Source organism: Mchenga conophoros, linkage group LG20 (genome assembly GCF_057382185.1).
Source record: "Mchenga conophoros isolate Kocher_MC1m ecotype Shallow Benthic linkage group LG20, M_conophoros_male_GT1.1, whole genome shotgun sequence".
NCBI lineage: Eukaryota > Metazoa > Chordata > Actinopteri > Cichliformes > Cichlidae > Mchenga > Mchenga conophoros.
Genome location: NC_140545.1, coordinates 28,545,313 through 28,664,703, shown reverse-complemented (window position 1 = coordinate 28,664,703; position 119,391 = coordinate 28,545,313). Strand labels below are relative to the sequence as shown.

The following is a 119,391-nucleotide window of genomic DNA, read 5'->3' as shown; positions in this document are numbered from 1 at the left end:
TAAAATCTTTTTTAAAACTGCTGCTGTGTCCTCAGCGTTTGCTCTACAGGTATGATTTTACCCTCAAAACGTAGCCATGGCTGTCCTCTTTCATCCAATGTGTTTACTATTGTCCTAGGTGTTACGGTTCTTTCATAAATGTCACCAATGCACAGCCTCCTCCTTCCAACTCTTCCATAGACTCTAATGTTAAAATGGCTCAGAAGGTTCGTTTGAAAATCAGAAGAGCATGGTGTCTTTCCACTGTCACCACGTCCATATAATAAACTCCACAGGCATGAAAACTGAGAATTCAGTAGACTAGACATTGCTGTCGCTCACGGTGAAAGAATTTCGTCAATACGACTTTTACTTTTCATTTGGGAGCGATTTGTTTCGGCCTGACTTTTCTGTTCATTTTAAGCAGCAAAAGTGAGGTGCATGTCTGTGTGCGTGTGTATGGAGCCATTGGGTGCGGTCACTATAGCAACCAGGCTCACACCTGCCTGCTTAACGAGCTCTGCCTGCCACTCTGCCAAGATTCATCTTAAACACTTCTCTTTCAACTGCTGCTGTGTCCACAGTGTTAAAGCCATCATTTTACCCTCAAAACGTCGCCATCGTTGTTCTTTTTCCAACATCTTGTCTTTCAAAGCTCAGAGATGTAAACTTTTTAAACTGTGTGGGTCCAAGTGGAGGGATCACATTTTAGTCATTCAGTGATTCAAAGAATATGACTTTTTAATATTCTTTCAGATGTTTTCTGACTCTAAATGTTCTTTTCTCATTTCTTAGGTTTTTCTAATTTACAATTAAAACATTTTCAGCTTTTTTCCAACTTCTTCTTCTGTGTAACCTTCAGCTTTTAGCAGTTCAGCACTTTTGTTTTCAGGTTAAATTCGGGGTTTTTTTTAATCTCATTCAAGATTTTTAACTTAAATTCAGTAATTAATTCATTTCAGTGCATACATTCAGATTCAAGCATTCACACTGCAGTTTCTTCAGAAAATGCACTTTCTAGTTTTATTTGGAATTCGAAAATCGTTTTTGAAAAGATGTTTTTATTGAGAGTTTAATTCTTTGTTTGTGAATTTTTTTTTTCAATTTGAAATATTCAATTTTGAAATATTGAATTATAAATAGTGCTTTCATTTTTAATTTAATTATTAAATAATAAAATCATTTTTAACAAATGCATGTATTAACGCATATTTTATTGCACAATTCATTATTGAAGCACAAAACTGTTTATTTGATCCGCATGACTCTTCTGGTTTTCTGTACTGGCAGCTGATAAGTACACAAAGGCAGTCACATGACGTCACGAGATTGTCATTTAGTTCTCGCGATATCTCATTTTACCACTGTACAGTATTTCCATCATGGCAGGCAGTAAGTTGGTATTAGAGGCTAGAGTAAGTATAAATGGCTTTATCTTAGGGCTTAGCGTGGTTGTAATTCCTCTGATCAGAACCTGGTTTGGACGTCACGACTGGGTCTTTGATTATCTGACCGAGACTCCCGGGAAAATTGCGATTTCTTCTCATATTGCCCTTATTAACGGCCTCTTACTTCTGATATACAAGGGACCTCTGTACAAGGTAGGTGCTGTCATAAGGTTACCAACTTCCTGCTTTTGTGCTGAATCTTATGCTGAAGTCGTATTTTTTGTGACCTCAGTTTGTTTTGGCATCCTGCAGTTAATATAGCAATCAAGTTTTACGCCATTTAATATTAAATGCTAAATCTTGCTGCTAATGTTATCCAACTGAGTCGCCTAGCTAGCCTAGCTAACACTGAGTTAATCTCATTAGCAAAAGAAGAGAGAGGCTGTTGGTATTAGTGTGCTAAACATAGAAGTCTGTTAAGCTTAGGAACTTGCTGATTTTAGACAGTTGAAATGGCTAAACTCTATAACTGGTACTAACAGTTACTTTATGTGCTGTGACAAGAAAGTAATACAGAAGTCCATTCAGAAATCTGCTCATTTAGTCCTGTATTGGTTTGTATCTAATATAATTTACTTATACAGCATTGCTTGAGTTGATGAATGGAGAAAGAGGCAGTGATAAATTACAAAATGAGAGAAAGGAGGACAGTTACAGGATTAGGAAGCGCATAGGATTAGCAAGGAAGATGTGAGGGCTATAAATAGAATGAAAAGTGGAAAGGCGCTTGGTCCACATAACATACCTGTGGAGTTATGGGATTGTCTTGGTCTCTCTGAGAGAGCAGGGCAGCGGACTTTGCAAACACATTGTTTAATGCAATGCCTGAGAAATAGAGGAGGAGGATACTGGTACTGCTTCTCAAGGACAAGGGTGATATGTAGCACAGTAGTAACAACAGAGCGAGAAAACTGTCGAGCCTTACCAAGAAGCTATGGGAAAGAGTTTTTGAACTAAGACTGAGAAGACCCCTACAGATTGTATGTTTGCATTGGAGAAGTATAGATAAGGTACTGTCTTTCTGGATGTAGACAAAGCATATCTTAGGATGCTAGGAGACACATTGTGGTACTGTATGAGTAAAGTCAGGAGTGACATAGAAGTGTGTGAGGTGTGCAGCTGGAATGAGTTCCAGGGGATACATGGTCTGGTACTTGTATACTGTGCACTCAAAGCACTTTTTACTACAAGACTTATTCATCCAATAATACACACATTTATTCAAGCAGTTTTCCTATCAATGAGTGCATTGTCTGTCATTCACTCACGCTCTGCATTGTGGATGCACAGGGGGCAGCTTGCCCATGGATCATTTGACATTCAGACTGGAGGAGCTGTGAAACAAACTATCGATCTGGAGATGACCCCTTCTGAGCCACAGGTGGGGCTGGGATTTGCCTTGAGCCCCATCTTGTTCACAGGTTGAAGATGAAGTCAGGCAGGAGTCTCCCTGAACTTTGATATCTGCAGATGACATTGTGATCTGTAGTGAGAGTACAGAGCAGGTGGGATCAAGTTTGGAAAGGTGGAGATATGCTCTGGATAGGAGAAGAATTAAAGTCGGTAGAAGCAAGACAGAATACATGTTTGTGAATGCGGAGCAGACGGGTGTAATAGTGAAGGACGAGTTTTAAATACCTGGACAGTGAAAAAGTGAGTGCAGAGTGTGTTAACAGCATGTCCTCGTTCTAGGTTGCTGTGAGGGCCTGCTTTTTGGGAGTGACCTTTGGCTGTGGTTTAATTATAACCTTCTCTGAAACCACTTGGACACATTTTGGCTGGTATGTACATTTGTTATGTTGTGTAAAACTATATATATGTCACACTTTCTTGGTTAAATTCTACATAGATTTTCATACGTTGACATCAGGATGTGTTTTTTCCTAATATAGGCCGGCTACAGTTGAACGTGAAGTAATCCTGTCTTTCTGCAGGTACATGTGTTCCCTGTCGTTCTTCCATTACTCCGAGTATCTGGTAACGGCCATCATCAACCCTCGCAGCCTGTCGTTGGACTCATTCCTGCTCAACCACAGTGTGGAGTACACGCTGGCTGCTGTCTCATCATGGGTGGAGTTCATTGTGGAGAAGCTGACCGTTCCAGGTTGGTGTGTCATCTGTGTAATGACCTGCACTCAGTCCACTCAGAACTGTTGAGAAGGGAGGTTGCCTGATCCAGTATATTAGCTCATGCTGAAATAACAATGATCTCAGATTACATCCAGACTGTGGAGCGTGTGCATGGGCTAATGGATTCATGGCTGACTCACATCCTATGTGCAGAGCTTCTGGCCGTGTCGTAGTACCCAGTATGATGCTGGCTGCTGCCAGAGATGTATCACTTTCCTTGCTGTCACATGGGTATGACAATCAACAGTTCCAAAGAGTGGTTGGAGATTCGTGTTTCAAAATAGGAAGTAAACATGTTTGTTAAGTTTAAGTAACATTATAGTTTAGCTGGGAACCTGTGGCGACATGCAAAATGCATGAACAGCTATTCGTGTAACCATCAACATCAAAGAAATATTTTTAATAGATAACAGAGAAGGAAGGAGAAAGAGGCCAGCCATCATCCTTTCATGGGAACATACTGACACCTAATGTGCTCACACCTCTGTTGAATAAAGGAAGTGATGTACCCTGGTTTCCTGTTGGCCTGCAGACCAGCAGCTGGTCAGATCCTGATCTGCGCTCTCAGGCTTTTTATGTGCTCACCAGTATTTCATCGGTCTTTCTTATCTCTTATAGAACTGAAGCAACTCAGCTGGTTGAGCGTCTTGGGTCTCTTCATGGTTCTGTGTGGTGAAGGATTACGGAAGGCGGCCATGTTGACAGCCGGTTCCAACTTCAATCACATTGTCCAGAATGAGAAGGCCCAAAGCCATGTGCTGGTCACCAGTGGGGTCTACGCCTATTTCAGACACCCCTCCTATGTGGGCTGGTTCTACTGGAGCATAGGAACACAGGTGAGCTGCAGCAGCAATCATTAGTGTTTAACTTCAGCTCATTTTTCCACCTGGTGTGGTTTGTTTGTGCAGGTGTGAACACAGTAATCGCGCTCACGTGCAGACCAAAGCAGCCTCAGCGAGACTGTTTGGTTCTGTGTGGTTCCAAACAAACTCCAGAGTGACTCTGGATCACAGTTTATGATGTGAACGTGCTCACACACTAATTCGAACCATCTACCAGGTGTATGGTAGAAGTTTGATCTCACAGGAAACATCCTGTAGCCACGTATGCTTCGTATTCTCAGTGCAGGAAGGCGCTATAAGCTCTGCATGGGCTAGCAGCTAGCTGTGAAATGACTAAAGAAGTCTTCAGGCTCTGAACGTTTCTCCCACTGTAAACACTACGATCAGATGAACACAATCAACTTTCTGGGGATAAAGAAGTCTTTTCACTTTCTTTCCAAGCTCTTTAGAAAACCTTTGGGATGAATTAGAGGAGAGACTGAATCAGGCTCATCCAACATCAGCCTCACAAATGCACTACTAGGTGATTTTTAAAAGATTCCCATACACACACTCCTAAACTTTGTAGAAAGCTTTCCCAGACAATTTGAAGCTGTTATGCTGCAGGGTGTGCCGACATCCTAAATCCTTAAACCTTGTAGTTTAAGAATGGGATGTCAGTTAAGTTCATGTGTGTGTGACGGCAGATGAGCAAATACTTTCAGATCTGGAAGCTACATCCATCTTTTATAATGTCTGTTAAGCCCACGCAGCCCCCAACAGCAGCAGTGATGACGATGCTGGCACAGTCTAACATGGAGTCTGTTTACAAACTGTAAAGAGCGAAGAGGCGGAGGTTTATGTCATCCAAAACAGCAGCGCTGTTCCTGTGGTCACCATTAAAACCTTTACTGGGAAAAAAGCGAGTGTGAGTCCTTCATCGTGGCGATCGTGGCTCAAGAGTTGGGAGTTCGCCTTGTAATCGGAAGGTTGCCGGTTCGAGCCCCGGCTCGGACAGTCTCGGTCGTTGTGTCCTTGGGCAAGACACTTCACCCGTTGCCTACTGGTGGTGGTCAGAGGGCCCGGTGGCGCCAGTGTCCGGCAGCCTCGCCTCTGTCAGTGCGCCCCAGGGTGGCTGTGGCTACAATGTAGCTTGCCATCACCAGTGTGTGAATGTGTGTGTGAATGGGTGGATGACTGGATATGTAAAGTGCTTTGGGGTCCTTAGGGACTAGTAAAGCGCTATATAAATACAGGCCATTTACCATTCATCAAAGCAGCTGATCAACAAACTCCAACATGAAGAAAAGCAACTCAGCAGCTGTTTGTTTTATACAGAGAAAAACCTGCAGATGAACTGTGAACTTAGTCCGATAGCATGTTTAAATGATACTGCTGAATGATGACGGCACCCATCCTATTTTACATGGAAGAGAGCAGGGGTGAGCCTAAAGGGGGGCATGGGGGGCACTAGACCATATTAATTTCAATGCTATCGTAACACGTTTCAGATTGAAAGTAAAATAATATAAAAATTTGTGTTTGGTACGTCGCATTAATATTTTTGTACATGGACCAGTAGAAGATGGAGCCGCTGACCTGAGGGTTGTTAGGTAGATGTTGGTAAACTTTAAAACATTGCAATTTCTAAAATGGAAACCAGTAAGCAGTTCATTTAAAAGCCTGTGTTGTTTTTTTTCTCTTTTGAATATCAATTATTGCTCGTTAATAGAGCTCGCTGAGTGATGTAATGAGATCTCTGTCTCCACCTTTCATGGATCTTCTTAAAAATAAAGAATGTAATTCTTGAAAATGTAAATAAGCCCTTTTGAGCTATAAATAAGGCAAGTGGGCTTTATATCGTTTTCAAGTGCTGTTTATGTGCAGCGGATCTTCAGCAGGAGTTTGTTCATCAGTGAATTGAATCAGAATTTGTAATGAACATATTAGAAACCCTGAGATGATCTAAATGTGTATCTCAAACGATTTAGATGCAGTTTTCTATGCATCTAACAGCTCTGTCGTATCTAAGAGTAATGAGCAGCACTACAATAATAAAGGTAAAAGAAAATATTGATACTGTGTATTTTTACAATTAGGATCATTTTATCTTCTTGTTTGTTAAACACAAGGAACACAGTTTGATCAGAGTATAGCATCAAGTCAGTTAAACATGTGGGATATGTTGGGTAACGAGATTATTCAGTTTCAGCTGCTTTGGAGTTAAAAAAATGAACAAAACAGGAAGTTTTCCAGGTGGAGGCTATTTTATTTAATTTGTCACTGCTAGCAGTATGAAGCAATGCCTGTGCCCTGCAGGTACCACCTGTAGTCCAGCTGCTCTGTGATGATACTGTGTGTGCCATTGCCAGAAGCGTTGCTGTGTGGCACCGATGGGCCGCTACTGTAGAAGAGCTGGACAGGGCCATAGAAGGTTCTTACACCATGAGCAGGACCAGTATCTGTTCTTTGTAGGAGGGACGCAGCGAACAATTAATAACAAATACATTTGTCAAGTTTTAACGCTGAGATCCAAACTTAAAACAAAACAAGCAAAAACATTACAGAAGACGTAACGTTTGATGTGATCGGGCACACAGAACAGGATATGAAGGGTTACTGCTCGGCTGCTTTAATGCAGCTGTCAGTGTTTGAAATCCATCATTTGTGGTTTGTATGTTTTGGAACACTTTGTGTAGAATTATGAAAGATTTCTTAAAGTACTAACTATGAACTACATGTCCCACTCCTGCTGGTACACAGACCTCAGTCACTGGTTATTTGGTTTACTATTGGAGGGGTTTTCTAAATCAGTTTAATGAATTGTTTGTTGTTGCTGACATCTGTTGTCTTTTTCTGGCTGCTGCAGGTGATGCTGTGTAACCCACTGTGTATCCTGGCTTACACAATAGCCAGCTGGCGGTTCTTCCGGGAGCGGATAGAGGAGGAGGAGCTCTCCCTTATCCATTTTTTCGCCGAGGACTATGTTGAGTACAAGAAAAGGGTTCCCACCGGGCTGCCCTTCATCTCAGGCATCCGTGTCAACTAGACTGAGGAGGTGGATGCTGGACGCAATAGACTTAAAGCTCTAAAGCGAGTCAGACCTGATGGGTGGGTGTGTGTCTGGGCACGGCCCTCCCGAGGTAAAACCCTGCAGCTGACTGAGAATCCGTAGCTCACAGGCAGAAACCATGATAGCTGCGACAGTGTCAGGCTGCTGGACTGCTGTTTTTATATCAACCTCCAACATTCAGTTTAAGGCCAGACAAGCTGCACTCTTCTACATGTGTCCCATTTCATTTATTTCTCATGTGTCATTTGTACACTTGTAGCACGCTTTGTGTTCTCACTGATTACCTGTGTTGTTGGAGAGTGATGTGATCATTCTCTCAGGGGTTAGTAGCAAATGTTTGGACAGGAAATCAACCGGGTTCAAAATCATTAGTGTACAAATTCTTGTAGTACTTCTCCATTAAAGCAAACTATTTTTGATATGAGACAGACCCACACGGAGACTCATTATATTCAAGTCCTGATGTCTAAGTCTGTGTTTATCATCACCATGTTTCCAGTGGCAGATGTGCAGAATAAATGTCTGTTTATCCTCTGAATCTGGATTTAAATGAACAAGTCAGATTGGTTGGGAATGTTTACATTTTCTTTCTAAACATGTCCAATTCCACATCGTCCCTGCTAATCCCAGTTTGTCCAATCACACGTCTTCATGTGAAACCTGCAGTCAGGCGTTGCTGTTAGGTGTAGTGTCAGCATATAAATAAAAAGACTTTTTGTAGCGTCATCTGTAGTGTGATGTAACAAAAAAAGTCTTTTCTATGTGAAAAGACCAAAATTACAAAGAGTGAAATTCAGTAGCACAGGTTGGCTCAGTGCGCATCCTCAAAACATGTGATCTGGTTTAAAAGGAGTTGGACAATAAAACATGTCATGATTTATGGAGACAAATAGTCCCAATTCTCACTTTGTACCTCAGCTTTTCTCCTTTTTTTGAGCTGTGAGCAGAGAGGAAGATGAGCAGAGGTGTTTAATAAGATCAAGGCCTCACTTTGAAGTGACATTTGTTCAATTTTAAATGTTCATGAGAACTTTTATATTTACTCTTAGTTCCATTTACAACATGACAGTGTGACAAGAGCATATGAATACCATACAGTTTTGTTTAGTTACACTCTTACAGAGCATTTCGTCGTCGTATATGACTGACTGCAAACGTAGACCTTCATATGTATATCGTCCCTGTTTGCGCCTCCTGTAAACCTGTGATGTGACTCAGAGGCAGGAAAGGCGAGAGAAGTGACAAGGTAGAACAGAGTGGAGTCACAGGAAGTGCTCACAGAGAGCAGTTTATCACAATAGGACAAACATTTTTGCAAAAGGGGAAATATAAGAGCTCAACAGGTTGATACAGGTTGAGTGATGAATATGTGAAAGGTTGGTTTTTATCAAGTTAAATATACAAAAGTGTTTAACAGAATTTTATGCATGGACTGATGAAATAAATGAAGCTATACAGGAATCAGCCCCAACATTAAATCTACTTACAGCTTAAAAAACATTGAGTATTACTAAAACATGTGATGCATGGAGGCTCAAACAATTCTCACACAAATGTCTCAGAACCAGAGACCAAGTGACATCACCAGAGGTCCTCGGCCACAGCTGTTTACAGCTCAGGTGGACCAACACAGCACTGGGCACATGGCTTTAATGTTGTGGCTGACAAAAACTTGATTAAGGATCGTTTCTAAGCACCTGAGTAAAAGAAGGACGTGTGCATACAGCATTAAACAAGTGTTTAGTGCTGTATGCTCGCATTATAAAGTACCTGAGGCTGTTAAAGTAACGTGAGCATGATCTGTATTCAACAGGAAGTGCTAGCAGCGCTCCAGTGCTAGAGCTCCTTTTGTATTTTAGGAACTGATTTTTCTTTTTGTCTCTCCTGTCAGCTTGTGACGCTCAAACTGTTATCCAAATCAACCAAATGACTTTATACTGTCAGCTGTAGCCGACGGTATAAAGCGCCTTTAGGGAACAGTTGTTGTTAATTGGAGCTACATAAATAAATCTGAGCTGAATGACTGAGTTATATTTGGTGTTTTTGTTTTGAGGAGAGATTGGATTACCCTTATCTGACTGTGTGTTTAAGGCTTTAGTATCAGATTTCTACTCATGTAGTAAAAACACTGAAACCACAATATTGTCTGTAGATGCAGAAAAGTGTTTACAGAGTAAACTGGAATTTTTTATTTGCAGCTTTACACGCATTTGGTTTCATAAACTGGTTAAAAATAGTTCCCCAACAGCATGTGTCAGGACAAATGAGCAAACATCCTCCAGCTTCTGTCTCCAGGCAGGGATGCCCACTCTGCCCTTCACTGTTTGCAATTTTTAACCAACCACAGCATCAATCAGACAGGCTTTAGTGATTAAGGGCATTAAAATCAGTCTTTATGCAGATGATGTGTTACTTTTTCTCCAACAACAAAGACATACGCTCATAGATGAGCCTGGCTCATCAGAACAGGCACTATGCAATAATATAGAGACCATTCATTACCATTCATCAGCTCAAACATCAAATGATGCTGTAAAGCATCATTTGCTCTCTGACAGCAGGGTGGGAGTTTCTATAAATGAAATGAGATTTAAAGACAGGGTGTCCTGTTTTCTGTTAGCAGTGAAAACATCAGTGACGCCCTCATGAAAGGGAAATGTTTTGAGGGGAATGTACTCGTGAGCCGTGAGCAAGTTTAATAGTGTAATTCTGCTGGATAGAACTGACATCTGTATGCAGATGACTCTGCTACGACAGAGAGAAAAGCTAAATGGGAGGAATGATGGTACTTTGATGAACCGAGGTGCAAAAGGTGGAAACTGCAGAAAGTGTGTGTGCACAATAAGTTAGCATTTTTTGTTTGTTGTTGTTGTTTTCCCACATTCTACATTCCATGAATCACACGAGCTGCTTTTCTTTTTCTCTGTTGGATTTTAATGTGAAATATTTTACTTTAGGTGTGAGATGACAGTAATATTACAGTACTGTGTACAAATGGTATATTGAAATGGGTAAATAAGGTCCAACCATCTGGTTCAAACAACCAAAACACCACAGTCATTATTAAACAGACCTTCTGCCCATAGATGCTATGTGACCATCAGAAACTGGGAACATGGCAACACTAAGAGCGTAGGCCTTGTACCTGTTTCTGTGTTTAGCATGGCAGTGATCTGACTTCACCTGGCAGGCAGATGTTTTGGCATTTCACCCTCACTCAACATGGTGTTTGATTAGCTTCACTGTTTAACTGGTAACTTATTTGTATGTGTGTTAACGGAGACATCCATCAGGGTAGTCAGCATGAAGACCCCCGCAGTGAGACAGCACCCTGACCCGAAGCTTTACCTGCTTCTTATATATAATAAACCAAACACTACGTTTCCAGGTGTCCGGTGGTGCTTGAATACGATTAATTTGTTAATGTTTTAATACCTCATGGTAGGAGTGGTTACCATAACAGCACACGTGCAGCACATCTGGAGAGTATTAACTCAAGTTTAATTGTTCCACGTTTTGTCATGTTACAGTCTTATTCCAAAATGGATTAAATTCATTTTTCACCTTAAAGTTCGACACACAATGGCCCATAATGTAAAAATGAGAACAGATCATGAATGAATCAGATGTTTCTACAACTTCATTGGAGTCCGCCTGCGGTGGAAAATGCACACACTCAGTAGTTGAGTGTGCATGTCAGAGCACAAACTCAAAGTCAAAGAAATTGTGTCGAGGCACAGATTTGGGGGAATGTACAGAAAGATTTCTTCAGCATTGAAGTGAGCACTTTGAACTCCAAAATCACTTAATGGAAGAAGTATGAACCATGCTGCCAAGAGCTGGTCGCCCCGACACGCTGAGCGATCGGTGTAGAAGGGCCTTAGAGAGGAAAATGACCTGGTTCTTAGTAACAAAGTAACACTGTGAGGAACCTTGGAGTCATTTTTGACCAGGACATGTCCTTCAATGCACATATTAACCTTCCTGCCTTCTTGGGACCTTTTTGTGCCACTGCTATGTGTTAAATGGCTGCCATTTCCACTGTGTTCAGTGGAATATAACCAAACTTGCCACAGGATAGTTTTTACCTGTCAATGTTAATATTCCATTGTGAATTCCTTAAATCAGCCTAAAATGGCTGAGCAGCAGAAATCCCCACACCCATCACCCTGGGGACCATTTTCTGCCCATTGACTTCCATTATAAATGCTATTTTTCAACCCCAAATTATCATCATATGATTTTATTTTTTCTTCTTTTCTTGGATGTCAATGAAGACTCAGGGCCTTGAAGTTTTAATTTTTAAATTGCAAAAAAAATGCAAAAAAAATAATGGCAGGTCAAAATGTATGTTGGTGCCAATCTTTGGTCCATCTAAAGGCCTACTTATAATGACAATCACATATTACTTCAACTGGTTTTTTGTGGAAATATTTAGTTTCGTTTTTTGGTTTTTGGGGCTTATAACACAGGGCGCTCATGTAATAACACTGGGATTTGAAGGGTTAAAACAACGAAAATATAATTAAAACTTTACATGAATATTTCAGGGAGAAGTAGTTTTACAAGGTTGGCTAATTTAAAGTGGAATAAAATATGGATATATGGTCTTTTTATGGCGTGGCTGAGAATGGTCCCTAGGGTGATGGGTGTGAGTTTTTTAAAGGATGGCAGGAGGGTTAAACAAATATGTAAGACTGCTTTCTTCCATTCGTGCAACATCTCTAAAATTAGAAATATCCTGAAAAAGTAGTTCATGCATTTATTACTTCTAGGCTGGACTACTGTAATTCATTATTATCAGGAAGTCCTAAAAACTGCCTGAAAAACCTTCAGTTAATCCAAAATGCTGCAGCACCTGCACTGACTTCTCTTCATTAGCTCCCTGTTGAATCCAGAATCAAATTTCTCATCTCATACAAGGTCTTGAAAAATCAGGCTCATCATAAAGACGTTGTAGGCTGTTAATTTACTTGTTCCTAGAGTATTTAAAAGTAGAATGGAGGCACAGCCTTCAGTTTTCAGGCCCCTCTTCTGTGGAACCAGCTCCCAGTTTGGATTTGGAAAACAAGATTCCCCCTCTACCTTTTGGATTAGGCTTCACATTTTATTTTGCCAGTTTAAAAAAGATTCTATCCCCAGGTCAAATACATAAATAAGAAATACACTATACATATAAGTTAATATATAAATAAATATACTTGTTCTGTTTTTAATTGCTGGTTAAAAACTGAGTTGCATCAAGTAGTGACTAACATTATTAATGTCATCCAAAAAAACGTTGATTCTGTTCATCTGGACGTAGCGTTTCAGGGAGAGAAATGTGTCGTCACTCATCCAGGTGACTTCTTCAGTCTCAGCTGACTGCAGGTTTCCAACCTTATAAACAGAAGCTCTCTCTTATCACCCGTAGTAATCCCATATGTGTCAGGAGTGTCAGAACAGTTGAGACGCATTTTTTCTAAACACTGCAGGCTCTGTGAAACTCTGTGGCTTTTAAACCCCAAAACACGCTGCGCCAAAAATTGGTCCACCCCAAGGATCCCCCAACACAAACAGAGTAACAGAGTGTACGCTGTTGGAGGATTGCCAGGATTTATACATCGGGGAAACCAAACAACCTCTGGTGAAGAGGATGGCACAACACAGAAGAGCTACCTCGTCAGGCCAGGACTCTGCAGTCTTTTTACACCTACAGGCCAGAGGACACTCTTTCAAGGATGAGGATGAACACATCCTGGACAGGGAGGAACGCTGGTTTGAGGGCAGTCAAGGAGACCATTTACGTGAAAAGGGAAAGACCATCTCTGAATGGTCTAAGGGTACATCTGTCACCATCTTACAATGCTGTGATTGCAGTCATTCCCCAACTCTCTGTGAATGGTACTCATGGACATTGATCAGTGCAGGAAACCTGCAGTCAGCTGAGACTGAAGAAGTCATCTGGATGAGTGACGAAATGTTTCTCCCGCTGAAAATGTCCAGATGAACAGAATCAACCTTTTGGGATTTCTTTACCTGGATGATTAAGCATCGAGACATTTTCACTTAGGTGTAGAATAAAGTGCTTGTATGAAAGGGTCTGAATGGGTGAATGAGGCATGTTGTATAAAGTGTGTTGAGTGCTCCAACAGTTTAAAACAGCCATATAAGAACCACCACATGTACTGCTTAAAGAAGTCCAGTCACGTCCTTTTTTCAAGCTCTTAAGAAAGGATCAGGTCATTGAGCAGTATTTATACTGTAGCACTAAAACTGATGATAAGGTTACCTTTGAGCTTTAGGTGGATGCTGTCTGTAGAAAAGCTTCCCAGCACATCTAATTTTAGGTTACTGTTTTATTAAATCTGCTCTTCCACTCTCTTTTTTGTCTGCTGGTGCAGGCACAACGATACTTCAGGATACAGTGACAGAGTCCAGCACAATCGCAGGTGTGGCCCTGAATGAGCTTCCACACCTGTAGAAGGTTATGGCAGCTCCTCCACACTCCTTATTAGAGGAGTTTGAGTTGATTCCATCTGGTTGTAGAAACAGTATCCCAGCATACAGGACTGCAACTCCCCAACCATTCGTCTTTTAAATAACTCACCATGTTCTCAATGGTCATATTGCTTTGTTGTGTATTTATTGCACATTATTGCATTTTGCTTGATGTTTGTGTGATTTCTACTGACTGCACAACAAATTTGCATTTGGGGATAATAAAAACCTCCCTGATCCTCCAGAGTCAACTTATCCTTCTGTCCTCCACCCGTTGTCTCTGTCTCTGTGTCTTGCCAAGTGCGTGGTGTATATGGACGTGGACATTTGAATGGCCACAGTCATAATATATATGGACATACAGTAATAAGTTGAGAGATGTGATAAAGTGCGAGGCTTCTTCCCGCTAACCATCAGAGCATTCCACCGGAGTGTTGAATTCCATGTTTTGTTTCTTGTGGCTTGTCTTTGCGGTCATCTCCTTTGTGCATAGCCTCATGTACCAAGGAGGGAAGCGAGTGGAAAACTTGGAATTACCTGCCAAGTTTCTTTCTGTGGAGCCTTGGAAAAGCCACTCGAACTTTTATTCCTGCCTCGTGTCCTGCGCTGGAGTCCAGTGTCCCATTGAAACTATAACACGACTGTGCAGCTCAGTTAAGCACCATAGAAATAATACTAATTCACTTTCAGTTAAGCTAATTTACACAAAATTTTATGACAGACAAAACAAACATCTAAGTATTTTTATTCAGAAAAAATATTTTATTCAATGAAATCTCCTGGAAAAGCTGTTAAGGCCTTGAAGGTACAGTATTAGAAAAACCGGTGAAGATATCTTCAAGAAGGCCTTCGATGATGTTGCCAACGCATGTAGAAGATAGAAGATGTGAAGCCTCCGGCAGAATCCTTTATTCAACACCTTTCATGAACTCCAGGAACTCTATCAGAGACAACGAACAGGTCAGTACATCAGTCACATCAGCAAAGCTATTCATTACTAACGATCCATGACTGGGTACAATGGAGGAAACAATGTTATTTTGAACTTTTCTACACAACACTGTTTGATTTAAAATCTATGGGTTTTAAAATCAAAGTCCATAAATATCATTTTCACAGTTACTCCTTTGGATTTTGTTTAGTTGCCTTTTGAACTCCGTTTCTGATTTTTGTTACTTTATGCACTTTGTCAGCCACAATAAAGAGCTCAGTGACTCTGTAATCATTCTCCGTGAAATGGTTTGTGAACGTGATGAGAATGTTCTCCTTATGTTGTCAGGAGTCAGCTGTTTTGTGCACATTTTAATTACAAATAAACTGCTTCCCATACCATCATAATCAATTTTGCCATCATTGTTTTTGTCTCCATCCTTCATCAACTCTTCGATGTCATCTTCAGTGATGGCCTCTCCAGTGGACTCCAGCATGGACTTCAGCTCTTCTAAGTCTATGTATCCATCTCCATTCCTTCACATAAAAATACACTCATCAATCCTACGTGGAATACTCGCTGAGCTCTTTTGGCATTAAGATTTTTACTGTATGTGTACTTCACATACGCAATAATATTCAAAACATCCCTGAATCTCCTACTGGCAGTTAGCAATGATTTGTGTGGTATCAGGCTGGTGGTATTTTCTTTGTATTCTGGCTGCGTGTGAACAAAAAATGCAAAAGAGACCTACTTATCAAACATGCGAAAAAGTTCAGCCAACTCCTCCTCAGATTTTCCTTTGCTCTCCTCCTTCATGCAGCGGACCATCATAACCAGGAACTCATCAAAATCTACCGTCCCACTTCCTGTGAAAATACAGCAAATAAATAAATCAGGACTATAATGTCTTTTTCACCTTTTAATTTTTTTAAATATGCAAACCATGTCGTGAAATAAACATGTTCCTGATGGAAACATACTAATACTGACATACCATCTTCATCCACCTCGTCAATCATCTCCTGTAACTCTTCAGGAGTGGGATTCTGTCCCAGCATTCTCATCACCTTTCCTAACTCCTTGGTACTGATGCAGCCGTCCTCTGCATCCTGAATGAAGATATCAAACGCAGCTTTGAACTCTGAAAAAACAAATCATTTTTGTTACTGAGATTGTTGTTAACGTTGCACACAACAACAAACAGCCGATGCAGACCAGACTGATGCTGAAAATATAACATCTGTGAGGACGAAACTAACTTTGAACTGTTTCTATCGGGGGCTTGTTTACATCATCTAATATTACAGGAATTCACTGATTATCCTTTGTTATGATAAAAGCTGTCATTTAAACACAAAGATCCAAATCCTATAATCTTATAATTTATCCACAATGGAAAACAGAAAACAAAAGAAAATATTTACACTGGAAAAATACTGTTATTTATTCTGGCACCATTTATGGGAAAGAAATAGGCTTTCCTGTGGTGTGAGGTTTATTGTCAAACAATGAAATAATCCAACAACCACAAATTTATCAATTTAGTTTTATTTATTTTGTTTGTTTTCTGTTTAACCATCTTTGATTTGTCTAAAATATTTATTTATGCTTGCTTGAAAACGTAGCTTCACATATCAGATACTTCACAATCTCAGGCCTTTTTCCACACATGGAAATCTGAGGCAATGATCAGGAATCCCTCAAAAAGTATTTAAAATAAAAGCCTGAAATGGTTCATTGGTTTCTCCTGTCATGAAAAATAATCAGGATCTGTAATTGAAACAAAATGAACACAAAAAATAATGAAAACAAAACATATTCATATTATTAATATAAAGTGCTTTGAGGTGACTGTTGTTGTGATTTGGCGCTGTAGAAATGACACTGAATTATAATTCTATAACTTCTTTCTCAAAGGTGGGATGAATAAAGCATTTTTCATTTCATCTAATAAAGAGAAAGACAGCAATGAAAAGAAGTCGTTTCCTCACCATTTTTTTGCTCCTCTGTTAAGTTCTCGACCTGGAGGAAAACATCACATTTTAATTGACATGAAATTCATCTGACTTGTGTTTTTCATTTGGTGATTGTTTGTGGCACTCAGCAGCAGCAGAGGTTCACGTCTGCAGCTTCACTCCTGCTCTCAGTATGGACTGCAATGTGACACTAATTTCTTCACTTGCTATTCTTGTTTATGGGAGTTGAGTTGACGGAGTCAGCAGCTGTCACTTCTCTTCTTCCCTTCAACTGTCCAGCTGTTCTTTGTTCTCTTGTCAGGCACCATTTATTTATACATATAAAAGTGACATTTTCAAACCATTTTCAGACCAGCGTCTTGACTCCAACATGAGTTTGGTGACCTCGGGCAAATATTCAAATGAATCCCTTTTTCTTTTCTATGAACTTTCTCCTAAAATTCTTCATTGCACTGCATTGTGAAGTTGGTCAAATATATCACACTGGTACACAAGGCTGACTGAACTCAGATTTCACTGTAAAGCTCCAGTAACGCAAAGCTTACAATAATAACATAACTTCACATTTTCAGGAGGACACTGACAGTTGTTAAAAAACAACTATACAGTCTGTCTTATAATATAATTATGTAATTGTCCAATAAATATGTATATCATAGAAAACATGTTATAGAAGGAAATATAACAGCATACTCGGCAATATCAGTACTCACCGCTGCTTTGTATACATCATCCATGGCTGCTTATCTGATCCTGCAGTTGAAACAAGAGCACACTCAGACACAGCACGAGGACTGGCAGTTATAACTCCCTCTACCTTTATTGTGAGAGGACTGTGAAACTAAAAAAAGGCTCTTGACCTATCTCACAAAATTCAAGGAGGATGGTGGGAGGGGTGACAGAGGGATTAAAAGAGAGAAGTCTATAAATAGGAAACAACAGAAGGCAGCAAAGAACAGTGAAACACTGTCAGTAGCCCCTCAGCTCTCCACTGCAGCACATTTGAATCATATCACTGCAGGCTTCAGCTTTTTCTTTTGGTCTTTGAAGGTTACTCCCAGTAAACACCAGGACTGCTGTAGTTCCCAGTGACCTACACTTACAGGACTGTAATGGACCGTAATATCTTAAGAGCTTCGCTGATTTTAGAAAAGACATGGTGTCATTGAACCGCTGAGTGCTGGAGGGAGCTTTAGTCGACTTCCAGTGAAGAAGAAGATAACGTCCTGCCATTAAGAAAGTAAACGTTAAAATATTTATTGGTTAGAGGTCAAGTGGGACATGGCAACATGGGGGAAAGGTTTAATGATCACTGAAAATGTCCTTTTTTCATGTCCCATGAAATCGAAATAATTCTGCCAAAAGTGAGTAAGTGATGAGCCAGAGAGTCAGTGAGACTGGGATGGATCTGTGACTGTCAGGTTTTAGAGAGCAGGACTGTATGAGAGAAAGCCGAACGCAGACTGAACCTGTGTGATTCTTTTAGAGCATTGTCTCACCAGTCATCCCCCAAATTTAGACCCAGTTCACGTTCCCAAGCAGCCTTTAGTAACTGGTGAGGAATCAAAAAATGACATTTCATTATAAACTTTAGAGCTAATTGGCTTTTGAAGAGGGTCTTGGCTCATAAGCTCCTCCCACTGCTGTGGAGAAAAGAACTGGGAATAAAACTTTGGCACAATGTCTAATCTGAAAGCACTGAAACAGGTCAGAAGGACGGAGATCTGAGAGAGAGAGATCTGTGACGCTGCAGAAAACACCATCATTGTAAAAATCATTAAAACATGCCAGCCCCTTATTATATCATGCTAAAATGGTTGAAACAGATGATTCCTCAATAAAGGAGATAACGTAGATACTTAGAGAGTTAAATTTGACATGCCTCCTAGACTGATGCCAAATTTTCAGTGTGGAGTGAACTAAGGGTTAAGCCAGAGAGGTTGGATGGAATAGAAGAAGTAAAGCATTTAGAGTGGATGAGAAACAGGACGGGGGCTCTACACTGCGCCATAGAAGGTCCAAAGATCTGAACCAGAAGGAGATTTTGGGGATATGCGCTGTCCAGTATGGAACAGGAAGTTAGGAAGTGACAATCCGCCTCTGAATTTTACATCTCTGAAGTGTGGATTTGTTCAGATGGTCATTTTAATCACACTGATTTTACCAATAAGCGAAAGAAGTAAGCTTCCCTATTTTTGGAGGTCCTGTTTAATTAGCAGAGAAAACAGCATTTAATGTTACATTGATCCTTGATGTTTAAAGTCAGAGGGGCCTAATTTAAAAAAGGGACATCAGAATGTGTGAGCAGTAATGATGATAGGCTAGCATTAACTTTTAGCGATGGTCACTCTATAATCAGAGAATGAACCAAATCTGTGAAAAGCAGATAAAATAAATGATTTGGAGAGAACAGGATCTGGGACATACAGCAATAAATCATCAACACAAAGCGATAACTTAAATTCTGTGCCTAATTGGGAAATTCAGCTAAAAATAGAGGAGGATCTCAGAAAGACTGACAGGTGCTCTATGTGAACAATAGGGGGGATAATGGGGACGCCTGTCTCGTGCCACAGGAAAGACTAAAAAAGCCTGAGTGAATGCTATTGGTGGAGATGCTGGCATGAGCAGATGTATAAAGGACTCTTATAGAAATGAGAGCGGCAGATTTTGAAATTAATCCAGTTTTAAGTGAAACTACTGCAGTTGTCAATGGTGACAAAGGCACCTGTTTGTCCATTATGGAAACTGTTAGCCGATAAAAGTCTAATCATTAAAAGTGCTTCTTTCTGTCACTGACAGGCTCTTATTATAAATGTCTACAGCTGCTTAGAGAGAGATTTGTTAAAGAGCCTGATCATTTTGGTTTAAACAGAAACAAGTGATTTATGCCAGAACGTCCTGTCCTCCCTGTTTCTCCTCACTGCTTCTCTGATATCCGCCCCTCCTCCTCCTCATACCTGCTGTGGCGAATGAAGCCTTTGGGCCTAACCACAGTTGGTCATTGAACAGTGTAAAGGTAAACCAAAACATTTTTCTTTTTTGTTTCTGTCAATCTTGAATGAAGTGATGCTAAAATACTGTTTCTGTAAACGGAGCTCTGCTTTGAACAGAGAAGTACAGATGCTTTTTGTGATGGAGGAAAATTATTTTATTCATTTCACAAAAAGATGTATCTTTGTAGACCATAGCGCTGTCAAACACTCACAGCTGTACATGGCTGTGATAAAACAAGTACTATCAATGAAAATACTTTGATGGCATGAAAAAATGTAACAAAAGGGCAAATTATTATGTGTAAACACAATACTGATGTAAAAAACAGTCTGGCGTGCTCAGTCATTCAGATAAGGCAATTCTGCCTGACCGGAGAGGTGATGAAACGTTTCTCCCACTGAAAACATGAAAATAGGACTAAAAATAAAATATTAGTAAAAGTACAAATTTATGACAATTCTTGCATTGCATCAGTTTTCCTAATGAACTGCTTAATAAGTGTATATTAATGTTACAAATGGTAATAATGTTACAGAAGTTCTACATATTCATATTTTTATGCACATAGCAGTGTTTGAAGTATGATGTTGTTTTTCAGAGAGTAACTTATAATTGTGCAAAATATTCTTGCTGCACCCTCCTTTATAAATGATCTCAATAGGGAGCTGGAACAAGTTGTCCCGGTGGCATCTTCACCATCACTGTTGAGAGAGGCGATGCCAGCACAGACAAAGCATTGTTTCTTACATGGATTCTGCATGTGCAGATTCAGGAACACTGAATCTCATTTACCCTCAGCAACTGAAGCCGGCTGTGAAGTACTTCAGAACATCTTCCTTCAGCTGGATGCCAGCAGGCTCTTGACCAAAGTACAGATGCTCAATAATAATGTGTATGAATGAGCTGAATCTTCTGACAAATGGGCAGAATTTTATTTTAGACTGAAAGTGAATAAAATGATCCATTGGTTAAAACAGCAGAGGAGGGAAAAACTACACTTGAGAAAATGTTAGCAAACTTTGTAACGTTTGTTGAAGGTTGGTGAGCAAGTTCAAATTATATGTTTATGAGGTATGTCGTATTTATACTCCATGCAATACAGACAAAGAGTAAAGAAAAATATGTGATTTTGACTGCAGGGTGAATGTGCGTAAACATACTTACATGTGCACGACTAAAGTGTCATCTTATTGACCTCTTATGTTGGCAGAAATGTTGTCATTTTCATTTATCTGTCCATCAGTGTCATGTGGTTTGGGTTTTTCTTTTAAACTCACCTACAGTGCAGGCATGTATTGATCAGTATTACAGTTAAAATCTACACAGATCCATAAAGGAATACATCCAACCAGTGTTCCCTCTAAGCTGTGCATGGAGACTGTGTCAGCAGTGCGCGATTGATCCAACTAAAGCAGGATAACATTTATTGTTCCTGAGCTTCATGTCAAAGTAAGGAAAAAGATCAGAGATGGATCATCAGCGCAAGATTATTATCAGAAATGGTTTCCATACTGTTAACTGTCGAGTGGTTTGAAGACGCAAGACCATTAAGATCGGTGATATGCTCGGACTCAAGTTCATCATTGGCTAGTTTAGTATTTAGTATTTATTTATTTATTGTCATTGTCAAGAACAATGAAATTGCGTTTGGGGCTTCCATACAACCCCAAAAAAAGAAGAAAATAATAAATACCCCTTAAAACCCAAGTGTACATATTTAACCCAGTGTGACTCCAATGCAATAAGACAATCCTTAGCAATAATGTTCGTAGAAATTCAGACAAAGACCTGAGAAACATGACAAAATACAACAATGCAACCCATTCAATATTATTGTACTGTGAGATATGATATCAGATATGATAGTTATCTATTTAAGAAAGAGGGGGGGGGGGGGGGGGGGCAGGAGGGGGAAGAGAATAAAGATATGATGTACCAATGCAGACCAGTTCATTGCTATTAAGAAGTTGGATTAGTTTGCAAGACAGTCACTCAGATAGCAGGCCACACAATCTGATAGAGATTCAACAAACACTATGGAGTTGATACGATGGGGCTAATGGTCACCTTCTTGGGTACCAGCGCATCATGAATCAGGGGAAATGAAAAGGCAGGTGTTATGGGGAATCTTATGTTGAGTAATTGTATTTGTAATGTTTTATTGTAAGTTCGGGGCACTGAGAATTTAATTCATAGAGTCCCCAGGAGACATTGAAACAATGTTTAGTCAATATCAGGTGATTCTATTGAATCAACGTAGTGAATTGTAGTGAATTGTAGTGAATTGCTCACTACACTCCCCTCAGAAAATAAATGTGCTTTTGTTTTATCTTTGTTTTAAGACGATGATCAGCTCAAAGTGCTCAAAACGTACTTATAGACATTTCTCATGCTGAAATAAAGAGCACTTATCAGCCTACTGGAAACAGATTATTTCAGCCCGGTTTCCTGTTTGTAAACTGACTGATCTGCTGCCCAGTGTCCATCACTCCCTCCCGTTAAATCCCGTTTGTTACTTTTAACCCAGATCAGTCACTCTGAGAGGAAACAGGCTCCAACAGTTCTGCGCTGAGAAAACGGGCTGCAGTTGTTTATTTTGTGGAGGCTGACGTCACCAGGGGTGTCCAACCTCAGGCCTCGAGGACCGGTGTCCTGCAGGTTTTAGATCTCACCCTGGGTCACCACCAAGGCTGGACTGGGACAAAAAATCGGCCCGGGCATTTTGACTAGAGACCGGCCCACCAGGATAAAGATTGAAAATGTGACGTCATTCAGGGATAAAACCGCAAAGGATTCTGGGAACTTGTGGCAAGAGGTACTAGCGCACGCAGGCTTTCAATTGAACTCAGTTACACAGCGATAAAAAGAAACCCAAAAAATGGCAAGAAGCTGTTGTATTATTAACTTCAATAGCCGGTCGCATGACAGCCACGGGAAGCCGATGGGTAAAGAGATCGTTTTTTTTTTTTATCGGATTACGTCGTTGAAGAGAAATTTTTTAAGCCATGTTTCCGAAGTAAGAGCCGATGGATGGTCTGGATATACCAAATATAACGTCTCAGAACACTCCAGCTCACATGTTAGTCTGCTCCAAGCATTCCCACAAAGGTCAGAGTTTTTTAGTAGTTAATACGTCATTTTTCTTAACATAATTGGTGATATAGGTTACAAGCAAGTCTGGCGCTGAACAGAAATTGTCGCGCTATGCTCCTTTATTTATTGTGCATAAATAGTAAATTGTCCTGACACAATATTGTGTTTCGCTTCTGTTATTACCATGGTACATTGACAAAAACATATACTTTTATTCACAGGATAAAACAGTTGTTTTGTATCACTTATTGTCCATTGCGATTACAACATACAATATTATTGTCACTGCTACATTTCTGTAATGCTACTGTAACCGGTTTCTGCTTCATCCCGCTGCAACAGTTCGGCCCAAACAGACTCCTCGACTCTGCGTTGTGTAGTGTTTTAAAAAAGACAAGGAGTCTCTGATCGATCGTTGCCACTTTATTTCCTGAATGGAAACAACGGTGTATTATCAGTGCACAAGCTCGCCATACACCACTCCGCACAGCACACTCTCGTATGGCTACGGCAGACTGGCAGCGATTACTGCAGCAATATTACAATTTCTAATATACAATAAAATAACAGCAACAACAAATTATGTACCTGAATGGAAACAACGGTGTATTATCAGTGCACAGGCTCGCCACACACCACTCCGCACAGCACACTACGGCAGAACATCTCATTAGCATTCCGCTTTAGCATACAGTTTCACACATTACAGTTTTTTACAGACGCTAGGACACATTTCTCAATACTTAGGTCACTTTTGCAAAACTCTTCACACAATTCTCCTAACTGACCCTCAGCTTGGCAAAGCAGTTCATTCCACATTCAAAATGCACTACAACTACCAAAACACTGTATTCAGGTCTCAAATAAACTCATTCTTCCAGAACACTAGCAAAGGTTGACAGCCGACAAACACACTTTGTCACCCACAACACAATGACCTAAAAAACACTAACAACATGTAGCATTACACAGTGTTTTCCTGTGTAAAACAAGGACACATCTCTGTTTATAATTTCAATATATGTTACTGGAATGAATCAGACATCATGTATTTATGTTTATGTATTTTTATTTTTTTGCACTAAGTAATCCCAAAATACAAGAATTCGTATACACACCATCCACTGATACACATACAATAGTAATGCTAATCTACTCGGTCTTCTCCATTTGGCCACAGGTTCTCATCCACATCACATCTTATGTCATCTTGGGCAACACACCTAGGAAAGAATCTTCTGGCATGCCAGAATTGAAGGAGTTGAAAAATTGAAGGAGTAACAACTGTGTAGATGTTCATCTACAATGAGAATCAGCTGTGGCTGGTTAAACTGCATTGTTAGATTTAAAATATGTTTCAGTAAAATATTGCCGTTGGATTTTGCTGTCTTTTCAAGTTTTGCATTGTGTTATTGTTTTGACCATGAGTTTAACAGTTTTGAAAACAGTATGTAAGCACATGCAAAATGTCCTGTCCGTACAAAGGTTTTTGGCAGTTGTTGTGTCTGAGTGAGAAGATGATTCATGTAATTTGAGAGATGTAGTCATTGAATGCATTTTGTGCCAAAACAATGATAACTGGTCCTCAGTTTAGCCCACATAGACTTCTGTTGTGCTCACTGTGTGAGGAGTTTTGCAAACGTGACCTAAGTATTGAGAAATGTGTCCTAGCGTCTGTAAAAAACTGTAATAAACAAATGAAAAGTACATAAAACTGGTGTTGGACATGTGTCCACTAAGCACTTATTACACTCGGTGCTCGTCAGCTAATCAAACATGTTTTATGTGTCTGTACTACTTAGCTATATTGTGTGCGGAACAATACAACTCACCTCTCGTATGGCTACGGCAGACTGGCAGCGATTACTGCAGCCAGCCTCACCTAACCAGCCACACTGAGAGCGGGGGGGGGCTGTTTCCCCATTACACTGATATTTGTGGCAAGTGGAATAATACCACAAACACTGTTACACTACCAGAAATTATTTCCACTACTAATTAATTACCGTTGAGCTCAAAGGTCCTATTAATAAACTGTTAATGAATGTGTATTTATGAAGACGATTTGTGAAACTGGTAAACTTATGATACGTACAATAGTCTTTCGTCCTACACGGTGCATTTCAAGGTCCTGCACCCATCCGTCGGTAAACTGTACCTGGGCTTGTTGCAGTGACCTGAAGTTACTAAACTTCATGAGTGTATGCACTCACTCCAAGAACCGTGTAATTATAAATCTGAGCGTGGTGAAAGTGGGCAGCACACTGACGTCTTTTGTCCACTCTGTGTGCTCGTAAGGGTCTGACCCTTTCACTCCTTTGATTTTTTCCTCGTATCTTTTCTTTGTCTTTTCGTCGAGTCTGTCTTTGTACGGACCGGCATTGTTCTCCTTTTGTTTTGTACATTCCTTTTTTGTGCGGCAAAGAAAAAAAAAGAAGGTATTGGAACCGGAGAATGAACGTTTTGCGGTGCTGCAAATGCTTGCATTTGATGCGGTACTTGGATTGTTTTGCCACGAGTTCCCGGCATGCAATGCGCGAAAATCACGTGATTGCTAAACAAGGGGGAGGGTGCATCCAGCCTCCTCGGCTGTAATTGGTCCAGCCCAGAGTCGATCATGACCAATTGGCCAATCCAACACCTTTCATTATATATACCCTTCCTAAAAAAAAAAAAAAAAAAAAAAATATCCATCGGCCCATAAAAACAAAAAATCGCCAGCGGCCCACCGGGCAAATGCCCGGTATGCCCGATGGCCAGTCCAGCTATGGTCACCACACCTGAATCAAATGATTAGTTCGTTACCAGGCCTCTGGAGAACTTCAAGACATGTTGAGGAGGTCATTTAGCCATTTCAATCAGCTGTGTTGGATCAAGGACACATCTAAAACCTGCAGGACACCGGCCCTCGTGGCCTGGAGTTCCCCCACCCCAAACAGCAGCTGTCCACGTTAAACCGTCACTGTCACGTGGGCGTGTTTCCTGTATCAGCAGCAGGTGTTTAACAGCTGACAGGTAAACCCGCGGGCCCGTCAAACTAATCGTTGTCGTGAGGAAAATGTCGACTCGTTGTTTATGTTACAAAAAGACGGACCAGGCAGAAGGTGTTTTGGGTTTTTTTTTTTTAAATTAAAATAATTTAATTGTTATCTTAATATAATATCGATACGTGTATATATTTGAACGAGCTGGAGATGGAGACTTTATTTTGCGGAGGTCTTTAATATTGTTAGAGCGATCAGACGGTTCCGTGAAAATGACGAATCTGCGGGTGCAACATTTTTAACACGGAGAGTGAAAAACAAACAAATCTAACCAGTTAATGTAAAAACTAGTTAACAAGGAATACCGGGACTATTGCGAGGTTCTATGAACATCCATTGCTGTTTTTAAAAAAGTTTATTGGATGAATGGAAATGAAGCGATTTTGGGACAAAACGAATTCCATCAATTTTTCGGCGTATGATGTGTAGCGCATGCGCACCGCTTGCTCTTCCTTTTTGATAGCTTCTTCACCATGGCGCCTATTGTAAGTAAAAAGTCGTGCTAAAATCTATCGAAGTTGTATCTTTTCCTATATGAAATCTGGAAAAAACTGGCTTGTTGCATCTACATGGACTAAAATGCAGGGTTTGGGTCCGTTTGTGATGGTTTTTTTCGGTTACACAGCTGAGTTTTTTGTGGCCTATGGCTGTCTGTGAGTTAACGTTAGCTTAGCAGCGTCGCAGAGCTAACCACGTTGCTAGCCCTATAACGATACCTTTGTTTAATAAGGTGCGCAGATAAGGTTTTGGAGGCTGACAGTATCTACGGAGCTGTGTTTGTTTGTTTGACCTGCTTGTTAGTTAATCGCTCCGAGACGTGGACGTTACTAGTCGGGGGATTGACGCAGAGCTCAACTCATGGAGATGTTTTTAATTACTTTTAGTCGTACTTATCAAAACATTAAAGAGTCGAAAATAGCACTTATGCATACTTAATGTTGTCATTGAATGTTCTTATAATTAAAGTCGAGCTTTGGCTAGAATCGAAGTACAGTTGCATCATCACGTATATTAAACTGTTATGCTGAATACATATAACTCTGTAGGTAAAAGCAAAATCCGCTATTAATTCAGATTGCAGGATTTTTGAATTAATCAGTTGAATGTGATGGTGACCAGATTTTACCAATCGCTCTTTGGACCTATGTACTGCACAAACGGGAAATTAACATTTTGATACATTGGAATGTTAGCAGTTGGTTGTTGTTGGGTGTTTTACTAAATTTTGTTCATATAAATGTAGTGGACAGCCTAGAGGTTCTTTGCAGTGAAGTAAATGTTTGTCCTTCCATTGGCAGAGGAAGCAGAATGTCAGCAAAGGTGGTAAGAAGAAAAAGCAGGTCCTAAAATTCACACTGGACTGCACGCACCCTGTCGAAGATGGCATCATGGATGCTGCCAACTTTGTAAGTTTTAAGCTGTAACTTTTTCTGAGTTATTTTATTACCAATTTAAGACTAAAGGCTGTCCTGCACAAGCTGCAGGGCTTCTTTGAGATGACATTCCTAGCCAGATCTGGCTCACTCTACACCCTTTTTGAGTTCAGCCTCCATTTGGATTAGCTCGGGAAACCACACCTTTACACACACACACCTAAGCTTCGGACTATATTTTTTTTCTTCTTCTCTTCAGTCGGTAACATTTCTTGCTACAGATGTCTTTAGGGCCACATGACACTAATGGTAAATGGCCTGCATTTGTATAGCGCTTTTCTAGTCCCTAAGGACCCCAAAGCGCTTCACACTTCATTCACCCATTCACACACTGGCGATGGCAAGCTACATTGTAGCCACAGCACTGACAGAGGCGAGGCTGCCGGACACAGGCGCCACCGGGCCCTCTGACCACCACCAGTAGGCAAACATGGGGTTAGTATCTTGCCCAAGGATATTTGGCATGCAGCCTGGGATCGAACCACCGACCTTCTGATTAGTGGCTGACCTGCTCTGCCACCTGAGCTACAGCCACTAAGGATGAATGTCATTAACATTTTCTCAGTACTGGTAGTTGTCAGCACCTAGTTACTGATACTCACTATAATTTAGTGTGAAATGCTTAGTTACTGGTTATACTTATACGAGTTGTTAAGAACAAACTAACAAGGCCAATGTGGTTATGTATTACAAAGCTGAGGTGGTGGCAATTTTTCTGGCAAGTGGCAAGAAACAGTGTGTTTACATGTTTAAGATGATATCTAAAACAATGCTTCTCTTTTAAGCAACAAGAAAATTGGTAAGTACCAACCAAGTTTCTGCACGTTGAACAGATAATGAGGTAAAGGTCTCCTCTCTGTGTGGCTCCTGTCAATTGATGAAGCTTTCTAGGTGCTAATTAGCTTTCTAAACTGCAGTTATTGGTTATTGCTCACAAGCATTTTGATGTCAACACAGCAGCATAACAGCTGTGATTGGAACACCTGAATTCAACAACTTGGGTGGGTGAGTGAATACTTTTGGCAATGTGGTGTACGCGCCACCAGAAAAGCTGTGCACAAGGACAAACGTTCTCATAATGCCAGTAACTGTACCTAGGATAAAGAAATGCAGATCTATTGCTTAAATAAAAATAGTGCTCGTTATTTTGACTTGAGGTGGAAAAACACTTGAACGTTTAGTTTGAACATTGAAGGCTTTGCTGGAAACACAGGACTCTAAAGCAGTTACATGTAACACAGTCAAATGTGCTGCACAAAAAAGTCAAAATGAATTAACACCGAAGGAATAACCCCAGAAATGACTAATTTTTGAATATGTAACTATCTACTTGGGGACAAGTTTAATACCAGGGTTCTGTAGCCATCAAACTCACAGCCATACAATTGGAAAACAGCTCGTAATAATCCATACTACTGTTAGCTTCATTTAAGCAAAAAGGCCTGATGCATTTAAAATCCACAAACTCATTCATCGAAAGAGCTTTGTTGGTTTTATTAGAACTTTGCTTGTTACTCTTCAGTGAACTTGTTGCTCATGTGGAGCATAAATAGAGCCGTCGATATAAAGTAACATTTTTACCACATGTTAATTGCAGGAACAGTTTCTGCAGGAGCGCATTAAAGTGAACGGCAAGGCCGGGAACCTTGGTGGCGGTGTGGTCTCCATTGAGAGAAGCAAGAGCAAGATTACAGTGTCCTCTGAGGTGCCCTTCTCCAAAAGGTATCAGGCACTCACTGTGTTGTTTGATCCTAATGTAAAGTTCTGAGTAAGATGACGAGACCACATTACTAACAGAAGCAAATGTAAAGACCAGTTAACTCAACATCTTCATATAGATCATGTGACGTTACTAAAAACTGCTATTGGTGATTTCACTGTGCTGAAGGGTTCATGCAGCTGCAGCCATTCACAAATACTAACATTAACATTTTCATTTTAAGACATTAACAATATGGTGGCATATCGGTGTCAAACGACAGCTGACACACATCTTTAATCCTGAATGATCGGATATCGGAGAGAATGTAAAAATAATAATAATGAAACGATGTCTAATAAAGTGTCAAATATATTATATGAAATGTAACTTTCTCTCTTGCTGTGCAAGAAAAAAGCTGCACAGGGTTTTTATTGAGTAGAATCATCATGTGACGTGAGCTGGGATATTACAACTGAAGACTGGAACCTGTAGTTTAATTGAAAGTGTAATTTCACAGCTAGTGAGCTTATTAGTCAGTTTTTTTTATTTAATAGAGGATTCCAGAAAAGCTGAGTCTTTTCAAAACTAAAAATGGATAAATTTATTTGCCACGTAAGCAAATAGTTTAACAATTAATGATGTTGTCAGGGAATGGATGTTTAGGGAGTTCATCATCATCATGATCGATGAGAAAACGGCCCATGGTGAACAGGATTCAGTTCTTAAAGGTATAATGGCAGTTATGAGTTCAGATGTCGCCACACCACCACTCTGTTGTGTTTGTGGGGGAAAAATGTGCTATTTTCATGGCATTGTTAAAGCAAGGTTTGCATAGCTTTTTGTAACATTCCATATACCAGGAAGCTATCCATTAGAGATGGACTGATCCGATATTACGTATCCGTATCGGTCCGATACTGACCTAAATTACTAGATCGGATATCGGAGAGAAATAAAAAATGTAATCCGATCCATTAAATATCAAAAATCACCTCACAAAACTTGCGACATGGCATAACTGCTCATAACCGTAGCGCGTCGGAACAGTATGCATCACGTGATAGAGCGGCTGTGGCGTGCGGGACCTGTCCGCGGTCTGGTTGAGCATTTAGAGTTTGAACTTATACAAAATGCAGCAAGATATTAAAAAAACAGTTTTATTGATTAAAAAACACTATATCGGATTCATATTGGTATCGGCCGATATCCAAATTTATGATATCGGTATCGGACATAAAAAAAAAAAAGTGGTATCGTGCCATCTCTACTATCACCCACCGTGCTGCTGTTCCCTGAAGGGGATTCAACTGATGATTCAACATCTCTTGTTTTTCCAGATACCTGAAGTATCTGACAAAGAAGTACCTGAAGAAGAACAATCTCCGTGACTGGCTGCGTGTTGTTGCAAACACCAAGGAGAGCTATGAGCTCCGCTACTTCCAGATTAATCAGGATGAAGAGGAGGAAGAAGATGATGATTAAAATGGCAATTAATCTGATTTTGTGTATTTAAATAAATGTTGTTTACAATACAGAGTTTTTGTTTAAGGTTCTTTTTCATAATGTGATGACGGATCCGGAGCAACATTATTCATTCCAGTGTTACTGCACTGTAGAGCACTCACTGTAGGATCTACATAGGACCCAATGAATCATGGAAACAAGATTTTAAAAAATTGCAAATTAAGCAGCTCAGATGGGCTGAAATAAAACTGAGCGATGTGATTTTGTTCATTCTTCATTGTTGTGAAGTGGGCGGAGTCTTCATATGGTCAAATATGAGTCAATTACTGCTGGAGTTGAAAACAAACTGCTTGTAATTTAATGTAAGAGTTCTTCACAGGGTTCTTTCTGTCCTGTGACAAACCCAGTACACCCTCTGACTTATTAGCTTGTAGATCCAGCTTTAGGAGGACATGTTTTCTGTTTGTCTTGCGTTGTTGTAGAGCAATTTTGGCCCCACTACAACAATCTGTTGTGGATTTGCTGGTGTGTTTGGGGTCACTCTCCTGTTTCTCAAACCAGTTTTGCTCCTTTCGTAGTCTTGATGGTGGTGATTTGGTGGCTGAGGAAAGGCACAGACCAGTTTCATGTCATTCCACATGATACCACTCAGCCAATCAAATGTGTGTATTCTGGGCAGCAAACACTACGACTGTACAGTACAGACAAGATTTAGAGGCAAATGATGCAAAAAAAGATGGTAGAAAGCAAAAGAGAATGATACATGTAGGGGGAAAAAAATGAGAGCGATACAGTAATGAAGTACCAATACTTCAGGTTTCTGTATTATTTTTTTTTCTGACAACGTTTTGCTTTTAATCCCTACAGTTTTAAACAGGTATCTGAACTTTCTACTCCTTTCACAACAGGCTGTTTGCTTAAGTTATGGTCAAACGTCTTAAAATACCCCAATTTGTCCTGTTATCTATTGTAATTCAAGTTGTTTAAGTACAATGAAAGCTTGAAATGTTACAAAGTGGTGAGCTGGCAGAGGTTTAAAAAAGTAAGGTTACTCAAAACTGAAAAATCATGTACATTTCACAATGATACATGGGTTAACAATTTAAAGCTGTTCTGCAGCAATGGAGGTTGATCAAGCCTTGAAAGCTGGTGTAATTCCTACAGCTGTTCCAGCTGTTGTGGATTACTTTGTCTGCATAAAAGTTGAACAGTGTTGTACTACAGAAAGTAGTGTGTTGGTACAAAAATGGTGAGAAAAAGGCTATTAACAATGGAAGAGAGAAGGACCATCATAATACTAGCCAGCTGAGTCTAATAATATGGGGTGATAACAGGAGGAGGAAAAACTGCAGAGGTGTGTAAGACTGGCCCCCACTATAGTCACGTTTTGGGTAGGTACAATAAGTTTGTCCAGGTTTCTAGAAATTAGAGCTGCTCCATCCAAACTGGGATGGATTCTGTGTCTCTTAGAAAGACCATGTTTTCCCCAGAAAATTTCCAAATGATCTATGAAGCCCACATTTTTGGACACCACTCAGACAGCCACCATTTTAAGGCAAACATGGACCCTAAAGATCTTTAAAATGTTTTTTCTAACCAGATTCTTACTCTGGATGGCATTACCTTGGCCTCCAGTAACACTGTGAGGAACCTTGACCAGGACATGTCCTTCAATGCACATATTAAACAAATATGTAAGACTGCTTTCTTCCATTCGTGCAACATCTCTAAAATTAGAAATATCCTGTCTCAGAGTGACGCTGAAAAAGTAGTTCATGCATTTATTACTTCCAGGCTGGACTACTGTAATTCATTATTATCAGGAAGTCCTAAAAACTGCCTGAAAAACCTTCAGTTAATCCAAAATGCTGCAGCATATTTCACCTGCACTGACTTTTCTTCATTAGCTCCCTGTTGAATCCAGAATCAAATTTCTCATCTCATACAAGGTCTTGAAAAATCAGGCTCATCATAAAGACGTTGTAGGCTGTTAATTTACTTGTTCCTAGAGTATTTAAAAGTAGAATGGAGGCACAGCCTTCAGTTTTCAGGCCCCTCTTCTGTGGAACCAGCTCCCAGTTTGGATTTGGAAAACAAGATTCCCCCTCTACCTTTTGGATTAGGCTTAAAACTATGCAAGTGCTGGATCAGGTGACCCTGAATCCTCCCTTAGTTACACTGCTGGGGGGCTTCCTTTGATGTGAGGAACCCCCCTCTCTGTTTCTACACTACTCCGCATTAAATCAGTCATTATTTCTCTCTGGTTTTCTTCCACTACAGTGTTGTCCGGTCTTCCTGGTCATGAGCGCCCCTCTGAGCCTGGTTCTGCTGTAGACTTCATGTTAAAAGGGAGTTTTCTTTCCCACTGTCACCAAAGTGCTGGCTCATAGAGGACAGCAGATTGTTTGGATTTTCTCTGTATTTTCCGATGGTCTTAACCTTACAATGAAGCACCACGAGGCAACTGTTGTTTGGTACTGTACAAATAAAACTGAACAACCTCCCCACCTCTGAGGTGGATGGATGGCTGAATCGTTTTGTTCAATCTGACCTGAGTAGAGGTTTGACTGCACAGACAAATTCATTTACAGGAATCTTTATTCAACCATTTCAATGAAATAAAAAAAAGAAGCAAGAAACAAACCAAACAAAAACATAACCCAGAGAAATTTCACCATTAAAAAGAACGCACTGCACCTTATCACGTTGAACGAGTTTAGACAGTGCATTGGTGGTTTTGAAGGTTCAGACCTGTTTGTGAAATTGCTTAGAGCGCTGTAAAAGTTCAACTTAATGAAATAAACAAGAGAAAAAAAAGAGCTAAGAGACTCTGTGGTCTTGGAAGGACTGAGGCGCGCATCATTGATGCAAACATTGAAGAAACAAGGAATGTAACATCAACATGAAGTGCACAGAACATGGCTGCTGTGTCTCAGGTAATATTCTTCCATACACTTACTATTTAATGCATAAGTGTGCTCACAATGACAAGTGCGACTGCATAGAGTAAACAGAGTACCTGAATGGTATACTCAACAGCTGGACCAGGATGCATACGAGCCATCCGTGTTGTTGCACCAGATCATCTTTTCTTAGTTTCCTGTATATCCATAACAACAATAAGCTTGGCATTTTTCAGACTTTTGGCAGTTGTTAATAAAGCTGTGGTGTTGTAAAACTGCACGTGGATACTCCAAGTATAATTTGCAAAGGAAAAAAAGCTTTTTAAACCTCATTCTGGGGCAGTCTCCAAAAGTGTTTTAATCAGATTTGACTTACGATTCTATGCATGCAGTTTGGTCCTGGTGAACACTAAAGTCAAACCTTCAATTCAATCAAAAGAAGCTTCAGAATAGCTGCCCAGAGGCATTACCAAGATGGCTGCCAAACATCAAGACAACTTCAGTCAGTGGAGAGTATACAACCAACTGTGTTTAATCTGGGTAAACACTATCCTGTCGACCTTAATGCAGTCTGCAACAAAGTACTTAAGTGCACTATATGGAAGTGTATTACTGGAAGTATTCAAAATGAGACACAGTGTATGTTCCAAATCCTGATTATAATCTGCAGCAGTCGCATACACTCGGTCACACTGCCACAGACAAGATGGATCAGCTGATCCTCGGAACCAAATAAACAAGAATTCCATAACCTGAACATACATGTAGAAAAAGGCACAGGTATGGAGTGTTGGTCTTTAAAATGCCCCCAGTAGGAAAAGACCGAGGGCTCCTGGAGTAGCACCTGTAAATGTCACAACTATCAATACTGAAACAAACAAACAGAATTAAGAGACCCGACATGAATGAAAAAAGAAACTGGAATGGGTTTTTTGGGAAGCACAACTTTGCTGGACGAGATGTGCTTAGAACAAACCGTTGCAGGCTCATTGGGAAGTAAAGATATCTTGACCATTCATTGTGAGAGCTGGACCATCCAGAGCATCTGTCAGTCTCCAGTCCCATCTTCTCTGATTTGAGTGTCCAAATTGTTGTGGAGTCTGTTGGGAGTCGAGATGTGTGGATAACCTTCAGACTCGTGAACACCTCTCCCCTCAACTCAACCATCCCACTAGCACGATGCCGTGACTAGTAGCGACTGAACAGGTCAGGTATTCCTGCTGATCACATGGTTGTTCCTCTGCTCTGTGAAATGGGTTGAGGTGTCACTGCTGGTGGGCCCTTCAGATTGTTCGGGGGTTGTACTCAGGCAGCTTTTTAAGTTTCTCCTGTTCCTGCTCAGTATCCTGTCTAGCAATGACCAGAGAGTGAGAGTAGCCCATCACCACCTGGAGAAACAACACGCACGTTATTTGAAAGAGAAGGACATTTCCCTGCTTCGTGGTAAATAGACAGGTTCTTATATTTCAAATCTACCCGAGTCCTCAAAGCGCTTTGTACAACCTGCCTCGTTCACCAAGTCTCACAGGCACTTTTGTCGTATGCTTTTTCAATTTAATTTAGCTGACTTTTTTTTTTTAATATACCACCACATCACAACAGATGCCTCAAGGAACTGTACATTGTAAGGCAAAGAGCCTACAGCAACTATTAGTTGCTATTGTTATTATTAATTGCTACAATGTGTAACTCTGCAACCGTCTGATTGGTGGCTGACCAATCAAATCCAAGACTGTCTGAAACTATGCATCAGATTTGGATCGGATCATTCACACATTCTAATTATGTGAAACTTTGGCACTGCTTAATTTGATCAACGATTGATCAACGATTGATCAGCGATTGTAACAGTATGCATCTTAATGACTCTACTTCAAATAGTTACCACCTTGTCCATTTACCTGCTCAATGTAGATGCCATCCAAGGTCTTTACCTCCTGGGCGGTGGTGGAGGATTTGGGTTTGGTGTCTCCGTATCCCTGCAAGATCAATGACAGATGTGATCAATGTTCATCTCCTATCTTACAACAAAACAGCCAATATCACAATATTTCACTTGCATAAACATTGTTCGAATTTGGAAGCAAGTCACTGGTCAAATTCATCTTCATGTGAATGTCAAAGAGATTTTGACAAGACTGTAGCAACACTAAAGCACACTACAAAGTTTCAATGTAACAAGACTGTGGAGTCTTATGATCGTTTTCCAATTCATCCTCCAACTTTAATTTTCCTGTGTCCCACTTATTTTAAGTTATATTAAAATAATTTAAGTACTAAGTTGTTTTGCATCCTTTTCCCCTGTTTTCCCTCGCTGCCTACTGAACAGCCATCGGATGGTCTTCTGGTTTTTCGCCTTCACAAACTATACAACACACTGATGGCCCTGGATACTCATACTGCAGTCAAAAACAAAAATGCACAAGGTTGGAATCAGGCGGTGGGATAAAATTGTTCTTAGTATACAATGAAGTGCAAGCTGCGCCAAGTTGCAACTCTTACAGTTTAACAAGTCCATTTCAGTCTGGACTGTCAAAACTGATTCCAAAATAACTGACCAATGTGAAAGATGCAATGCCTCTTCTTGTAACCTGAGCCACATGTTTCCACTCCTGGTGTAAAATGAACAAATGTCAGACTGACTATTTCATGATCATGTCTAAGGTTTTAGGGACACGGGTAAATGCGGAGCTTTTCATTGCTATTTTTGGGGGTTCCACTTGTTCCCCTGTAGATTACAAGTCGTTCTCTGTTAGGAAGATATATCCGCCTTCTCTGGAGTTCACTTTTGACTTCCCCAAGTTTTTGTGGCTCAAAGACCAGATTTCTTTAACTGGAAAAGATCAATTTCACATTTAAAAGGTAGCTCTTAATTTCTTTCAAATTTCTTTTATTGGTTACATTTTTCCAACTATGTCTGTAGTTTGTGTATACCCTGTAAGTTGATTCTGTTCATCTTGATGTTTATCATAAATCCCCCCTCCCAACTGGAAAACTTGCTACCTGGCGCACTGCTCTGAGCATGCGTGTTTAAATACTGTCAGTGCGAGTTTCAGGCGAGCAATGAATGAGACTCGCTCGTCGCTTGGATTTTAAGGAGGATGTCAAACAAAATGTGGTAATTTCCAAAACATGCTGTAAAACTATTGCTGCAAACGGAGCAGTGGCATGAATTTATTCCACCAGCTGAATCATCCACTGCAGAATTAAGACTGTTTTACACTCTGCACGCCAACGTCTCCCCACACACCAGCGGAAACGTTAAACCAGCTGTGGCACCTGTGACTGTTCTCGGTCAGTAGTTTTTACACTCAGTATCTAGACTTTTGTTTCTGTAATTTGAGGGCATCACATTTTTTATTTCACAGATTTTATGTTATTAGCACAAAAGAGCATCTGTGTAATTTCAATCGTTTTATTTTGTCTCACAAAATATTGATATTTTCACTAACTAAATTTTAATTTTATTTTAACTAAATGTTACTATTTTAACCAAACAGAACTATTGTTCTGTATGTTTTTTGTTCAGGTTTAAAAACAAAAATAACGACAGATTATGTAGACGATGGCCTACAAAGCTGTTAACACTGGACATGTGATGTCTCATAATGACTCTTACCAGCTCTCCAAATGTGGGCGAGGGTCCCCAGCTGATTGTACTCTCATCTGCAGCAATGATGATGCTGCTCTTCCTGATCGATACAAACATGCAAACAGAGTCAGAGCTACGGATGTAGATAAGAAAACAACAAATAGTCCCAAAAGTGTATGTAAAACACTATTAAAAGTGCTTTACTTACATTAATTGTATTGTAAAGTACTATACATACATATTACACATAGGGTGCTGAATAACGACCCATCTTATCTTAAAGACCTCATAGTACCATATCACCCTAAAAGAGCATTTGGCTTTCAGACTGCAGGCTTATTTGGGTTTCCTTCAGCTTCCTGGTGCCTCTTCTGTGGAACCAGTTCTCAGTCTGGAGTCAGACACCCTCTCTACGTTTAATGCAACAGGTCTATGCTGCTGAAGGCTTCCCATGAGGAGTGTGACGTGTTTTTTCTTCACTCTCTTTTTTCATTCACTGTGTTTTTACACCACTCTTCATTTAATCAGTTATCCCTGAACCTTGTTCTGCCAGAGGTTTCTTCCTTTCAAAAGGAAGTTTTACCTTCCCACTGTTGCCAAAGCGCTTGCTCAAAGGAGGTCATGTGAGCGTTTTCTCTGTATTATTGTAGGGTCAACTGTTGTTTTGATTTGGAGCTATACAGGTTAAACTGACTCTAATATGCATATGATAATATATCAGTGTGCGTGTGTGTGTGTGTGTGTGTGTGTGTGTGTGTGCACGCACAGTGAACCTTCAAAGGTCAGTCTATAAATCAAAGCGTGAGAGAACTGACCCTGAGGAACTGTCCAATTAGGGCAAGATAATCCCAAAACCAAAAAATACTGCCGGCTGTGAGTGGTACCCCTCAGCTACACCTATGGCATCAATATAAAAAAATCCTAGGCGACTTCCTTCCTGACTTATCACATTCACAATATTTTCAGAAAACGTGCCTTGTGATCTTGAGGTGGAGGTTTAAACTTATCTGAGGTTTCTAGTAGATACATCTATGGTATGAATCTACGTGAGCTTGTTCTTGAGTTATCACATCAACAAACCGTCCACGCTGTCCACCCACCTGGTGGGGTCCCCACAATACTCAATCAGGCTTTTATGGCTGAAGGGTAATAAAAACCAAAAGAAAAAAACGAAACAAGTGACGACAGCACTCACCCACATGCCAGGCTGCGGATCTTCCAGCCACAAAGATCCTGCACAGCTTTGGGGTACATGGTTGACTCTCTAGAAGTATTGGTCACCCCCCAGAAAAACAGCCCACCTGTAAAATACAACATGTACAGATTTATACGTGTGCTCCTCTCACACCTCTCATTAAAATTGTAGTTTCTGTAAACAACCTTGCAAAGAAAAAAAAAAGTTTTCTGTTCTTTAGAAGACAGAAAGTTAAAGCCTTTCTTTTTCACGATTACTTCTTTATGGTTTCAACAATTTGAATTCATTAAAAATGGAAAATAATCGCAGCTTGTAATGGCTTTTTGTAGCAGGAAATAGCCATGGTACAGTTTTTGTCCACTAGGGTCTGAATGGCATACACGTCATCATCTGCTAGGCTTCTGCTTCAGTGACGTCTGAGGGAGTCCATCCTCTTTATATTGAAGAACTGGTTTATATTTAATTGATTTAATTCTTCGTTCTGCCAGTGTAATCTTATGCAAATGACTATAACACAAGTCTAAAGTATGAGCAGACTGATAGGCGCCTCTTTTATGCTCCTAATTTCCTTCAAACAAATTTACTGTGCAGCTACAAAGTTACATTTTAACTCCATGAGACTTGTTTCTAAAATTCAGTTTGTCTAAACTGTTGATGGAATGGACTGGTGGGCAATTCTGCGTGCCATATGACTTCACTTTCCTGAACATCCAAGTTAAACAAGAATCTGTGAAAACTAACAGTATCAACGTTCGTGCAACCTACTTGAGCGAGACTGTTTAGAGATCTTGTTGCAATGTGACATACCCATCTCGCTGACAGCAAACGAACATTGGTAGCCTGCATAGATCTGACTGGCACCACGGCCAGGAAAGTCAAACAGCTTGACCAGCCGGGGAACCATCTCATCCTTCTGCTCGGTGTGACCGAGGCGCCCATAGCCGCCAAAGCCCCAGGTGAACACGCGCTTCTGAGAGTCCAGCACCAGCTGAAAACACAAACAGCAGCAGTTTGTAAACCCTTTTGCAAAATTAAAAAAATCAATCAATCAATCACTGGCCATCTAATTTGATTTGCTCCTGATAAGACTTCTGGGAATCCTCTCACCGTGTGATTAGCCCCGCAGGCCACGTCTCTCACAACCACGTTAGGCACAGGCATGATCTGGCCATCCTTGGACTTCTCAATGAAGATCGCGACACGACGAGGGATGAGCTCACAGTCGAACTCTATGCGCTGGGCACGAGCTATGAACTTTCCATCACTGTTGTGGCCTGCAGTGACAGAGATGCAGAACAATAAAAAACTAATGGAGTTTATCGTTCCCAACACATCAGTGCTTTCCAGTGCACAAACTACACTACTGTGTCTACATGATACATATCCCGTGGTATGAATTTCAGAATTCTATGCCACCTCATTCTCAAGTTATCACATTCACAAACTTGGATGTCCATGCTGTCAGCCCAAGTCTAACCTGGGAAATTCACCATGATGAAAATCATTTGCGTGCATTTAACTACAGTTTTCTAGAATAAATCAGCAAGAAAGGTTTTGTCAAACACGTCAGTGATGGTGAACTGTAATGGGCTCGATATAAAATGTCATTTCATCTTGATAAGTGTGTAGTTTGTTAACATATGAAAACACTTTATTTACCAACCCAAACAGATGCACCTATGGTATCAATTTCAAAATCTCGAGTTAACACATACACAACATTTTTGGAAAACTTGACCCTGAGGTTGAGATCGCTGAAATTAAAACTGCTCTAAGTTTTAGTAGATGCACCTATGGTAACAATTTAAAACTCCTAAATCGCTGAGGCGTGAAAACTGGTGTCATTGCAAACAATCTTCTGCAGCCTTAAGCAGTTTTAAACTGTAAACAATGTTAAAACATGAAAACAATGTGCTGAGAGCTTACCCAGCTGTCCATACTCTGGGCAGCCGAACGAGTACAGGTTTCCTTTGCAGTCCACCACCATGCTGAATTCAGCACCACAAGCCACCTTCACCAGGGGCTGCCCATTGTAGGAAATCTAGAGAGAAACACAATTCAGTTTTATTTATATAGCGCCAAATCCCCACAGTTGCCTCTAAGTGCTTAATACTGTATGGTGGCACCCTAAAATAATGGAGCGAAAACCACAACAATCAGACAACCCCAGCAGCCTAACCCCATCACAGCAAAACTAAGGGAGGTTTCAGGGTAATCCGATCCAGCCCCAACCAGCTTTATTAAAAACGATGCTTTAAGCTTATCTTAAAAGCCACGAGTATATCCGTCTCTTGACTGACTGGTTCAACAGAAGAGGGACCTGAAACCTGAAGGCTCTCTCTCCCACTCTACTTTTAAATAGCCTAGCAGGCAGTCTGAGAGGAAGTGATATGGCTCAGCACGAGTAACAATAACTTTGTGTATCACATTTTAACTGAATTTGTGCTTCACAGTTTGAATAAAAGACACATTAAAAGTATACATGTTCAGACATACAGACCAACCACATGGGGTAAAACATTCATTCCAACATACACACTTAGATGTAAACTACAGCCCAAAATAAAGAGGAAAAGATTAAGGGAACGCTAACCTATAAATGTGTTTTCAGCAGTCGTTTAAAAGAAATCTCACGCTCAACCTGACAGGGTGTTTGGGCACCACAGCCTCACCAACATAATGTTAGGAGACCCTGGTTAGAGGATTGGACAGGTCAGCCGCAATGGTAAGCTCTCTGAAGTTTACCAATGCGGCTGACTAATCAAAGGTCCTGGGACCCTGTTTCTCAGCTCATTCCAGGTGCTGCATGTTTGTTTTTTTATTACAGGTACAGCAGTTTGCCATACATTATACACAGCTCGAGACTAACTTTTTTTCTTAGGTGCATCAGCATAAAAGTTGGGTGCACCCAAATTTTTTTGACCGCATCACATTCTTTACTTTGAAAGGGCCTGCTTCACCGCTCCACTTAAGATCAAAGTGGTATGTGGCCCGTGATGTAAAATGAATTTGATACACATCGATCATAATTTAAGACCAATGCATTAATTAATCAAAGGAGTAATTAATCATATGATTATTGGGGTTTTCTCTGTATTATTGTAGAGTGTTTACCTTACAATATACGTGCCTTCAGGCAACAATTTGCTACATTTATACAACACTGTTTCTGATGCTGGATTTAAGAAATAAGTTCGCTTTTAAAACATGTAAATGTTTTGTTCTTATGTATCACTTTTCTACTCTGCAGGAGCGCTCAAAGTTCTTTATACGATGCCTCATTCACACCTCTTCACACAAGCACTGTTTCAATGCAGAAGTGCTTTCTCTCTAACATTCACACACATTCATGCTCTGATGGATGCAACAGAAAGCCACTCCTGTTTGAGGATTCTGACAAGAGGAGGCAGCGGTGTTGATTCATTTAAATTAACCACCTCACTGCTGTAACCAGGTTTCTAGCAGGCAGAGTAAATCAATAACTTGATTAAATAATTAATCATTTACTCACAAAGACTTAGAAGAGCGAGACCACTATAGAGTAAGTTGTGCACAAGAAAACTATAATCCAGGCAAATAATTTCATTTCACAGGATCAATTAAATTCCTTGCATGTAAATTCAATAACCTGCATGTGAACTTAGCAGCCACATGCACAAAGAAGCCACTGTCTACGTGAGTATGTCTCCTTGGTGCACTGTTGCAGTTTCACAGTCTGTGGGTAGCTCTCTGCGCTCTAAATCCTGTATGCACAAATCAACTGATTTCTGAATGTTGGAGGCAGAGCACAAAGGAAGGAGGTGTCCTGCTGTGGTCACTTTGATGGACTGTTCAGGTTACAGCTTTAAACTGAGTTACATCGCGGCAGCGCCGTAAGCGCCGTTTTAAACCATATTTGTTTACAATTTGGAAAATAAAGTTAGCAGAATTAACGATCCACAGTCATTGTTTGCTGTGTAGCAGAGGAATTGCTGACAACCAAAGGATTCTAAGGTAAACTATGAAGCCACTGCACTGCTGTCCCATTAATTAACAATTTTGTTTTTGTTTGATAATTTTATATAATTGTTTTGAGTTTGTTTTTGTTATTTTGAAACCATAAAAGCTATGGAATAGCAGATTAACTGTATTCATTTCCTGTGACTGACGAGACTTGGACAGCAGTGACACCTACACCACCACACTTTATCATCTGATAAAGGAAGGAAAAGTACGAGTTACACCCTGGCTTACCAGTGCTGGGGTGAGGACTGCATCAGTCTGGTTGCCCTGACCAAGCTGGCCCAGCTTGTTCTCTCCAAATGAATACACAGCGCCATCCTCTGAGGAGACAGAGTACCATCAGCAAACATGTTAAAAGCACAGAGCCATTACCGACTGGATTTCAGTTTGGAAACATCCTTCGATGACCTGTGCAATCAAACCAATAATGCGTAATCCAATCCCAGAATACACTGGTGTTTTATTTCAACAAGCGGCTGTATTACATGATCTTGTGGCTGTTCTGCACAACCACTGAAAACAGCTGCTGTTGTGCAAGGAAAACCCACACAGTCCCCAGTTAAGCCTACCTGTGAGTGCCAGGGTGTGATTGCGTCCACAGGCTACAGAAACAATAACATGCTCTGCCAGGGCCTCGATTAACTTGGGAGCTTCCAGGCGCTTGGTGTCTCCATGACCCAGCTGACCTTTGTCATTACGACCTAAGGAAGCAGGAAGACAAGCTCAGTGTCTGATAACACAACCAACACAGACAACCACTGTGCATGTTACTTACCCCAGCTCCACAGCTTGCCCTCTGTGGTTATGAAGAGACTGTGAGCAGCACAGGGGCCGGACACCACGCAGCTAACCTGGACGTCATTTAGGCAGCCATAACGATGAGGGCCCCAGAGATTTTGGCCCAGGTTGCGGAAAGCAGCTAAGAAACACACACAGAACCCGTGTCAAGACCCCCCACACACACAAATGCACAACACTGGCACAACCAGTGTTGCCAACTCCTCATTAAGGAAAATCGCTATTGGCTGTCCTAAAAGTTGCTAGAAGTCGCTAAATGACGTCATTGCCTAATTTGCATAATTGGTCACGCTAATCTAATTGTAACCTATGTTGTTGGAGAGAGAAATAACATCGTGGAAGAGACATAAAGTGAGTAAAAAACGTCCTAAATGCATTTAGAGTTTATTTAGAACTACAAATTAAATTTCTTTTAGCAATTGTTTTTTTTAATGTCACAATTCCAACCCTGCTCCTTTGTCCTTGGACCGGCAAAAGTGACCCGAAATAGGCACTCTGGTGGAGTTACTTTGTGTGTGTGTGTGTGTTTATAAGTAGTTTTAAACCTTGTGATCCACAAAACAGCATAAGAGTAAAAGAGTAAAAGAAGAACTGACTGCGTTACAGCACCCGCTGCTTGTTGAGAGTAAAAGCGATATACACTTTCACATCTTTTTTTAGTGACTTTTTTAAAGAAAAAAAGTCGCTAAGGGGTCTGAAAACTCGCTAAATATAGCGACAAAGTCGCTAAGTTGGCAACACTGGGCACAACGCTCCCTCTGTACCTTATTCTGTTCATAAACACTGCATTCTTTAAGAATGCTGACATTTCTATAAACGGAGCACAAAAAAGAACGTTTGTGTTTGATCATTTCTTGTAACAATACTTCTTTGTAATAACTAAGCTGCACGGTTGGCTTGGAGAACTTTAATAGTTTAACTGCACAAAAAACATTGTCAAAAAAAACAGCGTTGACTGTATTTATGTGCCAAGTCAAAAATATACTTTCTAAAGAAAATATTTTTGTTAAATGCAAAAATATATAAATAATGTCAAGTGCAGTCAAAGCTTAACATTTTTATTGGTCTGTGGAAAAAATGTTATATTTTTAAATAAATGCAATTTCATTAACACAATATTTTATATTATTTCAATTTTATTTTATTCAAAAAATATTTCAAGTGGATGTGGTCTGACACTGCCCACGGCCCCCTTTAGACTCACCCCTGCTTCGCCTTCAGTGAGCTGTGTAATATAAACATGCTAAGTTAACAGTTCATCTGCTGACTTTAACGGAGGATTTTTCACTGTGTAAAACAAACAGCGGTGGAGACAAAGTTTACTTTTCTTCAGGTCAGCGTTTGTTGATCAGGTGGTTTGATGAGGACTTTGCTAGCTTTTCCCAGTAAAAGGTTTTAATTACAGGAACAGTGCCGCCGGTCAGCCCGACCTCCCGATGTTATCAGCTCCACCTCTCTGCTCTTCTCCGGTGTGTAAACAGACTCTAGAGTGACGAAAAACTAATAAAATGCACCTGGAAAGTGTGGCGCATTATGGCGTGCATTTTTAAGGATGCACTATTCAAAAATCCGTGACAACCACCTCAAAAAACCAACTTATCATACATCTAGTTTCCTTTGAAAACTGCAAGTGGCCAGAGTCAGGAAAGACTGAGAAATCCACTGCTGCAGCTGAGCTGTGGTGTCTTTCAGGGAGAGCAACAGCTTCCCACTCCTGCTGATACACCAGGACAGCAGTGAGAGGAGGCAGCCAGCTGAGAGATGGAGAGCAGAATAGACACGCTGTTGTGCCTTTATCAAAGACTGATAGTTTAAAAATAGTTACCCGTTTTCAGGTAATATTTAAATAATTCTGTCATTAAAATGGGATGTTTTCAGTCGTGCTCAGGTCCTACAAGCAAAAAGTAAACAGGTAGTTAAACCTTCGACAACACTTAAACATCCAGTTACATGAAACATGGTGTATTCTGGATTATACTACTGTTACATCTATGTATTTGTTGCATGTTATTGTTGCAGATGTCAAATGCTTTATATATTTTACAGTAAGTTCACAATGATGATATTCATTTGCATCATCTCTGCGCTGTTAGAGCCGTTTAAGACTGATATCTTTTCCATCTGGCTTGAAACAGTGCACACATACAAGTACTCCCAGTGTCACGCGAGCTTTTATTTCCTAAACAAAACTTACACTTTAATTTTTTTTTCCCATTTATACTTCCTTTGCAAAAAAATATGTTTGTAAATTCTGGATTTGACATAACCAAATAGATTGGAATATAAATACTCACTTCATGTAGTTAACACCATCATCAGCTGGTTAAATAAACAAGCCCATTCACTCATTTGCGGTCCAGATGTCAGCATGAATGAACCTATTTCAGACTCTTTGGCTGCAATGATTTTTTTAACCCCAGGATCACACAGACTGTGATGTGTACGGCCAGTTCATAGTGAACAGGCTGCATCATCAACTGACTTCTCTACTGCAGATGTAAACTAATCAACCACTTATTGATTTTGTCTGGGTCTGTATGCCCCTGCATCAGTTCTGCACCATAATGAGAACAGCAGTCAGGTAAAGACAAGAGCATCCACACAGCAAACAAAAGCACTCACATGCACAGAGAGTGCTTTTTCTTGGAGCCAATTTCTTTTTATGTTGTTTGGGAAACTGTTGCAGTCATTTATTGAAAATTTTGCAAATAAATGAAAATACAGGAAGCACAAAGTCTGTGCAGTTCTAATGAGCTTGAAATGAATATTTGATACGTCTTTGTTCTTTGCTCTCCTCTATGAAGATAACGCCACACACTGCTGCATCTCTCTCGACCTCCTACATCAGGGGTGCCCAATCCCGGTCCTCGAGAGCTACTATCCTGCAGCTTTTAGATGCATCCCTACTCCAACACAGCTGAATCAAATGGTTTGATCTCTTCAGCATGCCATCATGTTTGGCAAAGGCCTGATAACAAGCCATTCATTTGATTCAGGTGTGTGGGAACAAGGATGCATCTAAAAGCTGCAGGACGGTAGCTCTCGAGGACCGGGATTGGGCACCCCTGTCCTACATAGATACCAGATATTGTAAATTTGCATTTGTCACTCCTTAAGACCTGCTGTCACTGAATTTTGAGGAAGCTTGTGAGAGCTTTCCTTAGTAAATCAAATTTTTGCCATTTCTGTCTTGAACAAAGGTGACGACAGGATTCAGGAAAAGTTGACTCTAGAGGGTAAAGAATGGCTTCTTGACAGCCACACATCTACTTCTGATGAGGCTTGGCATACAGTAGACGGATCAACTGACAGGCCAGATGCATCTTTTAGATCCTGTGTTGAGTCTTTGCTTGATTATGTTCTTATTTCTTATGGACATTAGTTCTTGAAGATCTCTGAAAGCTTGGAGGATTATTGTTTACAATATTAAGCAAAGTATAAAATAGAAATAAGACGGCTCAAGATTTTTGAGGAATCATTTTCAATGAGTAATTAGTACTTTTAACTGGTTGTAATGAAAGATACAATCAATGTGACTCAAACTGCTCCAATGTTACAGGCTTAAAGCTTTCAACATGTCCTGATGTTGTCTCCACACTCTCAGATGTCCAACTAGGGGCTAAATTTGACGAGTACCTGGAATCTAGTTAAGTGCTAGGGGTTCAGCTTCCAGTGCAACAAGTCTGCAGCAGTATATCACAGCTGATAACATTTGTCTAGATCAGGGGTGCCCAATCCCGGTCCTCGAGAGCTACTATCCTGCAGCTTTTAGATGCATCCCTACTCCAACACAGCTGAATCAAATGGTTTGATCTCTTCAGCATGCCATCATGTTTGGCAAAGGCCTGATAACAAGCCATTCATTTGATTCAGGTGTGTGGGAACAAGGATGCATCTAAAAGCTGCAGGACGGTAGCTCTCGAGGACCGGGATTGGGCACCCCTGGTCTAGATGATGTTCAATGATTTCTCTGCCCAGGATATGCCCCTAGTGCCCCTGAAGACAACAACACATGGACTTGATATCTACAATATGGTGAAGAGATTCTTCATGGAGGAAAAAAAAAAGAAGATACCAGTGAAAAAGCTGTTGACGCAACTACAAATGGAACAGGCGTCATTGTGCAATGTAAAAATTACACAGATTTCCCAACATTTCTACATTACCCCCGCACCATTCAGCAGCAGGTGATACATGCAATATGACAACTCCCATCATAGAGATCATAATTAGCATCTGGAACTTTTAGCTGAATATGGTAACCTGTTACAAAACACAAAGATCCGATAGTGCAGGCGGGGGCGAGTTTGGCAGTGTTTTTGTCACTTTTGAATTCAATGAGTTAATGCAAACCCAAAATGAAGACATCTCACTGGAAATGCATTTAAAGCTACGATGAAAATTCTCTCTGTACATTTACAGAGGAAGAAAAAAATCCCTGCACTTTCCCTCTGTGCAGTCAGTGCTGAATAACAATGCTTCTGCATCTGGGGCTTTGGACGAAGCTGCAGACAAGTACGCTCAAGTCTTAAACAGACTCGGGCAAGAGTTTGAGAACAGGTTTAGTGACTTTGATCGACTTGAGCCATGTGTGTGTTAGTCATCTGAAATCATTTCATGTAAGTGTACACGACATGCACTGCTGAACAGCTAAGTTCAACTTGGATGCTGAACAAGATTAAAATCCTAACAAAATGACCTCCACACATCTCAAGACTCACTCAGAAGTGCAGTGTTGTTTATATTGTAATTATAGCCCAGATTACAGTTCACTGGTGTACAGCATATCTGTAAGTGGGAAACCAGGCTTCCCACTAACAGATATTTACAAAGACGTTTTCAGTAAAAGACGCTGTAGTTCTGTTAAACTCAAATATTGTACAAAAATGTGATCAGTTCAAATAAAAAAAATGTTACATGATTTGAAGTTGTGACAGTTAATGGTTTCTTAAAGAAAATTATTTTAGACAAAATGCTACAAATGTGTTCATTCATACAAAACTGTCAAAATATTTACAAAAATATCACAAGTGGAAACAGACTTTCAAATGTTGATACAGAAGATTCGCACAAATAAACAATGTTGTGTATTTAAATCTGCATTCCCCAAATAATTGCAAATATTAATTCTGGGGAATCCTCGACACTACTGTGATCAGGTCACCCGCTCTCAGATAGAAATATTAGCACTAAAGGGGAACAGCTAAACTTTGTTATTCAAGATATCATACAAGTAGCACCTTGTACTACTCTGTATGCTTCAAGTAACTCTCAGTTTAACAAAAGGTCGGTGACCCTTGACCTAAAGCGCAGCATAGGTTGACCTCACAACTACCAGCACCATGGAAGCTCATGAAAGGTGTGTTTGTATCAAACAACAGACAAACTGTTTGATAGAATAGAAAGGTAAAAATAACATTTTGTAGCTTTGATTATGCACTGAAGCCTTTTCTTGATAAAAATAGTTTCTCTAACAGGCTCAGGACTACAGTGTGCACTCTCTGTACAAGGACCTCAGGAAGCTTCTTAATCACGCCATCATCACCAAAATATTAAAAATGACTAGATGAGTCATACTCCCTAAGAAAACAGGATACACGTGGCCATGCCAACATACAAAAACTAGACTATCCTGCGACACAGGTACATTATAGGATAGCCATTTGAATGGTGTTTACCTTGCTGTTTGGGAACCTCCTTTCTTCCAATCAAATCCCAGTTGGTTGCCCCAAAGATGAGCAGTTGGCCCTTTACCTTTGGGCACTCGAGTTTCTGCAAAAAGAGGACAATAACTATAAAAAACAAACAAACAATGAATAAACAAAAAAATAAATCTAATCTATTTCCTGGGTCAAAGGGAAAAGTAGGTTTTATTTTGTATTATTATTTAGCAATAACCAAACAGGGACAGCTTTAACACAAACTTTTCATACAGCAAATATTTCTTTTTAAACAAGAAAAACAATGAAAAAATTCTGATTAAATTTCATATTACAGGTCAGGCTGTACTATGAGAAGGGAAAAGCATAAACACACATGCTGATGAAAAACAACAAAGAAAGGCGAACGGTTTGACTGACGGTCATTATCAGGTAATAACTGAGAAATGTTTGTAACACAGAACACTTTAACTTTCAAAAACCAGTCAGTCTATGTTTGATCAAACGCACTATTTTCTCTTTCACGTCGTCTGCCACAGTGACCGGTTGGAGACCAGACTTGGTGGTGGGTTTGCCGGATTTCTTGTTGTTTTCCTGCTCAAAGTCAAACTCGTCATCACTGCTGAAATCCCTCTCTCTCCTTTTCCCGCTGGCTCGCTTCCTTTTCATCCCACCATTCCCTGAGACATCTGTCACCTTCTTGCGTGGCATCTTTCAAACTCAAGCTGTTTTCTGTGGAAAAGAAGAAACCACATAGTGTTATTCAGACCACATGGAAACTTAATTGTCAAAGAAACAAAGGCTGTGGAAAAGACCAAACGAAGGCTTGTTGAATAAAACTACTAACGTGTTAAATTACAGAAACACTTATTTGAAGTACAGCACAACACAATAAGATGTGAATGAAAAACCCTGTGCAGGAGTTAATTACCAAAAACTTCAACTCATTAAACTCGTGGGCTGGTTATGGCGGAATGGACGTTATTAAAAATAACTAAATGCTTCAAATCGGTCTTTTGTTAACGTAAACTTTGGCGAATTGGCGAACTTCACTGGCTACAAGTTCACACGCTTGAGTTGATGCTGCCAGCACTATATGTGTGCCGTTATATAAGTTTGCCACATTCAAGAAGCCCTAATTCATCTCTATTGTTACGTACAAGCTAATAAAATCTCTCCGGTTTTCTTAAATTACATTCTTAGTGGCTGTCTAATACTCGGCTATTCGACATTGGCGTCGGGGGAAATACACAAACAAAAACAACCACCTAGCTTGTTATGCACACACAAAAAAACCCAGCAAACTATAACAGTGCACCGGTTTAAGTTTGCGAGCTAGCTGCTAGCCTCATTAGGCTGAGCGGCTAACCTCTGTCGCTCTTTGTTCACATAATGGTCGGGTACCAAGCTAGCTGATGTGCTAACACACGGCGTACGAAGTTAAATAGTTAGCCGCTACACAAACAAGCTGCGCAAAGTTTGTATATTGTACGAAAACACCAACACTCTCGAACCCACCGTAAAATAATATCACATAAAATGGGAAAAATAGACGACTTGATAGGTTTCATTAAGCTAACGTTACCTCTCTACTGTATGCTAACACACATCCTAAATAAAGACATAAACACAAACACTCTATAAAACGATGATACAACATAAAACTTTATCCACGTTTTCTTGGCTGGAAATATTTTTTAATAAGCCCAGGTACAATCTGTGTGATTTCGGGAAATATCATTATTAATTTTAGACAACTAAAAATAAATCAGATACCGGCGATTTCCTGATTCAGCGGCTCTCTGTCCGTCTCTGGTTTGATTGATTTGAACAAAAGAAGCTGCAGTCTGCTTTTACACCACGTGGTCTGTTTTTCGTATTCATACAGGAAGCCGATACACACAGGGGTGCCGCCGGGTGATATGGGGCCCCGTGAAGAAAAACAGCACTGTGGCCCCCCACCTCGTTCATATTGCAAACCATGCGAGCCCAAAAATATAACACTGTGCAGACATCAATATTCTGCTTGGATAATTACATTTTATGACTCTGTGCAAGCTTGATGAGATTTTTAATGTTAATGTTTGCTAATGGTTGGTACCTTATACTAAAAACGAATAAAATATACCTTTACTACTGTTTAGAAATATATATATATATATATATATATATATATATATATTTACTTAATGCACAGTTTGTGTGAAGCACCTATAATTTTGCTGTACATGTACAATAACAATAAAGGGCTATTCTCTTCTATATAAATTAAATAATCCTCTGATATGTTTTTTTCAAACAAAGTATTGCAACATGAAATTTGTCTCTGTCCTGAGACCTGGTGGAAATAAAAATAGATTTTAATCTGTTTTAGCTTCCTGAAAGCTCTCACCACCTGCAACAGTCAAAGACAGTGTGCAAAATACACCCAGAGCTGTACATCTCTAAAGGTTCTCTGCTCATGTTACAAAATAAATAATGTGTAGAAAAGTATATTTCCCAAAGGGCCTCCTGCAACTTTGAACATCACCTACTTCTTGGGTCCTACCTCTGCTCGTCACACAGCACAAGCCTGACAATAGCAGCCATGGCAGTTTGTCTTCCTGCACCTGTTGGCTGTTCCTACAACAGTCCCAGCATGGGAATAATCACTGCCTAGAATATAAATAAAAACACCTTAATCTGTTTTATTTTATCTTATTTTTCACTGTGGTTCATTCATTCATCTAATTTGTTTTTGATTAATGTGTGTAGACATGAGTGATTGTGTTTATGAATACTGCTGTGATGGTAACTATTTATTTTATTAAGAAATAATATTTTTTCCATATGCTTGACTCGGGTGTTTTTTGGCAATAAGCTCTCTAGCTTTGGAGCAAAACCCTTTGACATGAAACTGAAGATAGAAGGGTGATAGAAGTGTTGCACAGCAAGCCTCGAGGGCCGGTGTCCCTGCAGGTTTTAGATCTCACCCTGAGTCAACACACCTGAATCAAATGATTAGTTCATCATCAGGCCTCTGGAGAACTTCAAGACATGTTGAGGAGGTCATTTAGCCATTTCAATCAGCTGTGTTGGATCAAGGACATCTAAAACCTGCAGGACATAATTCACACCAACACTCTTTCTGAAACAGCGAAGCTTCAGACATCGTTAGATGTTGTGATGGCCAAACCCGTGGCCACACTCTAAAGTCGGTAACTTTTGTATATTCAGTTTTCATTTGAACATAGTAATACATTTTAGTTGCCAATAACTTTATTGATTGGTTTGGATACATTTGTTCTATTTGTAAGCGCGCACATTTAGTTTACTTATGTATTCATACTACTTCATTTCTTTGCTTTCTGACTAACCTTTTTCTTTTTATTTCTTACCTGCCATCATCCCTGGGAGTTGCTGGACAAAAGATGGCAGCCAGGGTTTGAAACCATTAAAAAGGACGATAATTGGACCACACCACCACTTCCTGCTGAGGGGGGAATGTGTGTTTTCTTTACTTTGAAAACAAAGTATTTGTATTTAATTAAATATTTGAGTTTAGGGTTTAATGGGGTTTTGATTTTCTTCTTTAGGGTTTAGTTTATTAACAAACTAGATTGTACTGGGCTGCCCACATTCAGGTCCAGACCAAAAAGGCTAGGCAGCGCCTGTATCACCTACGACAACTGTGGAAGTTCAGGGTCTCTCCAAAGATCCTCAGGATTTTCTATACAGGCGCTGTGGAGAGCATCCTCACACAGAACATGACATCGTGGTTTGGGAACAGCTGTGTGAAGGACCAAAAAGCTCTCCAGAGAGTGATCCGTACAGCAGAACGCTGCTGCAGGATTGCTCTCCCCCCGCTTCAGGACACCTACACCAGGAGATGCCGGACTAGAGCAGCGCAGATACTGAAGGACCCGTCCCATCCTGGCAACAAACTGTTCCAACTTCTGCAATCTGGTAGAAGGTTCCGCATCATCCGGGCAAGGACAGAGAGACTCAAGAGGAGCTTCTATCCCCAAGCCATCCGTGCCCTAAACACACACACCCGCCCTCTCACATCATCTATAATTGACTGAGACAGGACTCTCTTCCAGACACTAAACCAAGGAACAATGTACATTTCAAATTCCTTTAATTTTAAACATGTTTATATTGTCTATCCTGTAAAATAGTCAGATGTCTATTCATATTAATGTACAGAATTCACCTGCTTGCTGCTACTACTGCACGTAGTACGTACGTATGTACGTACGTCCACACAATTGTTGCACATGTCAAGGAGCGTGTCAGGCTACATTTCACTGTGTGTTATACTTGTATAACTATGCATGTGACAAATAAAGAACCTTGAAATATAATTTTTGGGGGTAAGTAAATGGAAACTATATTTTTCTAATAATTCCTGGGACTCCTCCTGTTTTTTCAACTCGGTCCATCACAGATGTCAACAACATGATCGGATGTCACATGGTCACAGTTTCAACCACTGTCCAAACTGTGAAACCTAAAATTAGTTTTGTTTTTTTTGGCTTTTTTCTCTGCTCATTTTTGTCATGCTGGAGTATAAACTCCACAGTATTTATAAATCCATTGTTCGCCTTTGGACTTGACTTCTCTTCTATTGGTTATCCCTACACAGAAAAGAGAGGGGCGCTGGTGGCCATCGCACACTCGTTCTCTCTAACCTTCTTACTCACAAGGATCAGCACACAGTAAGCATTATAGCATAGAATAGGTCTTTATTGTCACTGTTACAAGAACAATGAAAGGCAGTTTGGCATTGTTCCATGAGTTTAGGGTTTAATGTAATACTTACACAATAGCGTAAGTATTTACACAGTAACACTGACAATTTTACATTAACACAAGAAAGATATGTACAAGTTATATATACATCTGCATACATACGGATACATTGAATGTGTGTGTGTGGGGAGGGGGATGCTGCTGTTGCACATCGAGTGGGGTGGGGGTGCTGTTGCTACTATAATAATTACAGTTTAAAAATGTAGGAATGTTGGTTGCAATATAGTAAAAATAAAAATACGGTCTATAAATAAGGTGTAATGTCCATGAGTGTTGGCAGTGCAGTTATCCTCCAATCAGGGTGGAGGTAGGGCATGTTTGATAGCCTGTGGGTAAAAACTTCTATTGAGTCTGTTTGTCTTTGAGATGATGGACTTGTAGCATTTACCAGAGGGAAGGGGGAAAGTGAGTGTCCAGGGTGCGAGGGGTCCTTGATGATGATGATGCTGGCTTTCTGCTGAAGTCTGCCAGTATAAATGTCTCTGAGGGGGGTTAGTGAGGTGCCAGTTGCCCGCTCTGCTGCCCTCACCACCCGCTGCAGTTTCCTCTTGTCTTCCGCGGTGCAGCAGTAAGTCAGGCTCTCGATGGTGGAGCGGTAGAAGTTTACTAGCAGTCTCCGGGGTAATTGGGCCGGACGCAGCTTCCTGAGAAAGTACAGCCTTTGTTGTGCTTTCCCTACCTGGTGGGAAATGTTTGTGGACGAGGTAAGGTTGCCGAGATGTGGACTCTGAGGAACTTAAAGCTTTCTAACCTTTCTACCTCCTCCCCATCAATGTAGAGGGTAGAATATCTCAGAGTAGGTTAATTAGGTAAGTATAATTTCAGGTTTTGATTATTTTTTATTTGATTCTGCTTTTGCTCTGCACCTGCTAAACTCCTTTAATAAAATACTCCGCCATTAAAGTGTAAATTGTTGACATTTCCTTTGTGAAGCAGTAAAGATAAAAACTTGAGAATTAATCTACATTAATATGAACAGCTCTCACTCCAGCAGTTTAAAAGTAACAGACCCTTGGGGCTTGGTCCAAGCCATTAAATTCAACCCAGTCAGTTACCAGGTACACAGATCTAGAGGTCAGCTGTCCTTAACGGGTGTGGCTGGTAGGACCAGGCCTGCAAAGCTACTCAAGCTCCCAGTTTTTAATCAAAAGAGGGAGGGTAGACACCCAAAGGGCTTCGATCGCCTCCCCCATTGTTTGTGAATGTTAGACAGAAAGCTTTTAAGCAAAAAAGTGCTTGTACTTAATACAAAAGTGCTTGTATTAAATGGTGTGAGTGGGTGAATGAGGCATGCTGTATAAAGCACTTTGAATGAACTGGGATATTACTTGAGTGTACTGATGCAGCTGCAATCACAGCATTGTCCTCTGTTCAGAAATGCTCTTTCCCGTTTTACATAAATGGCGTTCTGTCTTCTTGTTCGTCTGTTTTGTGACATTTGTTTAGGCTCATGTTGTTTGCTTTCCCGAATGATAGATCATGCATTTCTCCTGGCACGTAAAAGCATATGTTACTCTGTGCTGAGGGTTGGGCACATTTTAACGCTGGTTTAAGGTACAAATCAACTTTTAATTGTCCCCTATTACTAATGAAAATCTCACTATCAAAGTCTAGCATGTCCCCGTTGGTAAACTTGATTTGTTTTTTAACCAGGTTAATGTGATCAGTGAATTGTGGCACCTCTTGAGATTTAATTTTGACCAAAAGTCTTTGCCATTGTTAAAAATCTGAATTCCTGTGGATTTTTACTATTGTTTATGCCATCTGCATTTTCTTTTCAATATATCCACATACCTGAACTGATGACTTGGTGGTGTTCCAGGCTAGGATAACAGAGCGCTCTTTTTCACTTCCTCTATATACAAATTGGTGTCAGTAGGTAAAACTGGGGAACCCATGGCACATCCATGTTTCTGCCCGTTAGTACTGGCCCTTGTATGTCAAATATATGAAATGAAGACAGTTCCAAGAGCAGACTCACTTGAATCGGTGCTGATCCTGTTGCTGACGTTGGGACTAGCCTGTAATTTCTTACAAACCTTTGGGGCTTTCAAACCCCAAAACATGCCAAAAACTGGTCCACGCTAAGGATAAAGTCTTCGGTACAAATAGTGTATGCTACTAAGTGTCAGGGGGATTTATCGTCTTTCTGGGATGTTACCTGAGTCTTTGCTATTGCTGGTATCAGAGGCTGTAAATCCAAAACTATTCTACATATCTGTGGGCAGTAAAGGATAAAACAGAAATGTGTGTGGAAATTATACAATATACAATACTGGGGGTTATAAGCCTTAAAGATGAAAATAAATTCTAACATAAGCAAATATGTATCCACTAGTTAAATTTGAAGTCTAGTATTTCTTTTTATTTCCTCCACTAACTCTAAGAAAATTTACTTTTTAAGGAACACGGTTGAGTATTTAGTAAGTGAACTAAACAACTAAAGTTTTACCATATTGGTAAATAATCAGCTAAATTCCACCAACATCAAACTCTGATACAAAGTCAATTACAGTTACTTCAATGAGTAAAGCCCCAGAACACCTGCAGCAATAATCATTTCACTCACTGTCAAAGCCTCATCTCACAGTCTCATGTTAAGCTGCAGGCAGCTGCTGCAGTACTCTCCTGAGCGATAGGTGTCGCCACTCAGACAGTATCTCCACATAAGCGTCTCAGCTTCTTGCATAATACAGTGCTGCTCGCTCGTTGACTTGTTAGTTGTTCCCGTACACGACTCAGGGGGACGATGCCTTTCAGTCTGTGGCACCGTGTCTGTGGAACCGTCACCACCACAACAACATTTAGTTGACTCTGTGGATTCTTTTAAAAAGCAGCTAAAACAAAAGGCTTGCTGTTGAGAATGTTATATTGAATTAATATTTACTTAAAACTACATGCTTATTTTACTGTCTTTATTTAGTTAATTAATCATTTTTGTAGTCTTTTGTGTACAGTGCTTTATGACCACTTGTCTGTGAAAAGTGCTTAATAAATAAACTTTACTAAACCTTTTCTACACAAGCAAAAAAGACAAAACCAGAAAGCAAGACTTTGTTTTGTTGCAAAATGTTTTCCACAAACTCAAGTTTTCCAGCTGTTCCAACAGCTAAGCTTCTGCACTGGAGCCTGTGTTGTATAATTGAAATGGTAACAAAAACCAACAGGACACTTGTGTTTTCATGCCAGCTGCGGTGGCCACAGCACAACGCACCATGTTACAAAAATTGAGAGGTGCATGATGACCGACGTGCCTCAAAGGCTGTGTTGCACAACGCATGATATGATGTCTAAATCAGCACAAAACATCCAGTAGACAGACATAATGCCTCCATAAGGCCTGTCTGACACCCATCAATAAAAGCTGCCATCATTTCCAATATTAAGCCTTAATATCATTTGAATGTATAACATAAAAAAGAGGGGGAATTATTTACCTATCTACCTAGATAATTTTCTAAACATATTTTTTATTGTTATGTATTTCACATTTTGACTGGGTAAAGATTTAGGCCCCAGCCTCAAGGGGCCACTGAAGGAACCAGTTCTTCATATTGGATACGTATATCCTCCCCAGCATTGCTCTTTGGGTTTGACAAGTATACAACAAGCTGAAACTCAATATGAATGTTCATAGCTGAAGACTCAACTGATATTGATCCTAAAGTCGTTTCCTATCACACACACTTTTCACATTTCACTGTTCCTGCATGTCCACGATGACTCCTGGGGCTAAAATTTGTGAAATTTCCAAAACAAGTTCAGCAAACTACAAATGTACATTTTTTAAATCCAATTTGTTAACAAAAAGCATATAAAGTGTAAAATACAGTGCTACACAGTACCAGCTGTACTGTGTAGTACTGTGGCATCACAGCAAGAAGGTTCTCAGTGTTTTGCGTTCAGTGTTTTATTTGTTCCTGAGTAAATCAGTTTGGCTGAGATTAAAGTTACAGTTTTCACACAGCTGAATGAATGTCAGACTGAAAACGATTAAACAGAAGTGTGAGATGGTCGAGAATTTACTCTAAAAAAAAGAAACTTTTTGAATGCAGGATATTTTATTGACACAGTTTAGCAGGAGCAAATCAAAAGCATAATCAAATATTCAAGCAATCAAATAATTTGAATTATACTAATCCAACCAACCTACTCGGAGCTAATGCTGACTTTGTTTTGATCTTTAAGAGGAGAGCGGAAAGCAGAAATGGGCACGCCATGGCTACGATGCGCCTATCTCTGTGTGGATATAATCCAACAGGAGAGGAGCCCAGTTCTTGTTTCCAATCAGAAACAATGGAGAGAGAGAGGGAAAAAGTCAAAAATCATAAATTAAATTAGTGGGCATTGGTTGCTCCTGTAGTGTTACTACTACAGAATAATTCCTAATTTTCCACATTCCTACAGTCACACACAGACACTAATCTGTGAAGCTGGATCATGTTCACACACACAAAATCCAGAGAATAATTTTCATTACTCAAACTGCACTCATTCAACATATGAATCATAATTATATTCTTTATCTTTCATTAAGAATAAAGATGATTTACTATTAGCAAAAGCACATATTATGGCACGCTACATCATTTTAATCATTAAAGGCTGGGTGTTTACCCTCTCTCAGGTGATGGGAGGTAAGCCGGGGGGACTTCAGTCTGTCTCTTTCCCACCAATTGACTGTGGGTTCTCTTCAGGTACTCTGGCTTTCTCCCAGTGATATGCAGTTAGTAAGGTTAAATTAACTAAATTGGCCATAGGTGTGAATGGGAGTGTAAATGGTTGACCATCTTTGTATGTTAGCCCTATGACAGAATGGCCACCTGTCCAGTGTATAGCCTGCCTCTCACCCAATGGCAGCTAGGATGGGCTCCAGCACCCTATGACCTGGAGCGCAGGATGTATGCATTTAAACATGCTTTTGTTGCCAAGCCAGAGCAGAAGTTGGCTGCAATCAAAGTAATGGAGATCGTACCACCAGGATGATACATATTGGCTGCTGAAGGGAATTCAGTCATTCAGCATTACTCTCTTTTTATGTGCAGTACTGTGCAAAAGTTTTTAGCCACCTCATTTTTCATACTTTGCATCTAAGAATCCAGACGTTCATTCTTTAAAAAACAACAACTAACAATTATCTTCAGTTCTCCAGTCTTTCTGAAGCTCTTCAAAGTTTTTCTTTGGACATTAGCCACTTTTATTTGTTAAGCCGCCGTGGCGGGGTGTGATTTGTGGCTCAGTTGCAGGGGAGGGATGGACCAGTGGGTTCAGGGTGTGGTGTCAGAGGAGGCTGGCCCACACAGCTGCTGTCCATCACATGGTCATGCTTCCCTATTTCAGTAGGATGCCAGGACCTGACAGGGGAGTGTGTTGCATTAACAAGGTGGCTGGAAAGCTGCACAAACATTTAAATAGTTATAAATAAAGGAATTCACCTGTCTGTAACACTGTGTGCTCGGGTGCTTTCCAACACAGCTACTAAACACTGACCAGTGAAGCAATAAAAAAGTACCTAAGTCAAGGGATGAGCTACCATTGAGTCTACTAACAACAGAACACTTAGTAAAAAAGAAAAAAAATGATATTTATATATATATTTATACATATATTGGTAAATGGTAAAATGGCCTGTATTTGTATAGTGCTTCACTAGTCCCCTAAGGACCCCAAAGCGCTTTACACATCCAGTCATCCACCCACACATTCACACACTGGTGATGGCAAGCTACATATTGATTATAATTCTCCTCATTTTGAACCATAATGAGTGCTAAGGTGATGATGGAGGGTGACCGCAGCAAAGGCTTTGGCTTTGTGTGCTTCTCTTCTTCAGAGGAGGACACTAAAGCTGTAACAGAGATGAATGGACGTATTATGGCTACAAAGCCACTGTATGTGGCCCTTGCTCAGTGGAAAGAGGAGCATCAGGCTCATCTAACCAACTAGTACATGCAAAAGATGGCCACTGTCCGAGCTGTGCCCAATCCTGTCCTTCACCCATACCAGCCTGTCCCACCCTCATGGCAGCTATCCCACAGGCTCAGAACTGTGCTGTGTTCTCTGCCAAACAGCTGGCCCAGCTGGAAGTTCTGGAAGTGCGCCCTCAGCACTTCCAGAACATGCCGAATGCTATGCGTCAGTCAGCACCCAGGCCTCAGGCCTTAAACACCATCTATACAACCACCACCAACAACAACACCCAGGTCCCACACTGATGGCTGCTCAGCGTACACCCACACAGGCACTCAACCAGCGCCCTGCAAATGCTTCTGCTGCCGCAGCCCCAGTGCGTGCCAGTACAAATATGCTGCCGGTCTCTGGTCCTAGCAGCTGTCAGGAAGCCATTGTTTAGGAATGGAAACAAGGGGAAAAGGCTGAGGTACCCTGAATTAAACAAGAACAGGACTGAAAATCAGTGGCAATAGTTCTCATGGAGTGATGAAAATTTCTAATTTTGACTTAAACTGTTATCATTTGTGACACCAAAGACCCCACAAGTACACATTGTTGCAGTGTTAGTGATGTTTTTGCAGCTATCTAGCCTCTAGACAGCCTGGCCTCTTCTGAAGACTGATTAGCCAATCAAATTCATCCAAGAAGGCAATTTTTCGTGAAAAAATGAGCAGTACTCAACTGGCCCAGGAGCTCATCGATCCAGGGCATGGGATAACTGAGACACTTTATTCATGGTAGTCAACACAGAACTGTAGAGACCCATCTTGGGGCTACACCATACTCTCTGTGACTCTTCTATTTTTCTCATTTTCAGTCTTTCAGCCATTGGGGGCAGGGATAGCTCAGTAGGTAGAGTGGTGGCACCATTGTAAGGTCAGGGGTTCAAATCCACTGAATGGCTACCCTGAGGTACCCCTGAGCAAGGTACCGTCCCTACACACTGCTCCCCAGGCGCCCAGTGGCTGCCCACTGCTTCACTGAGTGAATGGGTTAAATGCAGAGGAATTTCCCCACAGGGATCAATAAAGTATACATTATTATTATTTCTTTCTGAACTATTTTCGTCTCATGCTCAGGTAACCTGTAGGGCCGTGAACTCATCGTCATGCCAGGTCCCATGTTAAAATGGTGCTCTGTCAGTGACATACGACTGGGCAACATACAACATTGTGTGGCTCCTCCTCTGTCCGACACTACCATCTCAGAGTCAGTGTCACCCATTCATTGTGTCACTACGAAGGGTCCTTGCCACTTGGAAAGTACACAGCAAATCCAGCATGTCCAAATTAACACTGTCGGATTTGATTTCAACACTATTAAAGTGTCTATATGGGTCCACACCAGAGAGTGTTAATTTAACTCTTTTTGGAGAGTTGGTACGTTAACTCTGATTTAGTGTTAAACACCAAATCTGTCTGGAGTTGATAATTTAACACTTGGTGTTAAGAGTTAATATATAAACTCTCAAAGAGTATTTTAGTTTAACTACGTAAGAGTTATCTTCTAATTCATTCTAAAAAATGGGAATTTTACTGTTCTGAACTTCTAGAAATTTCTTTTGGAAATAAACATTTACTAAAAAGACGCAATGGTTTTTGAAAAACATTTATTCTGAAAGATGTAACAGTATACATGTTCTCACTTTCATTAGAATTTTGTTTATCAAAAGGTCTGACATGGTAAATGCAAATAACAGCATTCTCATCACTTATTTCTTCAATACAATATGCATGTCCTTCATTCATCCCTTTGTGGAACTTCAACGCACTTCTGCTCTCCCCCATATTCCATCTTCACAAGCATATCCTGTGCGGAGATCGAATAAAAATTAGTTGACACTAAATAATGGCACAAATAATCCAGTAAACAATTGCAGCACAGTAAAAAAAAAAAAAAAAAGGAATCCTCTTTGAGCCATTACTTGTGTAAAGTATTTTCCCAAAAGACAAGGACACAGGCAACAGGTAATACTGAACTAAATGTAAAACCTCAACCTTTTTAATTTTTACCTAAACCGTGTGCACAAAACTCTGGAGGGATCTATGCTAACGTAGAACCCAGTCAGGACGTCTGCTACTGCTGTTTGCTCGTTTTCTTTTATGGGCGATCGTTTTCAGGCTTCAAGTAGCACCATTATACCAACATTTCACATTCTACACATTGTTTTAGGTGTATTTGACCAAAAGTTTGACTGAAAATTCACATGCAAGCTTTTTTCAAGGCTGTGGTATTTGCCCGCAAACAATACCTTTCAGCTAGCTAAAACAGAATATTATGCTATCAGCGAGCAACATGGCTAATGCCTTTCACACAGCTTTGTCTCAACTCCAAAGAGCCACAGAAGTAAAAGCTCATAATAATAATTGAAACAATCTTTGAAAAAATGACTTACCAAGCATGGCAAACAACTCAAATATGTAGAGCAAAATGTTCTGAAACGGCTTCACTTCAGCTTCGATTGGAGCCGTGCTGGGGGCGGAGTCTGTGAATTTACTCTGTTGGTGTCATAGCCCCTCTAGGAGTTCAGAGTTAAGAGGTCAAGAGTTAATGTTTCCATTGTAACACCTCCAGATTTGACAGAGAAACACTCATTTTTAACACTCGATTTTAACTACTATCATTTTACACCTCAGAGTTACATTAAAAGAATGTGACTCTGCTTAGAGTAAAATTAACTCTACTTTTGCAAGGAGACTATTAACACCAAAAAATTGAACACTTTTGAATTTGCTGTGTACCTTTGAGCTCAAAGAAGGAAGCAGTATTGCCTGATCCTAGACCCTCTGTTGTCCATGTGTTGCAAATTATCTTGTGATAACAATGTGTGTAGTTTTGCTCTCCCGTCCAGGACCTATTGAATTTTGCTCTTAGCTGGGCTTGGGCCTTCCTCCCAGTTTTTAATAATTAGGGTCAACACACCCTGTGTCTTCCTGCCAAACAGTAGATCAAGGGGGAACCTACCCAAATGCAAACAACCGAGGGTCTAACCAGCAATCCCAGTTGTGCTCATCCTCGTAAATGAACTTCTGAATCATGGACTTTGAAATCTTATTCAGCTGCTCGACCAGCCTGTCAATCTGAGGGTGATAGATGCTGATGCAAACATCTTTAATGCCCAGTAATTCATACAGTTCTTTTAGTGTGGGAGACATGAATGCCCTGGTCAGACAGTATCTTTTTTGGGATGCCGACTTGGGTAATTACATGAAAGAGCACCTTCGCCACACTCTTTGCAGGAATGGAGTGCAGGGGCACTGCTTCAGGAGATCCCATTACATAGTTCACTAGAACTGATGTAAAGCAATATCCCCAATTTAAATAAAAAAGACTAAATGTGTGTGACGTGGTGTGGTCTGTGGCTCAGCTGCAGGAGAAGGATGGGGCTGTGGGTTTAGGGGCAGTGCCAGGGAAGACTCCAGGGGAGTGTTTCTAAATGTTGGGGCTTCAGAAAATCAACACAGTGTCAAGCACCTTATCCACAGAGAAAGCTAAAAATAACTACACTAAAATAAACCAACCAGAATACAAATGTAAATAAGCAAGAACTAAAAAAGAGGAGTCACGATATAAAGGAGTTTAAAAATCTAAAACAAACAAACAAACAAACAGAACATCAAATAACAAGACTTCAGTAACAAAAACCCCTCAAAACTGGACCAAAGCCCAGGACCATATCAAGTTTTGACTTTAGAGCTTGTTAGATTTGCACAGACTCTTTTTTTTGTGTTGTGTACTATATTTCCATGTCTGTTTGCACGTCGCTGCACCTATTCCCAATTTTCAAAACATCAAGAGAAAAAGGGTGGCTCAAGACCTTTGTACAGCACTGTAAAATGACATTAATTCTATCTAAGACCTACCACATTAATGAAACATCCATTGTTTTTAATAAGCTGTACAAACAATAATGGTCTGGAATGTATTAGACAAAGTTGTTCACAGAACACAAGGACATAAACCTACAAACACAGAGGCCCACACAACACAACACAAAGAACACAAGTTCTTCTTCATATTAAGTCAAAATCAAAACCTAAGAAGTAGAAACCTTCACGGATCACATCAACTCAGTGGTTAAAAACAAAGTTTAGGGAGGAGGATACCAAGGATAATGGGTTACCATTCCTGGACAGTGTTGTGCTCATTGAAGAGGATGAAAGCCTCAACATTGAAGTTTACCAGAAACCCACACACAAGACAAGCGCCTACTCTTTAACTCCCACCACCCAACAAAAGTCCAATGGCAGGACATTTCTCTTGTCCAGATCAGGCTGGCTGTTCCACCTGATCACGCCCCTCCAGATCTAGCTGTCATTGTCATTGAAGTCTGTCGATACGAAGTGTGGCATCATCCAGAACCCCACCCAGCAACTCCAAGAAAGTTGAGTACTCTGAACTATTATTCAGCACAAGAAAACAAACCTTTTGTCTACTCGGAGAAAGCAAGAATACCCACTCTTGCCCACTGCCTCTAAGGGACACTTGAGACTGAGTCCAGTCCCTTGCCAGGAGCCTGGTTCTGGGGCCATTTTCAATATCAAGCCTAAATACTCTGAGCCAATAACTTTGGAAAGAAATTGGACTCAAAAGGATTAAAAATGTGTGTATGGTATGTTAATAAAGATTTACAAAAATGTTCAATCCACACACAAATACAAAGCAATTTAACCACATGTAAACTATTTTGCAAATGCATGCACCTAAACATGAATAACTACGGATCATTTACACATAATTTATGAAGTTCAACTTCACATGATTTTCACTTTCAAAAAGCTTTCCGTGCATCTAGATGTCTAAACTACATGTAACATCCTTCTCACTTACAACCTTAAATACGAGTGCACAAATTGCACAGGTCACATGCCCACGTGGGGACGAATTTCATGCTGCCAGCTTCACATAGACTCACAAATGTAAGCTGCGTTCAAGATCTTGCTGTCATCTGGCCTTCTTCTAAACAGAACTCTACTGGAAAACATAGATTTACCAATTACAGACACTACACAGTACCCTGTGAAGGTTGATATATATAGTTTAAATAAGCTGATGCTGTGGATGATAATGTATGCATTTATAACCCTTTTGAGCCAAAATTCTCTCCATAGATAACCACCTTTGTGTGTCTGCTTGGCCTGATTGACACTGTTGGCGTGTGTCTGATGACAGAATGTTGAACTTTCTTTGTAATACTTGGTATGAGTGAGACTTTCCAACTCAAAAGTTCAGGAAGGAAATTAGTATGAGTTGAAATTTTTTTTATGTCAGGTGACAACTAACTATGTCTTTCAGCTGTTAAAGCGCTACCTGCAACAAACTAATTTCTCAGATTCTCTTAGGTTAATTTATGCTGGCAGTTATTGGCTACACATGCTGGTTGGAGACAGGAACCAGATCAGGTTTGAGTCCACTGCTATGCTGGCTGGGTTGAGGACTCTTATCTCCTCCCTGCAGTCCTCCAATCATGGAGCCAAGGGTACTGCAGCTGCTGCTGTAGGTCTCCATCTGAGCTGCCATTCTCTTGCCAGGTTTGTCTTTCGGTGGCTGTGGCGAAGTTTGGTTCATGAGAAGAGACACTGGAGTGGTAGCCTTCTCGGTCAGACTCTGCACTGTCACTGATGACTGGCATAAGTACACATGGAAGGTACATTCATATTAGAAAAGATACATAGCTTTTTACACAATTCCATATGATTGTTATTCATCATAGTCGGTTTTAGTTTAGTTGTTTTTATTAACATAACACCGGAAGAGGGTTACAAGAATACCATATGACCAATCATATAACTGTCCCACTCTCATATTTTATGTTCCCATTAGTCCCAGTATATACTAAACATTAGCACTGTTTTCTGTAATCTGCCTGTAACACTCTTTTTCCACATTAAAACCAACGAATTGTGAATAACAAGGTTGGGAAATTTTCTGATCAATTTATAATGCGTACAAAATGCAATGTAGACAACAAAAAATAACATTAAAAGTATGTTTGTGATTATGGTGCTGTGGGGATATATTAATTCATTGCACCAGACTGCTACTGGCAGCAATACTGACTATGAGGTGAATCATGTACTTGCTATTAGATGATAGAGCTACACTATCTGTGTTATATAAGTGTCAGTAAATAAAATTATGTTAAATGTTTTTGCTCTCATAAATGTATTCAGTTCAATGCGTTTTTTGAAGCTTTTTAGCTATTCAATACAATTCAATTAAAATGTATTGATGCAGTGCCAAATTACAACAACAGTTGCCTCAAGGCGCTTCATATTATAAGGTCAAGACTCTACAATAACACAGAGAAAACAGAGAAAATGCCAAGAATCATATGATCCCCTATGAGCAAGCGCTTTGGTGACAGTGGGAAGGAAAAACTCCCTTTTAACAGGAAGCAACGTCCAGCAGAACCAGGCTCAGAGTGTGAGGGGAGGGAGCCGAGTTGGTTAATATGGAGAGCCAGAGATGAATAACAATTAAGAATGGGGGAGATGAAGAGTGGGGCACAATGAGTGAAAAAGGGTGAGCAAAAAAGAAACAGTCAGTGTATTGAGCTAAGAGAGGATTCAGCCCTGGCTATATCAACAAGGAAAGTCTGAAGCCTAATCTGAAAAGTAGAAAGGGTTCTGTTCTATTGGTGTGATGCAACAGTATGAGGTCTTTAGATTAAGATTCTATTCTGATGTTAAACATGGGCTAAAGAGGCAGGCCCAGGGAAGGCCGTCATCACACCGGGCAGTAATTGTGTAAATGGCCTGTATTTGTATAGCGCTTTACTAGTCCCTAAGGACCCCAAAGCACTTTATACATCCAGTCATCCACACACTGGTGATGGCAAGCTACATTGTAGCCACAGCCGCCCTGGGGCACACTGACAGAGGCGAGGCTGCCGAACACTGACCACCACCAGTAGGCAACAGGTGAAGCGTCTTGCCCAAGGACACAACGACTGAGACTGTCCAAGCCGGGGCTCGAACCGGCAACCTTCCAATTACAAGGCGAACTCCCAACTCTTGAGCCATGATCTACCTCTCCTATTTCAGCAGGTGCCAGGACCTGAAGAGAGGAGGTAAGCAGTGAGCAGGAAGTAGCACCAGAGATGAGTTGGGAGCTGCCGGCCTGCATGTGCCAAAGTGTTTGTGTGCAAAACAGTAATAAAAGAAACCGTACTTCACCGTGACCCTCTGGCTGTGTGTGAGGTCCTTAGTGCTCCAGTTGTGCCCAAAGCGAATCTGCGTGATGACGGATATGTGACCTGCACAACTGGTGGAGGCACTAGCACAAATGGTGGTGGAGCTTGCGATTATGCACTGGGAGCAGCCAGTGGCCACCCATAAAAAACACGTAGAACCAGTCCGAGAGCCAGACAAAGGTACCTCCCACAAAAGAGGAGGCCCAGTTAGTGAATATGGTGGTCCTGGAACAATTCATGGAGGGGCTCCCAGCGGGAATGGCAGAGTGGGTCTGCTGCCACCAGCCCTTGGATCTGGCGGTGACCCTGGCCAACGATCACCTAGCAGCACGGCCAGGGTCTCTAAGGGAGCTCCTGCAGCTGGAGGTTGGGAGCCGGGCAATTTCAGCCCCGAAGAGGAGGTTCCGGAGCATGTCTCAAGCTTGGCTATAGTTACTGCAGCTGCTGAACCGGATCCGCATCCCCTTCTGTTTCCACCCCCTTCTTCTGCTGATGCGACTCTGATTTGATTTGATTCAATTCAGTTTTTTACTCAGAAATATTATAATTATGATTTTTTATGAGTACATATCCATATTTTTATATCTATGTATAAAAGCAAAGCTGACACTTGTGAAACTTCATCAGAGGTGGGTGTACCCCTCTTCTTGATCTATAATAGCTGGGATAGGCTCCAGCCTAACTGTGAACCTGAATTGGATAAGAAGAAGATGGATGGTTGGATGGATGGAGAACACTGACACACACTGGAAGATGTGTTGCATTGGAATAGGAAAGAGCTTAGAAAAAGTGCTTAAGCAAATGGGTGTGAATGGGTGAATGAGGCAAGTTGTGTAAAGCACGTTGAGTGCTCAGAGTAGAAAAGCACTGTATATTAATGGTATATTTGTCAGGGTCCTGGGCCATGTTGGCCCAGTGTTCTTAGTTTCCTTGTATGTTTGTATTTTATTCCATGCTTCCCCTGCCCATTATGTCTAAGTTCTCCCCGTGCTCTCTCTTCCCCCTGTGTGCCCTCTATGTATTTATGAGCCCTCGTCCCCTTTCGTGTTTATTCCATGTCTCCCCTGCCTGTTACGTTGGTGTTCTACTCGTGCTCTCTCTCCTCCTGTACTTCCTGTTTCACCTCTCCCGTCAGTGTTCAGTTCACCCCGCCCTGTCTCGTTATGATTATCAGTGTCACCTGTGTTCCCCGTGTGTTCCCACTTCCCTCGTTAACCCTCTGTGTATTTCTGTCTGCGTCTCCCTCTGTTCAGTGTGACGTCGTCCCTCATGTTGTGTGGATCTCCTTGTGTCTCTTCGCGTATGTTAGTTTACTTTTCCCAGTTTAGTTTTGTATTTCCTATGTTCGGCCATTCCAGCATTAAAGCTGTGATTTTGAGTTCATCTCCGTGTCTGTGAGTTTTGCGTTTGGGTCCTCCTCCTGCCTGCCACACAGCCGCGCCTTGACAGTACGACGTCACCAGATATGGACCCAGCAGACTTACCCGGGGAGAGCGATCTGATACGTGTCCAACGCCTAGTCGAGTGGATAACTCACACTTCCAATACAAGGGCCAAGATTGTGGGGATAAATGCTATCGAAGCAATCCTCAAAGGAAATTCTCATCTCCGCCAGGTCAGTGGATGTTTGGACCTATTGGCCAATTTGAATAACGCCCGGGAGGCGGCGCGAACTCGGGAAATATCAGACTTGGCCCAGCAGCAACAGACAACAGCCACCCTGGAGCAGCCGCGTCAGTTTCACCGGCCGGATGTGGTTTTTCCCGGCCCTTTGGAGCCATCTGCGGGGAAAAAGAAACGGCATTCACGCCGCCGACGCGCCACCCCACAGCCGGACATTCAGCCTTCTAATTCACCTGTTGTGCTACCAGAAGCTCAGTCGGCTCCCTCGCAGCCCGTCCCAGCTCAGTTAGCTCCCTCGCAGCCCGTCCCAGCTCAGCCAGCTCCCTCGCAGCCCGTCCCAGCTCAGCCAGCTCCCTCGCAGCCCGTCCCAGCTCAGCCAGCTCCCTCGCAGCCCGTCCCAGCTCAGCCAGCTCCCTCGCAGCCCGTCCCAGCTCAGCCAGCTCCCTCGCAGCCCGTCCCAGCTCAGCCAGCTCCCTCGCAGCCCGTCCCAGCTCAGCCAGCTCCCTCGCAGCCCTTCACAGCTCCGTTAGCTCCCTCGCAGCCCTTCACAGCTCCGTTAGCTCCCTCGCAGCCCTTCACAGCTCCGTTAGCTCCCTCGCAGCCCTTCACAGCTCCGTTAGCTCCCTCGCAGCCCTTCACAGCTCCGTTAGCTCCCTCGCAGTCCTTCACAGCTCCGTTAGCTCCCTCGCAGTCCTTCACAGCTCCGTTAGCTCCCTCGCAGCCACCCTCAGTTCAGTCTCCTGTGTCCCCGTTAGCTCAGCCATTAACTCCACCACAAGCTCCATTTTCACCTCTACCATCGCTTCAGTCATCAGTTCGGTCTGCCACTCAGTCGCCCCTAGCTCCATCATCCACACTGCCACCTGTTTCTCTTCCACCACAACCGTCACTACACCCAGCCACTCAGGCTGCTACTCAGCCAGTCATTCAACCCATAGCCCTGCCGTTGCCATACCCTGTAGCTGAGCCACTAGCCGTCCGACCCACAGCCACTTCAGCCACTCCTTCACCCGTTACACCTCCACTACAACCATCAGTGCAGTCTCCAGTGTCCCCAGTGCAGTCTCCAGTGTCCCCAGTGCAGTCTCCAGTGTCCCCAGTGCAGTCTCCAGTGTCCCCAGTGCAGTCTCCGGTGTCCCCAGTGCAGCCTCCTTTAGCACAGTCACCCACTCAACCACCAGCACCACAACCGTCACTACCTCTAGTTCATCCCCCTGTGAAGTCATTAACTCCACCACCTACTCCACTCTCACCACCACCGTTACTACAGACATCAGTTCAGTCCCCTGTGCAGCCATTTACTTCTCCACCGTTAGCAGCTCAGGTCCCCGTGTGTCCAGCAGCTCAGGTCCCCGTGTGTCCAGCAGCTCAGGTCCCCGTGTGTCCAGCAGCTCAGGTCCCCGTGTGTCCAGCAGCTCAGCTCGCGCTCTCACCCGTGTCTCCAGTAACTCAGTTAGCTGCCCAGCAGCCACTCTCCGCTCAGTCTCCTGTGTCGCCAGTTTTGCTCATTCACTCCATGCAGAGAGGTAACTGGATTTCTACTCAGGGTACTTTCCATGGTTTAGCCGCCGTTGGCACAGTTTGCCACTCCAGGGCTTCCCCAGAGGCTAGGTCTCAGTCACCAGCTGATTCTGGACCCCTGAAGTTTAAGCAGCCCCCTAAGAACTGCACCATGTTCGCATTGCCTGGGCAGAGTCAGTGCTCAGTGCAGCGCCAGTTGTCCTCATGTCGGCCGAAGGACTTCATGCCTGTTGGCGTTGTTTTGGCCTCCGCTGGAGGGTCCGAGGGGCCCGTTCAGCCTCCCGTCTCCGCTGGAGGGTCCGAGGGGCCCGTTCAGCCTCCCGTCTCCGCTGGAGGGTCCGAGGGGCCCGTTCAGCCTCCCGTCTCCGCTGGAGGGTCCGAGGGGCCCGTTCAGCCTCACGCCGCATCGGCTGGAGGGCCCGAGGAGCCTGTCCAGCCGCCATCTGCGACCGCCTCGTCGTCGCCTGGTCCAGTCTCAGCCTGTGCTTCTGCTACGCCTGGTCCAGTCTCAGCCTGTGCTTCTGCTACGCCTGGTCCAGTCTCAGCCTGTGCTTCTGGTCCAGCTTTGGCTTCTGCTTCTGCTGCTCCGCCTGGTCCGGCTTCGGCCTCTGCAGCTCCGTCTGGTCCTGCCTCCGAGTCTTCGTCCGCTGCAGCCTCCTCAGAGTCTTCGTCCGCTGCAGCCTCAACCTGTGCTTCGCCTGGTCCTGTGCCCACCGGGCCTCGGCCAGTACGCCTGACACTGGAGAGCCGCCGCCGCTGCCTTCCGCGCGGCCGGCCCCCTGAACTGCACCGTCATCGCCTGAGTGGCCGCCGTCGCCTTCCGCGCGGCCGGCCCCCGGACCGCCTTCGCCTGGGTGGCCGCCGTCGCCTTCCGCACGGTCGGCCCCCGGACCAGCGCTGTCATCATCGCCGCCGCCTCCCGCGCGGTCGGCCTCCTGAACTGCTCCGTCGTCTCCTTCACCGCCGCCGTTGCCTTGCGCACGGCCGGCCTCCTGAACTGTTTCCGCGTCGCCGCCGTTGCCTTGCGCACGGCCGGCCTCCTGAACTGTTTCCGCGTCGCCGCCGTTGCCTTGCGCACGGTCGGCCCCCTGAACTGCTCTGTGTTTGGGTTATTTTCTTGGGCTCCGGTGTTTGCTGTGCTCTTTTGTTTTCTGTTCCGGGCCCTCCGTCCTGGGCCCCCGCCGCCCGCCCTGGGTTGTTTTCTGTTTGGTTTTGTTTTTCTGTGTTTGGGCTGTCTGGAGCCAGCCCTTGAGGGGGGGGTACTGTCAGGGTCCTGGGCCATGTTGGCCCAGTGTTCTTAGTTTCCTTGTATGTTTGTATTTTATTCCATGCTTCCCCTGCCCATTATGTCTAAGTTCTCCCCGTGCTCTCTCTTCCCCCTGTGTGCCCTCTATGTATTTATGAGCCCTCGTCCCCTTTCGTGTTTATTCCATGTCTCCCCTGCCTGTTACGTTGGTGTTCTACTCGTGCTCTCTCTCCTCCTGTACTTCCTGTTTCACCTCTCCCGTCAGTGTTCAGTTCACCCCGCCCTGTCTCGTTATGATTATCAGTGTCACCTGTGTTCCCCGTGTGTTCCCACTTCCCTCGTTAACCCTCTGTGTATTTCTGTCTGCGTCTCCCTCTGTTCAGTGTGACGTCGTCCCTCATGTTGTGTGGATCTCCTTGTGTCTCTTCGCGTATGTTAGTTTACTTTTCCCAGTTTAGTTTTGTATTTCCTATGTTCGGCCATTCCAGCATTAAAGCTGTGATTTTGAGTTCATCTCCGTGTCTGTGAGTTTTGCGTTTGGGTCCTCCTCCTGCCTGCCACACAGCCGCGCCTTGACAATATTTAGCATAAGTCAATGAGAAAATAATGCTAACATCTGGAACGAGATTGTAACATGCTTTTGAGAACCAGTTTTCATTAGCTTGGTGGTTACACTGTGGGTTAATTGGTGTAATACCCACGTGACACAATTGCAGTAAAACATATACATACAGAACACAAACATAAAAATATCAAAACAAAATTGTAATACATTGATGAAAATGTAAATTTATAGACACCTACAGTTGGTCAGGGAAGATGTAATACAGAAATAATGGGGAAATATTAGTATGAACCTGTTTTTATACAACAAATGAATGACTACAGTGCTATTCACAGCAGAACAAACATTTAAGGCTCAGTGTTAAACTATGTAGGACAAAAGCTGGAGGACATGCACGGATGCTTCTCTAATGGAACATATTCAGAATATTAAAGCACTTTAACTCACATTGCTCACAGATACCTGGCTCCCTGCTAACATTTTCTTCTTTCTGGCCATGTTGGGATTCCAGTGGCAAACCAGACTGTCATTCTGCACGCTGTAGTTCTTGTGGCCAATCAGCCAGTATGTATACATTTTGCCCTTACCCTGGCAGGAGAAGACCACGTGTGAAAAAGGAGCAATGACAAGGTACTGTTCACCAAAAAAAACCAAAATGAAAACTAAGCACTGCATATTGTTTGTGTATATGTGGAAATTTTAAGAAATCTCTTAAAGTAGACTTGTGTTGAACATGAAGTAAGAAAATGTTTTATAAAAACTTGGACTAAAGACTCTTTAACAAACATAAAATTTCCACCAAATTTCACTTTTTTGTCTTTTAATTTAAATTTGGGAACGTTCTTAAAATAAATAAAATAATATTAATGATAACATATTATGGCATAGCTGGAAATTATTTTACCTTAATCTCAATCTCTCCACGAAGCTGCAGCTCATAAGCATTGTCTTTGATCAGAGCCAGGTATGCTTCTGAACTGATGTGGATTTTCTGAGCTGGCATAAAGAAAAATTAAAATCAACAGACATCATGTAAAGATTTAAGCTTTTCTAGATTTGTATTTGTATATTTGTGCAAGAAAGATCCAAGAAAGCTGTTTTTGGTACCAAATTCCAATACAACACATACAGTCTATTTAGTTTCATTTCATGTCCACTATATTGTGCTATATTGTGTGTGCTAGTGTATACTGGGACTAGCTGCACATACGCAGGCTGGTTGATTCCATTCTAGAGGCTGTGTTGACGGTATCTCCAAATAGACAGTATCTTGGCATCTTGTAGCCCACTATTCCTGCCACACATGGACCTGCATCGCAGGAGAAAAAGAAGCAACACTTTACAATCTTCTAAAAAAAAACCTTTAGCACTAAACATTCAGAATATTCATCAATAGAAGAAGATTGGGGAAAAAAGCAACGACATATCAACTGTAATTTTTGTAAAATGTGTGGTGGTGGGGTGTGGTTTGTGGCTAAGCTGGGAGGGGTGGTGCCAGGGTGCCAGCCATCACCTAATTGTGCCTTTCCTATTTTACACAATAGGACACTGGGAGTGAGGGGCGTGTGGAGACAGGAGAAAAGCTGCAAGCAGCAGTCAGAGTGACATTAAAGTGGCTAAAAGAAAGCATGAGAGATATGCCTGAGCGACGGCGCACACTAACCAACCTATGGCTACGTGCATTGCCCAACTCACGGGAACTCATGCAAACGCCACGACACTTCTGCCGGGTGGATCTTCTAGGCGGATGGTGTGTGTTCTGTGGATGGGCTAAAATCTGAGAATTTACACTGGATGATAAAGTACTTGTATTACTCTCCTTATCCAAATGAAAGTTATTTGCCAAGTGGCAGGGACCTTTTGTGGTCATGCAGTGAGTGAGGGATGTTGACTATAAAGTGGTGCATTCAGACAGGGGTGGAGCAAAACACATATAGCACCCCCACCCCCTTAAAGCATGGAGAGAGACAGAAACTGTATCTCTGGGGAACCTGGTGAAAGACCGTTGTGATAACCATCTCACGCTGGTTCAGACAACAGCGTTTTCCAGATGCATTCTCTCACTTGCCCATTCACACCACACTCACCACTTTGAAACTCACCCAGGTATAACACTGTGTTCATGGTCCTACAGATTATCTGTACATAAAAGACAAGTAGTTCAGAAGGAACTGGCTGTAATGCTGGAGATGAGTGTAATAAGAGAGCTGCACAAAGACGGCTCTATATGCTCGTGCGCAGACTAAAACAAAGTGAATGAGGTGTCATTGCTTATCCCATGACGCAGGTTTTTATGTGTATATAGGCTAGGTGCATGTTAGGTTCATAGCTGCCAGCCATCACCTAATTGTGCCTTCCCTATTTTACACAGTAGGACGCTGGAACCAAGGGCCATGCACAAGAAGGGAGCTTCCGCTCCCTTAAGGCCAAAACAGAGAGAATGAGGAGGAGCTTCTTCCCCCAGGTTATTCGGGGCCTGAACCAGGTGTAGGACTGGACTCTCCCAAACACGTCACTATAAGACTGGACTCTCACACACGTCACCACACGCACCACCACACATTTCCTATAATCCTATAATTCCTATAATTTATAATCCTTATCTTTATAATCTCTTCTGCTATTTGCACATTCTTTACTGTAAATTCCTAAGTTAATTTGTAAATTTTTGTAGTAAACTGTAAATTGTAAATATTGTAAAACTTTTCTTCTGTCATTTAATGGTCGGGCATTGTACAGCTACAAGCATTTCACCCCCATGTCATACTGCGTATGGTTGTGTGTGTGTGACAAATAAAATTTGAATTTGAATTTGAAGAAGCAGTCAGAGCAACATTCAAGTGGCTGAAAGCAAGCACGAGAGCTGCGGCTCACACAGCTGTGTGTGTGCCAAGCAGTGAAGACTGTCTGAACTGCCATACTCCATGTTAGACTTGGTGTTTTGGGTTTGTCAGTAGCCTCTTGTGTTGCAAAGAAACTGAAATACAAATTCTAGTCAAAATCATCTGTTGCTTTATCCATGGAAGTTAAAAAAAAGTACCTTTTTCAAATTTTTACAATCTTCCCTTCATGGTTGTCTCTTTGTGCACACCTGGACTGCTCCCAGCACTCCATATAGGCTCCTTATAAGTCCTGTTCAAGAATGTATACATGAACAACAAACTTAAACAGAGCCCAAAGATCAGTTTCTGTGTCAAAACAGAACCAATAGCAAACTGTTTCTTCAACTGAAGAATTGAAACCCTGTTGGTTTACGCTGTGAGTGACTGCCTTGCAAAAATCTTGGCAGCACAGATGCAGCACACTCATCCATTGTCACAAGTTGCAAGAACATGAGAATCTGCTAACATGTCCAAAGGAGAACATGCAGCTGTGGTGCATAAGGAGAAAGTACTTTTGAGTAAGTACTGCACAAGGAGACAACCTTCAAGAGGAGATTTGGCAAATGTAAATCAGATGTTCCTCAGACTTTTATATACTCACATATGTGGAAAGTACAAGATTGAATTAATGCTGAATAATGCTTAAGGAGCTATAAAGACTGTGTAAATCCACAAACAATGTGGACAACTTGAAATTGTTTGAAGAGTAAGTGTATACTGTATGCAAACTAAAAAGCACTCAAACACCTGGATATAGGCTTTGCATCTAAGAGCTACTAAGTGTTATTGAGTTTACCTGATGTCTATCATCTCCAATAAATTTTGTGGCTTTGTTCTGATGGTACACAGTTAAAGCTCCGTGAGGATGCCAACATTTCTATGTTTAAGATTTTCAACAGAATCGTCCTCTGAGGATTGTGAATTGTTGAGGATTGTTGCTTTTTAATGCCATTTTTATATTGTTAAGCACTTTGTGCAGCATCGGCTGTTTGAAATGTGCTATATATATATAAACTTGACCTTGACCTTGAATATCCAGGAATCGTAATCTGATATGGTTCCTTTACTAGATGGTACTTACCACAAAGCACCTGACCAAGGTCACTGTAGTGATTCACATTTTTATCAATCCCCACGCAGATTCAAATTTTCTATAACACAGAAAACATCTGCTGTATCTTAATAAATTCCTCTGACCTGTGTGGATGCCAGCTCTGAGCTGAAGCCTCTCATTGGGCATGTGAGGAATGGAGACCTGTCTGACGGCTGCTACCAGATCCAGAGCCATCTTGGCAATTTCATCCACATGTCTGTCTCCGTTCCTTTCAGGTAGGCCGCTCACCACCATGTATGCATCTCCTATAGTCTCCACCTGGATTAACAGATTTTTAGAACTACATAAAATATACAACCTACTCATGTCTAGGAAAATGCCGGGATCGGTGTGGGATCGACTCGTCTGATTTATATATTTTGCAATACCATATTTTCCGCACTATAAGGCGCACTTAAAATCCTTTAATTTTCTCAAAAATCAACAATGCGCCTTATAATCCAGTGCGCCTTATGTATGAATTCTGGTTGTGCTTACTGACCTCGAACTGATTTTATGAGGTACACGGCGCTCAAAAATCTGGCAAAAATGTTTTAGTACGACTTTGGTAAGCTACGAAGCCGCACCGCTTGATGGATTGTCGCAGCATTACGGCTACCGTAGTCAGGAGCCTTGCAGAGTAATCTGGGTCCAAACTCTGCTTCAGGTCCCAAAGTCAAACAAACACTGCAGCATCACTGAGAGTTAAAAAACTGTCTAAATTCTTTCATCTTTAACAAAATGATCAGCTATGCTGCTTTACCAGGTGTAACAATTAAGTTTAACATCCAGGCATCCATGAAAACAGAATTTATTATACTTAACAGAGTTAGCAGGAAGTTAGCTCGCTAGTTTCCACCTAAACATGATATACCATGTTCTGACTGAGAGATTTCTGAAAATTTCTGCTATCACTTAAATGAAGGACCCTCCAGCAGGAACAGAAGATGAAGAAGAAATGAAGACAGAAAACTACATAAATGAAGACAGAAAACTAAACAGCAGTGATGTTTGTAGGGTTAATGAAGTTGGGCTAGCTGGTATATAATGATATACACAGCTATGTTAGCATAGCATATACACAGTGAAGCTGGAGGATGAACGCTAACTTTTTTCCACTCGATAAAAGTTAACGTGAGGGTTCCCGATGGTTAGAGACAAATGCAATCGCATGGCAGGATGCTGTAAACGGACCAAACTTCAGTCAGGAGAACAACTGAGAAAATCCATCCACAATACGAGGTTAGTCATTAATATACTGCAACGACATTAGGAATCGATGGTATGGAAGTGGAGGAAGCAAGAAGAATGAGCTGAGTAAAGTTTGACTAATCTGACTGTTTTGTTTCGTTTAATGTGCCTTATAATCCGGTGGAGAGAGAGGTGGTCAGATTGTCCCAGGTGGGGTAGGGGTGTCGCTTTGCAGGTTTACTTGATGTTACTGTACACACGCTCCAGTATCCTGTGCCCCTGGTAGGACGCTTAACATGATGGTGGAATTTCGAGTTTACTGATTTCAAACATGGCTTATTAAAATCCCCAGCAATGATAGGGATGCCCTCAAGCTGGTCTCTCTGCTGTTTACTAATGATAAGTTTTAGGTGATCCCTTACCAGAGTCTTTGTTGCAGTCCTGGCGGTGAAACATCAGATATTTGTAGATGGAGCCAAGATTCAGTTATAATCAGTAGATAACACGCCCGGACAAAATGGTTGTAGTAAATCTTTGATTGTAGCTCTTCCATTTTGTTTGTGTGGGATCTGTCGTTAGTTAGGAAGATGAATGGAAGCAGGGGTTTGTGTTGCTGCTTTTGCAGTTGGACACGATAGCCAGCTCTGCATCCCAGCTTTTTATTCCTCTCCTGCCATCTCTTGCTGTTCCTGACAATAACCGATGGAGCTCCTGGTGGTCTTGCAATCCTGATGGATACTGTGGGTCCAATCCAAATAAAGTCTAGCTTCAGGCTGAGGTCAGTGTCTATCAGTTCCTGACTACTGAAAGTGATCAGTGCATTGCAGGAACTAGCAATGAAAAAGCATAAAAAACACAAAAAGAAAAGTGCTGCAGCACGCGTCCGTTTGCATTTCAATCTTTGAATTTAGCTTATTTGAAACTTTAGTAGGATATAAACAAGGTACCCTAAAGTCCAAGTTTGTGGTGAGAGTAGCCAACAGTGAAATACTGAAAATATTCTTTGAGACTAGCTTCACACTGGAGTACTGCATTCCAAGTGAAGTATCACAATGACAACTATGTGACAAAGTACCAACATCAGGTCAGAATCAAATCACTGAGCTATGACCCGTCCATATTTGCGAACTTAGCAGAGGAACTTTATAGCATTCTCCTGTTGTATGGCGACACTTTCACATCATCTGGTATGTAGCCAGTCTATGATAAGAGCAAGACAATAGCATTTAACGCAGATGAAGAACTGATTCTATGTGACAGTCTTGTAACTCTTGGAGAAAAAAAGTTTAAAAATGTCAGAAGTTTCATGTATCTTGGTGTAGTGCAGCTGCAGGGAAGGGGTACAGCAGAGGGTTCAGCAGCAGTTCTAGGTGCACAGCCACAGTGTGCCAGCCACTATTTTAACTCAGTAAAATGCTGAGACCGGTCATGTTCAGAGAGTAAGGACAGCAGCAGTGGAAGAACGCTGGAGGAAAAGCTGCAAGTGAAGCACACGTGTAAAACAGTAATTGTGAGAATAAACACGACCTGTTCAGTTGAAACTGAGAGTCTGAAGCTGGATGGTGGGTTTCCCATGACCGTGGTGTTACATTGGCACCCAACTGTGCCTATCACACAAGATGCAAGGGAGCCGGCCAACATGCACCAACAGCAAGAGACAGCACCACAGCAGTAACTGGAGACGCTGCAGGCCCAAGCCGAGCAGCACACACAGGTAATAGGAGAAATAAAATAAAAGTAAAGTTTATTTATTAAGCACTTTTCATAGACAGGCAGTCACAAAGCGCTGTACACAAAGGTTAAAATAAACAGAACGTTTGGTAACAAAATCAACAATACAGTCAATACAAAAGGTTGCATATAAATAAAAATGTAAAATTGAAAAAGGCGTTGATCAACAGAACTTCTGTTTAAACAAAAGTTTTAAACTGCTTTTTAAAGAATCCACAGAGTTAACCAAAAGTAGTTGTGGTGGTCGACTGTTCCACAGCCTTAGTGCCACAGACTGAAAGGCTGGAGGATTTGTGGCTCCGTACCTGTTAATCCTGTCTGTTCCTGCTGAAGGGTCCGAGGAACCTCTTCATTCATCTTCTGTTCCTGCTCGAGGGTCCGAGGAACCGCTCCAGCCATCTGTCTGGAGAGTCAGAGGAACCATTTCTGTTCCTGCTGAAAGTCCCGAGGGGTCGCTCCAGCCGTCTTCTGTTCCTGCTGGAGGGTCCGGGGGGTCGCTCCAGCCGTCTTCTGTTCCTGCTGGAGGGTCCAGGGGGTCGCTCCAGCCGTCTGTTCCTGCAGGGGGGTCTGAGGAACTGCTTCAGCCATCTGTCTTCGCTGGAGGGTCAGGGGAACCGCTTCAGCCATCTTCTGTTCCTGCTGGAGGGGCCGGGGGGTCGCTCAAGCCGTATTCTGTTCCTGCTGGACGGTCCGGGGGTTGCTCCAGCCCTCTTCTGTTCCTGCTGGGGAGTCCAAGGAACCGCTTCAGTCATCTGTCTTCACTGGAGGGTCAGAGGAACCGCTTCAGCCGTCTTCTGTTCCTGCTGAAGGTCCCGGGGGGTAGCTCCAGCCATCTTCTGTTTCTGCTGGGGGTTCTGGAGAACCGCGTCAGCCGTCTGTTCCTGCGGGGGGTCCGAGGAACTGCTTCAGCTGTCTGTCTGTCTTCGCTGGAGGGTCAGATGAACCGCTTCAGCTGTCTTCTGTTCCTGCTGAGGTCCCAAGGGGTCACTTCAGCCGTTTCCTCATCCTGCTGGAGGGTCCGGGGGGTTCGCTCCAGCTGTCTTCTGTTCCTGCTGGAGGGGCTGGGGGGTCGCTCCAGCCGTCTGTTCCTGTGGAGGGGTCCAAGGAACTGCTTCAGCCATCTGTCTTCGCTGGAGGTTTAGAGGAACCGCTTCAGCCGTCTTCTGTTCCTGCTGAAGGTCCCGAGGGGTCGCTTCAGCCGTTTCCTCATCCTGCTGGAGGGTCCGGGAGGTTCGCTCCAGCCATCTTCTGATCCTGCTGGGGGTTCTGGAGAACCACGCCAGCCATCTGTTCCTGCAGGGGGGTCCGAAGAACTGCTTCAGCTGTCTGTCTTCGCTGGAGGGTCAGGGGAACCGCTTCAGCCATCTTCTGTTCCTGCTGGAGGGGCCGGGGGGTCGCTCCAGCCGTATTCTGTTCCTGCTAGAGGGTCCGAAGGGTTGCTCCAGCCCCCTTCTGTTCCTGCTGGGGAGTCCAAGGAACCGCTTCAGTCATCTGTCTGCACTGGAGGGTCAGAGGAACCGCTTCAGCCGTCTTCTGTTCCTGCTGAAGGTCCCGGGGGGTAGCTCCAGCCATCTTCTGTTTCTGCTGGGGGTTCTGGAGAACCGCGTCAGCCGTCTGTTCCTGCGGGGGGTCCGAGGAACTGCTTCAGCTGTCTGTCTGTCTTCGCTGGAGGGTCAGATGAACCGCTTCAGCCGTCTTCTGTTCCTGCTGAGGTCCCAAGGGGTCGCTTCAGCCGTTTCTTCATCCTGCTGGAGGGTCCGGGAGGTTCGCTCCAGCCGTCTTCTGATCCTGCTGGGGGTTCTGGAGAACCACGCCAGCCATCTGTTCCTGCAGGGGGGTCCGAAGAACTGCTTCAGCTGTCTGTCTTCGCTGGAGGGTCAGGGGAACTGCTTCAGCCATCTTCTGTTCCTGCTGGAGGGGCCGGGGGGTCGCTCCAGCCGTCTTCTGTTCCTGCTGGAGGATCCAGGGGGAGTCGCTCCAGCCTTCTTCTGTTCCTGCTGGGGGGTCCGAGGAACCGCTCCAGCCATCTGTCTTTGCTGGAGGGTCAGAAGAACCGCTTCAGCCAGGTTCTGTTCCTGCTGAAGGTCCTGAGGGGTCGCTTCAGATGTTTTCTGTCTCTGCTGGAAGGTCCGAGGAGCCCATCCAGACACCATCAGCGCCACTAGATCCTCCACCGTTGCCTGCAGTTCCACCACCTGCAGTTTCCACACTGTCGCCTGCAGTTCCACCACCTGCAGTGCCACCAACTGCTCCATCACCTGCAGCTGCCACATCTGTGCCATCTCCGTCCTTCACGTCCTGCTCGACTTCGTTCAGCTCCTCACTGTCGCCAGCCACTTTCCAGACTGCTGGCCAGATATCTTCGCCGTCATGGTCGGCCTCCGGACTTGCTTCGTCTGTGCCGCCGCCATCCACGTGGTCAGCCTCCGGATTTTCTTCGCCTGCTGCCTTTTCCATGGCCGCCCGCCGGACCGGTTCAGTCACCTGTGCCGTTGCCACTCTCCTTGTGGTTGGGCCCTGAACTGTTTAGCAATGGACTGTTGTGCTGTTGCCTTCCAGGTTGGTCACCTGAACTCTATGTGAACGTGTCCATGAGCTCCAGCATTTTCTGTGGAATCTGTTTCCTGTTCCTGCTCATCATGTCCTGTGTTTCTCTGGTTATCATCTCATGTTTCTCTCCGCATGTTATAATTCAGGTTTGTTTACTGGGTTTCCCAGTTCAGAGTATTTCTTAGTTCTGTCCCTGCCACCCTTGCTTTTGTTTGTTTTCACCTATTGTAAATAAAGCTCACTAGCATCACTGCCTATGCCTGCATTCTGGGTCCTTCTCTCATAAACTCCACACATCTGCCGTAGCAGCCGTGACATGTTTTATTGTGAAGGTCTCACGTTTCCATGTTCAGTGTGTCTACCTGTGGCGTCATGTTAATTCGTGTCAGTTGTGTTCCCCGTGTGTTCTCACTACCGAGACATTATCCTTCTGTGTATTTATGTCAGCGTCTCCCTCAGTCCTGTATCGTGATCGCCCTCATACCTCACTGTGTGTTCTGTCTGCCAGCCTGTCAAAGAAGTACAGCCCACCCAGTCAGCCATAAAATGGCTGATTCCACTTCAACCTACCTAGCACTTCTCATTCTGGAGGCTCCTGGGAGCATGAAATCAGGGCTGTCCTGACTGCAGCCCTGGGTTCGCAAGATGTCAGCAAAGAAGTGCGGACAACTCGCAAACCAAGGGCAGTTGCTGATGATTTGGCCAACCATTTGTTACCACAGGCAGTATATCGCTGCTTGGACTGCCAAGTACTATCAGACCACTTCTGGACATGGTTCCTGCACTACTACCTGCCCGCCATACTCTCTCTTAGTGGCAGTCAGATACAGCCCTGCTTCAACTGGGTAGTGTTTTGATAATCACTGATCCCAACTTCCCAGAGCTTCACGTAGCCTGTAGGGAACATTGGCAAGGTGATCCCTGGCAGCCTTATTTGCACTGCAGAGGTTAAAGTGATGGACCATACCTATGGATGACCTGTGAGGTAACCTCATTCGGCTGACTGCTGTTCCGAATGAAGATTTATACAATGGATTTAGTACTGCAAACTTGCTGGAGCAAGTCTGGGGGTGGCTGTTCTGAAGATGTCATTTACCAGCCTGTCCACAAGGGGCAGCTATGTACTGTACAGTGAGGCAAAAAAGTATTTAGTCAGCCACCGATTGTGCAAGTTCCCCCACTTAAAATGATGACAGAGGTCAGTAATTTGCACCAGAGGTACACTTCAACTGTGAGAGACAGAATGTGAAAAAAAAATCCATGAATTCACATGGTAGGATTTGTAAAGAATTTATTCGTAAATCAGGGTGGAAAATAAGTATTTGGTCACCTCAAACAAGGAAAATCTCTGGCTCTCACAGACCTGTAACGTCTTCTGTAAGAAGCTTTTCTGTCCCCCACTCGTTACCTGTATGAATGGCACCTGTTTGAACTCATCATCTGTATAAAAGACACCTGTCCACAGCCTCAAACAGTCAGACTCCAAACTCCGCCATGGCCAAGACCAAAGAGCTTTCGAAGGACACCAGGAAAAGTATTGTAGACCTGCACCAGACTGGGAAGAGTGAATCTACAATAGGCAAGCAGCTTGGTGTGAAAAAAATCAAATGTGGGAGCAATCATCAGAAAATGGAAGACATACAAGACCACTGATAATCTCCCTCGATCTGGGGCTCCACGCAAGATCTCATCCCGTGGGGTCAAAATGATCATGAGAACGGTGAGCAAAGATCCCAGAACCACACGGGGGGACCTGGTGAATGACCTGCAGAGAGCTGGGACCAAAGTAACAAAGGTCACCATCAGTAACACACTACAACGGCAGGGAATCAAATCCCGCAGTGCCAGACGTGTTCCGCTGCTGAAGCCAGTGCATGTCCAGGCCTGTCTGAAGTTTGCCAGAGAGCACATGGATGATACAGCAGAGGATTGGGAGAATGTCATGTGGTCAGATGAAACCAAAGTAGAACTTTTTGGTATAAACTCAACTCGTCGTGTTTGGAGGAAGAAGAATACTGAGTTGCATCCCAAGAACACCATACCTACTGTGAAGCATGGGGGTGGAAACATCATGCTATGGGGCTGTTTTTCTGCCAAGGGGACAGGACGACTGATCCGTGTTAAGGACAGAATGAATGGGGCCATGTATCGTGAGATTTTGAGCCAAAACCTCCTTCCATCAGTGAGAACTTTGAAGATGGAACGAGGCTGGGTCTTCCAACATGACAATGATCCAAAACACACCGCCCGGGCAACAAAGGAGTGGCTCCGTAAGAAGCATTTGAAAGTCCTGGAGTGGCCTAGCCAGTCTCCAGACCTCAACCCCATAGAAAATCTGTGGCGGGAGTTGAAAGTCCGTGTTGCTTGGCGACAGCCCCAAAACATCACTGCTCTCGAGAAGATCTGCATGGAGGAATGGGCCAAAATACCAGCTACTGTGTGTGCCAACCTGGTAAAGACCTATAGTGAACGTTTGACTTCTGTTATTGCCAACAAAGGTTATGTTACAAAGTATTGAGTTGTATTTTTGTTATTGACCAAATACTTATTTTCCACCCTGATTTACGAATAAATTCTTTACAAATCCTACCATGTGAATTCATGGATTTTTTTTTCACATTCTGTCTCTCACAGTTGAAGTGTACCTCTGGTGCAAATTACTGACCTCTGTCATCATTTTAGGTGGGGGAACTTGCACAATCGTTGGCTGACTAAATACTTTTTTGCCCCACTGTATTTAGTGCAGATGGATCAGTGACAACCGGTTCAGCCATGCAGTCTCTTGGTTGGCTTCATCAGATCCACAGTTGATTGCTGTTTGTGTTCCTGTGTGTGCATCCAGAGAAATGTAAATTGTAACTTTGCAACTGTTCAGTAAGGCGTGCAGGCTGTGAACAACTTTTCAGTTTCTGATAAACTTTAATGTGCCTTATATTATTGTGTGTATGCATGTGAACCACATCTCTGTGCTGCCTTAAGAAGCAGTAAACCCATCAACTGTGTCATGATTCTTTGTCTGCATTGAGCCTGGGGAAAACATAGGGAGTGCATTCGAACCGATGTGATTATCACCAAGTGTAGCTGGCATGGTAGTTTAGAGCCTTCACCACAATAGCAACACAGCATAATGAACAGGATCCATACTGTCTTAATATCATTCTTTGCAGCAGAGACTTCAGGCTTCAATGATGGCTGCAGATAGAGAACCAGGGAAACTCAGCTGCAGCTTTTCAGACTGATTAGTAGTCTGAGGAGCAGCCCAGAACCCTGCTCTGTCTCTTCTGCAAGTACTGCAAAGGTTCTGTTGAGGTTTCCTTGTGTGTAACGGCACACACAAAATACCTAAATCAGGGAGGACTAGAATGTATGCTAGGGCAGCGGTCCCCAACCCCCGGGCCTTGGACCGGTACCGGTCCGTAAGTCGTTTGGTACCGGCCGCGAGAGTTGAGGCTCAGGTGTGAAATGTATGGTTTTCAGGGTTTTTATCGGTTTTCAGCGTTATTTTGTTATCGTTTTTATCGTTAACTTGGTTTTCCTGGGTCTTTTCAAGTGTGTTATGAATAAATCTTCTTTTTTTCGGTACCGGTACTAGTTTTATTTTGTTGTATTCATCCGCGACACCTTAAAGGCCGGTCCATGAAAATATTGTCGGGCATAAACCGGTCCATGGCACAAAAAAGGTTGCGGACCGCTGTGCTAGGGTGTTACTGATTGACAGTGCATATTGTTACTGAAATCTGTTTAAGCCTGAGCTACAACCAAAATTAGGCTTTACAGAGGTATACTGAAAGGCTACAACTACTAACTAGCAGATTCAATACATCTGCATAAGTGCAGACACCCCAGATTTCAACAATGTATAACCTTAAAGCCCAGAGACATGCCCACAGAACAAGTAACTAAATAAAGAATTATTTCAATTGAAGTCAAAAAAGTGATGAAAGTGGAAGTAAAACTTGGGTTACCTTGTAGACATCATAGGAGTCAATGCGCGTATCAAAACACATGTAGAGGTTGTTGAGCATCTTCACTACTTGCAATGGAGTACAGGACGCAGATATAGAGGTGAAGCCCACAATGTCTGAGAAAAAAATGGTCACCTGGAACCAAAGGTAGAAAAGTAGTTCCATTACTATATAGAATTACTGTTTGTAGTGGAAATATAATAGAAAACATCTAAAAGAGAAATAAAATCTTCAGACGGAGAAAACGAAGTTGAACTTGTACCAGAATTATGGGAAGATAAAACTACAGAGAAAAAAAGGAACATCTTGTGATCCAGAGCGTATGGCGTTATGTGTCAGACATGGTGACCGCAGTGTTGTGCCATGGGGATGTATGGCTGCTAAAGGAATGTGCCACTACTGTTTACTGTTGATGCAACTGCTGAGAAGCAGCAGGATGAATTCTGTAGTATACAGGACTACACTTTCTGCTCAGATTCACCCAGATGCTTATAAACTGAACTGAGTGACTATGAATAACAACCAAAAGCAATTTTAAAGTTTCTCAAGGCAAAGAAACTGTTGATTGCATTGTTGTCAATTCATGAGAGCATGCTTTTCAGTTATTAAAGATGAAACCAAAAAGAGGGAGACACACAAACAAGCAGCAGGAGAATGGCTGTTGTAAAGGCCTGGCTAAGCAACTCAAGACATGAAAGGCAGTAACGGAGGATGTACATAGGTTCAAGACTTTAGGCAGTCACTACCCGAAAAAGAAAAAGTTTACTTGGATATTAGGAAACATTCTTGTATTAAATTTTTTAAATTGCTTACAGATGTTTTCAGATGAAAGATGTCCAAAACCTGTGGGGTTACACTATATATATATATATATATATATATATATATATATATATATATATATATACCCCAAGAAGGGACCAGTCCCATCCAACTACCGACCAATAACCTGCCTCAGTACTACATGGAAGCTCCTGTCAGGCATCATATCGGCTAAGATGAACAGGCACATGGGTCAATACATGAGCGGGACACAGAAAGGAATTGGCAAGAATACAAGAGGCGCAAAACACCACCTACTGGTAGACAGCCGAGACTGCAAGACCAGACTGACCAACCTGTGCACTGCCTGGATTGATTACTAGAAGGCCTATGACTCAATGCCCCACAACTGGATATATATATATATATATATATATATATATATGTATACATTAGGGGTGCAACGATACTCGTATCGATATTGAACCGTTCGATACAGTGCTTTCGGTTCGGTATGCATATGTAACGAACAATACTAAATTTTTAATTTATTTTATCAACTTTCCTTCTGACGATGCTGTCTGTGTTGAGCGCTCAGTGGATCTGCGCTCGACAGTGTAGCCTAGGCAGAGTAGTCGAACGCAGATTCACTGAGCGCAGGGCAAGCTAGCGAGACAGAAGTTAAGCTCTCCTTGCAACATGGCAAATTGAAACTCCCCCACCCTCATTCAGATCTGGCATTTGGAACTATTTTGGTTTTCATGTGACGTATGACACTGAAGGAAGCGTGTCATGGACTAAAGTAAAACAGTATGTTGGATGTGCCACGCAATGCTCAATTACATTGGTGGGAACTACTGCGTTAGCGCAGTTAGCTCGTTAATGTGTTGACGCTGTCCAGCCCCACGCACGGGGCGATCCGCGGTAGCTCGTTAACGGAGATTTGCCGTGTTGTGGCGTTAACGTCATTTCAACGAGATTAACGCTGACAGCACTAGTGGGAACACAATAATTATGACTGCACATTTACTCCGACATCATCCTAGTGCAAAGACAAGTGGAAGCAGACAAAAACAACAAGCACGCATGATACAAACTTTACCCGAGTCATTTAGACAGCCGTTAGCACATGATTCTCCTTATGGGGACCTGATATGTTTAATATGCTGCTGAGAATATAGCCCAGAAGAAGCGTATAGTATAGCTTTTATTTTGGAAAGAGCCATTTCTCTGTAATAAACTCTCTTTTCCAAAGATGAGTGATTCCTCAATCAGATACAGGGCTCGCAAAATCGCTAGCCCGACGTCCCGGGGCTAGCGATTTTTCCAGTCGGGCTACCAAAATCTATCTCTGCCCTGCCCGACGGGCTATCGTAGGAAGGAAAAATATATGTCAATGCTTTTGCATTCTTTCTAAATGTAGCTGGGTAATTATGTCATTGGCATCGGAGAGGACTGTCAATATGTGACATATTGAAATCGTGTTTGAATTTGCGCTTGTTTTTTGCTTTCACTTTAGAAATCGCGCGAACTGTGTATAGAGAGTGACAGTACTGATTGGTATGAGGCTAGAGGCTAAGATCCAGGTAGCACTGAGGGAGGTTAGCCAACTATCGGAGTTGCAGAAAGGCGCGATGAGGAAGGTGCCTAAGAAGTACAGGAAGCTGTCCATCCATTCCTGAGGCCTTGGAAACTGCCAAGCAACGACTCACAGCCTTGGCCAGCCGTTTGAGGAGGTACACCAGAGAGATAGAAGACAGGAGAATAAACCAGCTGTTCTCCACGGAACCAGCCAAGGTGTACTCTCAGTGGCAGGGGAACAATATGAGAACAGCACCACCAAGGCTGGAGACGGAACAATACTGGAAGAGCATATGGGAGAAGGACGCAACCCATAACGGCAATGCTCAGTGGCTAGTGGATCTGAGGGCAGACCATAGCGACCTTCCCGAACAGGGTCCAGTAACCATCACAGTGGCAGATATCCAAGAAAGGGTCTCCAGTATGAAAAGTTGGACAGCACCGGGCCCTGACATGGTTCACGCCCACTGGCTGAAGAAGCTGACTGCACTCCACGAGCGCCTGGCAGCACAAATGAACCAGCTGCTAGTTGACGAGAGACACCCGGAATGGCTAACCGAAGGCCGGACAGTCCTGATCCTCAAGGACCCCCAGAAGGGACCAGTCCCCTCCAACTACCGACCAATAACCTGCCTCAGCACCACGTGGAAGCTCCTGTCAGGCATCATATCGGCTAAGATGAACAGGCACATGGGTCAATACATGAGCGGGGCACAGAAAGGGATGGGCAAGAATACCAGAGGCGCAAAACACCAGCTACTGGCAGACCAAGCAGTCAGCCGAGACTGCAGGACCAGACTGACCAACCTGTGCACTGCCTGGATTGATTACAAGAAGGCCTATGACTCAATGCCCCACAGCTGGATCCTGGAATGCCTAGAACTACAGTGGGGCAAAAAAGTATTTAGTCAGCCACCGATTGTGCAAGTTCCCCCACTTAAAATGACGACAGAGGTCAGTAATTTGCACCAGAGGTACACTTCAACTGTGAGAGACAGAATGTGAAAAAAAAAATCCATGAATTCACATGGTAGGATTTGTAAAGAATTTATTCGTAAATCAGGGTGGAAAATAAGTATTTGGTCACCTCAAACAAGGAAAATCTCTGGCTCTCACAGACCTGTAACATCTTCTGTAAGAAGCTTTTCTGTCCCCCACTCGTTACCTGTATGAATGGCACCTGTTTGAACTCATCATCTGTATAAAAGACACCTGTCCACAGCCTCAAACAGTCAGACTCCAAACTCCGCCATGGTCAAGACCAAAGAGCTTTCGAAGGACACCAGGAAAAGTATTGTAGACCTGCACCAGACTGGGAAGAGTGAATCTACAATAGGCAAGCAGCTTGGTGTGAAAAAATCAACTGTGGGAGCAATCATCAGAAAATGGAAGACATACAAGACCACTGATAATCTCCCTCGATCTGGGGCTCCACGCAAGATCTCATCCCGTGGGGTCAAAATGATCATGAGAACGGTGAGCAAAGATCCCAGAACCACACGGGGGGACCTGGTGAATGACCTGCAGAGAGCTGGGACCAAAGTAACAAAGGTCACCATCAGTAACACACTACAACGGCAGGGAATCAAATCCCGCAGTGCCAGACGTGTTCCGCTGCTGAAGCCAGTGCATGTCCAGGCCCGTCTGAAGTTTGCCAGAGAGCACATGGATGATACAGCAGAGGATTGGGAGAATGTCATGTGGTCAGATGAAACCAAAGTAGAACTTTTTGGTATAAACTCAACTCGTCGTGTTTGGAGGAAGAAGAATACTGAGTTGCATCCCAAGAACACCATACCTACTGTGAAGCATGGGGGTGGAAACATCATGCTATGGGGCTGTTTTTCTGCCAAGGGGACAGGACGACTGATCCGTGTTAAGGACAGAATGAATGGGGCCATGTATCGTGAGATTTTGAGCCAAAACCTCCTTCCATCAGTGAGAACTTTGAAGATGAAACGAGGCTGGGTCTTCCAACATGACAATGATCCAAAACACACCGCCCGGGCAACAAAGGAGTGGCTCCGTAAGAAGCATTTGAAAGTCCTGGAGCGGCCTAGCCAGTCTCCAGACCTCAACCCCATAGAAAATCTGTGGCGGGAGTTGAAAGTCCGTGTTGCTTGGCGACAGCCCCAAAACATCACTGCTCTCGAGAAGATCTGCATGGAGGAATGGGCCAAAATACCAGCTACTGTGTGGGCAAACCTGGTAAAGACCTATAGTAAACGTTTGACCTCTGTTATTGCCAACAAAGGTTATGTTACAAAGTATTGAGTTGTATTTTTGTTATTGACCAAATACTTATTTTCCACCCTGATTTACGAATAAATTCTTTACAAATCCTACCATGTGAATTCATGGATTTTTTTTTTTCACATTCTGTCTCTCACAGCTGAAGTGTACCTCTGGTGCAAATTACTGACCTCTGTCATCATTTTAGGAGGGGGAACTTGCACAATCGGTGGCTGACTAAATACTTTTTTGCCCCACTGTATATAAGATCAACAGGACCCTGAGAGCCTTCATCAGGAACTCAATGGGGATGTGGCGGACAACACTGGAGGCCAACCTCAAGCCCATAGCACAAGTCACCATCAAGTGTGGGATCTACCAAGGAGATGCTCTTTCCCCACTGCTGTTCTGCATAGGCCTGAACCCCCTCAGTGAGATCATTGACAAGACTGGCTACGGATACCGACTACGGAATGGAGCAGTTGTCAGCCACCTCCTGTACATGGATGACATCAAGCTGTATGCCAAGAGTGAACGAGACATCGATTCACTGATCCACACTACCAGGCTATACAGCAATGACATCGGAATGTCGTTCGGGCTGGAGAAGTGTAGTCGGATGATAACAAAGAGAGGGAAGGTAGCCAGAACTGAGGGGATCAAACTACCAGAAGGCAACATTGCAGACATAGAGGACAGTTACAAGTACCTGGGGATCCCGCAGGCGAATGGGAACCATGAAGAGGCCACTAGGAAAGCTGTAACCACCGAGTACCTGCAGAGGGTCAGGCAAGTCCTGAGGAGTCAGCTGAACGGTAAGAACAAGATCCGGGCTATCAACACCTACACCCTGCCCGTGATCGGATACCCTGCTGGGGTAATAGGCTGACCAAAGGAGGAGATAGAAGCCACTGACATCAAGATAAGAAAGCTCCTTACCATGCATGGGGGGTTTCACTCCATGCACGGTACACAGTATGTACCACCGGCAGATAGAGGAGGTGGCTGATATCCAGAAATCCTACCAGTGGCTGGACAAAGCTGGACTGAAAGACAGCACAGAAGCACTAATCATGGCAGCACAGGAACAAGCACTAAGCACAAGATCCATTGAGGCTGGGGTCTATCACACCAGGCAAGACCCCAGGTGCAGGCTGTGTAAAGATGCTCCATAGACAATCCAGCACATAACAGCAGGGTGCAAGATGCTAGCAGGCAAGGCATACATGGAACGCCATAACCAAGTGGCCGGCATAGTGTACAGGAACATCTGTGCCGAGTATAACCTGGAAATCCCGAGGTCAAAATGGGAGATGCCCCCAAGGGTGATGGAGAATGACTGAGCTAAGATCCTGTGGGACTTCCAGATACAGACGGACAAAATGGTGGTGGCTAACCAACCGGACATAGTGGTGGTAGACAAACAGAAGAAGACAGCCGTAGTGATCGATGTAGTGGTTCCGAATGACAGCACTAGGTGCGGTGACTTCCAAGCTAGGCGAGTGGCTCCAGCAGATCCTGGGAAAAACATCGGAGATCTCTGTCCAGAAGAGCGCAGGCCTAGGAACAGCTAAGATACTGCGCAGGACCCTCAAGCTCCCAGGCCTCTGGTAGAGGACCCGAGCTTGAAGGATTGATTGCCCGCAGGGGCGAGTGGGGAATTTTTTTTTTTTTAATATATACATACTCTATATATCGCTATATGTGATGTTGAGATGAACTGCACTCCTGGAAGTGCTTACAAAATGGGTATTATTAAAACCTGATTCTTTGATCCCCATAACAGAACAGAGAAAACCCAACTCAGAGTGGTCAAAACATTTTATATTTAATTCAATCATCTTCCAGAAGAGAGAGCCTTGCACAGCCCAACGCCAATTGCAGAATCCCTAACATTAGAATCATAAAATGTGTCTCATATAGGTGTTATTTTGGTACTTTACACGTCACACAGTTTCAACAGCTCCTAATATGGTACAAGTTCCTCTTTTCTGTCTGGCTTCCCGTATTTATTAATATGCTTGTATAGCTCTAGACTAACTTCCTGTTTTTCAGTCTGGCTTTAGTAACCCCCAAATTACATTAATCCACTACAATTTTGGATGCATTAATACTGTGATTTGAAATGTCCTATAATTCAAATAGAACATCCAAAATGTATCCACTGATTGTGCAAATTGTCTTTCTGAAGTTGTAACTTTTATTAAATTGTCCTTACAGCTTATAGTCTGTAAGGACAATCAGCATAGAGCATACAAAATGAACGGTCAAGTCTCCAGTTCATGCTAATAAATAAGTAAATAAATAAATGGAAAACACCAGAGTGTGAGGTGACAGGGGACACTTTAGTGTACAGTGGTTCCTCGCTATAATGCAGCCTTTCGCGGCCTCGCTGTTTTTTTAGGTGCAATTTTCCATGCTTTTTTTTTTTTTTTTTTTTTTTTTACAGTGCATTGTGTTCTGCGTCCTGATTGACAATGGTCTACAGCCAATCAATCTTGTGCCGTGTCTCCTGTACAGTACAGAATGCGTTCAGCTTGTCAAATTTACATAAATCTTTGTTCGCTAGCAGTGTGACTCTGAAGTGCTGTACTGTATGTTTGTAAGCTTTCTCCCCAACAAACACAACAATGTTGACAAAATGGTGTGTCAAAGGCACCTGCGGTAGCACCCAAAAGGCACAGGAAGATTTTTTTTTTTTTTTTCAAAACAGTAGGGCAGGGTTTTTTTTTAAAGATGTTTTCTAAGCTTTCTCTTTTTGTTTATGTCTTCTGTGATCTTTGGGGCTTGTTCTGAATTCTCACAAGAGGACAGTGTTGGCCAGGTAAATGTAGGTAATAGGACTGGGACTAGCCAGGATGACTCAGCCAGGACTGGTGTCCTACACCACCACATGTGTGCTGCTTAGCTGTCCAGTCCACTCAATACGGCTGAGGTATGAGGTATGTACTGTATGTGTGAACGAGAAGCTGTACGTTTTTTTAAATAACCATATGAATTATACTGGTGTTTCTGACTATCGCTCATTGTATTAGGGTCATTTAGAGAACTGTTTGCTCCCATTGATCTTTCTTCTGCCAATTAATTTTCATGGTAATACGATAACATGACATTGAGACTAACTGACGACTGTTTCCTCTTTTGTTTACTTACAATTATTTTACATATGATTTGACAGCGCATGATTTGTCAACTTCTATATTCTTCCCTCTCTGATATGTTAAGTTTGTTATTTTAGCCTAATAATGTCCTCCCTCACTAACATCTCTTTGAGCCTGAAAAGCCTCTTCTTCTTCTTCTGGGTCATCTTTTGGCTGTTCCCTTTTGGCGTCACCACAGTGGAGCATCTCCCTCCATCTTATACTACCTGTGACACACCAACCATCTTCGTATCTTTCTTTCCTGTAATATTCTCGATATTCACAAGCTATTGTGAAGAGCTATTTGTGTATATGAGCTATTTGTATATATTAGAGCTATTTCTTATATTTTGTAACTTTGGAATATATTGTATTATTTAATTTAGTTCAGTTTGTTACTGTTCTTATTGTCTGGGAGCAACTGTAACCACATAATTTCCTGAGGCATTAATTCTGATTTCATGACAAGCCTCCTCTTTGGTCTCACTCTTTTCCTCCTGCCTGGCAGCTCCATAGCAGATCAACATTGGTCTTCTGCTTGACTATCTCCAGATCTGCATAGAAATTTCATTGTCCTATATTTGGAAGATTGCTTTTGAAATGTTTAGATTGTTTTTTTTTGTATATTGAAAGCTATGTCAATGATTAAACATGAATATATAAATACTTATTTGTGTGATCTGTAATTTGGAACAGAAAATGCAAAACATGAAAAAAGTCTTAGTATTGGCTAGTTAAAAAATGTTTTTTTAATCAAGCAGTTTAATTGAGTTAGTGATACCAGGAACCATAGTAGTCCATGGTCACATTGAAGGATCCCTGAAACTGCTGGCTAAGAAAAAATGGGTCCCGACAAAACGGTGTTCCTGTCTTTGGGAATGCATAGCAGTGGCAGACATGGGCTGAGGCTCACCTGCGGCTTGGCAGCGTGCAGTGGGGTCCTGCACGCTGCCCTCCAGCGGACGCAAGGCAGGTCCCGTGGGTGCGCAGAACCCAAACTCTACTACAGCAGGTCCCTCCTGCGCTCTGGCCACCGCCGACCTCTGACTCCGGCTGCAAGGGACTCTCCCACATGCTGTCCGCTGGCTTAGGTCAAGCACCACAGTCCAGCACCTTGACCCCCGGGTCCGGCAGAGCAGGTCCCTCTGGTGCTCTGTCCAATGGGTTGGGCTGAGCAGGTGGTGGAAACTGAGGTTGCTCGACTGCCCTCCTCTGTGGAACAGGAACAGGTGAAGGCACCTGCCGGTCACCAACCGCCTCCCATCTGTGGATGGGGGTGAGGTCAGCAGTCCGGAGCAGTCCGGATATCAGCCACTCCACTGCAGTCAAGGGACACCGGTGGTGTCAGCCAGGAGCAGACTTTAGCAGCCAGACTCTATATCAGGTGTATCTGGTGCTCACTCCGGTTCTCCAGTTCCTCCACCTCTCGGGGCGACACCGCTGCCTTCTCCCTCTGCGTGGCCACCAGCTCAGCCACCATTTCAGGATCCAGTTCAATCCTTTTATATGCAGGGGAGAAAGATGCAGCTCAGGTGTGTCCGCCTCCCCCGCAGCCTCACCACCGACCACGCCACAGAGACCTACCACAGGTGTAACACAGCATCACTGGTCAGTAAAGCCCAACAACAACTACTTCCTCCGCAAGCTGAGGAGAGCACCTCAACACCTATTATGAGCACCTTCTACAGAGGCACTGTTGAGAGTATTCTCACCAGCTGCATCACTGTGTGGTATGACTCTTGCAAAAAGCTGCATCGAATAGTGAGAACATCCGAAAGGATCGTGGGCGCTTCTTTTCTCTCCCTCCAGGATATCTATTGCACACACCTCACCTGAAAAGCCCTCTACATTACAGGTGACTCCACTCATCTGTCCAACAGCTTCTTCAGTTTGCTGCCATAAGCAATGCACTTGATTTCTTCTTATGGTTGCCTTTGTCTTCACAGTTACCTTCATTTCCCACTTACTAACCTTCAGCACTTCCCGATTCACTAAATTACCTCCATCTGTGCTCTTCTCTCGCTCATTTTCTTCATCAGCTGATAAAAGTACCCCTTGCATCTTATCAATACACTTTTTCATCCCTTTACTAGTCAATTTCCCTACATTTTATGTCAGGTCTGTAGTAAGAAGCGGACCCAAACACAGTGGTGATTTCCCCAAATTCCACCCAGTGCTTGTGTCCATGGCATGAATCGTGAATCTTCAATTCTCTGTACAATGGCTCCGCCCCCATGACAAACTCCATTCCCAAATCTTAGTGAGAAAAAAAAAACATCAGTCTATCAGGCAAGCAGTGCGCACACAAAGTTTTCACTAGCGAACAGGGGCTTTAATGACAAGTAAACTCAACGATCTGGCATCGACTGAAGCTCAGCCACACAGTTAAGTAGGGAGGCTGATGACAATGACAATCAGCTGCAGCTGGTGAGGGCTGTGAGCAGCAGGTGTGGCAGACTTCAGCCTGGGAATACTTCTCGGTCAAATGACGCTTGAAACCAGACTTCCGGACACACACATCAAAACACAGAAACACACAAACAGGGTAGGGAACTGGGAGGTGAGCCGAGACAAAACAAATCACACAGACATAACGGGCAGGTCGAACGGCGAGGACATTTAAATTCACTTCCTTGCCTTTCATTCTCTCTCACCGGTTCTGAACATGCATTCACCCGCTCCTCTAGTTCTGTCTTTAACCAACAATATCACAACCCAGGCCCTGACCGGTCGAGTATTGAAATGTTGATGATGTGCATGTTTGGTAAAGAATCAAACAGGGGCATCTGGGCTTGTGGCTGGCATTAGGACTACACTGGCTTGTGGCCATCTTGACTTTTTGATTTAAAATCCACTGTGGGGTTGTGTGGAGGCAAAATTACAGTCTTTGTCCAGCAAATTTTGGACCTGACTCTATAGGCTCATCCGTACTGGCTTCACCTGGGATACATGAAAAACATTATGGATCTTGATGTTGTGGGAAGATTCAAATAAACAGTTACAGGGTTGATGATAGACTGCATTTCAAAAGGACCACTTGTAAGAGAGCCAAACCTTCTGGCCAGCTTGGTAGGAGGGAGCTGGAACACAACGTTGATCAGCCAGATGCTTGTTGTGTTACACTGACCTGAGGAAAGCTGCCTGTGTGGTCCTCCATAAACGGTGGCAGGGTGCGTGTGTTGCTGCATGGAGGGTACAGTCAGTTCTCCCGCTGTGATGGTCAGAAGAAGAGGTTGGTATCCCAGGGACGCCTCAAAAGGTGACCCTGAATCCTCCCTTAGTTATGCTGCAATAGACGTAGGCTGCCAGGGGATTCCCATGATGCATTGAGTTTTTCCTTTCCAGTCACCTTTCTCACTCACTATGTGTTAACCCTTTAAAACTGGTCGGAGTGGGTACGCTCTGTTTTGCGTAACTAGTTTTAAATCCCTGTAGAACTGCAACCACATAAGCTAGCTCAATAATTTTTTTTGCATAAGAAACCGGAGGAGTTGTACTTACATCTTATGCCATCAGCTTGCCATAGGTCACGGTTTCCTTCCACATATAGCTTTGCAAAACAAAGACATAATATTCCAGAAACACGCTTCGCCAATCCGATCAGCTATTCATAACACTTCCTAGTTGGAATAGAGGTCAGCGTGAGCTATCGCATGTCCACCATTACCTGCCCAAAACCGGAAGTGACGTCATTTTCACAGAAAATGTAGTTTTTTTTTACCTTTGGGGCCTTATAAGCCTACACTGGTGTTTTTAAAAGTCATGTTTGACTTTATGCTTTTCTGTATAGTTTCTGGGATGCTTAGAACTCAAATTGCACTGCAGGAAATAGTTTAATTTGATGCACATGGAGGTTTTTTGCAAATTTGCATTATAATGGGGTGGCTGTAGCTCAGGCGGTAAAGCAGGTCATCTACTGATCGGAAGGTTGGTGGTTCGATTCCCCTAGTCTGCATGCCAAATATCCTTGGGCAAGATATTAACCCCAAAATTGCTCTCCGATGCATACATCGGCGTATGAATGTGTGTGAATGTTACTTAGAAAGCACTTAGATCAATGTGCTTGTGCGAATGGGTGTGAATGGGTGAATGCACAAGTTGTGTAAAGCGCTTTGAGTGCTCAGAAGAGTAGAAAAGCGCTATATAAGAACGAGTCCATTTACCGTTTAATATTTTTTCTTCGTTTTTCCTGCAGTATATAAAAATTGGTGTATCTCAAAAATAAAACTATGAAGACACTCAAAATAAATTTCCTGTTGTTGGAAACTATTTTGTGCAACTTTTTTGTATTTCCAGTTTTGAGGGATAAACCTCTTAAATTTCTCTAACTAGAAATATATGTAAAAGTATATATTTCTTTTTTGTAGTTTATTGCACTTTTTTGCAATTTGCGTAACTATTATGCACTTAATGCATACATATTATTAAAGTTTGGGCTATAATGGTTGTATTAATGTATAGCAACTTGAAATGCTCCCAAAAATGGCACTACAGCATGTAAAAATATAAAGATAAGCTCTGGCGGACTTGGTTCTATGGTAGGTCTTAAAGGGTTAATAGACCTCTCTGCATTGAATCATACTTGTTATTAATCTCTGTCTCTCTTCCTTTATCCTGTCTTCCTTCTCTCACCCCAACCAGTCGCAGCAGATGGCCCCGCCCCTCCCTGAGCCTGGTTTTGCCGGAGGTTTCTTCCTGTTAAAACTGAGTTTTTCCTTCCCACTGTTGCCAAAGTGCTTGCTCGTAGGGGGTCATATGATTGTTGGGTTTTTTTCTGTTGTATAATTGTACGATCTACAATTGAATTAAATTGACCCTGCAAGGGTTCAGAGAGGGGGATTAATGGAAGCCCCAACCTCTTGGCGAGGGTCTCATTGATAAAATGTTGTTCTGCCCTAGAGTCAACACATTTTCAGTCAGGCCTGTCAGTATCCCCACAGCTACTGATGGGCAGCATCTTTTAGCTGCGAGGGGCAGGAATCTGCAAAATGCCCCTTCTTTTCACCTACAATCTATCTTATTCTTCAATCAGGGTAGGACAGCTTGGCATGGCCGAACTGCATTGGCTATTCCTACCAGTCCACCTGCTCGTGTTCCACCTAGCGCCGGTCTGCAGACAGAGACCCTCTCCAGGGGCTCGAGCTTCTACCAGCCTGCCGAGGTCCACCAGTCCATTTTCCATACTCATGCATATGATCATCTGCCCTGACACACATAGCAATGAAAGCATCCAAAGATTTGGGCATTTCTTTTGTAGCCAACTCACATTTAAACTCCTCATTTAGGCTGTTCAGGAATGCTCCAGGGAGCGCTTTCTCCTCCCAACCCATCTCCTCACCCAAAACCCAGAAGTCCACTGAGAAATCTGCCATGCTTTTTCTGCAACCTTTATCAAAAACCTTTATCAGAATTTAGCCAAAAGGTCATTATATCATCACTTATTATGATGGCGGCGCGTGAACAACGCGAGGCTCAGTGTCTCTCCAGAATCTGCTATTTAGCGGTTTTTTATCTACTTTTAACCGGATTATTCGTCCAGAATTGCTGTGCGTTGCTGACCTACAGCAGACAAGAGCTTCTGGACATCTGGACTCATAACTCCAACAGTTTTATCGCCGATCTCCGACTCATCCCAGAGATCTCCAGGACACCGGAGGCTGCCCACTCTCCCTGGCCGGGCGGAAGTGCACGCAGACGGCGCAGAGATCGTAAACAAAGGCGAGGTAGGCGCGGAGGGCTACGGGCTACGGGCTAAGCTAAAGCTAACACCACACCGGCTGCCTTTACCCAGTATTTTCCTCGCCAATGTCCGTTCTCTGGCAAACAAAATGGATGAGATACGGCTCTCCATCACTAACAACTGACGGATTATGGACTCAAATGTCATGTTTTTCACCGAAACATGGTTGAACAACAGCTGCCTGGACAATGTTATCGAGTTAGCAGGACGCCACACACACTGAGCCGACAGGCTAGCAGATGACTCCGGCAAGACCAGAGGTGGAGGTTTGTGCATTTACATTAACAATGCTTGGTGCATGAACTCCACTACTACTGAGAGTCACTGCTCACCTAATGCGGAGTTTTTAATGGTCAAATGCAGACCTTATTATCTCCCCAGAAAACTCACTTCGATCATACTCACTGCCGTGTATATCCCCCCCGATGCTAATGCTAGGTTGGCCATGAAAGAACTTTCTGCAGCCATTAACAAACACCATAATAAACACCCCAAGGCTGCTTTTATTGTTGCTGGCGACTTCAACCACACCAACTTAAAGACAGTCCTCCCCAGATTCCACCAACATGTCTCCTGCCACACCAGAGGAGACAAGACTTTAGACCATGTGTATTCCAACCTGGCTGGAGCCTACAAAGCCACACCCCTCCCCCACATTGGACAATCGGACCATCTCTCCCTGTTCCTCACACCTAGGTATTCACCACTCATCCAACGTGTGAAACCTGCTGTGAGGACAATTAAAGTGTGGCCAGAGGGGGCAGACGCAGTGCTCCAGGACAGATTTAAAAACACAGACTGGAATATGTTCACCCACACAGACCTGGACCAGTACGCCTCATCTGTACTGGATTACATCTCCGAAACCACAGACAGTGTCACCACCCAGAAACGGATCACCATGTACCCCAACCAGAAGCCTTGGATGAACCGGGATGTTCGTCTCCTCCTGAAGGCCCGCAACACTGCCTTTAGGTCAGGAGATGCACACGCCTACAGTACAGCCAGGGCTAATCTAAAGAAGGGCATCAAAAAAGCCAAACACCATTACAAAAAGAAGGTAGAAGAACACTTCTCCAACTCCAACCCCCGACGCATGTGGCAAGGACTCCAGACCATTACAGACTACAGGACCACCAAACCCTCCCCCGCATCCTCTGATGTCTCCTTCCTCAACGAGCTCAACAACTTTTATGCTCGTTTTGACCGAGGGAACCCCACAACCACAACCAAAGCAGACATGACGCCAGACCACCAACCTCTGACTCTCTCCCCCACCGATGTAGGAGCGGTGCTGAGCAGGATCAATGTCCACAAGGCTGCAGGTCCCGATGGCATCCCCGGGCGTGTTCTCAGAGCGTGTTCTGGGGAGCTTGCAGGAGTGCTCACAGACATATTCAATCTGTCCTTGGCCCACGCTGTGGTACCGGCCTGCTTCAAATCCACCTCCATCGTCCCGATACCCAAAAACTCCAACCCATCTTGCCTCAATGACTACCGCCCAGTAGCACTCACCCCCATCATCACTAAGTGCTTAGAGCAGCTGGTCCTAGCACACTTTATATCCTGTCTCCCCCCCACCCTGGACCCCCACCAATTCGCATACCGCCAGAACAGGAGCACAGAGGATGCAGTCTCCATCGCACTGCACTCTGTCCTCTCACACCTGGACAACAACAACACATACGCCAGAATGCTGTTTATAGACTTCAGTTCAGCATTCAATACAATCCACCTCTCACAACTCATCAGGAAACTGACAGACCTGGGCATCAGTTCCCTCATCTGCAAATGGTTACTGGACTTCCTGACCAACCGCCCCCAACATGTCCGGCTGGATAATCGCTGCTCATCTACAATCACAATGAACACCAGTGTACCACAAGGCTGTGTGATGAGCCCTTTCCTCTACTCCCTCTTCACCCACGACTGCAGACCTGCTGATGGTTCCAACACCATCATTAAGTTTGCAGATGACACCACGGTGATTGGCCTCATCAGTGACAACGATGAGGCCGCCTACAGGGAGGAGGTGGATAGTCTGGCTGAGTGGTGCGACAGAAACAACCTGCTGCTTAACACCGAGAAGACTAAGGAGCTCATCGTGGACTACAGGAGGAATGCTGACCCACATCCACCCATCCACATTAAGGGGACAGCTGTGGAGCGTGTGAGCAGCTTCAAGTTCCTGGGAGTCCACATCTCCGAGGATCTCATCTGGATGACCAACTGCTCCAAGCTGGTCAAGAAGGCTCACCAGCGCCTCTTCTTCTTGAGGACTCTGAGGAAGAACCACCTGTCCTCAGACATCCTGGTGAACTTCTATCGCTGTACCATCGAGAGCATCCTGACCAACTGTATAACAGTCTGGTATGGGAACTGCTCTGCCTCGGACCGGAAGGCGTTGCAGAGGGTCGTGAAAACTGCCCAGCGCCTCGCTGGAGCACCACTTCCTGCCATAAAAGACATCTACAGGAAGCGGTGTCTGAAAAGGGCTGGGAAAATCATCAAAGACCCCAGTCACCCATCACATGGATTCTTCACCCTCCTGCCCTCTGGGAGGCGCTACAGGAGCCTCCGGACTAGGACCACCAGGTACCGGAACAGCATTGTAACGGTGGACCCAAGAAATACCAGCCGGAGCGACTTTGACAATGCAGAACTTTTTATTAAACTCGGGGTTGTACGTGGACACATATACTCCGCGCTCTCTTTCTCTGCTGTCACCTCCGTCTCCGTCTGTCACTGCCAACATATAAAGAGACACAATCACTGTCAGATCCCAGCACACCTGTTCACCCCGCCCCTGCGCCGCCCCGGGAGCTCACTGCGTCACGCCTCCTCTGCAGCTGGCCAAGGACCACACCCACGCCACAAGCATCTTCCCCACAGCTGTCAGACTCCTGAACTCTGCCTCCTGACATCTGACCCACGTTAAACTCATGGACTGAACATACACACACACACAATGGACAACTGTACCCTCAAACACACAATAATAACATGGAGTGAACCACCACTCACAACCACTAGCACTTTATATAGCCTCTGTAGAAATTATCCACACCCTCACTTATCTTAACTGCACTACTGTATAGCTCTGTGTAAACAATCATTCTGTACATATGATAATTTTTAACCCTACAACTGTTTACAACTTGCATAGTTCCCATTTCTGTATAGCTGTATATCTCAGATGTCTGTAAAGTTATTTATTTCATATTCTGTATAGTTTTTCATATTTATATCCTGTTCATATCCTGTACATAGCTTGTACTCACTACAGCCTGTACATACCTATAGTTATAGAATATTCACAACATACTTCATACCGTGTACATTATAACATACCATAATAGACCCATTTCTGTAATATACTTACATATCTATATTATTGCTAATATATATTGTAATATATCTATATCACTAAAGCACTTCTGGATGGATGCAAACTGCATTTCGTTGCCCTGTACCTGTGCATGTGCAATGACAATAAAGTTGAATTCTAATTCTAATTCTAATATGAGATCTCTGGGTGAGTCCTTGGTACTGCTTGTGCTCATTTCAGCGCTCGCCCCGTCACCAGTTCCACCACAAATGAAACCTTGGCACAGTCTGAAGCATAGGCTTGACTCTGCTGTCTGAAAAGCACATTGCATGAGAAAACCTGCACTTTTATCCAACTCTGTCAATATTTTTTCCGACACCAGCAGCGGATGCTCCCAAGGAAAGGGTGAAGGGGAGGTAGAGGACAGGCAGCAGGAAGGCAGAGAGGGTGGAACATTTTCTGCCATGGTGAGGTTGAAACATACATTTCAGTTTGGTAACAACCTGGAGGAGCACATTCTGTTCCTTTGAGATATGCTGCAGCATTTTCTTATGGCGATCCAAAAAATCTGCCTGAAGTGACAGCTCTCACTGAACAGGGCTCGAGTCCACTGGGTCCTTTGCTGGCTGGATCATTCTGTCAGGTCTGTGGTAAGAAGCGAACCCAAACGCAGCACTCTTCCAACACAAAGTTTTCACTAGCGAACTGGGGATGTACTGACGAGTAAACTCAACGATCCAGCTTCGAATGAAGCTCTGTCACACAGTTAAAATAGGGAGGCTGCTGACGATGACAATCAGCTCCAGCTGGCGAGGGCTGATGAGCAGCAAGTGTGGCCGACTTCAGCCTGGGAATACTTCCCGGTCAAATGACACTTGAAACTGGACTTCCGGAAACACACACATCAAAACACAGAAACACACAAACAGGGAAATAGAGAACCGGGAAGGGAGCCGAGACAAAACAAAGCACATGGACACAACGGGCAGGTCAACCGGCGAGGACATTTTAATTCACTTCCATGCCTTTCATTCTCTCTCACCGGTTCTGAACATGCATTCACCTCTAGTTTTGTCTAGCCAACAATATCACAACCCAGGCCCTGACCGGTCGGGTACGGAAATGTTGATGATGTGCATGTTTGATTTGGCAAAAACTCAAACGGGCATCTGGGCTTGTGGCTGGCATTAGGACTAAACTGGCTTGTGGCCATCCCCCTACCTGGGTTCAATTACATCACATCTTGACTTTTTGATTTAAAATCCACTGTGGGGTTGTGTGGAGGCAAAATTACAGTCTTTCTCCAGCAAATTCTGGATATGACTCTAAGACATTGATTTTTAAAATAAAGGTACTGTTATGGCAATAGCTTAAGAAAATGCACTTGAAGACATTAAAAATCCTCTTTTTTAACATTATATAGAGGACATGGCAGTATGAAACATATACAAAAACCCACACACCTACAGTCGATTTAGAATCACTAATTAACATAACGACATACATGTCTTTTATAAGAGACAGATAAGACGAAGCTGGAGTACCCAGAGAGAACCGCCAATCCCCACACAGAAAGGCCCAGGCTGCATTCAAACCCTGGAGCTTATAGTATGAGGCACCAGTGCCACCACACCACCATGCTATCTGAAAGCAAATGCCAAATGTCTAGCAAGTGATAGTTTAATCTTTGATGTTTGTTTTTTTTAAAGGATCAGTGCATAGGATTTATGGGCATTTAGCCATAAGTTTACAAATTCAAACTCACTAAATATACCTTTCACTTTCCAAAACGCAAATGCCTAGGGGAGCCAGCATAACAGAAGAAGACCCATCCAGGTCATCGTACTATAAGGAGCTTGGAAAGAAAAGCGTCTGGACTTCTTTAGGTTGCTTGAAGACGTTTCACCTCTCATCCGAGAAGCTTCTTCAGTTCTAGGGTCAAATGGTGGGGAGTCCCAGATTTAAGCACCGTGGGAGTGTCTCCTCAAGAGGGACAATGGATACCCTATGATTCTCTACCTAAGCATACGAGCCGAGGTGTGAAAACAGGTGTGGGTCACAATCAGCCACGGTTTCGGGTGAGCTCATTGTGAAACCCAGCCCCACCCTATCATGTGATTTCCTGAGGTCAGATGGCCCAGGGTGTGAGTGGGCGTTAAGGCGTCTGGGAAAGGATCTCAAAACTGGATTATAGATGGCAGAGAGTTGGTGTCGTAAGCCACTGCCTCTGTTCAAAGATGGTCGCTCACAGTGGACATACTGTCAAATGGCTTCTTTCACTCCTTTTTCAAACCATCTGTCTTCTCTGTCCAATATGTGAACATTGGCATCCTCGAAAGAGTGACCTTTGACCTTTAGATGCAGATGGACCACCAAGTCTTGTCCCGTGGAGGTGGCTCTTCTGTGTTGTGCCATGCGTTTATGAAGTGGCTGTTGGGTCTCTCCAATGTAGAGGTCTGAGCATTCCTCGGTACACTGTACAGCATACACCACATTGTTAAGTTTGTGTTTAGGAGTTTTTCTTTTGGATGAACCAGTTTTTGTGTGAGTGTGTTGCTGGGTCTGAAGTACACTGGGATGTTGTGCTTGGAGAAGACTCTCCTGAGTTTTTCCGATACACCGGCTACATAGAGGATGTCACTAAGGAAGGAGGCACGTTGTACAAAATGCTCAGGGTAGAAATGCAACATATAAGACCCAGTCCATTTAGCTAACAAAAACAAGGCAGTTTGTAGGTGATTGTAAAGAAAAGATGAGATAATTATTTATATTACCCTTCAGTTTTGGCACTGGGCCCCCCCTGTAGCCTGAACAATGGTCCTTTATATAGAAAGTCAGTAATAATATCTTGAAATATCAGAGTTACATTTTCAAGTACCTCTCACTTTGTCTTTTTCATATCTGACTTTTTGTCATCTGAGTACAATGTGTCAGCTTGCAGCTCAAAGTCTAGGATTTTTCCCATGGTTAGCCCACAAGCGGTATTACAGCTTATGTCCTATATCATAGAGGGCTTTATATTTTATTTTGGTATCTCTATCCTGTTCTCAGTTGAAGTGTTCTCCGTTTTCATTTAGTTTGAAACAAATTAATAAGGGGTATAACATTTTCCTCCTAGAATACTCTAGAACTTGAAATTTGTTTAAAATTTACCCTATCAAGCCATATTCTGTAATCGCCCCACAGCCCTGTTCAGAGGGCTTTTTTGCTACAGCTGCTTCAAATCTCTTCAAAAAGCCAGATGCAATTTTCACTCATACGATGTTTTATCTTCCAATGAATATGCAACAGGGCAATTATAGACAATTATGCTAACAATAGCAACAAAGGCAGCAAACACACACACATTCATTGTGTATTTGTGTTTGCAGATCTTCCAGAAGTAACCCCCTCGCAGCAACATCCCACAGCTCTCACAGCCGCATATGCTCTGGATTTGTTTGGTTAAATGATCAAAGCAAATGGCAATTGTATAAGGTAAAGGTTGTTGTCTTCCCTTTCTTTGCCAAACTTGCAACTTACATTTAAGATTTTAGGTTTTTGCATCATCAGAGGAATAAAAGTTGAAATGAGCCCATACTGAAGGCTTTGTTTTTCATCAATCTTTGTAAACTAGTAAAAGATTACTCTTAGAGATATAAAATCTCTTTCCTCTCAAGAGGACTCTCCATTTATATGAACAAACTGGAGTCTATTAGATAGATATGATACAAACTACTGCAGCGCAGTACCTGTAATACCTACAGCATGTTCTAATCGCTCTAATAGGACATTATGGTCAACAGTATTGAACGCTGCACTGAGGTCTAGCAGGACAAGCACAGAGATGAATTTAAATTTAGGGGTTTTCAGAATCAGATTCTTCTAATTATAAAGCTACTAAAGATTCAGACACAAAGCCTACCTCATTTCTGCAGATTAATTTTCTTATTTTGTGTTTTTCCTGTTGCACATTTCTAACTTTTCTTTTATTTCATTAGAAAATGTACAAATTAAAATGACACAAGATACAATAAAACCTGACTGCATAAACAGTTTCTAATGGAGAATTTATTTTGAAACTGTTCTGGTGTATAATTTGTTTCCAATGACAGGCAAGGAAGGCTGGTCCATTGGTCCAATCAGGTTTGAAGGGGGATTTAAACACCAGCAATCCTTCACTGTATAACCTGGTATAGTCATAGCTACCTCTTGCACCAACCTTTTCGTAGCTCTCAGCTTCAACATGTTTATGCTGGCGGAGCTGTTTGGCAACTGACTTTGGCAGCATTTGGTGAAGCAGATCTTCAGCCAGCTGCCTCTGGTGCTTAAGGTCTTGTGTTTTCTCCTTCAGACTGTGGGCATAGTTCTGTATCCACTCTGTCATCTGTTTGAAAGAGAACATCACCACAGGGTAGATAAGACATGCCATGGCCAGCAGGCATATCCTCATACTGAGGCCTGAAGAGATGGATCGAGAGCCCGCCCTGAGAGCCAACACTGCACGATCAAATAAACACCGCTGAGTGTTTGTCAGAGCTTGAATTCCAGTGTGAGACCCAGACAGACGTTCCGTACTTGTGCCAGAGATCTGCCATTGACTTGTGTCAAAAATATAGGAATGCTGAACATCCAGCGTAGTGTTTATCTCGTGGTCTATGTTTTCTAGCCAACAGTCATTCAGTTTCTCTGTCAAAACCCTGGCAAAGCTGAGGTAGCTCAGAATGTATGACCATCTAAACTGGAAGCCAGTAGGAGTTTGCATGTGGCCAAAGTCTCTCAACTGGTGGTTGAGCTCAATAAATGTGACCAACAGTCTTGCAGACAGTACATCTCTCCAATTAGAATTCTGTTTGGCCTTTACCAAAGTATCTTCTACTGTACACCAGACGTCAAGAAGTCTTTCAATAGCCAGTGAGAAAGCAAGAATTCCACTTTCACTGGTAATGTTTGTATCCTGTGAAGTATTTAAAAATCCTTGAATGCTCCTCACTAGCTCTTTGCAAAAGCTAGGAAACTCAGTACTGCAAGGAATCCCGATGTCATTACTTCGACCCACCAGTTTGTCACAGTGATTATCAAAGATGAGAAAAAGCATCTTAGGAAAACTTGCCTCAGCTGTCTCATTCCCTACTTTTTTGGAAAATAAATGTCTCGTCTTTTGAAGTTTACTGACAAGTTGCAGGAGAGTTAGAGTCTTGCATGAAGTCAGCTCGCTGTAAGCTGCTTCTGTAGTGTACAGCAAGTCAAAGTTGGAGTTGACGTCGATGAATACAGATCCGAGCAGGGCCATGAAAGAGAGGAGGCAGGCTGTCAGAATCCGACGAACAGTCTGGTTGCTGCCTGAATGGGAAAATATGGAACATCTGCAAAAGAAGAATACAGTTTGTTTAATGTGCTTCAGACTAACTATCCAATGCTAAGTACTGTCTAAATGCTAATTACAGGCACTGTTTTTGTTCCTTTTAGACAAATACCGGTTTCTAGACTCTGTATTTTTAAGCTTTAATGTTATTGCGCCCACTATGCTGGCACACATGCGAATTAGTGCTAAGTGACACATTAAAAAAAACAAGAATTGAACCACACAGCTCATAGCAGGCCATGTTATTTGTCAGGTGAATATGCAAGTGCATATTATTTGCATTACAAATATTCCAAAGGACATCACTACCAGACGTTTAACTGGGTTTTAGTCCTTTTTTTAAAAAAATGTATTTTGCTGGGACTGTTGCAACACTTCATACAACATGTTGTTGTTGGGTATTTTTAATATTAGTGGGAATAATCTCACTATATGTTATTGTACAGATACATTCTTTATTAAAATGGCCTGTATTTATATAGCGCTTTACTAGTCCCTAAGGACCCCAAAGCGCTTTACATATCCAGTCATCCACCCATTCACACACACATTCACACACTGGTGATGGCAAGCTACATTGTAGCCACAGCCACCCTGGGGCGCACTGACAGAGGCGAGGCTGCCGGACACTGGCGCCACCGGGCCCTCTGACCACCACCAGTAGGCAACGGGTGAAGTGTCTTGCCCAAGGACACAACGACGAGACTGTCCAAGCCGGGGCTCGAACCGGCAACCTTCCGATTACAAGGCGAACTCCCAACTCTTGAGCCACGATCGCCCATTATTACTGTTATATTTAGTGGTAGAATCGTTACAAAACAATAGATCCTATTATGTGCTATTGTCAAATATTATTATTATTATTTCTCAAGGACTGATATAGGGACACAATTCTTGCCCCAAATCATTTGACTCTGTGGTGAGATGGCTGCTTTTACTTCTGTCAGGCGTATGTCTTATGGATCTTGAATTATTTATAATGTTAAAACAAAGTCCTAAAAACACCTCCCTATTTAAGTGAGGGAGGACAGGAATAGATTAATTAACAGAATGTAGAATCTGAGAAATTAGAAAAATTCTAGTGAAAAGTGAAGATTTGCCTTCTTCCTGTGTACTCTTTGGTCTGGACCCATTTGAGTGCCCAGTATAGTCCTATTATAACTTGATCATGGATTTTCAGAGAAAAGCAGGGGAATGATCTGAAAAGCTTGTGTTCAGGTCATTCACCTGACCTGAACACAAGCCTGGAGACGAGCTACTTCAGTTTTTGTTTTTATTATTTTATCATGACGATATAACTTGTGGTTGTGAATTTATTAACTTTATCAAATGAATAGTGCTGAGTAGCATTTTGTAGATTTAATTAAGTGAAAGCCTCTTTATGAGGTACACCAGGCACCTCCCTTCAGCCTTTTTAGCCAACCTAAACTGCCAGCTCATTAGTAGGAAGCCTCAGACCAAATCCCTCCACAACTTCCACATTACTTTTCTTTTTGTTGTCACTTTTTTGATTTTCACCGAGTTTTTAATTACTTGGTGTGATGTCGCAGTTTCTCAGTGCAAAACAGTTATATCTTATAGGACAGAACACATAAACCTTAACTTTAATGTTGCTGAGTGTAGAGGTCCACCAATATTTAGATGTACTGTGAATAAAGCTGATAATCTCTTCATATTCTTTGTTTAGTGCAAACAAACTAAGCAAACTCTTGTTTTCCGCTAAATAAGATGCAAACTTATCCAAATAGTCATTATTATGAAGACAACATAAACATGCCCTAACTGCAATCTGTCAAGTAATCAGTCAGCAGAATCTACAGCAAATGTGGAAAATGTATTTATTTATTTAATTTTAAAAGAACCATATATTCCAAATGTCTGCCTGTGTTTGGGGGGTTTTCTCGGTGTGTCCTAACTTTCTGTCTCACCTGCACAGCTGACACTCGCTGCCCGCATCGTGTTGCCTCCCCGGAGCGACTCTGCTGTTCTTTATGAACCTTCTTTTGAGAGAAGCTGAGGACAGCGTCCCAGATGCAAAACACTGTTTTTTCATCAAGTCCAAGGACGTCATGAGACTTGTGCTGGAGCTGCTGTTATTTGATTCACCGCAGATGATAGAAGCTGATAGAAGCCAGCGCATTTGTGGCCTTAAAAAAGTTAAATACTGATAAAAAATAAATGTATTCATTCAAATAAAACGCATTTAATCCAAAACACACATTAGGTTAGTTTTACCGTAAAAGCTGTTTCTGCCTTTCGTAGCTCTGTGATCGCCGGCCTGTGCGGGATGTAGTACGCAGCCTCTCTCCCGAGCGGCGGGGCACGACTAAAGCTGCATGTCTCTTCGATGGCACAGGCTCCAGCGGTTTTATTATGAAAGTGATCTCGGTGGACAGGAAGTCGTGGTTTTCCTGCCAACTATTTGATGTTTTATTGGTAATAACTATTCAAATTTGATTTAATAACATGGCCATGGTTAACCTGGCACAAGTCTTTCGATCTATTTCTAAAATATAATGTTTGGGATACAGAATCATATTTTCTATGAAACTGTAAATCTCTGCAGCAGGTCACAGTTATTCATACTGCGTAAATTCCCCTAATGTTAATCAGCCTGAAAATATCTGGCTGATTACAGCCAGATATTTTACATCTGGAAGCTGAACTGAACCGTGTCCACGGGCTGATCTGCACGTCCCACTCTGCACGGTCTCGGATTAACTCTAATTAAATGCTATACTCATATAATCCCGTTCACCCTTTTGTTCCTTTAGAATCGTATGCCATTCACTCTTGTTGTTGTTTGTCTTGTCTTTCTATTCTCCTCTTTTTCCTGTCTTTTCCTCAGCCAACCAGTGGGACGGATGGCTGTTGCTGTGGGGCGATATAAACAAAACGGACTAAACTGACTGAAACTTTCATTGGTCCAATAAGTTCACTACCCAGACTTTTGTGTTTTGCAGTGGTTTCACTGCATTTTATACATTTAAAATATATATATATATTTCTCATCTCACTCGAAAACATTTCTTTCGATTAGATGTAAAGAAAGAAGTTCATGTTTTCCGAAGAGATATATGGAAATGTGAGTTTAGATTCAGGAATCGAAGCGCACATATTTGCACAGCTCTTTTTCCTCTTGGTTGTGGCTTTTAATTTTGAAAGCGCTTGCCGGAAGTGCTTTATGTAACTTTATTTGGCTTGAGAAATGAACACACACTCCAAGTGTATAGTATTGTGTGCAGAAAGAAGGAGAATGGTGAAACATAGTGCGGTTATGGTAGGGTCGCTAACTTTCCGCGTCCTCGTGTAACGCGGTGGGCCCGCTGCCCGGTAAAGATTCCCGGGTCGGACTCCTTGTCGTTTTCACGGAGGGAGTGTAATCAGTATATGGAAGCGTTGTTTGGAGCCGTTGAACAAAGAGCTTTTCTTCCCTCTACTATTGTTACGGACTGGGACGGCTGGTATCCCTCCGATCCAGAGGCGGTCTCGAACCGTAAAAGTAAGTAAACTCATCTTTAATGTCTTTTTTTAAGGAGAAGAAAAAGGTGCGTTTGAATGCGCTACTTTTATCCATTACGCAACCAGCAGGTCCAAGTGTCCGCCTGGCTAAACTGATTTGATTCAAAGCTAGCTGTAAGTTTACGCAACACTGCATATATATATATGTATGTATGTATTTACAGGTATATTTGGTTCACACGGGTCTTTCGCTTAAATGTAATGTGTGCTGTTTAAATTTGAGCCAAACTCCTTGTTTTGTTTTCGTTAGCGAGTTTGGAAAACTAACACTCTGCGTTCTTACCGTTCAAAGTCACACAACCTATAGTGTTAACGTTATCCAGATCACATGCATATATATGGCAGCGTGATTCCACGGTTCTTTCTTTCATTTTTTTTGGTGCTTATTAAATCGTGGGTTTCCACAGCAACCGCGCACGTACAACCCCACGTTAGCCTAACTGAGGTCCCCCTTTGTAAGAGTGACTCACGCCATTCTTAAATCTGGAAATTCAGATTCAGTTAAGGCACATATATACGCTCGAATCGGACCGGGACACAGTGGATCCTGTCTTTATATCAGCATGAGTTAAAACTCAGATTAGTGCAAGAAGTTGGCAAAAGAACCAAAGTTTACATGACTGAAAAAACAGCTGCTGTAAGGGATTCAGGATCCAAAAGTGTTGCTGAAAGATTAAAATTAACACTTTTCATAATCAGTGTTATATCAAGGCGGTGAGCTTTGCCAGAGACACTGAGTAACATTTAATTGTCTCTTCCAAATAATGTGAGACTTCGTCCACATGGCGAGCACTTGTTGAGTTTGTCATGTTGCTCCTGTTGACAGGTGAGGGGTGCCCTGTGCTCCAGTCATGACCTCTGGGAATGGGAACACTAACAGCACCCAAAACAATGGAGAGAGTAAACCTGCCCAGGCCATAGTCAAGTCTCACATCCTCACCCATCTCATAGAAGGCTTCGTTATCCAAGAGGGTGCAGAGCCTTTCCCTGTGAGTACCGGAGCTATGTATGTTTCTGTTAATGCAAATGTTTGTTGAGTGCATGAATACACAGCCTGAAAGTGACAACAGAAGATTAGATTTGATATATCTGACAGAATATAATGTTTTGTGTTGTGTTTGTCAGCTGTTCCTCTCAGACTTCAGGTTTCTAACAGTCTGAGTCCTAATCCTCAGAACCCATTGCACAGTGTTTGGCTCTTTCTATCAAAAGACTTCTTATAGAAAAACAATATTGATTTTCTTTCATCCTCGTCTCTTTTCACCATTTTCAAGGAGAAACACTTGCGTGAAACTTCACCTTACACCGAATTATTTTTTGTTTGCAGGCCTGAGTGCTCCTCATCCTCCCTCTTTGGGATTTTTGAGCCACTACTTGAAATTTTCTTGGCAGAACTGACTTTATGTTTCTATATAGATTATAGTGCATTATGACATTATAATAATTGGCCTCACTTAGTAAATCTGTCCAATAATGTATAAAAAAATAAAAGCATCTTATTTTCTTATATTTACGTGCTGTGTACCTGCGCTACGCCTCACTGGTTAGGATTTCCATGACTGCAGTAAAATTCTTCATCCATCACTTATCCCAGCTGCCCTGAAGAAAAAATTAATTCATGATGATCCCAAAGACTGCAGTTACTAATGACCACTGATGACCTTAAACACATTTTTATAATTTAACATAGTCCATAATCTTGAGCTTGTGTAGCGTTCTGCGCTCTTCATGCAGAAACAACTCAACAAGAAGCAGTTTATATTCCAGAGTTGTGGTGTTCACAGTTCAGCTGTGGTTAAAAACTTAAGAATGATCAGGAGGTAGGGATGCAACGATACCAATTTTTGCAAACCGATACGATACCGATACTTGGATCTGAGTACTTGCTAGGGCTGCTCGATTATGGCAAAAATGATAATCACGATTATTTTCACTGAAATTGAGATCTCGATTATTTGACGATATTTATTTAACCCTTTAAGACCTACTATAGAACCAAGTCCGCCAGAGCTTATATTATTTTTTTACATGCTGTAGTGCCATTTGTGGGAGCATTTCAAGTTGCTATACATCAATACAACTGTTATAGCCCATATTTTAATGATATGTATGCATTAAGTCCACAGTAACTACATTAATTGCAAAAAAGTGCAATAAACAAAAAAAAATTGAAAATCGTTTTTGTTTTTTTTACATATATTTCTACTTGGAGAAGTTTAAGAGGTTTATCCCTCAAAACTTTAAATACAAAAAAGTTGCAAAAATAGTTTACAACAACAGGAAATTTATTTTGAGTGTCTTCATAGTTTTATTTTGGAGATACAGCAATTTTTATATACTGCAGGAAAAACGAAAAAACAATCCTATGATGCAAATTTGCAAAGAAAACAGCAGGTGCATCAAAATAAACTATTTCCAGTTCTAAGCATCCCAGAAACTATTCAGAAAAGTCAAACATGACCAGTATAGGCTTTTAAGGCCTACAAGTAAAAAACTACATTTCCGCAAAAATTACGCCACTTCCGGTTTCGGGCAGGAAATGGCGGACATGCGATAGTTCGCGCTGACGTCTTTTTCAATGTGGGAAGTGTTACGAACAGCTGATCGGATCGGCAAAGCGTGTTTCTGGAATATTATGTTTTTGTTCCTGCAAGCGCTTTTTATGCAATATTTGCAAAGCTTTATGTGGAAGGAAACCGTGACCGAGGACAAGCTGATGGCATAAGATGTAAGTACAACTCCTCCAGTTTCATATGCAAAAAAATTATTGCGCTAGCTTATGCGGTTCCGGTTCTACAGGGATTTAAAAATAGTTACACAAAACGGAGCGTGCTGCTCTGACCGTCTTTAAAGGGTTAACAATAACAATGTATTGAATAATGACTTTAAAAAATAATATAAAATAGTGTGCAACACCACTGAAGTTTTTTTTTTACCTCTCTTTTCAACCAACGGCAGTCACTCTCCTCTCCAAATAACTTCTGCTTAGCTTTCCGAGCTTCCCTCGGGTCCTCTTAATCAGCGGTCTCCAACCTTTTTTGCGTCACGGACCGGTTTATGCCCGACAATATTTTCACGGACCGGCCTTTAAGGTGTCGCGGATAAATGAGGGAGGGGCTAATAATCGGCTCAGTCATTTTTAATGATCGTTGAAAGCCCAGATCGTAATCGTGATTAAAATTCGATTAATTGAGCAGCCCTAGTACTTGCCGATACAGAGTACAAAAACCGATACTTCTACCACACACACACACACACACACACACACACACACACACACACACACACACACACACACACACACACACACACATTCAATGAATTGGAAGACAGGTTTTATTTTATTCTCTGCCAATAATAAATAATATCTTAATAAAAATGACCACAAAAAAATTTCAAGTGAAAAATAAGCACTTCTGTTAAATTATTGCAGAGTCTCCACATTGTAATTTAACAAAATATCACTGAACTATTGGCACTGTCTCGAGCTTTCGGAATAATAAATAAACACTTCTGTTTGGAATAAAATAAATACAAATTAGGTTTGAGAATAAAATAAACTTTTAAATTGTTGCAGAGTGTCCATATTGTAAACAAACAATCAAAATAACGAAAGTATTTGGCATTGATGAACGAACTCCCCATCTGCCCGTGGTCATCCAGAGCGATAAAATGAGTCAGAGCCTCTGTTATTTTAGCTGCCCGTGGATTTTCTCTTGAAATTTTTCATCGCTTTTCCAAAACCTGAGTTAAAGTTGGCTGTTCCGGTCCACACTGCTGACATTTTGTTTATCCTAGCTACAGCAGCCTCCAGTAGGGGTGCAACGATACACAAAATTCACGGTTCGGTTCGGTTCGATACTTTGGTGTCACGGTTCGATATTTTTTCGATACAAAAAAAATGTTCATGCCTTTTTAATTTGTCATTTATTAAAATTATAAATATATATTTTAACTCAAAAGTACAGTTTTTAAATTTAACCCTAACCCTTGTGCGTGTTTTTTATTTTGACAGTGAATGCGCACCTGCGGACCACTTATGTGCAGCCCTGGTTATTTAGCTCGTCATATTGCAGCCACAGAAATTATTTTGTCCATGAAACCATAAAGCTGCACTTTCTTTTTGCCTTATAGTCTGATTTGTCATAACTTCTCCGTTTTGTGGTAAGCTTTTCTTTGGCTGTCACTTCTTCACCCTGACCTGTCTTATTTGGCTCAGCAGAACTGAAATATATATCCTGCTGCTTTTACACACTCACTCACATAAGCTCAGCGATCCTCTGTGTGATCAACCTCTCACATGTTTAAGCTGCGGGAGATTTCACTTGTCATGTTTGCATAGTAAGCTAACGATTAATAAGACGATGTCAGAGGAATTGGTGCACAAATTATCATCACTCACAGATCAGTGCTGTCGCTCTCTATACACAGTTCGCGTGTTTGCAAAGTGAAAGCAAAAAAACAAGCGCAAATTCAAACGCGATTTCAATATGTCACATATTGACAGTGGCTCACCGATGCCAATGACATAATTACCCAGCTACATTTCTGAAAGAATGCAAAAGCATTGACATATATTTTTCCTTCCTACAATAGCCCGACGGGCAGGGCAGAGATAGATTTTGGTAGCCCGACTGGAAAAATCGCTAGCCCCAAGGCGTCGGGCTAGCGATATTGCGAGCCCTGTATCTGATTGAGGAATCACTCATCTTTGGAAAAGAGAGTTTACTACAGAGAAATGGCTCTTTCCAAAATAAAAGCTATACTATACGCTTCTTCTGGGCTATATTCTCAGCAGCATATTAAACATATCAGGTCCCCATAAGGAGAATCATGTGCTAACGGCTGTCTAAATGACTCGGGTAAAGTTTGTAGCATGCGTGCTTGTTGTTTTTGTCTGCTTCCACTTGTCTTTGCACTAGGATGATGTCGGCGTAAATGTGCAGTCATATTCGTTGTGTTCCCACTAGTGCTGTGAGCATTAATCTCGTTGAAATGACCTTAACGCCACAACACGGCAAATCTCTGTTAACGAGCTACCCCTGATCGCCCCGTGCGTGGGGCTAGACGGCCAACACATTAACGAGCTAACTGCGCTAACACACTAGTTCCCACCCATGTAATTGAGCATTGCGTGGCACATCCAACATACTGTTTTACTTTAGTCCATGACTCGCTTACCTTCAGGGTCATACGTCACATGAAAACCAAAATAATTCCAAACGCCAGATCTGGGGCCCGTTCTTCGTACCTCGCTAAGTAGGTTAGCCGGATTAGATTGTTGACGATTTCGCGTGATCCTGGATCAGTCGGTTCCCCGAAGCTCATCCGGGACTTGCTGTCATAGCAACAGAGCCGTAAGCGTAAACCTGCTCGGGAGCAGGTTTACTTTATGTAAACAGGATTAGATCGCGGCCACGCAGGTATGTCCGCTTCATTTATACGAAAGCAACAGCGATATTTTTCCACTGTTTCACCATAAATAAATATTATCAATGTAACTAAAGATAATGCAGCACTTGATCCTTTTATTGATGTCACACAGATACATACAGGTCATTTCCTAAAAAAGGGAAATGTACTATTAACATTCTATTACATGTATGTGATTATTACAGATGTAATTCATATTTCAGAGTAGTAATTGTAAATTACTTCGTGTAATCAAGATGAGAGACCACGGCTATAAAAGCGAAGGTGGATTTGGGAAGCCTGTCGCAGCCATGTCCTGTCCGTATACGCGACCAACCCATTGCGGAAGGTGCAAGATTGATAAGGAGAGTCCTCAGAATTCAGCGTATATTGCGGGACAGACAGGATCCTTTAGCTCAGCGCGACAGTGTGCTCATAGAGAGATATCGATATTCCCGTGAGGGTATTATTTACTTAACCAACTTGTTGACGAGGGGGTGCAGGACCACCACCTGTCTTTTTTTCCTCTGCCCTTTTCTTGGTTGCTGTTATGAACAAACTAACAGAGTATTACAGGCCAGTATTACCTTGCCAAGAGACGCAAAGCAATCTAAGAGATAAATATTACCATTCTGTAGAATACTCCTGTATTCCACTTTTACTTGTTCCCATGTTCTTGTGGGTCCTGTTGTGGCTCTAATGTGAAAGGGGATATAATATAACATATTATAATATAATATAATGCCATATGATATTGGACAATATAGTGTCATATGATAGATCTACCCTACCGCCTACTGGTGTTGGCCAGAGGGGCCGATGGCGCGATATGGCAGCCTGGCTACAACCGTAGCTGCCTCCACCAGTGTGTGAATGTGGGAGTGAATGAATAGTGGTATCGTAAAGCGCTTTGGGTGCCTTGGAAAGCGCTATATAAACCCAATCCATTATTATTATTATTATTATTAAATTACCTACGAGTTTGATTTGTCAGCAACTTTCTGCCAGCCCTCTCTCCTTGCTTTTGCAGCCTTTGCGGTGTTCTCTTGCGTTTTAATTAAACTCTGAAACTCCTGAAATCCCTCACTCATGAGTTCTTGCTCTGCTGCCGGAAAATACCGAGCACGCCCCTTGGACATTTTCGCCGACCAATCAGCGGGTTGCCGATCAATGTTTCTACTATCGATGCGTAGCCCCTTTTACGACACCCAGTGATGTCACATTCCTGCGTCCAGCTGTAGTAATCGTCAACAGCAGGTGTGTTCGGGGAACCGGATTAGCGAGCTCACGGTTAGCGCGATGATTTGATCTTGGATGTGTCATTTGATCTTGGATGTAGTAAGCGACGTACGAAGAACGGGCCCCAGAATGAGGGTGGGGGAGGTTCAATTTGCCATGTTGCAAGGAGAGCTTAACTTCTGTCTTGCTAGCTTGCCCTGCGCTCTTCCTTCTGACGATGCTGTCTGTGTGGAGCGCTCAGTGGATCTGCGCTCGACAATGCAGCCTAGGCGGAGTAGTCGAACACAGATTCCCTGAGCGCTCAACACAGACCGCATTGTCAGAAGGAAAGTTGATAAAATAAATTACAAATGTTGTATTGTTCGATACATATGCGTACCAAACCGAAAGCACTGTATCGAACGGTTCAATATCGATACGAATATCGTTGCACCCCTAGCCTCCAGTTTCTCTTCTTTTTTATTTTGAGCTGCCAGTCTGACTCGTCTAACCCTGTGCCTGTTTAGCGCGGGATGTCCCCCTAGTGGCCAATCCAAAAAACTACAACAAAAATGACAAGCCACCCTCTGATTAATGAAATGAGTTAGTATCGGTTCAATGTATCGGTTAACTTTTACGAGTATGAGTACACACACATTTTACAGTATCGGCCCCGATACCCGATACCAGTATCGGTATCGGTGCATCCCTATCAGGAGGTTATGGCATTAAATGCAAAACTACATGATCTGCTCCACTTTGTTTATTATGGCAGTTGTTTTCATGAATGGTCTGATAGTCTGTCGTCATGAATTATGGGATGGCGTCTCCCCCTATTTCATAAAGGATGGTCCAGTGAAAGTCTTTTCACATAACGTGGCTACTCTGGTTCTGACGATCTGTGCTGATGGTTTTACAAACTCACTGTCGAAAGCTGGAGCGTGTGGCTCCACGTCCTCCCATTGTGCAAATGTGAAACCAGACTTTCCCGTCTGTGGGAGCTGTTACGTTGCACTTTTGGAGCCAGTGTCTGCGCAGTACTGACTTGAGGTGCAATCACTGCGTCGAACTCCCGCCCACACCGACTGGACGTGACCACGAACATGCCCCTCTGCTCTTTTAAGGTAGCCCAGCTGCTCCAGTTTGAGGGTATCTGCTGATGGGTTTACCGTTACTGACAGCTTGTTAAATTAAGGTAAATACAATCACGTCACTATGATTCAAAAGACTCACATCTTAACGTCTTATAGTTGTACACAACACCTGACATCACTCTGTAGCTCCTGGTGGTGATTTGTTTGCTAGATTAGCTGTTAGCGTATGCAGTGTGTTACTGGCTAGTTAGCAGTGCTACACACATTTTTGAAGGATTTATTACTCCTTAGTTTGTGTTGTCTTATTTTAAACAGAGGTGATGTCAGCAGAGTTGCTTTTAGAATTATCTGGACATTAAAAGTCATTCTTTGAGATTTTAACATAAGACTGAGGATGATATAGAACTGCAGATTTAAACAGTCTTAGATCCACTCACAGAGCACTCTGCTGACATGGAAACATTAAATAAAATGTTAGATCTAAAAATGCAGCAGAAGGTTTGATAGAAGTTTAATTTGTCCTTTTCATGTAATAACAGAGTCCACATTATTATGAACAGATAGTGAGGGAGACCAAGCTGGGTGTCCAGAGGTTTGGAAAAGCTTGTTTCCTTTCTGTCACCACAGCTGTCCTGTGCCAGATGTTCTGTTGACTCACTGAGAGACATCATTTCAGAAACATCAGGAGGACTGAAGCTTATCGCAGGGATCAGCCTGCTAGAACAGCCTGTTTCAGTTTAAGCGTTGTTTTCAATAAATTTAATGCTCAAAAAAGGTTTAGTGTTCCATGTTGAAGCAAAATATGATTTTTGCCATTTTTCAAGTGGTCTTAAAGTTTTGGACTGTGTATTATCCCCTCTGGTTACTCTGGAATGAATGGCTTTGAATGACTTTATGGCAAATAAGACTCTATTAGCAAAACACAATGTGAAAGAATTCCTTATTAAAGTGAATAAGTGAAGACCTTTGACTTTCATCAGGTTTTA

The 119,391-nt window shown here is 42.5% G+C and overlaps 6 protein-coding genes and 1 pseudogene across 8 annotated transcripts in view; 4 read left to right on the top strand and 3 right to left on the bottom strand.

Moving 5' to 3' along the window:
- The first annotated feature begins 1,194 nt into the window (after positions 1–1,194).
- icmt (isoprenylcysteine carboxyl methyltransferase) lies at positions 1,195–9,475 on the top strand. Its single transcript, XM_085260196.1, has 5 exons — positions 1,195–1,580; positions 3,120–3,208; positions 3,362–3,531; positions 4,176–4,393; positions 7,248–9,475. The coding sequence occupies exons 1-5, from the start codon at positions 1,362–1,364 to the stop codon at positions 7,425–7,427; spliced, it is 876 nt and encodes a 291-aa protein (XP_085116322.1). The 5' UTR covers positions 1,195–1,361; the 3' UTR covers positions 7,428–9,475.
- Positions 9,476–14,672: 5,197 nt separating this feature from the next.
- Positions 14,673–17,698, bottom strand: LOC146551026 (troponin C, slow skeletal and cardiac muscles-like). Its single transcript, XM_085260159.1, has 6 exons — positions 17,555–17,698; positions 16,857–16,887; positions 15,860–16,006; positions 15,617–15,731; positions 15,262–15,398; positions 14,673–14,871 (listed from the first exon to the last, which is right to left on the bottom strand). The coding sequence occupies exons 1-6, from the start codon at positions 17,576–17,578 to the stop codon at positions 14,840–14,842; spliced, it is 486 nt and encodes a 161-aa protein (XP_085116285.1). The 5' UTR covers positions 17,579–17,698; the 3' UTR covers positions 14,673–14,839.
- Positions 17,699–26,326: 8,628 nt separating this feature from the next.
- Positions 26,327–30,646, top strand: LOC146551025 (large ribosomal subunit protein eL22). Its single transcript, XM_085258612.1, has 4 exons — positions 26,327–26,460; positions 27,274–27,381; positions 29,006–29,130; positions 30,448–30,646. The coding sequence occupies exons 1-4, from the start codon at positions 26,449–26,451 to the stop codon at positions 30,590–30,592; spliced, it is 390 nt and encodes a 129-aa protein (XP_085114738.1). The 5' UTR covers positions 26,327–26,448; the 3' UTR covers positions 30,593–30,646.
- A 2,508-nt stretch (positions 30,647–33,154) lies between these two features.
- rcc2 (regulator of chromosome condensation 2) lies at positions 33,155–52,120 on the bottom strand. Of its 3 annotated transcripts, none has more exons than XM_085258610.1 (13): positions 52,102–52,120; positions 49,235–49,456; positions 48,743–48,836; positions 43,042–43,185; positions 42,836–42,967; positions 42,498–42,586; positions 40,191–40,305; positions 39,372–39,538; positions 39,072–39,252; positions 38,265–38,370; positions 37,097–37,169; positions 35,379–35,456; positions 33,155–34,865 (listed from the first exon to the last, which is right to left on the bottom strand). In XM_085258610.1, exons 2-13 carry the CDS (start codon positions 49,433–49,435, stop codon positions 34,761–34,763), a joined length of 1,485 nt encoding a protein of 494 aa, XP_085114736.1. In that variant the 5' UTR covers positions 49,436–49,456; positions 52,102–52,120; the 3' UTR covers positions 33,155–34,760. The 3 variants fall into 3 exon arrangements, with proteins under 3 accessions (XP_085114736.1, XP_085114735.1, XP_085114737.1); XM_085258609.1 differs by lacking the exon at positions 52,102–52,120 and adding an exon at positions 50,501–50,643; XM_085258611.1 differs by lacking the exon at positions 52,102–52,120 and adding an exon at positions 50,243–50,262.
- Positions 52,121–59,281: 7,161 nt separating this feature from the next.
- Positions 59,282–59,870, top strand: LOC146551023 (polyadenylate-binding protein 1A pseudogene; annotated as a pseudogene).
- A 4,967-nt stretch (positions 59,871–64,837) lies between these two features.
- On the bottom strand, positions 64,838–109,432 carry LOC146551022 (uncharacterized). The gene is made up of 9 exons (XM_085259832.1): positions 109,395–109,432; positions 109,088–109,306; positions 106,017–107,160; positions 85,033–85,167; positions 75,700–75,874; positions 72,831–72,929; positions 72,525–72,616; positions 72,068–72,208; positions 64,838–65,095 (listed from the first exon to the last, which is right to left on the bottom strand). Exons 2-9 carry the CDS (start codon positions 109,297–109,299, stop codon positions 64,838–64,840), a joined length of 2,256 nt encoding a protein of 751 aa, XP_085115958.1. The 5' UTR covers positions 109,300–109,306; positions 109,395–109,432.
- A 938-nt stretch (positions 109,433–110,370) lies between these two features.
- Positions 110,371–119,391, top strand: part of phc2a (polyhomeotic homolog 2a (Drosophila)) — a 24,191-nt gene continuing 15,170 nt past the window's right edge. Inside the window, exons 1-2 of the mRNA XM_085260234.1 lie at positions 110,371–110,661; positions 111,508–111,670. Coding sequence (XP_085116360.1) covers positions 111,533–111,670 — 138 coding nt within the window. The 5' untranslated portion in view covers positions 110,371–110,661; positions 111,508–111,532. The remainder of the gene's footprint in view (positions 110,662–111,507; positions 111,671–119,391) is intronic.

Bases quoted from the DNA above. Each gene is read 5' to 3' on its own strand.
- icmt (XM_085260196.1), top strand. From the start codon at position 1,362: ATGGCAGGCAGTAAGTTGGTATTAGAGGCTAGAGTAAGTATAAATGGC. The intron at 1,581-3,119 runs GTAGGTGCTGTC...TCCTCGTTCTAG, and splicing joins ACAAGGGACCTCTGTACAAG to GTTGCTGTGAGGGCCTGCTT. The intron at 3,209-3,361 runs GTATGTACATTT...GTCTTTCTGCAG, and splicing joins ACTTGGACACATTTTGGCTG to GTACATGTGTTCCCTGTCGT.
- rcc2 (XM_085258610.1), bottom strand. From the start codon at position 49,435: ATGCCACGCAAGAAGGTGACAGATGTCTCAGGGAATGGTGGGATGAAA. The intron at 43,186-48,742 runs GTAAACACCATT...TGTGTTTCTTAG, and splicing joins GGAGGTTCCCAAACAGCAAG to CTGCTTTCCGCAACCTGGGC. The intron at 35,457-37,096 runs GTAAGAGTCATT...TTGATCTTGCAG, and splicing joins CGCCCACATTTGGAGAGCTG to GGATACGGAGACACCAAACC.
- LOC146551025 (XM_085258612.1), top strand. The intron at 27,382-29,005 runs GTAAGTTTTAAG...TGTTAATTGCAG, and splicing joins TCATGGATGCTGCCAACTTT to GAACAGTTTCTGCAGGAGCG. The intron at 29,131-30,447 runs GTATCAGGCACT...TTGTTTTTCCAG, and splicing joins GAGGTGCCCTTCTCCAAAAG to ATACCTGAAGTATCTGACAA.
- LOC146551026 (XM_085260159.1), bottom strand. From the start codon at position 17,578: ATGGATGATGTATACAAAGCAGCG. The intron at 16,888-17,554 runs GTGAGTACTGAT...GTTTTCCTCCAG, and splicing joins ATGATGTATACAAAGCAGCG to GTCGAGAACTTAACAGAGGA. The intron at 16,007-16,856 runs GTGAGGAAACGA...TTGTTTTTTCAG, and splicing joins AACAGAGGAGCAAAAAAATG to AGTTCAAAGCTGCGTTTGAT.
- LOC146551022 (XM_085259832.1), bottom strand. From the start codon at position 109,299: ATGCGCTGGCTTCTATCAGCTTCTATCATCTGCGGTGAATCAAATAAC. The intron at 75,875-85,032 runs GTAACCCAAGTT...CTGTTAATCCAG, and splicing joins ACTCCTATGATGTCTACAAG to GTGGAGACTATAGGAGATGC. The intron at 72,617-72,830 runs GTATGTGCAGCT...TCTTTATGCCAG, and splicing joins AATGGAATCAACCAGCCTGC to CTCAGAAAATCCACATCAGT.